The sequence below is a fragment of the Manis javanica genome, chromosome 9 (assembly GCF_040802235.1).
Source record: "Manis javanica isolate MJ-LG chromosome 9, MJ_LKY, whole genome shotgun sequence".
NCBI lineage: Eukaryota > Metazoa > Chordata > Mammalia > Pholidota > Manidae > Manis > Manis javanica.
In genome coordinates this window covers 61,494,951-61,631,555 of record NC_133164.1, presented here as the reverse complement: position 1 = coordinate 61,631,555, position 136,605 = coordinate 61,494,951, and the positions used below count along the sequence as shown (strand labels likewise).

The 136,605-nt window shown below is 42.1% G+C and overlaps 1 long non-coding RNA gene and 1 pseudogene across 1 annotated transcript; one reads left to right on the top strand and one right to left on the bottom strand.

Moving 5' to 3' along the window:
- Nucleotides 1-43,397: 43,397 nt before the first annotated feature.
- Nucleotides 43,398-93,958, bottom strand: LOC140843527 (uncharacterized). Its single transcript, XR_012121368.1, has 3 exons — nt 93,842-93,958; nt 67,607-67,738; nt 43,398-47,501 (listed from the first exon to the last, which is right to left on the bottom strand). It is a non-coding gene; the product is annotated as an uncharacterized lncRNA (long non-coding RNA).
- Nucleotides 93,959-110,461: 16,503 nt separating this feature from the next.
- LOC118974061 (U2 spliceosomal RNA) lies at nt 110,462-110,574 on the top strand (annotated as a pseudogene).
- The last annotated feature ends 26,031 nt before the right edge of the window (nt 110,575-136,605 follow it).

Below are 136,605 nucleotides of genomic sequence, written 5' to 3'. Positions count from 1 at the left end.
CACCCTACGTTGGAAGCATGCAGTCTTAGGCGAAGCAAAGCTATAAAAGGAATATCTCAGTTGCCAAGCCAATATGCCTGTGTACATAATGAAAGTGAGGCATCGCTCTTTTTTCATGGAGAGGGATGCAAACCTTCTTCCTCTTTCTTTTCTAAATTCTCCATGTGTCTGAGCTGTAGCTATAAGATGAACCAGCTGCCGCTGGAGCAGATGCTTTCCAGTTCCCAGTTCCAGGTGTGTGGCCTGAAAAGAGATTGATGACTTCGTGTAGGCACAGCCAGTTTCCTCCACCAGGTACAAGGGAATGACAGCAGAACATAGAAACAGCCAGCCCTCCCTTCCCAAGCATCTTCCCAGCCTGGCTGAGTCTGCAGGGAGATGCACAGGCCAGAATGCACAGAAGGACAGGACGATAAGGACTCACGCGGCACCTGCCGAGTCCTGGGTGCTGGACTAGGCATCTGACTGGCAGATTTAATTATGCAGTTTCTCTGTGAGGTGGGCAGGGTGAGTCCCATTTTTTAGAAGAGGAAATGGAGGTCACAGCATAAACCAGAACCCAGGATGGTGTGACTGCAAACCCAGTGGCTTTTCCACTGATTCATATTGCTTTCTGGCATCTAGCGCAGCACCTTGCCTTAGCAGATAGAACCTTCATTCATCCGTCCAGTTAATATTTACTGAGGACATCCTACCTGTCTGCACATATAGCAGTGAACAAGTTAGATAAAGATTCTTGCCTTCAAAGATTTTAGTGATAAATAGATGAAATATATCCCATTCTAGTGATAAAGGTGTATTGAATGAGGTTTGGCTAGATGCAGGCAGGGCCTTTAGCAGTAATACTGGAGTCTCCTCACCATGCCGCAACCACACTGTGTCCTTCTGGGCTCACTGTTTTCACTCCAAGTGGGAACAAAGCTGAGGCTGTTCACCACGTCTCCAGAGGGAGAAGCAGGCAGTCTGTGGCCCCCACCCCCAGTTGTACTGAGGCCAGTTAGTAAGAGGTGGTGGGGGTAGGTATGAGTTTGTTCCCTCTGTTACATTCTGGCAGGACCACAGTGGGAAGCTCGGGTCCCCAGGGCAGAGTGAGCTCAGGAAGGTGCAGCTGCCATCAGAGCAGGAAGGCAGAGCTTGCCCAGCCTGGGAAACCAAGGACGGGATGCACCCCCCAATTCCCGAACCCTAAATATCAGAAAGAAGGGAGGTGGATTTCAGGCTGAAAATATGGGGAAAGAGGATGTGCCTGCAGTTCCACAGAGGTCGGGTTAGTGGTTAAATGTTTGTGTTCTGAGTCCACCATAGCCTAACATCAGCTGCAACCAGCATCACAGTCACCAGCATTACAGATGGGAAGGGCCGATGAGGTCACAGGCTGCACAGAGTCCATCGCCACACAGCACTTTTGAAACCTTTCTCCACCTAGTTTAGATGCCCCAGAGTACTGTGCTTCAACCTGTCCCTCAGGAACCAATTCCAAAATCCACCCACAGTGCATTTACACTAAAGCTGTGGCCTGGCCCAGGGTGTATTTTTAATTATCCAAAGATTGACTAGAAGCCAGGTGACATGAAAAACTGCTGAGGGCCTCTCCTATTTCTCCCTGCAGTGCTGACCTACCATGAGAGGTGGCTCTCTAGCTAGGAGGCCCCAACCCCATGGCAGGGGTTCAGAGCACACAGGTAGGTGCCAGCTGGCAGACCCACCTCAGCAGGGGGAGTTATGGTTTCCATTGGCCAGTCATCCTGAGCACATGCAACAAGAGAGACAATCCTTCTAAATGAAGCTGCTGTCCAAGGAGTTGCAGAAGGCTTGTGTCTAAATCCAGTCTGCCCACTTAACATCCTTCCTGAGATTAATCATTTATGCACACAAATATTTAGCCACAAGATGTTCATCACTGTGCTGTTTATGATTGTGAAAAATTCAAAAACAATCTCCACACCCAATGACAGAAGGCAAGTTAAATAAATCATGAATCAGCCATATAATGCAGGGAATACCATGAAGCCATTAAAAATAATGCCTCCAAAGGGTACTAATGATATAATGTATTCATCATACGGCTTGGTGGAGAAGATAGGTTACAAAGCATATGTATAGAGCATTATTATTCTCCCTCTATTTTTCTAAAATATGTACATGTGGAACAGAAAACTGATATAATTATCTCTTAAAAAAGAACTGATAGCTAATATTTTGCTGCCTGCTACTTTTCAACCTTTTCTACAATGAATTTGTGTTACTTTGGCAATTAGATATAGAAATGTTAGTTAAAAACATTAAGTTGTCCTTCCTTTTGAAATGCTGCATTTCCCACATTATCATTAGCAGAATCCCTATAACCAGAGGAAGAAATGGGAAGGTAATTAGCCCCGTTTTCCTCTTTGGCTGCTGGGCAGCCTCGTGTCAGTGTGTCTCTAGGAGAAGTACTAAGCTGATGACAGCTGCCACTGCGATTCGATCCCGAGGCGGCTCCAGCATTCATTTACTAAATGGACTCCTGGAAGCGTGCAGGGGTGAATGCCCTTCCTGCTGCAGAGGGCATTTGACTAAGGAGTGCGTGCTCCTGAGGAAGCAAGAATGCTCGCCCAGGTTACCCTGATGCCATGTCATGCATTCAGAGCCAGAACCGACATTACTGAAGATCTGCTGGTGTATTTGCAGCATATTTTCCCCATAAAGGGGAGACTGAGACCTACAGGGCCAAGTGTCTTATCTTGCCTGTGATGCTGGCCAAGCCAGGATGGAACCTTGAGATTGACTCTAACTCCCTGTGTCCCCATTATCCTGCACCTGCCTTATTTGCTGGCCCAGCGCCTGCTCATCCTTGGTGGTCTGGCCCACGCAGCTCCTTCTTAGTGGATCCTCCCCACCCTGAAGTAGGGTTGGTCTTGCCTCCTTCTTACCATTACCCCTTACACGTACTCTGATGGGTGCATGTTCTCTACTATACTGCCGTTATTCAACCTTGAGTCTGGCTCTCTTACTGGGCTTAAGGGCAGGACTGATCTCTTATCTTTGCATTCCTAGAGACTGGTACATCACGACCACTTAATAATAAAGCCAGAGGTTTAAAGGCATTACAAAGCCATAATCTGCCACTGTTTCCAAGAGTGAGGAGGTGGGAGATGAGGACCCAGGCCATGAGAGAGTGTGCCGGGTATCCTGGAGTAGTCTGAGCTGAGGGTGGGGGGCTGTACAAGACCTGGAGGAGAAACCCCTTTCCTGCTACCACAGGAGGAGGGTGTAAAACGTTGAATGTTTCCGTGAGAGGACTACTATCTGGGAAATGAGGTGATATGATGGGGTAAAAGGGTAGCCACATGATGCTTTGGAGTGAGATGCATCGGATTTGAACCCCAAGTCTACACCTGAGGATGACCCTGGGCACACTCTGGGGGTCTCGGTTTTCTCACCTGATCACCGATGGCTCCTTGGCAGGGTTGCTGATGTCTTTAGAGCTCATGATCCCCAAAGGCCTGGTACTCACTAGATAACAGCCTTTGTAATTGTACATCTCAACTCCAGACAGTCAATCAGGGGCACACAGAACTCATGGAGTTGCTCCTCCAGACAGGAGCTAGATGAGAAGCACCAGAGTGCCTCAACTGGCCCCAGGAATGACCTGTGGGCCCCTCGAGTTCAGGTGAGTGAGCAAAGCACATGCTTTCCCTGCTCTCCTCGAAATCGAGAACAGGGTGGGCATCTCTCCAGTGATGCCAGACTGCTTAGAGCACTCAGAGGATGGCGGCCGGGAGCAAGTGCTCGCTCTGAAGACGTGAAGCTGCAGGGCGACCTGGGAGCCCAGCACAGCACCTGGGCAGGGAAGTGGCACTGCCCTGCAGCATGTGGCAGGGTCCTGAGGGCCATGCCACAGGAAGGGGGTGTTGGGCAAGCCACAGGTGGGGAGGTGGGGAGAGACTACTTACATGGTGAATGACCCTCGGCCAGCGCCTGCACCCCTGCCCTCCCAGGCAAGGCAGCCCACATCCCTGCCACTCAGGCACGGGAGCCTCCACCCCTGCCCTCCCAGGCTTGGGACCTCTGCACCAGCGTGGGCTCAGCACTTTATTGGAATCCACCCATCCCGTGTCAGGCAGCTGCATCTCACCGCCAGTGGAGAGCAGGCGGAGGCAGATGCAGAAAGAGCAGGATGAGGGTCTTCTTCAGACAGGAGGGCAGACACACCCCCTTCCTTTCCCTGGGGCTTCCCTCCTTCAGTCTCAGCTTGAGCAGCACCTCCTTGGGGGAGCCATCTCTGATCCCCTATGACTGGGTAGCTGCCCTTAAGTCCCCTTGATTACCCCTGTGTCTGACACAGGCACTGTAACCGTCTGTTCATTGACTGGTTTTTCCCACCGAGCTGGTAAACACATGCAAGCAGGCACCACATCTATGCCCCTAATATCCACAGTGCCTGGCACATGACTGGCACCCAGTAGATATCATCTGAATGGGAGAATGAGTGGTGAATGACTTTGTAAATTGAAAACCACCATTAGCATCAGCACATGCGCTTGGAACCTTAGAGCCCAGGGAGCGAGCAGGGGTTGTTCTTCTCTCCATTCAGATGCATATACACATGTACCCACGTGTACCTCTGTGGCCATAGGCCCAAGAATTTAAAAATACTTCGTTTAAATTAACCTCAGCACCTCTGTATTGGGCATCAATGAAGTGCTATGCACTTGTTTAGGTACCTGGATACTTCAGTGAACAAAACAATGTGCACTCTGAAAAAAAAAGTTATTCTAATAATTTCTTTGAAAACCTGCCATAAAACAGAGCAGGTTACTCTCTTACTTGAAGTTTGTATTTAGAGTTAGAAGCCTTAAGATTCTATTTCAATTCAGACGTTTCCCACAGTAGAGTTCATGATGGAATCTTGACAAAACCAGTTGGGAGATGATTTGTCCTTCACTCTAGCAAAGACAGTGACTTTCTGTAGATCAGTCAAGGTCCTCAGGAGGTGCCTCTTTGCAAAACCACTGGACATACCCCCTTGACTTTCGGTGCGCTCTGATGTGAGCATAAACAGATGGATTTCCTTTCTTACTGGATGTTTCCCTTGAATTAAATGAGGGTTGAGTTCATCTGTCTTTTTTCCCCCTAACAATGGAAATACAGCTTCTCTGAACATTGTTTTGAGTTTAACATTCACCTTTTAAAGAAACCAGATTGAAACTCATATTTTCCTCTCCCCTGGCTAAGATAGGGACACTCCCCATCTGTTGGCTGCCTTTCAACACAGCCGGTCCATCTACTGAGATCACTAAATTGCTTTCAGTGAGTCAGTTAGCTTTGTGTACAGATGAAAATTCAATTCCAGTCCCACTGAATGGAGATACAATCCAATCACTCATGGCTTGCATGTATGGAACTAGTCAAAAGGAAGGCAGGATTAAAGATTATGGATATTCTGTGACCATTTTTATCACTATCAGGGAAGTAATTCCAAAGTACCTGTTCTGCTCTTGCCAGGTGAGTGGTGCCAAGTTTTAGAGTCAAGTCATCAGGAATTTGGTGTAAGTCAGTGTCCAAACCTGGCCCAAGCCCAAATACTGTAGAAGAATCAAAGAAGATGACACAGCACCTGCTCTCAAAAAAGTCATCACAGTTTTATTGAGGAGGCCAAAATTAAGTAGTTGTACCTTAGGAGATACTCAAAGATATATGGAGCTCACCATAAGTATTCGGAGAGATGGAGGAAGAAGAGATCTCTGGCTGAGACAACTCACAGAAGACTTCACAGAGCAGGTGGGATTTGAAGATGACCTTGAACTTAAAAAGGTTTGGACGGAGCAAGGTGTGAAGGATGGACAAGCAAGAGCCTGCCCAGGAGGCTCAACTGAGGGGGCGAGTGAGAGCTTCATCCGGGCTGCCATGGATGGCCCCTGTGCCAAAAAGAATTGGAAATAAGTTTAGTAAGGCGAGTTAGTGTCAAACTGTGGATGTTACTAAATGTGGGTCTGAGGAGTTTAGATTTCATCTGATGTGCTATAAAAAGCCATTGTGTAGTCATGAATGGAGGAGCACTATGATGAAAGTGGCTATAGAAATATTCACCAGGCAGCAGCTTCACAATGGACTAGAAAAGAAAATGGAGACTTAAAAAAAAAATCAGTCTGAAGAAAAGTTCAGTTAGAATCTCAGCATTGTGAAATGAAAGAGGAGTTGACACATTTAAGAAACTGTAAAGCAACAAGGATTAAAAATTAGGATTGATGAAGGGTATGAGAGGGAAAATAAAATGCAATTCTACAACGGTAAACAACAAACTCCAAAAATATGGTACTTGCAACATTCATAACATAGCCCCAGTAAACTTCACAAAAAAGCCCCTACAAATCAATAATAAAATGTAAAACAATTCAGAAAAAATGAGCAAAGAATATGAACATGGAAATTCCCAAAGAAATCTGAAAGTTTGTTAAGCATTCAAAGCTATAATTAGCCACATAAAGAATGCAAACAAAAACAATAACAAGATAGTATTGTTGTCATTAATGTGGTAAAAGTAATTTTTCTATTATAATACTTAGAGTTTGCAAGGAATACACTGCTCACAGGAAGTAAATTTGTGTATGCCTTCTGGAGAGCAATTTGGCAATATGAAAAATCTAACACATACACTTACTCATCTTGAGCCCAGGTTTTCTACTTCTCATGAGTCATGTCATCAAAGTCTTACTCATGGATGACATAATCTGAAAATAAGCTAAATATCCAATAATATGATGCTGCATATAAAAAGTATGAAATATTATATAGACTTTAAAATCATTGAAGAAAAATTTTTAATGCATAGGAAAATGTGCATAACATGTTATGCTAAAAAGGCAGACTATAAACAGCTTGTACAATATGTTCCAATTGTTAAGAATCTGTATACATAAATCAAATTCAATATGTAGACTTTGGATTCTAATTCAAACAAGCTAACTGTAAAAAAGATATTTTTGAGACAGAGAAAACCAAACATGGCCAAAATATTAGATGAAGTTGAGTACTTACTGTTAGTTTTGTTAAGTTTGACAATGAAATTTCAGTAATTTTTTAAACTTTTCAGTATTAAAGATACATACTGAAGTGTTATAGAGTGAAATTACATGAAATCTGGAATTTGCTTTATGACACTCAAAAATAAAGTAAGGGGATTAGATAAAACAAGAATGACAAAATGTTGATAATTATTAATTATATCATTCTCTCTGTTTTGAAAAATCCCATTAAAGAAATGTCAATTAAAAAAGGAAGGCAGAACTCTGCCACACTTTAAAAGAAGCTGGAAATGGTATACACCAAAAGAGTTACTATAATTATCACTGGTTAGACAGATAACTGATTTTTATTTTCTTGGTTTTTAATAAATGTACTTTTCAAATTCCTACAATTAACATATAGTACTTTTGTAATCAAAAAAGTGCCCTAAATGCTCTTTTTAAAGCTTATTTGGTTTTGACTTAAAAGAAGTGAAGGAAATGATGACACCAATAGCTGAAATGGAGAAGGTGAGGATTTTGGAGGAAAACATATTCAAAGCAAGGCTTATAGATGAGGTGGTGATGTAGACTTTAAGATAAAGTCCTGAAATTAATTGAAAAAAAGGGAGTTAAGAAGATGCAGGGGTAGGGAAGGCAGGAGTCCTAAGTTTAAACCTTAGAAGTACATTGATATTATACACACCAGCTTTGCGAATTTACCTTGAGAATTTTGGTTTTGAAAATCAAAGGTGAACTGTTTTCTTTCATTCATTGATTCTACGTGGTCCAGCTACTGTTCTAGCTGCTCAGAGCACAAAGGTGAAATAGACAGGCTTGAACAAGTCTCATGGACTTAAAAACTGACACCAGGGAGGTATTAAACTAAAAACTACATAAATAGCCAATTGTAATAATTATCATGAAGGAGAAGTACAAAGAACAATGGGAGGCTCTAACAGAAGGACTTGACCTAGTTCTCAGTCACCTGGGAAACTTTCCTGAGGAAGTTTTGTTCCTGAAGGATAAATAGGTTCAGCAAAGAGTGAGGAAGGAGCATTTCGACCAAGGGATACGCTCACCTTGCTGCTGAAAAACATGTGATTATTTGAGAAACAAAGAGAAAGCCAGTGTGTCAGGAGCAGACAGTGAGGAGTAAAGGGCCCTAAGACAGAACTGGAGAGGGGGGCAACGTCGGCAGAGGTTTCCATGCCAAGATCAGGATCATTAATATCACCTCATTTTATTCTGAGCACAAGTTCAGGTAGAGGACTCACGCTATGAGTATTCAAAGGCCTACTGAACAGTCAAGGTGGAAGAAGTTGATGCTTTGGACTGAGGAAATGGCAATGAAGATAGAAGGAAATGGGTAAAAAGACTTAAATTTCCTGAAGGAGAAGATAAGTAGAACAGCAGTTGGAGAAGTAGGAGGAAGAGCAGGAAACCAGCATCAGGGAAGGTGTGCTTTTCTGGATGAAGGAATGGTCAAATAGGTTGAATACTGCTGAAATGTGTACACAGGGTTTAGCAAAAGCCAAATCGCTGGAGCCTTGCTGCAGGCAGTTTGGATGGAATGGTGATGTGGAGGTGAGATCAGAGGGGCCAAGCACTGACTGGGGTCAGGGTGGGAGAAGGGATGGAGACAGCTCACATACATAGATGTTAAGATGTTTTCTGGAAAAAAAGAGATATGAATAGGGGGGGTTTTTAAAGATGAGGGAAATTTGAACTTGTGTAAAGGAGGAATCCTGGATGGCAAGGAGGTTTAATAACAAGCGAGGTGGTAGTATACGAGTTGTGAGAAGTAAGAGAAGATGGGATTCAGGGCACAGTGAGGGATTCTTCTAGGTGGGGAGCACCTTTTCTTTGATATAAGAAGAGGCAAGGTGACAGGATGGCAAGAGAGCCAGGGGGTTTATAAATCTACTGGCAAGAGCTTGCGGGAATTCCTTTGTGACTCTTTTGGTTTCTCTGAGAGTAAAGGGATGATTGTGTGTATTTGGTGTTTGTGGTGTTCATGGGATGTATGTATGTGTGTGAGAGGGCGAGAGGAAGGATGGCTGGAAGGGAAGTTTCTAGAAATTATCGTTGAGGAATAATTATTGCACAGAGCAGGGAGCAAACTGACTAGAGAAGTGAAGAAGCGGTAAGAGACACAGAGCCAAGGTCAAGTTCAACTCAATTCAAATGCGGCCAAATGACAAGAGGAGGGCACCTACTTCCAAAGTCACAAGAATGCGACCGCCAGAGCTGCTGGTGCATCACTAATGTTGGTACTGGGAGCTTGCCCAGGTGAAAAATGACAGTAATAGTAATGAGGGCCAGTGTTCTTAGAAGGTGTATCACATATGCCAGACACTATAAATATTTCCATGCATTAATTCATCTAATCCTAACAACAACCCTGTCGGGTAGATACTACTAGTTCCCTTTAATAGCTGAGGAAAGTGAAAGGGTTATGCACTTTGACCAAGATCACACAGCTTACAAGTAGAAGAAACAGAATTCAAACCCACTTCACTCTGCAGCATTGTATGAGGTTCCATGGCTTCAAGAGGCCCATAGGAAGGACGCCTAGATGATTGTCTTTGCTTCTTTCCTTCCCTCTGAATGCCTGCAATAACCTTCCATCACTAGGATTATCCAGCTCATGTCTCTATTCCTTGCAAGCCAATGAAGCACTGTTGTTTTCACTTAGTTTATCCTGGTCCTGTCACATACTAATATTGTTACTTTCTCCAAGTGAAAAAAACAAGGCAGTAGATGGTTGATGTTTTATCAATAGAAGTTAACCAAATGCAGTCAGTTTTGTGTTTTGAACTAACAAGTAATGAATTAACACATGAACAATCTAAGTGTCTAGACAACTGAGCAAAGAGCGGGCCATATTCTGATTCTAGCCATTTACTTGAGGCAACTTTTTAACAGTGAAACCAGTTGACCAAGAAGTTCCCTGAATATGGGCAATTTGGTCATCCAAAAAGACTTGAGTTGACATCAGTTTCTTACAGTCACAAAGATTATGTATCTGGACCACATGACCAGTGAATTGATAAAATTCATGCTGTATGAATTATGTCATGATGAAGGAGCATGTAAATTGAATGAGCCATTGTGCAGAATCAGCACTCTCCTGACCATAACAAAGGGATGGATGGACTAGGTCCATTCATTGTGGACAGCAGTACTCTCTCGGAAGCAAAACAGACAAGGACTCTCCAGCTCCTGAACGCCACCTTCCCCCTCCCCCCACCCCACACCACAGGCACTTCAGTCTCTTGCCCCTGCATCCTCCTGTTATTCACTTTACCTAATGCTTCCTGTAGTCTTTTCCTTTAAGCTTCCAGAATTTGGAATTGGAGAACCATACTAAGACCGGAGAGAGCACATGATTCTGGACTTTGGATCTTACCACCCAGAAGATTACTTTCCAAGCAAATTTGTCTAATCCATTGCATATGCACCCTAATGCCTGTGCACATTCATTAATTTGCTTGTTTAACAAATACTGATTGAAAGCCTACTATGCCAGATGCTTCATGGAGCTTACAGTCTGGAAGAATAAAGATATACACTTAATATGCATACTGTTAATTAATTTCAAATAAAATCAGGTTTCCCCCCAAACTCCCTAACCCTTTCCTGCTTTATTTTTCTCCATAGCACGCAACAGTCTCTGTTGCACTCCATTTTCTTATACTTTGCTTAGCATGGGACCTTCTCTGGGTTTTCAAATTTAGCCACTCCTCTTTGGCTTCATTGTTCCTCTCTCAACATTTTTAATTCATGGTGTCTATGTCCCTCCTACTCACTGAAATAAGCCAAAAGCAGATCCAATGTCAGGCAGACCCATCACTATGAAATTAGCTATGGATATATACTTTGATGACATTAAGGTTTTAGTACTTGCAAAAATGTGGGTGTTCTTGTAAAGCACTTATAGTTGGATCACAGCTCTAGCACTTACTACTGGTATGACTATCAACTCTTTAATCTCTGGTGTATCTCCAAGGGGAAGGGGGTTCCTAGCCTGGGGCAAATCCCCCTATGAAACTGGTGAAACTGAAATAAGTCAAGGGAAAGGATATGTTGGAAGGAACCATTTTTATTGCTCACAGCTTGTTGAATTCACTGGCCAGGCTTGGCACCATCTGTCTGCTCTGCCAGGGCTCACACTCTGCAGCCTTGCTACACTTCTCTACTTTCCACCTGCCCCCTCCAGGAGGAACTCCATTGACAGGTCCTTAGTGGCTGACAGACACCAGACCAATTACATACCAGGAATGGAGGGGAGGAGAAAATGGCCATTCTCCCTCCACCCCTTGCTCCAGATTGTTGGGAGGCTCTGCAGTGGTAAACACCTGATATAGTAAATGAACTAAGGCTAGGTGGGAGATTCTGGAAATTCCGTCATTTACCCCACATCTGGGTACATTTGATATCTGCTTCAAAAACAATTGTGTTTGATGTGTGATACTCAATCTATTAGATATTAATGTTAGACTGCTGGCATTATGCTGTTTAGCATGACCCTTATCAGATACGCAGCTGTGAGAATTAAAATGTGGGCTCCAGTTTTTGTTGGGCATTTTCCCTGCTGCTGCCAGGATGAGGCTGAATAAGCATCAATGTAACAGACTTTAGCTGAGTTTGCTGAGCTTTTAAAATTCAAAAATCAGAATCTGGGAATTTTTCCTATCTCAAGTTGCTCCCCACCTCCAGACTACCTTAAGGTACATCTTGGATTCTATTTCATAGGTTGGGTTCACCATCCTATGCTGTGTTTGCCCCTCTGAAAACTCACCAGACCCTGCTTACTGATGAAGGAAGGGAAATTAGACAGAACAAGGTCAAAGAGGACAATTGCAGAGAAAAAGGGGGAAGTGCTACAGGTCCTTGTAATAATGACCAGGAAAGGGAGAAAAAAGAGGAGTGATGTGTAGGGGATGTGGGGAAGGTTGAGGAATGGGGAAGGGGAGAAGGAGAGAAAGAAGGAGAACAAACAAGAGGGTAAGTGGACTCTGCACGCCATCCTGTTCTCAGCCCATTTCATGTAATTGTCACAGCAATCCTACAAAATAAGGCCTTCAATACCATAAGGATAGGTCTCTGTTCTGCTACTCCTGTCCTTTCCCACAAGCAATTCTGGGCACAGAACACGTTCTCCCACCCCACAAAAATAAAATCTAAATCCTACAGCATGCCATTCAAGGTTCTGTATGAACAGGTTCCCCACAGGTGAGGAAACCATGAAACACCAGCCAAACCCAGACCCTTCTGAGAGTAAAAGCAGGCGCCACTTGTCATTATGTTGGAGAATAGACAAGACCACAGATTGCCATGGGCATGTACAACCAGCACCCCCATATCCATCCTACACTGCCCGCCTGAGTGACTGCATTCCCCAAATTCACCAGCTTTGTCATGCATGTGGAAGATGAAGCAAACCCCACCCACCCCATTCCAACCTGGAAAACCCATTCTTCAACACCGAGTTCAGAAACAGCTGCCACTGTGAGGTCCAAATCAAGTCCTCAAAGCCAGTTTGCATAGTGGTAAGAGTCCAGACACTCTACCCCTGTTGGCCTCCTAGAGCTGTTCAAATCCCAACTCCACCACCTACATGCTGTGTGTGCTTGGACAAGTCACTCAAGTTCTCTGTCTCAGTTCCCTTTCTGTACGATTGAGATAACAGTTCTTTGTTCATGGGGTGGCTGTGAGGACATAGTAAGCTCACAGGTGACAGGGTCTGACTGCATGGGGATTTCAGGGCAAATGTGTGCTGTACAAGGATCTTGCCAAACCTGTGGCCACAGATGTGCATGTGCTTATACATGTGTGCACACCTGAACCCCACCTGTAAGGCATGTATTTTCTCCCTTGAGGAAAAAGCCAAACCAAAACAAGAATTGTCAAGAGCAATGTTAAATGCTTGAGAATTCATAGATCATTTTGTGCATAACAACCCTTAGTTTTTATCATGGTGATTTTGATATCATCTTAACCAATACAACATGTTAAAAATTCTAAGATCCCTTCTAGGACTCAAATAATTCTCTGAGCTATCCCACATAGGCTTCTTGCTGGCAGGAGTGTGGAATGGACTCAAAATGCCTTTTATTAATAAGCAGACTAAGCTTCTATCCACATGATGCCAGAGTTTGGTAACACTTTACCTAACACCCACCTTATTTAGGCTAATACTCCTCAGATAAGTAACAGACCTTTACTATCTTCAGTTATTTTTACCTTAGTGTGAATGCATTTCAAATCCTTTATGAGTGAAGGCATGAGAAAAGGCACTGGATCAGTCCTTAAGGGTGGAAGGCAGGGACGACAAAGTGTAAGAAAGTGCATGGAAAGGCAGGACTGCCAGCTCTAGGACGACCTCTGTCCACACCACACGTCTGCTCAGAGCAAACACTCTTGCAGGGGGCTCATGCTAAGTGCTTAGGCTACGGCTGAGCCATAGCCAGGAGTGGCTGGGATAACCATGCCTGCCCCTAGTCCATGCCCCCAAACATGTGTGCACACGTGACTCACATCAGTGTCACCTGCCTTCCTAATTTTAGGCTGACAGTGACCTTTGTTGATGTTATTCTCTGGATGTCATTTTGAGGCTTTTCCCCTCACAGATTTTAATCAAATGTTCCGGAGGGGAGATATTTCTAGCATTTAGTTTGAACTTTTGCTTCATATTGTGACTAATTAAAATATGACTAACTACAGAATATACTTTCCTTTTTCTTCAAGCATGACCCCCAAAACAGAGAGAATGGAGCTTTAACGCCACATTATTATTTTCCATGCTGTTTTGACTGAAATAAGAGAAAAGTTTTTGTGAAGTTCTTTAAAAACTTTTTGACAATCCCATTTGGGTTTTTCCTCCTATACCTTGTAAAGATTGGGTGGAATTTTCGATAGTCTGTTTTCTCTCCAATCCTCAAGTCAACCCCCTATGTAATATAAAGCAGTGATCCCGCAGCATGAGTGAAGCCGAGCAATGCTGGATGGCTTTAAAGATAACACTAACATACAGAGAGAGGGTGCAAATCCATCCGAACCCAGCCTGCCAGGAGCTCTCCTCCTCTGGTCCCCTGTGGCCTCCTTTCCCTTTTACCACAAATCTTTGACACATTCCTCAGGCTCCCAGCCACCGCTCAGTGAAGAGGGTTTCCTTCCGCTGCACAAAGAAAACAGAGCACGTTATTGATGAAGGGCCCAGACTCGCCTCTCCATTTGAAATGTGCCGGTCATCACACCCTTCCTTCCCTCTGAAACTCATCATTTTCAGGAATACCTCCTCCTCCTATGCAGTTGATTCTTTTCCTTTTTCCCTTCTCTGGAACTTGTTGAAAATCATTTCTTCTCCTGTCCCACGCATTTTTATTCTCCCCCTCCCTACCAGCTCTCAAACTGAAAATACACACAGAGCCCTCCCTCATCAGAGCTCCTTGCAGCACCTCGCCCTCCCTACTGCTCCCTTTCTCTTCTGCCACCAGATTTCTGGGGGAGGGGAGAGAAGAGCCCATGGTGTTCACTACTAGCTTCCCAACTTCGTTCACATGTTGACCCACTGAATTGTGGATCCCACCATATTCCTTTCTACTGACAGTGTGAAAACATGGAGGCTCAGACAAAATCAGAGAAGGCCCTTGGATTCAGTCAAGGACTTTAGTAATAGAGACAATACAGTAAATGAAGACAAAAAGTGGAGCTTAAAACTCAACTTCCTCCTTCTGAGAAAAAATAAAGAAAGAAAGCCTTTTTGTCTGTTTCCTGAGCCAAAACTAAGTCTGGAAATGCCTAGACCCAAGGATGGCAATAAAGAGTACACCTCCATGGAGAAGGTAGGAGTGAGGATGTCTGCGTTGGTGCCTGTCCTTGACATTGACCCTCTGCTTGATGACAAGAGCAGTGCATGGAGACGTGGCCTTCCTGCAGGGAGCAGGCAACCAGCTGGGAGAGGATCCAGCAGATGAGAAACAACAGGACATCCTACCGCTCTCTTCTCTGGCCTTTGAGGTTCATGTGATTGTTTCTGTGTGCAAAAAAGAAATGGAAGTCTCTACGTCTCCATATGATCATGCCTGTTCTTCCCTGTCCTATTCCTCTTCCTGTGTGTTCTCCAGTCTGGCCCCTCTGTTTAGTCAAGAGAGCAAGAGCAGTTTCCTCTGCAAGTTATCTGCACCATTTATTACAGGCAATTGTCATCTCTCCTCTACTGGAACAAGTTCCAAAAGTGAATGACAAGCAGGAGTCAACCTTTTGCCCACATCTGAAAAAAACGTAGCATCTTGTAGTCAAAAAGGTAGAAGGGCAGACAACCAGCCTCTCTCTGTCTTTTCCCAACCAGTTCACACCTTTCTCCCTTGCCCCATGTGTGTTTTGTCTCAGGAGCAATCTCAGAGGAGTAAAGCTTCCAACTGAGGTCTTGGTTTCTGTGCTGAGAATGCCAACCAGTGTCTGGCAATGCCCCTTCTTCTGGGCACTGGTGAATGAGTTAAGACTATCAATTCATTTCATATGAACTGTGAAGCCGCCAACAGATGGCCAATCACTGAACTTCTGGTCACTACTGACCCGGCCTAGATTTGAACCTGTGACCCCTTGGTAAAGGGTTTTATGTTGCAATAATAATGTCTGAAGGATATAGAGGCTTTCAAAATCCTTCCCTTTAAAACAACACTGTTAGTCACTGAAGGGGCAGAAGCAATGAAAGAAGAAATGAACACCTGATATCCTTAAGGGAAAGAGGAGAGCCAGAGGACAGGCTTGGTCTTACATGCCTTCACGTGAATGAAGCTGTTGCTTCTTAAAGCTGTTGCTTTTTAAAGCAAGGTTTCATTTGGGAGGTGAATGCCTCTCGTACTCACTCTGCAGTGCTACTTGAAACACCTGCCTTGGCCTTCGCTTTGCTTCGGTGGTCGTCTTAATTTGCTGGTTTAGCAACTGGAAGTATTTACACCTTCGTAACAAACCACTTTCCTGAACTGAACCACGATAATGTAAGTGAATTCTCTTATCCCAAAAAACTCTCAAGAGTTTAAGCCCCTCCCTCATTAATCCACTCTCCCCAGTCTGAGATGGCAAATAAATATCATTGTGTCCAAGTTACAGGTAGGGAAAGTGGGAAGTTCAAAGCGTAATGCCAACTTTGTTTCTCACGTGTCAAGAAACGGAGTCCTGGCAGTTGACAAATGCTATGAACCTTGGAAAGCTACTCATTCTAAATTCCAGTTTCCTCATCTGCTAATAAGGATAAGAGGAAGTTTGTAAGAATAAATGAAATAACACATGTAAAGTTCATTGCACCTGCCCAGCCACACAGGCCTGCTGCATTGCACAGCTCCACCAACACTCCGCAGCCAGTCATACAAAACACAGTGTGAATGGCGCCCCCTAGAGTTGTACAATCAACAGCCATGCCATATGGAGAATGCAGAACATTCTAGAGGTGATTCCTTGGATAGAGAGGAGCCACACACAGGGTTATGAGCTGGGCAATAACATCTGAAAGCAGTATTCCAGAAAGATTGATTTGGTCATAGGGAACAGAATAGGTTAGAAGGGGAGAGATGAGTTGAGAGGCTACACAAAGTCGACAAGCTGATGGGGGCCTCGATAACACTTTCTCTGTGAGAATTAACCATCATATTGGAAGTTTATCTTCTGGCAACAGCAGAAAAGGTGGTTCAGAAGAAACCTCTCTCTGACCACAAGAAGTATGTGAAAAGAAACATCAGTTTGAGAACATTGGAAAATTACCATGGCAGTGAGAAATCATTCTGTCAACATCCCAGAAAGAAAGAAATCTATTTAAGGCTGCCTTTCCTCTAGAAGGATGATTTCAAAGTGTGGACACTGAGTAAACAGTAGCATCTGGGCATTTGTTAGAAATACAAATTCTCAGGCCCCACCCCAGATCTACTGAATCAGAAACTCTGGAGTAAGACTGGAACCTGCTTTAGCAAACCCCCCAGCTGATTCTGATGCACCCTGAAAGAACCACGGTGCTATCGGCACCTACAATGCTGGAAGTACAGTGGAGAGACTGAGAAGCTGGGCAGGAATCTGGGCAGTCTCAAGGGTCTGCGGAGCCAAAACTTGGAGTTCAAGACCTGCCTGGTAAACACCTCAGAAGGTTAGCTGAGACCCCAAAGCGCCACACCCAAGGAGTAAAAAAGTAAAAATGAAATAAAAGTTTTCTTTTCAATAAACTTTTGATTAAGTTTATTATCATCTCAATTCCTGATTGGAAAGATGGTGAGTTTGGTTTTGGACCTGTTGAGCCTGAGTTCAAGCCTTTTAGATACAGGAAAGGAGGTCTAATAGGCCGTTGAATGTGTGGGTCTTGAGTGAAGGTAGGCAGCTTGGGCTATAGATATATAAACTAGCAGATAAATTATATATGCATGGGGCTGCACGCTTGGGTGAGTTTATTTGGAGAAAGTTTATACGAAATACAGCAAAAGATCAAGACCTGCAGAACACTAACATTAAATGATCAGACGGAAAGATATGAGCCTGAAAAGGAGACTAACAATGAGAAATTACAGAGGTAGGAGGAAAACTGGGAGAACACTGTGGAAGCCAAGAGGAAAGGCTGAGAGGGGTGCTCAACTCTGAGAAGCATCGCCGAGACAGGGAAGAAGAGAGCCACCAAGTGTTCATTGACTGACTTCAGTCACAGAGGCCTTGGTGAGAACATCACCCCTGTAAAGGCGAGGCAGGAACCCTGTTGGGGTGTGTTGAACACTGAGTGAGAGATAGTTAAAACAGGAAAGAGGAAACCTAGGAAAATTTCTTCTAGAAATTTTACTGTGAAGGGAAGGAAAAGAGAGGTAGAACTGAAGCTGGAGAGTATTTTTATCTGATTTAAGATAACTTAAAAAGTCTTGTGGAAGAATTTGCTTAAGAAAAGGAGTCTGAAGGTATGAAAGAAAAGGAATAATTATTAGTGTGAGGTTCCTAAGAAGATGGGAGGGGGTGGAAAGCAAAAAGCAGAACTGACATTAGGCAGGAGAGTGAATAGCTCTTCCATCATAAAAGGGGGCAAGAAAAGCATGATGGAGGTTTGTAGATCAGAAGGCTGGTGCATCTTTGCTAGATGTACTCTTTGAAGCGAATGAGATCATATGCTGAACGTGACAGGGAGGCTGTGAGGAGGGGAGAGCGACAGACAAGAAGGTCTGTACAGTCATAGAAAACAAGAGATCGGGTTGACTGATGCTCATGTATGGACACTTGTATTATTGAACAGAATCAATGACCCATTTGAGGTGGTGATCATGGACTTACAATGAAACAGTAATCATTTCTTGAAAAATTTAGTACAGTTTTTCTTAAATTTTATGTCTAAATACTGTAGGGCCTGTGGGTTTATATTACAATTTTTTAAACTCTTGGTGGTTTGTCAAGTCTTGTCTTCTTGTAGGCCCATTTATTTTTTATTAAGTACCCAGTTATTTCTTTTAAAGCAATAACCACTCATTATCACACAGGTTCTGTGAGTCAAACTCAAGGGTAACTTAGATAGTTCTAGTTAGGGATCTCCCATGAGCTTACTCTCTAGGTATCAGCTAGAGCTGTATCATCTTGAGGCCTGACTGGAACTGCAGGATCCCCGTCCAAGTTACAGCACTCATATGCTATTGGTGGAAATCCAAGGCCTCAGTTTCTCAGCACATGGACTCCCCAGAGGGCTGTTTGGGAGCCCTCTGACATGGCAGCTGGTTTCCCCACAGTGAGTGATGTGAGGAACAAAATGGAAAATAGATGTCCACTTATTTTTGACTGAGTGTTTGACAGGGAAAATTTGAGACACTGGGTAATGTTTTCCTCCTCCAGAGGAGATTCGCCAGAAGGGAGCTAGGTCAAGGGCACTAGTAATCTGCAGGCCAGCAGAAGGTGGCCTCTGTCCCTCTCTTTAGTAGCACTCAGGGTGGTCTAATTTGACATTTGGTTTTTATTATATGACTAATGTCTGTTTCTGCTGACCACTCTATACTCAGCATATTTATATCATATATAATACTTAATTTATTCACTGAATAAGTGAATAAATAAATGACCAATAGATAAAAATATTATTATTATTTTTATTATTCCAAAAATGAGAAGATAAGTTTTTCTGACACTCAAGTAAGAAACATCCCAGGAGAATTCCATATGTGTGGCTTTAAGTCAGCATTTAAGCTCACTAATTAAAAATGAACTTCTGCTGGAGCAATAAGTAGGGAAAATGGTAAAGTCCTGGAGACATATGTAATAAGCTCATCTAGCATTTGCTCAATCCTTAATTGCTGTGAAAATGTCCCCGGATAATAAGGACCATAGAACAGCCTGGAGTAGGGAGGAGAGATTGCTGAGGAGGGCAAGGCTGGCCAGAGGAGTGTACACAGTCGGCGAGAGCCCTCAGCACCGGCTGAGTAGGAGAGCCTGAGAGCAGAGCAGAGGGGCAAAAGTAGACCTGGGCGAGGAGTTGTGTCACGTGGGGGAATGACTTCTCCCTGGGGAGAAAAGGGATGAAGAGAGACAACTGGGGCCTGAGGGTGGAGGATCAGAATGCCTGGCAGAACATTCTAGAGGTGACTCATTGGATAGAGAGGAGCCACACACAGGGTTATGAGCTGGGCAATAACATCTGAAAGCAGTATTCCAGAAAGATTGATTTGGTCATAGGGAACAGAATAGGTTAGAAGGGGAGAGATGAGTTGAGAGGCTACACAATGTCGACAAGCTGATAGGGGCCTCGATGACAGCATTATCGTTGGCAATAACAATGGAACAGAAAGGGTGGGTATAAGAGACATTTTAACCTCATTTTAGGATATCTCTTAACAGAAAACAATAGAGACAATAATGAGAAGCATAGACCCTCATAAGTGTCAGCAGCCAAATATTTAATCACTACATTCCCCATTTCAAATGTTCATCTGAAAAAAAAGTTAATTTTAAATAATGAAGGGAGCCATCAGGAGCTGCCACCAACAGTAACTATTAAAATCTCGAAGCATTGCCATTCTAGTTAGTTACTCCTGGCCCACTTTCATAGAAATGGGCTCCAGGCATTACAGGGAATGAAAAGTTAATATAGGAAAGTCCAAGACCCCTCCACTTCTGCCAGTCAAAGGGCATCTGTGCTCCCCACCCATGAGGAGGCATGTTGCCTGGTAGGTGGGAGCCAGGAGCAGGCAAGGCCTTACCCGGTGGCTTGCATGGAGTCAGTGAAGAATCAAAGCTCACACAGGAACTGTTCTATGTTTTTGTTGCCACCACAAAGAAGCCTGAGAAAGATTCCCTTTCAACAGAAATTTCTCAGGGTGGTGAATGCCCAAGGACACACAACAGGGTCACCACTCCCAGAAAGTCCACCGCCTGCGAGGCACCATGAGTAGGGTGTTCTGTTATCTGCAGCCAAAGCATTCCTAGCCCAAGAGCTTTGCTCTCCTTCTCCCACTGAATTCATGCCAGAGCTCTAGTGGAACTAGAGCAGAGGGCACACCTCAGAGACATATTGAATCAATGTGTAAATAGGTTAGTTACAGGTACCTTCATTATTCCTACTACAGGGTAGTGAGTAAAACCCTGGGCTTGGGAGCCAGACCACTGCCTTCAGGTTGTCATTTTGCCACTTAACTGCTCAGCAACCTCAGGCTTCTTTATGCCAGAGTCCTCTCATCTGTAAAGTAATAATAGTTCACACTCTGTAAATATGTTTTAAGGACCCAATGAGATCATGACTATAAAGTGCTTAGCTCAGTGCCTGGTACAGGGTTAGAACCCAATAAATGTTAAGCACTGTACTTTTTACAGATGAGGAAACAGTAATTCAAAAAAAAAAAACCTAGAGAATTGGCCCAAGGTCACACAGATAAATGCTGTCCATGCTTATTTTCAGGGACACTGCTTTTCTGAGCAGTATGTCAACAAGTCAGCAAATATTTATTAAGTGACCATGAGATGCACAGTTCTGAACTAAACATTCAGAATTTATGCCCAAGAATGGGTGGAATTTACTATCTGACAAGAATGTTTAGTTTTTCATGGTCAGCCCAGCTGCGCACAAGGCTGATCTTACAGATAAAAGAGATAGAATTCTATGTGGTAGTGCCTGAAGGGTCCGGGGAAGGCCCTTCGACCAGCATACGTCAGCTGGCAGGGGGATAAACTCAGCACAGCAGATTTGTGTTGGCCTGAGTTTTGTCCTTCTGAAAAACGGATCCACCAAGTCAAACTATCCTTCCCCTTCTTCCTTTGCAATTCCTTTGCAGGTAAAATAGTCACCCTTAGACCTTTAACTGATGCCTACGGTGCCTCCAGCCAGAGTCTCAGCGAGCGTCACGATGCCTCTTACCACCTAGTAATCTTCAAAACTGCAGATATCCCTGAGGAAGGAAATGGCCAGTGTCAATCTAGTGGGTTTCCTTGAAGCGAGGAGTGAGGGCAGTGGGGCAGCTGAGGTAGTTTGGCCCCTGGGCAAAGGCAGCCGTAACACAGAACGAAAGGGAGCAGGAGGCCCCAGGAGCGGCAAGGCGTCCTGCGGGGTCTGGCCCGCCCTCACCTTTCTTACTGTGTGACTCTAGCCTCTCCCTCCTTCTACAAGCCTCTACTTTGCTCTGCTATTGTCACCATGCTCTGTCCCTTGAGCACACGCACTAAACAGCCGACTGGCAGAGCAGAACACAGTCTTCCCAGGAGCCCTCTTCCTCACAGACCTGAACACAGGCACGAGGCCCCCACCGTCTGCATGGCCCTTCCACAAATCACTGAGTGGAAACAGACAGGGGCACCAAAATGTTCCCTGTGTGGGGACATCATAAAGCCTTGGAACTTTACAAGCTTCTTAGACTCCACAGGTCCTAATCCCTTCCTGTTTTTGTTTTCTGGAAGGTGAGCTCATCAAGGAAACCCCGGCTTCTGACCCCACTTTGAGCAAGGCCTTGTGGCACGGTGGCCCCCTCCTGAACAAGCAGTCTGAGACTGGAGTCAGGGCAAAGGAAACCCCACCCTGCAGACTCAGGAAACCTGCCTTCCGAGCATCTGCAGGATGACGCCCCCCGAGCACAGGCCGCTGTCCTTCCTGGAGCCCACGTCCACTCAGTCTTTCCTCGGTGGGCACACAAGTAGGAAGAGCCACGTCCTGGCAGTCTGGCTCCAGGGCCCCCTCACAGCCCCAGTAAATTAATTCGCATCGTTTTCCTTGACTCGCAATGACTTTAAAAATATTTCCCTTTCCCAAAAATTAGATTTCCAAGCACAATTCATTAACATATTTTTAAAATTCTCTACCGATAGACTTTCTATAAATATGGGCTAGCTTGAGGTTTATGCAGGACAAGGGACCAGTGTGATTGGCGATCTTTTCCACTATGCAAAGACCATCTCACGGGTGCCTCCAGTGGCATAAAATGCCTGCCAGTCACCATCTAAGTAGATTTTACCAAAGGGTAAACCACCAAACAGCCTGACTAGAGACAAAGAGGCACAGTGGAGACACAGGAGAAGCACCTGTTCCCACCTCTGGGGAACTAATCACCTGGTTGGCTGCAGAGAAGTGACACATGCCAGCCCTTCCTGTCAATGGCTATGCCATGGTCGGAAACACGAGCTTCCACTGAGCCTGTCTGCAGGTCACCAAAGCTGACACCTGACAAGCGACCGGGATCGAGTCCTTCAGACAGACAAGAGCAGAAAGGAGAGTTTACGTATGAGAACAAGCCCTGGCCCAGTTAGTGCTTTGAGAATGAGGACCTGGAAAACCCTGCCTGCCTAGGAAAGACACGAGGAGAAACAAAGTGCTGGTCCACAGGCTCTTCTTGGGGGTCTAAAGGTCTCCCACCATTCTGATTCTGCAATACCTCTGCCAGCACTGGCTCTGTAGGAAAAACTTGCATTTGAGAAAAATGGGCACAATAAAATCAGAATGTGTGCCTTTAAGGAGGAGTCCCCCAGATAAATATTGCTAAAGTTCCAAATACATAGCTCATAAAACACAGAGGATATTTGTACCATGGCTAAGGTTCAACCCTGTTCATCACCAAATGCTCATCACTAACAAATCAACATGTGACATTAGCCAAAAGAGCTATTGGATGTTAAGAGAAACTCAAAAATTCCAGGGAACAGTCACTTGATGAGCAGTTTAGAGTGTCATTCACAGGAAGTAGACAATAGCATTATTAAAGTTGCAACAATGTCGCAATTTGTAATTCATTCACGTTTCACATTAGACAGCCCCCTTCCTTCCAGCTAATGTTGACTATTACCAGTAAAACACACAATAACCAGCATTTATTGAGCATTTTCAGTGTGCCGGGCACTGTGCCCTGAGCTTTTAAAAGCATTGTGACTTAACTGTAATAGCAAATACTTAAATAGAACTTGCTATGTGCCAGACATTGTTCTAAGCATTTTATATGCATTAATTTACTCGCTCCTCACAAAAACCCATGAGGTAAGTACTATTATTATCACATTTTACAGATAAGAAACTGAGGCACAGCAAGATTAAACATTTCGCACAGGGTTACATATCTAGTTAAGAGCCAAAGCAGGAATTCAAGTGCATGCAGTCAGTAACAAAGTCCATGCTCTCAACTCTTACCTCATGAATCTGCATGAACTAAAATTGCAATTACTCTGTTTTTTATAAGTAAGGAAATTGAAGTTTAGAATGACTAAGCAATTTCTCTAATCGCACAATGAAGAAATGACAAAGTCTGGACTTGAACTCAGGCCTTTCCAGTACCAAAGCCTCATGTCCAGAGGCCATGTTATTTCTTATATCTGTTGTGGTTCATTGGCTGTGAGTATATAATCATTCTACCGACTCGAACATCAGGTCAATATATTTGAATGACTGTTGGGTGCGAGACACTGTGTTTGATACCAAGTATGAGGTGGTCCCTCCCTTCAAAGAGCTTATTCTGATGTAGAAATTCTGATGCAGAAGTTGCCATTCAAGTACCTGGAGAAACTAAGAGAATAACCAATCCCCGTGCTCTTTGCCCCTCACAAAGGTTCCTTGTGGTGGCTGGTGACTGTGGCTGTGGGTGTAAGGAAAAACACTGACTACATCTCTTCCCCAGTCAAAAGTATCTCTGATAAGAAATGAGCATTTTTGTTGATGCTAATTACCAAGATCTCTAAGCCAGCTCATGCTGCTGGAACGCATCAACAGAGCTTTGTGGTGAGCTCACTTTCTTCCGCCCACTCTGAGCAAAGGTCCCTCCGCATCTCCCCACTCTGGTCTTTAGGGTTATGGCTGCTATGGGCCACTGAGTCGTGTTGAGTTAGCCATCACTTCTAGAAGTGCCCATGCTCAAGGACCTCACCAACAGTACTGAGGACATTACAAAACATCTAAGGAGATTAATAGGCTCTCACTGGTAGACTCAAGAATAACCTTCCTGAAGCTGCTACTTACTGGTCATATGACCTCTGATTACTCAATTTCTGATGTCTCAGTGTCCTCTTCTCCTTGTGTGGATAACAGTAAGAGCATCCATGTTAATAAATTAATCCATGTAAAGCTCTTAGAACAGTGCCTGGATGGTCAATGCTCAACAGACGTTGGCCGGTGCTGCTGTTTCTTCTCTTCCTTCTCAGCCTCCTTCTTCTATTTCTCCTTCTCCTCCTTCTTCTTATTCTTATTATATATTATTATAACAAAATTCAGTGTCTGCTAGGAATTTCCTTTGTCTTAAGAGTTGAAAATACAGTAATATTAAATCTGTCACATGAGAAAGGACATCCCAGTCCTCTTAAATTTATTATCATCAATTCTTAGCCCGAGTAGAATTTAATTTTTAAAAAATATTTTAATACTCCACATTGTATAAGTAATCATTGGTCTGAATGATATTTTTACTATGTTCCCTGACACCTTAGTAGTGTAAGTGAATCTGAAAGGAGTCCTGAACTGTATTTGGTTTGTGGAGATAGGATCTTTGGCAAAAGAATACAGAGAAATGCAAACTTGCCAAAGGGCAAAAGACTAAAATAAATGATCTGTCTTTCATTTAAAGCTCTGTATTCCCATGAATTTTCTGAAAACAGGAAAAAATGTACTGAGGAAGTGTGTTGTTATTGTTGGTATTGTTGAGGTTATTGATACATTCTGGAGGTAATCAGAAAGGTTAAAGTCATACAGTAGAATCTACCAATGACTGTTCAAGAACTGTGCAGAAGTGTTCAAATTAGTGGCTTTATAGTTTTGATCAGATGTTTGTCCTCGATCCTCTCACCAATTGGTCACCCTGTCTTTGCTGAAGAGCCTCTGGTTCTTCCTGAAGCACATTAACTTTAGCTATTCATCCCCCCCCCCCCCGCCCATGACTCTAGATTCTGTTCTAAACCACAAATGTATTGTTTCACCTCATGAAAAATGTTCTGTACTATCACAACCTGTGGTAAAAGAGGCTTTAATACCATCTCAATATGATAGCACCTGATAAAGATGCCATTAACATGTATCAATACTAGGAAAATATCAGATGAATGATGGTTGTGGCTCTTTTGTTTTCTCAATTAATTGACTGCCATGAAGGAATACAATGTTGGACTCTAATCAAAAGGACATATCTCTAAGAGGTTAGTTACAGCACAGCTTCTGGTAACAGGGAGCCTGGAGAGAAATAAGTGACAGACCTCTCAGAGGTCAGAATGAGCCTCACTGACTGCAATTAAACAAAGGTGCAAAAAAAAAAAAAAAGAAAAGAAAAGAAGAAGGAGGAAGAGCAGAAGAATGTATCACTTATCTACAGCTCAGTACCAAATATGCCAAGATTTAGTGACTTAAAACAACAGGTCTGAGGGTAGCGTGTGGTTAGTCACCACGCACTCACATGACCCTGAGAGTGAGCACGCTCTTAGACTTTGTACCCTGTGCCCCTGGCTCTCTAAAACAACAAGAAATACTTGTCCTCTCTCATACTTTCAGTGGGTCAGGACCTTAGGAGCAGCTCTGCTCAATGGTTTTAGCTCAGAGTCTCTTGGGAAGTTGCAGTCAGGGTGTCAGCAGGAATTCCTGTCATCTGAAGGTCTGACTGGGGCTGGAGGAGCTGCTTCCAACGTGAGTCCCTCACACGACTGGCACCGGGGTGATGGCTGGTGGCAGGAGGCCTCGATTCTCTCCATGTCCGCAAGTTAGCTCCTCTCCATAGGCTGCTTGAGTGCCCTCATGGCATGGCAGCTGACTTACCCGAAGTCTGAGTAAGCCAAGAGGAAAGAAGATAGAAGCCACAATGCTTTTCATCATCTACTCTTAGAAATTACACACTGTCATTTCCAATATGTGCTCTTGGTCACACACACCAACCGTGATAGAATGTGGGAAGGGAATACACAAAGGTATGAATAACAGACTTCCAGGAGCTACTTTGAAGCCTGGATACTACAAAAAAAGAGGAAGAGAAGAGAAAGGGGAAGAAAAGTGCTTAACGAGATTTGGTTTTCTGAAGATGGCTTTCACTGGAACTTTTGGTTAAAAGTCAAAATAGCAAATAATAGAGGAGAACTAGGACCAGCTGTGGACAATTTAACTCCTCGTTCGGTGGCTGTGTATGTGTGCTGAGCCCCAGTTTGTGGGAGGACTGGGCATGAGGACTGCACCCCACACACAGCTTTTCCATGAGACACGTCCACCTAGAAAGACCAGTCCATAAAATGCCAGCTTTTACTAGCGGTGTGCTCAGCAATTTGGGCAGCAGTACCGGGGCTATAATAACTTCTGTTAAAGATAGCTCATTCCATTAGCATGACTTTCTTTGCAAGCCCTAGGGCTTCATTTTACTTATTCCTGGGTGATCGTTGCTTAAGTCCATCCTCCGTGATTGGGTGACAGATAATTGCTCATTCATGATCTTCACCTAAGTTAATACAAAGTTACAAAAAAGCGCCATAAAGAATCCTATTCCCCAAAAGATTGATGTGATCATTTCTAAAAAGAAGCCCTTTTTGATTTTTCAGTTTGACCTAGACTTTCTTTCTGTCAGTGTGGAGGGCACATCGGGCAGCTTGTCCTCTCTTCTTTTTGTGATCAACCTCTGTCCTTCCAACATTGAACTTCCTAGAAACTATATCTTACCTTCTACTGAACCGAGACCCTTAAGTTCACACATGAATCTTTGTTTCCACCCAAGAGTGAGGTGATCTTTTTAAAAGCAGAGAATGCCATGCCCAGGGACTTCATCCCTAAAGACTGACCATCTCTGCAAACTCTCTTCTCCGCAGTCCCCAGGCACCCTGATGGGGATCTGCTGTCATGCCCAGCACTCTCCCCGGCTGGCACTCCCTGGAAGCCCTCCATGGGAATGGAAGGAATGTGCCTGTCTTTAATCCCGAGATTGTCCATCAGGATGAAGAGTCAGTGTGCAAATGCCCTTCACTGCTCTTTTGTCCCTGTGCCTTACCACGGCTCTCCAGCAGGGCCTTTGATTTCCACACCTCGCCGGGGGTGTCTGGGCTACTTTTTAGCTTGCATCTCTGCGAAGATATGTATCCAATTCCTCACACAATGAGAGAAACAACAACAACGTGAATTACAAATGTTATGATGCATTATGCTTTGATTAAATAAGAAATGTAATCGGCTGAGCCTGAAGGAACGGAACTAGAATCCCGTCAGGAGAAAAGATGAATGAACAGAACTACAGCGACATCTGCTGGTCCCTCCCAGAGAGTTATTGACTTGAGTGTCACCAGAACGGTGGTGGAAAGAATGATGATAATCTCATGCTTAAAATAAATCCTCAAAATGTGCTTGTATGTAAAAACGTATTAAGTTCAACTCTTAATTGGTGCTAGTGAATGAGAAAACATAAGTCTTTGGAATAGAAGTGAAAATTATTTACTCTGTAGTTGCTCATAACGGGAATAGAAAAGACCACTCATGTCATCATTTTCACACGCAATCACCCACGCCCACACCAGATAGACATGTCAGTCTGGAGGAGAGGGTTAGTGTGCAAAATGAAAGGGTTTTCTCAAAAGTGGCTCTGAGTCTTCAAATATTGGCTTCCTCTTCAGACTTCCAGGAGAAGCTGAGGTTCCAGGGGACACGAAAAGCCCTCCGCACCCGGGATGTCCAAAGTCTTGCACGGTTTCTCTGTAAAGAAACATCTAAGGCTGCGATGCTGAGATACATTAGAAAAACATTAAGATGTAATCAGGCACTCCCTGGGGGCGGGGCTTCAATGGGATCAGTAAACTTTGCCACTCTGTTGGCTTCCATTCTGGCAAATCTTCAGTGACCAATGTTCGCTGCCCTCTCTGCCAAAGACATAAAGTGAGATGCTGCTCTGAGTGTTGGCGTCCGAGCACCAAGTGCCAGGGCTGCCTCCCTGGAGACTACCAAGTCTCAGAGCCGCGTTCCCTGGAGCTTTCTCGGCTGGAGTCTTTTTTTTAAAAGGCAGGATTTTTTCTGGATCCGCAAAGCAGGGTCACAAAGAAAGCCGTTATCTGGACTCTGGATAATGTCCATCCTGCTTTCAATGAAAGACAAACCCACATGGATGTTTTCTTTCTAAGCACAGCCCCAAATGCCTTCAGAGTACAGTGTCCACAACAATAGATTATAAAGCTTCCCTAACAGCATCACTTACCAAGAAATTAGTGGAGATGGTGTTTTTCTGAAATTTTCAAAAGGATTTTAAAATGGGCTGCATGTACCTTAGCTTTGGGGGCCTGAATGACAAAAGATGAGGATTGCAGGAGGAACAAAGGAACTTTTCGCCTCTGTCTCAAGCTTGGGCCCTGGGGCTGCTCGGAGTGGAAAGGCAGAGCTGCCTGCTTGCTGTGCTGAAAGCCTCCTTATCCCACATCTGAATAAAGGACGAAGAGGCCCCCATCCAGGCAGCATGTGGGGACGCGCACATCTAACAATAACCATATATTGTGTGGAAGTACTAGTGTGGACAGTCGGCACTTCTCGGAAGCTAAGCTGCGTTACAGCTATCTGGGTTCCTTTTAATGACTCTGAGGGACAATGCATCACCTACAAGTCTAAAGCACATTCGATAAAACATCTTGGAGTCAGTGCCTGTGGAATTCATTTTCCAGAGACAGCCACACTTGGGGATTTGGTTTCTAAGTTTTTTTCTTTCTTTGTGTGTGTGTGTGTGTGTGTCTAAACTGCAAAGCTACTTTTTTCCCCTCTGTCATCTTTCAGCCCTGTTTGAGTCTGCACAATTCATCATTGTTTCAGAGGGTTTTCTACAAGGGAAGATTACTGAACTAATTGATTATTAATTGATTATCATAATAGTCACATTTTATTTGCAGTAATTTCTAAAAGCAAGGTATGACCCCGGTAGTCCTGAACAATCGGGGATTTGCAGACCCGTAGCCAGGCTGGCGCGTTCCCTGGGGACCCATCCATCTGGCTCTGACAGTACCACATTCATAATTCCCACAAATAATGCCAGGGAAGGTAGGACTGGGGGGAACTGAGAGTATTGGTTCCTGTAGTTCCTTCCATTTGCAAGATGTCGAACATTTCTTTTTTCTGAATAACCCTGGTATGATGTCTGTTTGTCAAAAGAGTCCTTTTCCAGAGTAGTTCTCGGCCTTCCTGTGGCCAACAGACCGCAGGCCCTTCAGGGTCAGTGGGCTCCAGCTGTGGCCTATCTACTGCATCATGGTTCAGCATGTGACTCAAACTCCAATGCTGTTAAAGAGCCACACTGTCATGTTCATTCATTCGGCCCTGCATTTGGTCATCAAAAGCCCTTATGGGATGCCCTCTGTGCTTTAGTCTTTTGCTCAGGCCCTAGGAACACACTAGTGCTCACAGGGGTCCCCAGGCTAATGGGGCAGAAAGACAGCCACCTCAACCAGAACAACAGGGTGTCATTTCTACTGTGACAGCACGGAAAGGGGAGGTCAGAGTCAGGGAAAGCTTCCCAGAGGAAGGGACATCATAGGGGAAAGAAACCACAGCTGAGCTCAAATACACAGCTGTTCCCAAGTGACTGGAGGGAAGGGCATGTGCACGTGGGGCCTGGCAGTGCTGAGAGCAGCAACAGGAAGCAGTGAGCCCCCTAATGGAACTCGTCAGCTACCCAAGGTATAGGTTTATGGCCTTCTTTGTTTAACATTTGTTGAACACCTACTGTGTGCAGGGGACCATCCTACACGCTGTCACCTGGTGGGATTGGCAGGAAAACCGTCTCTGCTCTCAATAACAGACGATAAGAGAGTGAGTGCCCACTACACCCAGAGCAGTGTGAGGGTCCTTCCTTTCTGCTGTTCTACTCCAACCTGCAAAATAGTTATTGTCATCACCATTTTACAAATGAGGAAACTGGGGCCCTGAGGTAAAAATGACTTGTCCAAGATCAAACATGTGGCATGCAACACAGCTGGGATTAGAACTACAAAAAAGCTGCAGTAAGCTTATGAGTCAAAGTTTCCAGTGATAGAACTCCAGCAAGGAAGGGAGCCTGGAGCCCAGACTTGCCAGAAATCCCTGGGTGTATGCACTCCAGGCAGGAGAGCTCCAAAGAGGCGGCTTCTTCATCCCTCCCGCTGCTCCTTCTCCCCATTACCAGGCCTCCCTGCCTTTTCAGCACCTTCTCCTCTCCTGATGGAGCCCCTGCCTTGGACCTTCAGCCACTGGGCAAGTGTCAGCCTCCCCTTGGGTCCTATCAGGCCCCGTGGCCTCTCGCATGGGTGGCCATTCCCACAGATTCCCACTTTAGACATTTCTCAGGCTGGAGAGGGGGGAGTAGAAAGATTCATATCCAGGAAGAGAAAGGGGAAAATAACACTGGGATGATTCTCAGCACTGGGCTGTGGTTTCCTTTATAGAACATTTGCTTCTTATCAATTGTCCCTTATTATTTTTCAAAATATTAAAATCCACAAGTAAACATCTTGCCCTGTTAAGGTTAGTTTCCTATCAGTAGCCCTCACCAGGCTTATAAATTCTATTTTTATCTCCCCCGCTTTGCTCCCCAGTGTTTGCTTCCCCTGACACTGGAAGGTCTGATAACCCATCACCCAATTCCAGGGTCATGACCTCCCTCCCAACATGGGGAGGGCGAGCCTCACTAATAGAGCAGGCAGAGAAGAGGATCGATGGAGACCCAAGGACTTCCTTCTTAAAAACAATGAAGAGGGGCAAAGTCTGCTTACAAATAGAATGTTTTATAAAGTAAAAACATTTGTTAAGAAACAGATTGCTTTAACCTAAGTTGAAAGGTAATGAACACCTGAAAGAAGTCCAAGGAACAGAAGGCCATGCAAACAGTCGTGGGAGGATGAAGCCAGAATGTCGGGGTGTGGTTGGTGTTACTAGACCACCATCCGTCTGCCTTACCTGGGCCTGGATTCCCCTGCTGAAAGATCCCTGTGCCAGACCTTCCCGCCCTGAATCCAGCTGGACAAGGCGGGACCTGATACCTGGTCTGCTGTTCGGCTGTTTCAGGCAGTGTGTGGTGTGTTATCTCGCTGCCTCTTTGGTCTTGAGTTCCCCAGAATTCACATAACATTGTATTTCTGAATCCGTAATACTTCACATCACAGAAGGAAATAGAAAAGGCAGACGCCGAAGGGAACATGAAGGGAGAAAAAGACAGGAGACTCTGTCAGGAGTTTTAAACTTTCTTATTGAGTTAGAAGAATTCCCTGGGAGAACATGCTTTAGATGTTTGGTCCTCCTGGGCTCACTGTCGCTGCAAAGAAGAAAGAGCGTGATGATTCAAAAGTATTGGGGCACGCAAGGGACTCAAAGAGACGCCTGGAAGAGGTGTCTGTCTCACAATTGCTCTTTTACATGGGCAGTAAGGCTGTGACCGATATTGTATTCATTTACAGGAGATATTTCCTTCAGAAAAGCACGAGAAATCTTGGTTTTTGACTGAATAAAGAGAAAACTTTCCAGCTTTTACCTAAAATCCTTTATCCCATGACTTACAGCATTAAGGAAAAGACTGTGGCACTTAGGAAAGAGATTTCACATTCATGCTGCACTCCTGGTTCGCCGTGTAAATGTTGGCAGGCTTCCTACTTCACTGATTTGACAATATTAGCCATTTACAGCCAGGGCACAAATGAGGAGGAAAGAAGTAAATACTGAGATGGTGAGCACATTTGTGGCACTGTTCTATTAAGTCATCCAAATGTTAGACAAGACATTTGAACATAAAAATCCTGACATTTAGAACAGGGCATCTTCTTTGACTTCTCTGAAGCAAAAGACCCCAGGGTGGCTGGAGGTGTTGACAGTGACCAGGAGGAAATAAGATGAATAAATAATCTCCCCTAGCTAATTAGTTGTCCAAGGATACTGTGATGGTATGATTTTCTATCTCCTCCCTTAACACAAATAGCTGCGAGTCCATGGAAAGGGGAGTGTGTGATGATCGCCAACTTTGTGTGTCCAGTCAGCCAGAAAGTTCACCCAGCTCAGCACTTAGGCAGGTGTCTGGCACCTATCAAGTACCTCTTATGGGTTGAATTGTGTCCCACAGAATTTATATGTTGAAATTCTAAACCTCAGCTCCTCTAAATGTGACTGGTTTTGGAGATAAGGCCTCTGAAAAGGTAAGTAGAAATGAGATATTTAAGGTGGACCCTAATCCAATCTGACCAGTGTTCTTATAAGAAGAGATCTGGACATAGACACATACAGAGGGACAACCAAGTGAAGGCAGTGGAAGAAGATGGTCATCTACAAGCAAAGGAGAGATGCCTCAGAAGAAATGCCCTGCCAACACCTTGATCTTGGACTTCTAGCCTCTAGAACTGTGAGGAAATAAATTTCTGTTGTTTAAGCCACTCAGTCTGTGTTACTTTGTTCTAACAGCCCTATCAACCTAATACAGTGCCTATAGTTGTGTGCTAAGTGAATCATCTATAAATGATGACTCTTAGGAAACCTGAAATCAATAGACATTATGGTGAATAGTTGACACTACGAAGTGTGGCCAACGATCTGGCATTAGCTCTTCTGCTCATGACTCAGATGACCTCAGGCAAGTCTGCAAACCTCTTTGAGTACCAGATTCCTCGTTGATGAAATGAGGATAATGTTACCTGGTTATATACTATATATTTTAGAAGAAGTCCTCTGATATGTACTGTGTATATAAAGATAAATAATATTGTCCTGTTCTGGAGATACTTGTAGTGATTCTAATTAAGGAGAGAGAGAGAGAGAGATGCTCATAAATGAATAACTATAACACAGTGAGATACATGTTTCCATAGAAATATGTGCTTGTGTTAAACTTGCATCAGATTAACTTTTAAGAGTGAGGTCAGGAAACACTTCACAAAGGTAACAATTAAATTGGGTCTTGAAGTACAAGTTCACATGGCAGAAAATAAGACAAGAGGGTTTTAGGATAAAGAAGAATGTCCAAAGGTACGGATGCCTAGAAGGGAAGACAGGCTCAAAAAACAGTATGTGGTTAGGTGTGACCTGACAACATCACAAGATGGGCAGAACATGAGACAGGTAAGTGAGGTCATAAATAGTCTTGAATGCCTGGGGAAGCTGTCTAGGTTTTATTCTATTAGACATTATGGATTACAGAAGGTTGTTAAGCAAGAAAGTGACGTGAATAAATCTGTCTTTTGGAAAACGTACCTTGAAGGCAGTGTGGTGAATGGATGTGATGTAAAATGTTTGGAAACAAATGCCATGTAGGTATGCTACTGCAATAGTTCATGTACTCGATAAACCCCAGGTGTTAGGAGGAATGGACTGGATAATCCATTCTTTAAATAATAATACTGCTATTTAAATATTAATACTTTCAATAACTGTGATTATTTTTGAGAGGGAGAAGATTTAAGGCCACAGCTTGTCAATACATGTTAATGCTAATTAAAATTTCAAGGCAATTGTGAGGAATCAGTTAATATTATAACAAGTATATGATACCAGGTAATTGTCTTAGTTGCAAATCCTTTCACTTACCATCAAAATAACTACCCACTTTAATATAACAGCCAACAAATTTGAAGAAAGAAGTAGAGTTTCACCAAAAAGACTTTTTTTTTCTTTCATTGAAGTATAGTTGGTAAAATATTATATTGGTTTCAGGTGTACAACTTAGTGATTCAACAACTATTTACATTACAAAATGCTCATTAGATAGGTATCATCACCATACAAATATAGCACAATATTATTCACTATATTCCCTATGCTGCACATTTTATCCTCACAACTTACGTATTATATAATTAGAAATTTGTACTTTATCCCCTTCACCTATTTCTCCTATCCCTTCACTCCCCTCCCTTATGACAACCACCAGGTTGCTCTCTGTGTTTGTGAGCCTACAAAATGACTTTTGGATTCATTTATATTCTAGTTCAATATTTGCTGTAACTCAGTTACTTTTGGTGGTGATAAGTCTGCCTGCACATTTAGCAGAATAAAACAAGGGTTTAAATTCCACAGTATTGATGTTGGAATTGCATAGATTATGAAATATAAACAACACGTTTTAGAAACCGGATGGTATACTTTCTCCACCAACATGCTCCCCTCTTTCTCTGTACCCCAGACCCCAGTCGCCTGCCAGAATTACCTGCTACCTCCTCTGCACTTGCACAGCCCTTTGTTTGGTATTGCATGAATCACACTGCAGGAGGGAATATGCATAAGTCTCTGTCTCCATGGCTAGATCACAAGCTCCTTGTTTTCTTCATCTTTGTCTCCCCAGAGCCAGCACAGGGCCTCGCCTGGCCACAGTAGATGCTCAATATTCAGTCACTGAATTGCTTTAAGGTTACTCCCAGGATGTGTGTGTGTGTGTGTGTGTGTGTGTGTGTGTGTGTGTGTGTGTGTGTGTGTGTATTTCTGCTATAAACTCAGAGTGAAAAGTGATCAGGTGACATGGATTTCACTTGAAGGCCTGTTTCATAAAATAGTTCCTTTTTTTAATGTAAAAATTCCAGTGAGTGAACTGACATCTGCCAGTTTAAACACACAGGCAAAGTCTCCATCTTGGCAGTCAGCTTTGGTGAGCCCAGCCTTCTCTGAATGCAAGTGTCTGATTCCTTAAGTGCTTGTCCAGCTCCATTGCCCTAGTGCGGGTCACGTTTATTTGTTTGACTTATGCAAGATTAGTGTGTACACCTCTTCCATACAGGGTCTCATTATACAAAGGCAGAAAGTGGTTTAATGCTCATTTTGTACTTTTGACATCTAAATAATCCAGTTATCATCTTGACACAGAAATGTCTTTGTTCTAGCAGCCTGATACACTCAAGTTAGAATACATGTATCAGTGATTTCAAAATCACACATGACGATGGGTTCTACAAACATCAAATCTTCACTGTGTTTCAAATAATACAGTCAAGACAGCTCATTATACAGGGATAGAAATAAATTCATTTTTTTTCCTCTTTGCCTTTCTTCAGTTGACTGAGGAAAAAGTACCAATAAAAAGGCCCGTGCTCTGGTGGCCAGTGTTTTCATGGGTGCATACTCTATACAGCTTGCTATCTTGTCTTGTTTTTTTCCTTGGACATTAATAAGGACATAGGATACTTTTAAGAGAGTTCTTGTCTTTCACTTCCTTAAATCACACTTGATATTGAGGTATCTAAGAAAAGCATTCTATTCCAATATTAGCTGATTTTTTGAGACATTATTTGCAAGGTGCCATACTAGATAATTTAAACACAACTTCTCCCTATAATCCTCACCAGAAGTCAAAGCAAAGGGTCATATTCCACCATTGGTGGAGTGGAGATAAAAGCCTGCATCTCTGACTTGAGTCTGGCTTTAGACACGCTAGCGTACCAGATCAGCCTTTTGAGGGAGCACACATCCTCTGTTTCTCCTAACTTCAGTATGAAGTGAGATTTTCAACTGAAAGTCTGCATTCATTTCCCACATGAACCGGCAACTCCATATATGTCCATGAATGAGTAATGCAGTGCTAATCACTAACCATAGGTCCACAGGGGGAAGATTCAGAAATAGCAGAGATAGGAATATTCTTGCACCTGTATAACAGAAATATCAGCAATAGTAATAAAGATAACATTTAGTTCACTTGTGGAGAAAATATTACAAACTAATCTCGATGCAGGAGAAAAAATTAAGGCAACTGGTGGATTTGAGGTAGCAGTTTCAGTAGTATTCACTTGATAACATGCTACGGCCCAACAAAAATCCATGAGACTTTCTAAGCAATACCCAAGGGATAATAACAAAACGTGGGATAAATCATTCCAAAGCTATTATGGAGAAACTCACTCTGCCATATGGAAAAAGTGGTTAGGGAACAATTAACTTCAACAATGTATTTTGTCCCTGGAAACAAAACTGGGTTAAGCCACTATGACCAGGCTGACTGCAACCTCTATAAATTAGTCAGTAATAATGGACATAGTTTGAAACCATTAAAACTTTGAAAAACAGAATAAAGGCAAGGCACGAAATCATTTATAAAAGAACCAACAACAAATTCTAAGGTAGATACACCAAGCACCTATTTTCTACTTAATTCATCATATTTATAGCATAAGGAAAGCAAATGTTTGATGAGGTTGAATGTTCTGGAGCAGTGAACCAAGATAGGGTAATTGGGGCTAAAATTATTGCAAGTGTTTAATAAGAGAAGCCTTGTTTATGCAGTGCAGATGATGTAAAACAAGTGAACGTGGAGACAGAATGCTTTTATTGCTGTGTGCTACCAACAGACACGAGTAAGCTGCTAAGATTACAAATCATCCCCTAGCCTTCAAATGCAAGTAAATAGAGGAATTAACACAGAGATCAGTTAAGACCATAAACTAGGTAAGTAAACACAAAATTTAAAACATAACATATAGTGAGATGGAACCATAGTTACAAACCAACATTTCTGGATAAAGTCCCAACTGTTTGCTACATGCTCAACCCATAAAGCAAACGGGATCATGGGTGGGAGCAGATAAAAAGGCAAATGGCTGGAAGAGTGAGGCATATGCACATTTTGAAGAGCAGCCCAGTAACTCCGCAGCTGGGGATTTAATAAAACCAAGGTTATGTTATACTTTAGGGACAATTCAGAAAGTGGTGCCACTGGATGTCTCTCCCAACAATAAATAACCTTAAGGGTTTGTCATAAATTTGAAGATTCCATCAATATAATGATTACACAATCTTCCTAAGAATTTTTCAAAATTATTTTTCAAAAGATATTTGCTTATTTGCATTGTATGTTTTATATAACTTTATTTTTACAATAATTGCAACTTTTATTCTTAATATCTTATTGCAATGAGGAAATTAGGGCTCTGGAACAGTGATGTAACATGTCCAAGATAACACAGGGTGTCAGGGGTAGAACACAGAGTTTCTGACTTGTACAGCTTTTCTTTCTCATATAATCAGCCCTCCGAGTTTAAAAGCAATCCGAAATGTAAAATACCAGTTGATTATAAGAAAAACATGTATCCAAGTTGGGAGATACATTTAAATCCCATTTAACTAACTGAAAAATTCATGAGCAATACATGGATAATTTGTTTCTTATTAAAATGTTAAACTTGTAGAGAATATTTAGCTGTTCAAATGTCAAGTAACAGGATAGCTATAGTAAGTTAATTAGGTACCAATTCATTGCTAAAGATACTTAATTGACATTTAATAAGCATATTAAATACCAATTAACCAACTATATTTAGTGCTAAGTATATTTAGTCTAAGCTGTTTTGTTAATTGCTTGCTCAGTGCCTAGTATCTATGGTCAATAGATTATAACCCAATAAAATATATACATTAGTGTGTTCCATATATGTCTCTCCAGTGGGGAGTGTTGCTGGGTGCCCATGTGAGGGTTTAACCATCATCACCCAACTTGGTGAGAGAACACTGTCCAGCAAACAGCCCAACTCTTGCCAGACCCTATACAGAGAACAAAGTCAGCCAGTATTATGACAGGGATGCGGTCCTCTTCTGTCACTGCCGAACTCAGAGACAGGGAGGAATTACCAGGTTCTGGTGACAAGGGGCAGAGCTCACAGCCCCAGTGAGACCTCTGAAGAGGGACTTTCTCGTTTCAGAAGCCATACGGCCATGATGTTTGGCAAGCATTCTCTGGGACTACTTGCTCAATACTGTTGTCAGTCACATGCTGTGGGGCCCACATTATGTATTCCGGTCACAATGCGTTCCTGCAGACATGATGCTTGGAGCACAATGGAGAAGAGGCACGTGAAAAGGGATCAGGGAGCAGAGCACATTAACCTTGGCTGCTCTTCCCCAGCCCCGGGAAGGCGCTTCACATGCCTGCAGGTCCTGGAGTTGGGGGTCCTTCCCAAGGTCTGGACATGCAAAAGTGCTGAGCGGTGGGGTGATCTTGTTACTCAGAGGTTCAAAGGGCAAGGCTGAGCACTTAGACTATTCCTGCAGGAAAGAGGCACCCAAACAAGCACAGTCTCCACACCGCCAGGCCACGGAATAGTCATTATTCTTGTTGAAGATGATCCAATCTTGAAGTTGGCAGGGGTGGATGGGTGGGGCTTTTCATTCTTTCATTATTATTTATATTATATATTAACATTATATATCAGTATTAAGATAAACAAGTTGTTGAACCCACTGTGACCACTAAGCCTGGGCAGAGCCAAAGTCCAGGGACACGGTCATTTAGCTGTGAGGTCTACATGATCACATTTGCCTTGCAATCCAGAGAAGACAGCCGCTTGGACAGGGACACAAGCTATTAGTTTTGGGAGTTCCCTATCTAAGGGCAGAACTTTTCCAAGGTCAGTCTGAAATCCAAAGTCCAGGAAAAGCTGAGTCAGGAATTGACAACATTATAGCTGTAGGAGACAGGATTCAGTGGACAAAAATACGCAAAATTATTCCAGAAATACCTTTATTAGTATCCTGGATGGATTAAAACCCTGGGTCTTTCGACTGAGACTGTCTTAAAGTGCTGCCATCCCTTCTGTGTAGGCAAAACCAAAAGAAACTCTCTCGAATGGCTAAAATTCCAACATAAAAATAAATTGTGGTGGGACTATATTTCTAGGTGACAGAATATAGTAAGACATACAAAATAGCAAGACTAATAATTTCAAGTATGATTATTCATAGACGAGCTGTGATTATAAAGTGAAATGTGTGGCTATAAGCAAAGATCAAGAATGCATTAATTAGATGGCACATTGAGGGGGTGCCTGGTCACAGTGACCCCAGCTGACCTTGTCTGTCATTTTTCCCCACTTGAATGTTTTTGAGTATTTCTCATGAGAGGTCCATCAGTGATTACCAGCAGGATGGCTTCTGTGTGTGGTAAGAAAGGTCTCCCTCTTTCAATAACTGCTTCGGGCTCTGATGAGAATCTTCCCATCATCTTGAGACTTGGCAGTGCATTAATATGTAACACTGTTTAAACTGTCCCAGGGCGAGTCAAGTAATGCAATTTACCTCATTTGGCTTTTGCATCCAGTTTTCCACTGGAAAGACTCATACACTTTGCATGTTTTCCGTTAATGAAGGATTGCAGTGTTCCTGTGAGCTGTGTTTGAGGGTACCATGAAAGGGGGAGAATGTTAGTAACCAGAGGGAGGTAATTGTTGCCCTCAGTAAGTTTGATCAATGAAGGGAAAGAATAAAGAGATTGTATGTGAAATGTAAATCCTTCAGTATGAGGTACTCTCGGGTAAGCAAAACACTCAAGCTAAGGTTAGTAATGAATTAGTTAACACAACAGAAAAAGAGAGTCTGACTCTACAGATGGAGCCAGCATTTCAATTTTCAACTCAGTTGGCAGCAGAAGTGAGGCTGACAAGGGAGCTTGGCATAACTCATAAATTCCAGGATATTGTACTAGAGCCTTCTAGGGGGTTGGGCAAGCCACAGCTGACATACAGATTTGAGGTTCAGAATCTAGTTATGATGTTTAAAGGAAAAAGAAAGGAAAGGGCTAAGTTGAAGGGTAAAAAAAAAAAATGCAAGAAATTCAAAATAATGAACTAAGTGGAAGATCTGATTGAAGAGAAATGAACAAAGTGGGATTCCGTATTACCCCTACAAGTAGGTGATTAAGAAGTAATCTGAATGAAGTACTAAACTTGATATGTCTTATAAATTTTTGGTTGACGATCAATTTGAGTTTATTAGGTAGATCAGAACAAAAGGACATTAATGCAAATCATGATGAAATGTATGTAAAAAAAATTTAAAGAGATGTTTCATGGAGGAAGTGATGACATTTAGAATGAATTTGATAACTACATGAATTTCAGTAAATTAAAAAGAGTACAATTGGTTATACATGTGAAAGAAACTCCCTGAATCTCGATAGGTCTCCGTCTTGCTCAGGAAAGAAAATGGTGAGTTTTACTTTAAATTGCAGAATCCCAAGCTAAATTTGTCACCTCCAGGCTGCTACTCGCAGAGACACCCCTTGGTCGATACACGTGTGGGCACGGGCGAGGAAAGGAGAAACACTTTCTGTTTCCTGGCCCCCACTGTGAAAGCCTTACCATGTAGTGTGTCTCTGGTCCAGCAATATCACCTGGGAGCTTGTTGGAAATGCAGGATCTTGGACCCCTCTCTGGGCCTATGGAATCAGAACCTCTATTTAATGAGATCTCCAGATGATTCATGTGTACATTCATGTTTGAAAAGCATAGGTCTGAAGCTACCAACCATAGCTCTACCTCTGGTTAAGATGGGATTTAAATAGCCTTGGATTTGAATCCTAGCTTTCCCACTTACTTCGTAATCTTGATTAAATTATTTCATCTCCAAATGTCAACCTCCTTATACATAAAAGGGAAATGATGAGAAGAATAGCTACCTACTTCAGAGGGCTTTATTAGTATGAAATGAAATTAGTGTTGCCATTCAGAGCCCAGATTCTGAAACCAGACGTCTGGCTCAAATCCTTGCTCTGTCATCCACTAGCTACCTAACTTTGAGACAACTCACTTAACCTCACTGGGCCCCTGTTTTCTCACCTGTAAAGAGAAGGTAATAACAGTACCCACATTAGAAGGTTGTTGTGGGGTCCAGTGATGTAACAGATGTAAACCTTTTAAAATTTTCCTGACACCAGATGTACGGTATAAGCATTGGCTAGTATGACTGTTACAAACGTAGCACCAGCAGACAATAGGTTTTCCCTGAACGTCAGCTGTTCTCAGCAATGCTGCTAGCACACAGAGCGACTGGCTGTTACAGAAGCAGTTGGATTTAGGAAGATGGAGGGCAGAAAAAGCAAGATATAACTAATTGTTCACTTGAGGTACTATTTACCTTTAACTTGTACTGGAGTAATATGCTTTTTTGGCAGAATGCACCTTTAAATAATGATAGTAGACTTTCTTATACAAGCAAGTTGGAAAATACAGCAAGTTAGTTCACATAATTCGGTTTTAAAAAAACAAATATCCTTGCCCAAAGAAAACAAAGGGTTTTTCCCTCCACTAGATTCTAACCCCCTGGTCTGGATTAACTTCTTTTTTCTCTATGTAAATGGCATTTTCTTAATTCAATCTACATTTCCTTTAGGTAGCATCTCTCTGTGTAGACTGTAAGGAAACAACCAAAATCACGGGTGAGGGCAGGAGCGGTACTAACTCGGTTTTCTTTCTCTCCCCTTTCCCCTCCCGTGACCTCCCTCCAGGAATCTCAGCTCACACCCGCTCCCTCCAGCTAGTTTCTCGGAACCTCTTCTTGAAAGTCTGGCTGCCCCCTCCTTCCCTGCAACCTCCGCTCCGGCTCCGGGTCTCTCCGTGACCTCAGCTCAACCTCTTTTGCTTCTCACAGCATCATGTCTGAGCCCCCAGGTCACCAGGATAGCTTCCAATTCCACTGCCTTTCACCAGCCTGTGCAATTCTGAAATAATTTGCCTCAAAACCAGTTATTGGAGAGAGAAGCCTGGTCAGACAAATGAAAGATAGTATTGTGTTTCCTTCTTGCAAGCCAGTGCCCGCGGCAACATCTGTTTGTAGCAACAAGATCGGGAAGTTGCTTTGTGCTTCTTTGCTGGCCGTTCTGGTTCTTTCCCGGGTGTATTGTCTGCCCCCAAGAGGTCACCTGGCAGAGTTTTCTCAGCAGTCTGGTCTTCAGTGCTAAGAAACTCATAACTAATTACCATGACATCAATTCTTACCTCGAACAGCTGTGCGGAGGAAAGGAAACCGTGGCCCCTGCTTCAGGATCTATAATTCCTCCTCCATAAAAAAGTCAATATTGGAGCAAAAATGACATTTTAAAAAATCATAAAATAAGTAGTCTGGTATTTACCTAAGATGGTCTTTTCCTCCCTTCGTTTTATATACCATGTAGTGTATCACCTGTTTTCTTTGGGACCCTGTGGCAGAGATGGCTCTCCCGCGCCCAGGACTTCTGGGTCAACGAGAGAACAGGACCACTGAAGAGAGATGACAGGGCAGTGGGGGAGCCTCTGCAGACACCCTCCTTACAGCTTTTGTCCGGTGAAAGGCGACTGAGCTAGGCAGTCTGGCTTTTTTCTTGATTCTAAAATCACGCTGTAAATCATTAAGCATTACAGATTAAAGAAAGATTACAACCACAAAACACAAGTTGATTACAAAGGCTGACTGGCACAAATACATTTGCACCCCCCCACCCCCATTCAGGGTGGTGCACATGCCCATCCCAGTCAGAAGATGGCCACCAGCTGCCTTAAGGGAGAGCAGGAGCAGCTGCCCCTCCTGCATGCAAACTCTGTTTCATAGCCTCAGGCCGCATCCAGGCATCTAGGCCACTTTACCAGGAGCTGGACTGACTTCACCCACCATTCAGAGTGGAGAAAATATGCTGAAAGTCATGATCTCAAGCTCACAGCTCATAAACAAAGGAGGCCAGCTCCCTCCTGGTCCTAATGGTTGGACCTACTGAGGCCTGGCAAGGAGGCCCAGCAGCCTTGTATGGGAAAATGCTCAACAGTGAGCTGGAAGACGGAATGGTCAGAATATGGAGACATAGATCAGTGACTCTAAATAATTTGCTAGAAGAACACTAGGAAGGGGAGAAACCTGGATAGATACAATTGTTGGCCTATTCCACAGAATTCAGTATAATTTCCTTTTGTTCAATAAGGATGTATTGAGCCTTGTGCTAAGCAAGTAGCAGACCAAATTTAACTGTGCTGAAAACAAGATAGGGCAGGTAAAGGAAACAGTGTACTCATTTATGTACTCTTAAAGCTTCCTAGTCACTTCATATGAATAAATTTAGGAGGATGTACACACCTGTGTGTGTGTGTACATCTGTAGAGTATGTGTGTGCATGTGTGCGTGTGTGTAGACCACTGCTAAATAGAGAAGTGTAAGAGCAAAACTCCAGGCCCCATCTCCATGATGGGCTATTTCGTGGCATGACATGAAAGTAATGAAACAGTAATTCTCAATGTGTTCACTCAGAGGGACCAAATGAAAACAGGGAAACTGGGACACAGAAAGGCATTCATACTTTTATTCTATCAGATTAACGTGGAACAGTTTGTTAGAGGATAGATGATATGTGCCCAACTTTCTAGCTCTTCAACGTTGACTGAAATATTGGCCTTATGGTATGGCTGTGAGATGTACATGAGGCAGAGTTTATAAAATACTTAGCAGGATGCCTCTCTCTATTAGTAAAGTTAAAATTCCCCATCCAGCCCACCCAGAAGACACTCCACATGTAGAGTCTGAGGCAGATAAAAGCTATTAGAATAAGCACCACTTTTCTTTCTGCACTCATTTGAAGGAAAACTCCAGCCATCAGTGAAAATTCAAAAAAAGATTAATGAAGGAAAAGCAAAATTGAAAACATTCTGTTTATGAATCTTTTGTTTATTATTTGCATTTATTAGGTCTAGTTCACCAGAGTCCATTGTTCTCCAAAACCTAGTGATAGTTAACATTGACTATGTGCTTATCAAATGTCGAGTAGTGGGCTGAACCCTATACATGCACTAGTTAACTAATCCTCAACTTTCTGAGGAAGGTTCTATCCCCTCACTTTGCAGATACTGAAACGAGTTAAGTTACACCATAAGGTTGCACACCTGAGTCAAGGGCAGAGCCCAGATTCTAATGCCAATTTTACTCTGTGAGTCCTTAAATGCTAAGCCCACTGCCTTTGGGAACATAGTTTGAGAACCATTGCCCAAAAGTACACTAATTCTGAGCAAGGAAGGAAAATTGTTTCACCTAACATTCACCCTGAAAGTTATTACTTTTTTTTTTTGTCAAAATACAGGGTGATTCATCATTAGCTAATATTCGTTGAGCCAGGCATTTTTTCTCTTGCATATCATATCCTGCTGTGGCCTCATGACAACACTTTGAAGGCATTAATGCCCATCTTTTGCCAATGAGGAAATTGCCCAAAGCATTTCTCTAATGTTCCATAGCCAGGGCATGGTAGAGCCAGAACTTGCTCCTTGGCCAGTCTGGAGCTAATGCCACACACAAGTCTACCAAGAGCTGGACGAGAGGAAAAATATTAACCCTGTGGATGGTCATCAGCTGCAATTGGCAAAATCTGATACACATGGAGAAGACTACACCTTCTCACCCTCTGGTAATGAATGGATACTTGTGGTAAGTAACAGGCATAGGACCAAGCAGAGTAAAAGAAGTTCAGACGGTAACACCCCTGTGCTGAAGACATCGGGACTCAGGGCAATCGTGGCGAGTGGCATGCAGGCTGCTCTGCAGTCAGCACCCGAAGCTGACGTGGCTCACCAGAGTGTGAGTGAGTGAGCAGCGTCTACAGAAGCAGGAGGATGAGTGACCAAGGGCCAGAACTGGAAGAGAGACGCCTTCAGCCTTTAGCCGTGTGGTCTCAGACCAGTCACTTCTTCATCAGCAGGAAGTTCATTAAAAATGCAGAAACGCAGGCCCCACCCCAGCCCTCCTAAATCAGAAACCCCCGGGGTGGGGCCCATCAGTCTGTGCATGGCAAGACCTCTGGGTGAGGGCTTCCATTGAGGACCACTGCCTTAGCCACTGTAGCTGTGTGGAGACAAAGGTAGTTAACTCTGAATTGCATTGTAGCTGCAGCTGCATGTTAAATATGTGGATGGGTGCAAACACACATGTTATCTACACAGCAGGACAATCAAATAGGGTGTGTTCCATGATATGAGTGCCATCTTTCTCCAGGACTGCAACATCGCCTCAATTTGGTTTTGTGCTTAATCAAAGGTTGCTGCTCTTCTCAAGGTCACCTGCTCTACACATCCAGGTTCCGGTGGCCATTCCATCTACTGACCCCTTTGAGCTTGATGGTGGCAACAGGCAGTCTGTGGTTGGCCCCAGGTCACTGCAGTCTCCCTCTAGGACCTCCTACACTGTGGTCCCCAGGCCTGCTGTGTCTTAGAATCCCAGGAGTTCCTTAAATACCAGTTTATGGGCTTCACCAAAGGCCAATTAAATTAGAAGTCCTGGAGTGACTGAGTGGGCACTGAACTCGACACTGGGGGTGCAAATCGGAGGGTTTCTGTCCTCATGAAACTTAAAGTGTCAAGGAAGATAATGATTTAAAAAAACACAAATTGTTATAAAGTGCTATGAAAGAAAAAACCAGGGACCCTGATATTTTTAAATAGCTCTCCAGGTGATTCCAATGTCAGCCAAGGTTGACAATCATGGCCCTTACTGACTGTTGTACAAATAAACCTTCCTCGAATTATCCTGTTGTGGCTGTTGCATCTCTCCTGACCCATACAACCTTTTCCCTCCCCATCTACACTCATCCGAAGAAGAGACTAGGAGAGAAGTGCTTAACTAACCCTTCATTTAATTCTAAATCTATGTCCCCAAAAAGTGGTGGAAGATAGACTGTCAAATATTTCACAAGGAAAATCATGCACCTGTGCACTTACACAGCAAAACTGGATCTCACTTCCATGCTTACACTGGACTTGACAACCATCTTGTTGGGAAAGAGACCCAGCATGTGTGTTCATGGGACTACCAGCTACAGCTCACTAACGGGTTCATTTTTATTCCTTCTTTCTGATCGGTCTATATATTTGTGGCCACAAAGTTTCTTCTAAGCACTGCTTTGCTATATCCGTTAGATTCTAATCTATAACGCTTTAATTATCAATGCTTTCCAACTTGAGTTTTCCTTCCTTCATGGACCCAAGAGCTGTTACAGAGCAAGTCTTAAAATTTCTAATGGAATTTTTTAAATTTTGGTTTTAAGTCTTAGCTTTATTTTGCCATTCTTCTTCACCTTTGCCCAACAGAGAAACCCTTAATGTGTCCTCTTTTAAGTGTTTCCATCTTTCTCCCCCTTAATTTCTGCTACATCTGAACAGTGATGCTGTGTGACTCAGTATACAGCTAAGGTGACTGTGACATCTTCATTATACACTAGTGTACACTGAGTATTACAAAACCCCTTCTCTGGCTCAGTGCCCTTCGGCCTGCATTTTACCTCAGCTCACGTTAACAGTTCAGTGCCTGCTTTCCTACCGTTTTCATTTGCCCAGTGTATTTTTGCCCATTTGTTCACTTTCAGTTCACTTTAGGACTGTCTCTTGTCCAGAGATAGGTTTTTCTTTATGAGTGAAGCTGGAAATACTTTCTTTTAGGAGGAGAGTTAAGCTCATTTGTACTGATGGATGCAGCCATCTCAGTTTGTCATATTACTTTAGGTTCTGTTTTCAGTTTTTCAAAGTTTCATTTTCTGGGTTTTTGTCTTTGGAGATTCCAATTTTGTGAATTTTGGCTTGCCCTTTGTCTTCCTTACATCTTTTTTTCTTTTTATTCCTTTAAACTTCCATTTTGTTTCCATTTATTTTGTTAACATCTCTGCCTTCTATTTTTCTGTGTTCCTTACTATGTGTTCAGTGGTGTCCATTCTTAAGCTTCTTCCAGTTTTGCCTTCATTTTTGCGATGTTCCTTTTTTCTTCTACATCTTTCCTGCTGGCTCCTCCTTGCCATACTTTCCCTCATATCCCACGTTTTTCTTTTGGGGGTCTTCATTCCTAATTATTTCATTTTATGTATTTTATTTCATTTTTTAAAGAAATTCACAGCAAAATGTTAGGATAGGTCTTCTTTCTATTTCTACTCATTTCCCATTTTCTTTCAGTATCTTCATATTGGTGTCCTGCTAACTTATTTTATTGCTCATTATTGAAAGAGTTAGATCGCCCTGGAACAACTCTATCCAGACATAAAATGTGGGACAGAAGTCAGGGTAAGCGTCCAGTTGTTAGGGTTTAAAACCCAAAGATTTTTCTTCGCTTCTGCCACAGTGATGGAGGCTCCCTGCTGATAAAGCACGTCTGTGTGAGTCTTGTAAGGTCCTGTCTCTTCTGCCTCTCTGAACCAAACCAGGTTCAGAGAGAAGAAACAGATTTATCTTCTGGGGAAGAGCCTATTGCTGTAGAGAAATATTTTCTTCTGGCACCTTCCTGAGAGCTGATATCACTGGGCCTTCTCTCCAGACTCTGAGTTCCTTCTCTTCACTTTTTCCACATGGCTTCTGCTACATGTCAGCTCCTTTCAGCAGCTCTTTCATATATTTTGGAGTTCAGGGATGGCATCTATCTTCCAGTTTCATCTAAAAAAGTCAAAAGGGGGTGGTCTTAGAATTAATTTTCTTCTCTGTGCTGCTTTGGGAGGTGATTTCCAAACAGTTCTTCTAACAGGTGAACTGTCCACACCCTCCCATGGTTTTGCTTCTCTGGCCCCTACTCAATTTTCAGGTTTCTGCTTAAAATCACTTTCTCAGGGAGTTCCTAGTTCTGCATTCTAAATAAGGACGGGAAAATGTTTATTTATCCAGCCGTAATTATACCAGGAGTGCCTAGGGCTGCCACATGAGTGGGTCAATCCAATTAAACAGACAATTCAAGTCAATAAGAAATCATTGATCTATTGACAAAACTGACCAGTTAATAGTATCAGGTAGATAAGGACAAGCTAGATACTCACAGCCTTCTCTCCTCTCCTCTCTTCCCAGGCAATCTCCTCCACTCCCTTGCTATCCCCAAATGTTTGTTTCCTCCCAGATCTATAGAGCAGTTGGTCAACATGCCATCTCCCTTTGGTAGTCAAGACATCTCAAACCCAACCTGTCCCAAATTCAGCTCTTGATCACCAGCCCCTTAGCCTGTTCCTCTCCAAATCTTAACCAATATCACTAAAGGACCTCTCTCTGTAACCAAGCTTACTTTGATACCACCATTTTGTGTTCTATACATTCAATCTAACACTGAGGACTCACATGCTTATATCCAAAATATCTCTTTGTAAGTCCGGGGAGAGGAAATCCCAGTGCAAAATACCTCTAAAAACTGAAATCAGTCAAAGGGAGAAATAAAGTTTAAAACCCGTTTACTGCTTACAAACTGCAGTCCAGCACTGTCTCTCCTCTGCTCTGGAAAAAGCAAGCAAGCAAGCCAGCCCCTCCCCTTAACCTCTCAGGTTCAGACACTCCCTCCCTCGTCCAGGTAATTACCCATCGACATGGAGATGAACTTCTCTCCACCCCTGAGGATATGCAAATTCACTAAAGCCAGGCGATACATTCTGGAAATGTTACCATTTTACCCACACTCTTGAAACATTCCATGTTTCCCCGTCTCTACCACCTCCAGTGCAACCTAGGACTCCATCAGTAACGTTTGAACTGGTCTTCTTGATTCCACACTCTCCTGCTTCCAGCCCACTCTCCAGAAAGATGGTTTTCAAATTGTAAATATGATCATTAACTGATCCTCTGCTTAAATACATTTATTCCTCCCTCTGATCCTCCCTTCCTCCCTCCCCCCTCCCTTCCTTCCTTCCTTCCTTTCTTTCTTTTTCTCTTTCTTAACAGTAGAATATAAATTCCAAACATGGTTTACAAAGTCCCTTTGACCACCCTGTAGCCTCCCTCCCGTCTACCGTTCTTACTCCCTGATTCATTCTGCCCCAGCAGCCCCGGCCTTCGTTAGAGGTTCAACCGCAGACATAAGTTCATTCCTCTTCAGATCTTTTGCATGCAGTTTCTTCTACCTGGTGAACTGTCCACACCCTCCCATGGTTTTGCTTCTCTGGCCCCTAATCAATTTTCAGGTTTCCGCTTAAAATCACTTTCTCAGGGAGTTCCGAGTTCTGCATTCTAAATAAGGTCAATCATATGAGTTATTTTCTCTCACAGTAACCTGTTTTTTCCTTGCTTAGTAATAATCATTATTCTAAGGACATATCCTTATGTGATTAGTTGATTGATGCCTGTCTTCCTCAAAACTGGAGATTTCATGTCCATCTGGACTGTCGAGGCTGTAGCTCAGTGCCTATACTAGGTTTTCAGCATGTATTTTTGGAATGAAAGAGACAACTTAACCCTGTTCCTGATGTTAGTGAAAGGTGGCTATTTTAAAGGAATTTTTGCAAGCATTGTTGAGTTTAAAGAAATTGTTTTAAAAGCAAAGTATTTCAGAAATTATAGGCTCAAAGTGTATATCTAGCTTTGAGGGCTCCCAGAAACATGAGGGCTTGGAGAGGTTAGGACCACAGGCCCAGGGGTCACTGACACACACCTGAGGCAGGGAGGGGCCTGCCAAGAAATCCTAGGGCAGCATTTCCATTAATGGTAGACCTGCTGCTTTGGGAAGAAAAGATAAGACTCTGCCACTGAGGAGGGCGCCCCGGAGCAGGATGGCATTGACACCAGAAGCACTCTCTTCAGCAGCCCAGCTTCAGAGGCTAAGACTGTGTAATGGTCTGTGGGCAAGGGAGGCACAGGCCACAGGGTCCTCGGTGACATAATAAGGACCCTGGAGACCCTCTGGGACAGCTGCCCCCTGTCCAAGACCCAAGGAAAGCCAGGAGAATCTCAGGGGCTCCTCCAGCCCCACAGAAGACTGGCGATCTTTGATGCTGTTCCTCAGATGCTCCCACAGGAAAGGGAATCAAAGGTGACCCCAAGATGGTATTTCTCAGGGATTAACACATTAAGTGGAGCTTCTGAAGCTCATTTGGGAATTTGAGATGTAGTATTGTTTCTGCCTGTTAGATACTGGGCTATTTTGATATGTTAACTTTCGAGGGTAGGCAGGACATCAAAATAAAGATGTTCTGGAAGCAACAGAAGAAATGGAACTAGAAAAAGAATGACAAGTCAGAGCAGGAAAGGTAAGTAAGGGAATTGCTCTGAAGCAGTGTAGAAGTTAAAATCATGAGGATGAATGATCCTTCCTGGTGAGAGCTCCTCAATGAAGACATCTGAGAAACACTGTCTGGGTTGACTGTGTTTCCTTAAAATAAGGAAAAAGAGAGAGAGAGAGAGAGAGAGAGAGAGAGAGAGAGAGAGAGAGAGAGAGAGAGAGAGAGAGAACAGCTGCTTCTGTAAAGAACTAAAATGTGTTCTAACCAGTAAAAACATGAACAGAATATCCTCCATAGAATCATTTCCAAACGAAGGGGCAGGATTGAATTTCCCTCACTGATTCTGTTTTGATCTGTGTAAGGGCTGAGCCCCAAACAAGCATAAAGTTGGCTTGTCTCTTTACTAAATGGAGAAATAAGAAAACATACTGTTTATAAAAATGCTGCTCAGTATGCTGCTTTTTTCACTTTGCAGTAAGTCGCATTGTAGAATTTTAAAGTCATGTGGGTTACTCCCCCTTTTTTGATGTTAAGAAATCCAACTCTATTCCTGGGATTGCATTCGACTAAACTCCATTGTTTCATAGTTATAAAACTGCGTGCTAGTATTTTGAATCAGAAACCAGGGAAATTTAGTGGTGATAGAAGCTGAGTGTTCATACAAAGCTAAGTTTAGTACATTAAGAGTGATGTTCAGATTCATTCATTTGTTCCAAAGATACTCATTGAGCACCTACTATGTGCTGAGATATTACCTGTAAGAACTGGGGCTGTGACAATGAGCACATGAGATTCAGTTCCTGCTCCCCTAGAGCTTAGGTTCGTGCAGATGGAAGATTAAGCAAGGAGACAAAGAAAGCAGATTATTTGAGTAATAGTCAACACTATAAATAAAATAAAACAGGGAGGTCTGATAAAGATTACTACTGGGCAGGTGACTGTAAGATGGGGCAGTGATGGGAGCCACCAGGAAGGAGGAGTCTGAGCTAAAAATGGACTTACACAAATGAGCCAACCCTTCGAGGAGCCAGCGAAAACAACTTTAAGCAGAGAGGACAGCAAATGCAAACACCTGAGGCAAAAATGAGCTTCTGCACCTGAGGAACGGAAAGGAGGCTCATGGGGAAAAGAGTTCCAGGTCAGAGTCCAGAATGATCTTCAGGCCAGGGCAAGGAGTCTGGATTCCAGAAGGGTTAAGGGTCACCCTTGTAGACAACAAGCCCCCTCAAGTGAGTCGCTGTACATCCTGGGTGGATGAGACATGCTCCTGCACATGGGTTAGCCACCTGCCCCTCAGCATTCGCTCCAGACCTCATGGGGCAGACATGAGGATCAGTGAAACTGCCCAGGGCCCACCTTCCCCGGGGAAGGAGGTGGAGGGTGTGGCCTCCTCCACTCCTCCCGAACCCAAACCCTGCCTGAGCCATTTGCACACAGCCCCCATCAGGTCCCTCTGGCCTTATCTCCCCCGTCCAGCTCCAGCCCCTCCTCACGTCACCCTCCTCCTCCGTGTTGTCCTGCACACGCTCTGAACCAGAGGACTGAATGCCCTGGGCGCCCTGCCCTAATTCCCACCACAGCCCTGCTCCAGGGAGAGCTCCCAGAGAACTGTTCTGGCCGACCCTGGCTATTTTCCAAAGCACTCATGCACTCACCCAACAAACACTCACGAGTTGCCACTATACCCTGGGCGGGCAGGCTGTCTTCCGCTGCACCCACTCCGTGCATGAAAAAAAAAAAAGAACTGTAGTCGTTACATATTTATGTCAGTTCTGCAGTTTATCACCATCGTCCAGACCGCCCACCTCCCACTCTCACTGAACACAGCACGCAGGCCCCAGCTCCTTGCAGTTCTCTCAGGTTCCCTCACAGAATGACAGTAGCGCTCATTTATTTAGGATAGAGTCTAGCCGTGTGGTTAAGGGCATGGGCTTTAGGAGCCAATGTGGTGTCCTGTTCCACTTCTACTACTTATTGCTATGTGACTTTAGTCTAAAACCTCCACCTCACTATAGTCCAGTTTCTTCCTCTACAAAATATGGAGCCATGATTTCAACCTTCAACAACTGACTGAAGGAAGAAACTATATCTGATGAGCTAAAGTACCTATTGCATCGCCCTGCCCTTGAGCACATGATAAAAGGTCCTTTCCGTTTATATGTTGTTATGATCCCCAAGGTTTGTAAATAGGGTTTTTCTTTATTCCACTGTTAATCCTTCATCCTTCATTATAGTGTCTAGAAAAGTGTTCTGCTCAGAGGAATCTATTCTGAATGCTTCATATTCACTAACCAGAGGGAGGAGGTGAAGGTGAAACAGGAGACAATAAATACCCCCAGGGCACATACTCTGTGCTGGGCACTCTTCCATAAAGGGCGTAGCTGTCAAGTAAGTATGATGATTAAGCCCATTTGCAGAAGAGGAAACTAAAATACAAGGAGTTCATGGAATCTGAGCAAGGTCACAGTCAGTGAGTGGTAGAGCTGAGATCTGAATGCTGGCAGTTCAGCTCCCAGATCATGTTCTTAACCACTCTGCTAGCTAGGAGCCAAAGCTGGAAGGGTGAGATGCAAACCCTGAACAATTCAGCAGCACGACTTCCTCAGGGATCGTCAGGAAGATTTAAAATCATCTGAAAATTTTGCTGGACACAGAAATTTCAGGAAGGAGACATAAAACTTTCTGAACTAGAGTCAGAATGGATGGAAAGGAAAAGGTAGAGAAGGAAAGCCAGAGGCCGGGGTGATCCAAGGCATAGAGATTGAAAGGAAGGGGCAGAACTTTTACAAATACATCAGAGTAAAAAAAAGAAATATCAAGGTATAAGTGGTCCCATTACTAAGTAAGGAAAGGAAATCAATGAAGATCTTTCAGTGCCTCAACTCCTCAACTTGCTTTTTGAAATTGGATTTTAAGGAGAAAAATAAAAAGGTGGAAACCAGAAGGAGCTGAGTAAGACCTCAATATGAGCTATCAAAGGAAACAGGTGCACACAGGGTGGGAGCACTGTTGACCTGAATCAACGAGCATGCAAGAGAAGCAACAGGTTAAATATCAATACAGGATCTCAAGTGCAGAGGTAGACAGTGCGGGTTTGGGTCTGGGTCTTCTGTATCAACTAGTGCTGGCTCGCCTCATCAGCTTTCCAGTCCAGTCTCTATGGATTATCCTCTTCCCGTTTATTCACTCACTTACTACTTAGTTACTAAGAATGATTAAACCCCCTCCTTTGCCCTTGAGGAGCTTATGATCTTGTGGAAAAAGCTGACATGCAGAGAAATCATAAATATGCCATGTAAGAGGCCCTATAGTGAGAAACATACAGGGGACATGGGAATCAAGAAGAGGAGAACAATGGACTCTGCCTGGAGCAGTCAGGAAAGGCTTTAACCCTGAAGAGGGGTTCTTTGAGATGAGACATAGAGAACTAGGCCAGGGCAGGGTGGTGGCTGGGTGTGTAGCATGTGCAGGGGTGTGGCTCATGTAGGGAGCTCCAAGCAGCAAGGTATGCGTGGACACAGTAGGCAGAGAGAAAAGGGGTAGAAGATGTGGCTGGAAAGGTGAGGGAGTTCACAACATAAAAGGCCTTAGATGCCATGCTAAGGATTTTGAACCCGTTTCTTGGCTATGGAATGCAATGGAAGGATTTTTAATGGGAACAGGTCTTGTTTTAGAAAAATAACTTCAATAGCTGTAGAAGAGTTGGGTAAAATTAAAGGCAGGGAAACCATTAAAGACACTATTACAAGAGTTCAGGGAAGATTTGAAGAGGTCCTGGCATGGCCTTAGGGACAGAGAGAAAAGAAATTATTTGAAACATATTTAGAAGATCGTGTCAAAGGCAGCAGAGAGGCACATTAAGACAAAGGCTGAAAATACCCATTGAGTTTAGCAATTAGTAGGTCGTTGGTGACCTTATCTGGAGAGGTTACTGGGAATTGGTGTTAGGGGGTGGGGCAGGCAGACACCGGATAGAATGTGTAGAGGATGAAACAGGAAATTAAAATCTGCAGGAATCACGAGGAAGAGAGAGCTAGGCCACAGGGAGGTTTACAGGAGACACTTCACCGTGGACCGTACATGCAATTACAGGCGGAGGGGTGCAAACCTGGAGCGGAAAAGGATGGGAGAAAGTGCGTGAGACGGGAAGTGTGGGTGCAGGTTAGTCTGCAGAATTGCGGGACTTTGCGACAGCAGTTTCTGCTTTTTCTGTGGAGCAAGAGGCGCCAGAGAGATTGTGGGAAGGTTTGGCGACACAGCTTAGGCGACTGAGAAACTACTGACTACAGGTGAATCGAAGGATTGCTGAATCCCAGCAAGGACCCAGCTGACACTTGCGTAAAGCGACGTTTGCCATTGTATCACTCCCTTCATCTGTTTTGTTTTCTCAAGGATAGTCAGCACCCCTGCAGTTTTTGTGTGGGGCTACCCCAGTCCTCTCCAGCTTTCCGAGAAACGCAGGCTATCCCGTCTATTCCATGGATGTGGGAACGTGAGTCATCTCAGGGGAAGCCGCGTTTTTGCCGCAGGGCCACACCTTTATGGTCACCGTTGACTGGTCTCGGGACCATTGGTCCTGGTCCAGCCTTAGGAATTTAAAGCTGGATCTATAATTTTCCACCCGGGTCTGCCTTCTCTCAAACTGTAAATTCAGAAGTCACTGGCACTAGCCACTTCTTCCCACAAGAACTGAAAAACAGAAAGAAAAAAAAAAGCCTGCAGCGAAAGACTGAAGCAGAAACACAAAGGGAAATGGAGACGAAAGCAGGAGGGGAGGCGTGTCTTCACCTTCCTTTAGTTCTCTAGCCTGTTTCCGGACATCCTGGAAGCTTTTTATAGGAAAAAGCTTCCCAAAAGCCCTCAAGCTGGCTGAGGAGGCTCTGTTACTCGCAGTGCAGAGGTTCCCAATGAGCAACGGCAGAGACAGAGTGGCCGATGGACCCAAACGCTGGGGCAGCTGCAGGGCACAGACAGCCGTGCCAGGGAAGGAGAGGAAGGAAGCAGCAGAAGGCAGGGCTGGAGAGCTGGAGGGGACCTGCAAGAGTCCAGCTTCCTTGCGAGCAGTGTTCTCAGCATCAGACTCACGTGGGGAGGGTTTAACACCAGCACCTGCCCAGCCCCTCTGAGGAGCTGCGCTTAACAGTTTGGGACAAGAGACAATTCTCATGTGCAGCTAGTACAGCCTGGGTGGGGCCGTCCACTTGGAAGGAAGGGAGGCAAGGAATTGAAGGCCTTCTGGGAGAGCAGATGTTGAGGGCTGAGAGGGGGTGGGCTGGAAGGAGAGAGGACGGTGCGGCAGGCAGAGAGGGAGGGCTGGCACTTCAGAAATGGATCTGTCCTGAGTAAGTTAGTGATGAGGGGCAGAATTAAGACCAGAGGACAGAGGAGAGGACTATGAAGCAAGTGCACTAGATGGATCCACTACACAGATGTAAGAGCACAAGAGGACAGTGGGTGCAACAGAGGAGAATCTGCAAAGCGGGCACCTGGCCCTTGGCAGAGAGCAGTGAGCAAACAGCTGGAACTGGACAACAGGCCACAGATCCATTTAAGTCCTGATGGAGAGAAGCATTTTCCATTAGCCTTCAAGGTTCTTCTGGCTGAGAATCAGACCGATGTGAGACAATTGAGCAGGACACAAAAACCGAAGTCCACTTCTGTGCACAAAGAGGCCCAGTAATGAAATGACATGACCAAGGCAGGCAGTTCTTATACATTTTAGGCAGAGAAACAGTAAATCTGTGAGCAATTGACAGAACAAAGACACCTGACCTGTGGGAGCTTCCATGGGTTACTAATTCTGAACAGCATTGGGGCTGGGGTAGTAAACTGGTTAAAAATGGACAGGATTTGTTTATGCAAACTCCTTGGCTCTGAATTCCCTATCTTCAGTGATAAAGACATCTTGCCACCTCCAGGTACAGGACAGCCTTTCACATGGGAGATTTATTTCCTGGTTTCGGGGTCAGGCTGCTTCTCCAGTGCTTTAATTCAGAGTAATATGCCAAAGTGGCACATTGGGGCAGCCTGCCCTGGGCCCCTACACACCTAATGCGTATTTATACCCTTTGCTATTGTTTTGTGACAGGTCCTTTGGGCAGCCCTGGAGGGTCTGAGAACACAGTCGATGGGTCTGATTGAACCTCACCTTAACCACCCAAGGCTGGGTGGCTTTGGTCAAGTTCCTTGTAGCTCTCTGAGCCTTCCTTTCCATATGGTAAGACTCAAGTGCTTTAAAATGTAGGAAATACAAATAAGATAATACATTAAAATAAGTGCTTAATAGTATCAATTAGCATTCACTGAAAGGGGTTTCAAAGGGTAGAGTAGAAACACTCACTGCATGAGTTGGACAAGGAAGTAGAGAGCTAAATGGGAATGAATGTCTAAGAGGGAGGACATGGCCCGTCTTGGGAAGAGAAGACGATATGGAGGGATTGTCTCACCTCAGTCTTCACAAGGGCATTGCTGCCCTTGCAAACCACCGCATGCTCAGGGCTGGAAAACAACGCAGATTTATCAATGTGCAACAAAAGCCTCACTGGGCTAAAAACCAAGTAAGTTGTCAGCAGGACAGCACTCCTTTCTAGAAAACTCTACTGGAGAATCCTTTTCCTCCTTTTTTCTACATTCCTTGGCTTGTGGTCCCCTTCCTCCATCCTCAAAGCCAGCAGCCTCTCAGGTCTCAGACCCCTCCTTCCATCATCATGGCTAGAACAGCAGTTGGGAATAATATTCCGCTTTTAAAGACCCTCGTGATCACATTGGCCCACCCAGACAACCCAAGATAATCTTCCCATCTTCCCTATCTTCCCGTCTCAAAATCTATAACTTGATTACATCTGCAGAGTCTGTTGCCAGACAAAGTGACTGTTCACAGGTTGGGAATGAGGATGCCACACACTTATCAGGGGCCAATAGTCCATCTGCCACATTTTGGGAAAAGGGCTCTGCTTGCTGCCTGATTGTCTGCAGACACAGATTCCTGCCACACCATCCATGGTGTGAAGCAAGTTGGAGATTCGTACAGGATTCCAAATAAAACAGAGATGCCAAGTTGTTTGGATGAGTGTGGACTGTTCTGTCCTGGGCAGAGGGCAGCTAGGTCAGGAAATAAAGATGAATAGAGAGTCAGCCAGGCATCCACCTCAGGGTGCATCTAGGATCAGCTAGCAGCAGTGGGCATGATGTGCAGGGACTGAGAACTGACCGTAGACCTTGTCAGAGTCAATATGATGCAGACGGTGAGCATGGATTTGCCTTTTCCACTGTTGAGTCCTCCTCCCCAACAAGTAGCTTCTGCTACCGGAGGACACAAGTTTTCCTCAGAATGAGCTTCTGTTGGAAAGCTGGCTTTTCCTCTCCACCTTCCCACTCTGCTCTCACCCTAGTCCTGTCAAAATTTGTCTTTAGGAGATTCTGTTTGGAAATGATCTGATATTTAAATACATACCTAGGTAAACGATTGCAAGCTTAATGTGTTCCTTTTCTCATGAGTGTTTGCATTTTAATAGGGAATCATATCTTGTCCCAGAAGAAAGAATTGCTAAGGGGGACTTTCAATAGTCATGCACATGCTAGAGAGGATACAGAGGGCTCCCAGGCGCATCATAAATCAAACCACACAGGTGACCACCTACTCCAATTATGACCAACATTAGGATCAGCTCCCAATAAATAAAAGACTCATTTTTCTGCCTGCCTCTAACAATGCCTTTGAAGCTGTGGATTCCAGCTGCTGCTCCCCCAGCAGGTACTGCCTTGCTGTTGGGCTTCACACTGGAACATCCCCACTTCCGCCCCTCATGTCCCTGATTAGGAAACCGCTCCGGCCAACTTCCTGTCAAGTATCACCAGAGACACCTGCAGCAAGTGAGGAAGCCTGTCACGGGCATGGCTTTAAGCTGGACCTGACAGCCCACTGAATGCTCAGAGAGGAAGGTGGAACAGGTGGGTAGTAGCAGTTGAGGAATTAGAAAAGCTTAATAGCTACTCTCCATATTTAACTTTTTATGATTCTGCAATCCTTGAAACATCAATAACCTCTTTGATGACATCTGAGATCCCCCCAGCTCTAGAAATCTTGATGCTTAAAAGGAATGTTTCAGGGAATTGGCAAGTAAATTTTTGTTCTTCTCTATGATTTTGCACTCCTGTCTCTGTCAGACATGGTGAAAGGTTTTCCATTGCATAGACATGTTTCCTCTCATTGATCAAAACCTTTAACTAGACAGCAGGCATTGTCATTCCCCAGAACTATGTTGGACTTGCTGATAGCCAAGAAGTACTCTGATGCTCAGCATACCCAGTCAAACCCATCCCTAATTTCCTCCATTATTGCTCTGATGAGCAAAAGTTTCAAGAGCTGCAGTGCAAAAACAAGCATCTCCATCCTTATCCTGTGGAGTCAGGCTGGTCAGTGGAATTTTCACTAAAATGTGCCATCAAGAAGTCTTGGTGCTCTGAACTATCTTTATGATGGTTCTTTGGGGACATTCTGGGAACAAAAGAAGTAACAGTACATGGTAGAGGGCAGAATGGCTAGCCCTGTCTGTGTTGTTCCCAATACTCAGGTATAGCCCTGGTTGAAATAGATGGCTGCCTGTAGAAAAGAACTCCCCTATTTCACCGAGTCCCTGTTCCCAATTTATAGTTCACTGGCCCATTCGCAAAGCATGGCACAGTCAGATGATGACCAAGGTTCCGATTTCTGCAAGAAATGAAAACAAAATGTTCTAACCAAAGGGGAAACCAAAAGAAGAAATAGCAAACTAAAATAAAGAACCAGAAAGACATCTACAAAAATAAACAAAACCATAATCCAGAAATTCTACTCCTAGGATACACCCAAGAGAATTAAAAACATATGTCCACACAAAAATGCATAGAGGGATATTCATAGCTGCATTATACATAACAGCTAAAAAGAAAAAGCCCGGATCTCCATCCACTGACGAACGTATTACCAAAATGTGTATATCCACACAATGGAACATTATTCAGCCACAAAAAGGAATGGAGTACTGATACACAGAATAACATGGATGAACTGAGAAAACACATTTAGTGAGGAGCCAACACAAAAGACCACATATTATATGATTGCAGTAGTTTGAAATGACTAAAGCAGGTAAATCCATAGAGAGAGAGAATAGAGTTATCTCAAATAACTCTGTAGCTAACAAAGGTATAATTGGATGCCTATATGGACATCACGTTCAGGAGATGAAGAAAACGAGGCTTAAAGAAGCTGAACAACTTCCCTGCAGATATACCGTGAGGAAGAGGCAGAGCGGAACTCAAGCCGTCTGCTCTCCTGTCACTCAGCGCTCTGTAATACTGCCTCAGGAAGAAGAGAAAGGAGAGAAACAGATGTGTGGAAGACTATAAAGAAAGAAGACTAAAATCAAGTGGGGATGGGGAGAGAGGAAAAAAATAACCACTGTTCCAAGGAGTGATTATAAAAACGTCAGTCACAAGAGCTGATATGCAGAAGCAGAAAGTTACTCTTTAGGCGAGTGTTCCTCTAGAAAGAGTGCAGGGAATATAAGAGGACCAAGGACCCGGGAGGGCAGCCTCATGTATCAGAAATGTAGCAATTGCTCAGGTCCATGCACAGGGGTGAGGGGAGCCTGGCCACAGATCTCCACACACTGATTCTGCAAAACTGGCTTCAAGGATGAACTCAAGTGAGTGAAATATGAGCCCTTACAGCACCCTGGTAGCTACTCTGGCTGTGGAGGGAGCACAGAGATAAATACAGTACCTCACTGCCCTCCATGAGCTCGCAGTTCTGGGCTGAATCATGCCAACACTGAGTGCAGAGATGAAGATGCCACCTAAGAAGGGGCGGGTCCCCTTGCCACACAATCCCCTCTTCCCTGACTGTATTTTACCATTTGGAACACTAGTGCTACAAGGTTCCCCATGTAAAAGCAATCTGTGGACAAGTCTGACTGAGAAATGTGGTATCAGCTTGAGAAAATGAGAAGAAAGCTATCCTCTCCTTGGCTAGGGGACCTTGAATGCATATTTTAATCCTGGCTCCTCCACTGATTAGCCAGGATCAACTTTTGATGCTTGTTTCTGGTGAGCTCTGTCAGTAAGTTGTTTGTCTGGTACTTGGTCAACCTAACAAACCACTTTCCCTCACCACCCTCTCCCTGTCTGTCACCCCAGACACACACACATGCTCATGCACACACAGACAAACACACCCCTCCCCTTTTTAGGCTTAACCAGTGGGCTCTGAGTGAACTGTTATCTCTTTGACAACAGCTAATTGACACTTACGGTGAGGTCTGCTGGGCCTTCAGTTCTACAGCAATCTTTTCATTTTCCTTGGGCCACCCTCTTCTCCTATCCTCATACCACACATTTTTCAGCCTGCTGCTCACCTCTCAATCTCAAAAGTACTTGCAGAGTAGTCTAGTGAGTGGCTCAGAGCACCAGAAGCTTTTGAGTCAGGCTGCTTAGATACATCCTCTAATATTGGCTTCTCATCTATAAGACATGGATGGTCATTTATTCAGTCAGCAATTACCATTTGGGTATCTGTGTGCCAGGTACTCATTTCAGTCCCAGGGATACAACTGCCAATGAGATACACATCCACATCCCAGCATTCATGGGATTTGTGTCCCTTTGGGGGAATAAATATGATAATACCTCTCTCTCCAAGGTGTGGTGAGGTTAATGAGATAATCCCTTAGCTCATTTAATCCAGATTTAAGACCATACTTTTCCCATAACAAATACTCAGTAAATGTTAGCTTTTATTATGAGTTTTACCACTATTTCATAAAGTACAGATTGTCTCATAACCTTTCAGACATTCTTCATCCACTCCTGCCCTCCCCACTGTAGCAAGTAACAAATTGTGGTTCTCAAAGCTCCCTGGGAAAACTAAACCTTCTTAGATCATCTTAGCACTCAGCTCCAACTTCTTAGACTAGAGAAGAGTTACTCCCTTGCCATAACAGTGGGAGGGAGGGAAGGACAGATACGTTGGGCTCTGCTTGACCTCAGAATATCATAAACCAGTATCAGGGTCATCAAAATCTTCATAAAGTTTGAGTCTTTTTCTGATTTGCTGGAGATGGAGCCATGAGTCTGCCTTTCAGCAAACCATCCATGTGGTTTGTGGAAAGTGTCTCAGTGCACATTTCAGCAGTGTAAAAGTGAGGCAAAGAGGTCCTGCTGGAGTAAAGATGTCCTTAGACACCATTGCTCCAAGGTGAGGGTATAGGGGGTGAAGGGTGGTCAGAATAAGGATCCCACTGCCTCTGGAGCCTTCCTTGGATGGGCTGAGCTCTCTGTTCCAGGTCAGCTCCTCTTTCAACCCAACTGAGTGCTGGGTAGGTCAATGGCAGAATCTTAGAATCTGTTTTCCAAGGAATTGGATCTACAACACACCTGCTATATGCCAAACACAAAGCTGGCATTTTTTAAGCACAGCCTCATCTAATCCTCCCCAAATTCAAAAGGTGGACCTGCTCTTCAGTGTCGGCAAAGCTCCTAAGACCTTAGAGGGGGTGACAAATTTACCAAAGACTACATGGACAGTTAAGTGCAGTGACACAATTCAGATCTAGGCCTGACCCCAGAGCTCTTCCCATCACATCATGATTTATCTTTATTTTAGTTGAGATAAAACTGACATGTTACATTAGTTTCAGGTGTACAACAAAATAGTTTGATATTTGCATATATTTTGAAATGACCACCACAATGTCTAGTTAACATCCATTGCCACGCATATTTACAAATTATTTTTCTTGTGATGAGAACTTCGAACATCTACACAGTCTAGCAGCTTTCACATCTATAATACAGTACTAACTCTAGTCCCTGTGCTGTAGGTAGGTTGCATCCTCCCCATGACTACTTTATTTTATAACTGGAAGTTTGTACCTTCTGATTATGATTTATCGTTCTTTGTCCTTTCAGTCCCTATTATGATATCAAATAAATGTTTGCCAAGGAAATAATGAAAGTGGAGATTTTGAGGTGCTGGAATGGAGCTATAATTTAGATTTGTGGGAAATTTGACCATAGCTAGTGCAATGCTGGGTACCTAGTTCAGCCAATGTTACCAAATACCTTGGTGACATCCATAGCTCAAAGAAGCTTGGCATTTGAGACCCGGAATGGTATTTCAGTCTTTATTGAAATACTAACTGTCCCATAACCTAGTTTCTTTTATATTTGCCTAATTTTATTTTAAGTTGAGGGTCTGTGCAAATACATTTGAGGGCCCTTATTTGGAGACAAAGTTGCTGCTCAGTGCTCATCCTCCTCCACGTGTCAGGATCAGACAGCACTTGTTTGGATGTGCACAGCTCGCCAAGATGTCCACTGTCTCCATGCAGACCTTGCTGCATGGCTGTAAGACCTCGGTTTGGTTACTAGAAATGAATGCCCAGGGAATGCACACAGAGTTCAACATCATAGGAGGTATTACTCGGAAGCACATGCATGGTTGTATCCACCTTGATTACCACTCTTGTAGATGAGTTAGATCATCCTGCTAATTCTCATAGAGGAAGAATTCATACAAAAACCTGGATTCTGGATTCTACCTCAGGCTTTATTAGATCACGATGCAACTTGCCCAGTGTGTGCATGTGGGGTGTCTTAAATTCTGAAGTGTGTTTGGGAGAACATCTTCAGTGGAGCTCTGTCTGTGTCAATCTAAGCACCTCTGCTCCAGGACACTGTTAGATCTGGAGCAGTTTTACCTGTTAATATTTGGACAATGTTAAGTGGGCCTCCAGCATAAGTATGTGCAGCCACTTTGTCAGCTAATGAGGCAGCCCAGAACCTGAGGAACACCTGCAAATGCCAAGCAGGGACTCCTGTAGTACTGACCCCAGGGGGGGCAAGGCCAGGTGATCTGCTGATATGTTTGTTCAAAACTATTCCCCATAACTATGGGGCCTGTGCATCCTGAATGGGAAACAGGGTTTCTATGGAATCTCCAAGTTGTTTTTTCATCTATCTACAAAAGGAACCCACACTCCTGTCTTAATGAAAATGCTACTCAATTACTATGATTTTATTAACAAGACAAGTGTAGCTATTTAGTGTGTAATAATGCAAGAGTTACAATTCCAAGGGGATTGTCAGATGCTAACTCTAAATTCAGAAGGCAAAACAAAAGTTTTATTAGCCTCTTCCCAGCAAAGAATACTTCTACTTTGTGCTGCGAGAGTATTTGGATTCGGTGCCTGTGTGATTAGTCTTAACGGGTGCTATGGTCATCAGCAAATTATCAGCACATGAGGAATTTACAAGTTGAAAATACTTTAAACTAAACCTTAACCTCAGTTTTTGTCCACATGAAGCAAGTGGACCCATGTACATCACACTATGTATCCAAGATGTCCCTTCCCTCTCCATTTGGGTTAAAGCATATTAAGAAGTAGGATGGAACCACTGTTGTCTCAGAATCTAGGCTAAAGTCCCCAAGACCCATTGCAGATCCCCCATCCACGGGTTAGGCCTGAGAAAAGGAGAGATTAGAATGGTTCAGTCTCACTTGATGTGAGGTTGACATTTTCAACTTAATTGAACTGGATAACAGAATAACCAAAAGGGAATCTTAACTATCCAAATGCAACTTTTTCTGTATTTGAAGGTGACTTTGAGGACACAGAATCACTGAGAGAATCTACGAAGAACCAGTGAAAGGATATTTTCCCAAATATACTAGGAAGTGAGGGTGGAGAATAAATAAAGTCATTTCCTGTGTGTACCCTGTTGGGTTTAGTGTATATAATATACAAGTTATAGAAATAAAGACAACCTAATTCAACATTATGGAAATTTCCTTAAAAAGTAATGTGTGCAGAGCACAGTGCTGGAAATACTCTAAGGAAATGAAAGATGAGAGGTCCCAACACAGCTCTTATGAAAGTTATAATTAAAAGTAGAAAAATTTGTAAACAACTAAAAGTAAAAATCATAGACACTAAATAGAAAGCCAAGAGTGGAAAGGCAGCCCGCTGTTGTGTCCTTGGGGCCCTGGGCCTGTCACTCCCCAACCCAGGACAGGCAGGGCCCCACTCAGGCTGGGTCCTTGACTGCTGGGCAGCCAGGCAGGTGGGCCTGGGGACCGTGGTGGCCTGAGGCACCCTGACCCCGGCCTTGCCCTTGGCTCCTGCTGTCTGGAACCAGATGCTTGGGGTTCCCAGTTGGTGAGCGGACAGATTAACTTGGTCACCTCTTTTCTGTGTGTTGGTTTGTTTGGACTCTAAATGAAATGATTTTAAGAGAAGCCAAAAAAATTTTTTTGACAGAGTTATGTGTTACATATTTCTGGCTGAAAGAGACAATCTAAGAAATGTAGGTGATGGGAAACACTGGAATTTTTGTAGGACTAAATTGTTTATGGATAGAACAGAAATAATGAACATCTTAATCTGTCTGGTTCCTGCAAATCTAGGATGTAACACAAGATAGAAGTAAGTGCCATAATAAAATTACAATTAATATGGGTTCCTGAAATAGGATTTAAGAAACTTTCAAGGAGGGAAAGGCATCTTGATCTTGAGGAATTTTAGCAAATAGAAAAAAAGTAGGCAAGACAATGAGAGAAAAATTTTTCATGGGCTCTTCTGTCTTCACAGTAACCTGGCTGAACAAGATCCATATTCGTTTTCAGCAAATAGTCCAAGGGCGCTGACTGCAAGTGAATACGGAGTAAACCTCTCTAATACATAGAAAATATAAGTTAATACCTAAGTTATTGCTGGTATATTTCAATTTCTCCATTAGAAGTTATTTGCGTCTGGGTATTCAGCTTGTTTGCTCTCTGCCACAGAACATTCTGGAATAGCTGTAGCCAAGGATCAGAGCACCTGGATCTAAGGTTTCCATAGATCTTGGAAACATTAAATCTGCTTCATGTCATATTTCAGGCCACCCCAAAATTGTTTTGCAGGCATTCCCCTCTTCTCTTTTCTAATGCCCTGACTTAAACTCTTGTTATTTTTTCCTGAATTCTTCTATCTTTTTGGAAACCTTCCTTCTGAAATCTATGAAACTTATCTGTATGTATGATGAGTGCCACAAAGGACTGGATAGAGAAATCTAGTAAGATTGTCAACTACTGGAGACAGAGGCCTTTCCTATTTGACTCCATTGCAGAGTTCCTAGTGCATTGCTGGAATATGCATTTCACAAAGGTTTTTAAATTAATTAAGATTAAACTCCACTGTTTAATGGGAATGATTAATTGTGGTAAATAATAAAAAACTATACAGGATGTATTTCAGCAAAAGAGCTTTGTATATGCTGAATAATTATTAGAATGATAATAAGTAACTTAAGAATGTTTGGGGGTCTGCAGAGTTCTTTTGGCTACCCTACAAGGTCAGAGCACCTCATAAAAATGACCGATGCATTCTGCCTTCCGCTAAGCTGACAGCCCTCATCTCACACTGCAGTTTATGGTTCCTAACCCCACATTCTGCAGCCGACCTGGAAGGGCAGTGTTTCTGTGAGCCACTGCCAATGAGATAACTGAAAACTTCCCTCACAGGCAGGTGGCAGGCAGGCAGAAGGGGTCGGCTTGAGCCAGCTGGCCCTCCTCTGTACCTTCCCAAAACTTCCCCAGATTCGGTCATGATGTCTGTGACAGACAACAGTACTAATCTCTTCAGGAACAGCCCAGAACACAGAGCTCATCTGAGCTTCTAGGCTGGATTTTACAGAAAATGGGAGATGGCACCCAACCCCCTCTGGTGTGCCAAGAGTGTGGCTGCTCTGTGATAGCCAGGCAGCTGGCACACACTGGCACTCTCTGGGGCCATCACAGAAGCTGTGAAGCATGCTCTGTCTCCCCCAGAGTGTCTGAGGGAGTGGAATCTGCCTACAATATGTGCTCTGATGCTGCGGGGAAGGATCTTCCACTCTGTATGGGACACCACTGGGCACAAAAGGCAGCATCCCTGAGAGGTGTGGTACACAACCACCCACAGGTCTGAAATCCAGAGACCTGCCTGAAATCAAGAGGGCCGACCACATGGACAGCCAGCGAGAGCTGTATCATGGCTGGATTTCTCCCTGCTGCTAAGGAAGGCCCCAGTGTACCCCAGGAGTCACATACCCCATTTGTAAAATGGAAGACACCTTGCTCGTTGACAGGCCTGCGATGGTGTGGCACTTTAAATCACCTTGGCATTAATTGCCTGGACAGGTTGTTCACTCAAATTGCCCCAGCTCACTAATAACCCAAGAGGGCTGGTGTTCTGAATGGCCACGGCCCTAATGGCTCAGGCTGGCTGCTGTTTCACATTGTCCTGGCACTAATGGCCTGGAAAGGGGGCTTGCTCTGCAGATTAACGAGTGTCCTCCAAATGGCCAAGGATTATGGAAAAATAAAGAAAAGCATTTGCAAGGGAAATTAGGAAGTTTTACTTCTCCTCTTTCTCAGCACCAGGCGCCTCATGGATAGGTCAGGAGTGTTACGCCTTCTCTGAAAGAATGCTAGACTTCCCCCTCCCGCTTTACTTTCCATACTAACCACAGACCACCATTACTTTCTTTAACTTAAAAAATTATCTGCCATTTACTGAAGAAGAAACAGCACCTCCTTTGCCCCAGCCACAGTTTCCCCAACTTAATTTCTATTCATTCCTGTCCCCTACCCCTACCTTATCCCCAAATCATTTGCCCACCAAGCACTGGTTGATGTAGTGATTATTTTCTATGTGCAAGGCCCCTGTTGAGTCCGTGGGGATAGAGACATGGAGCCGTAGACCCCCACCTCTGGGGGCTACCCTTTAAGTCAAGGAAACACTGAGCCATTTACACAGACTTGCACTGCAGTGTGATTAGCGCTGTGGTGGTGGAGCCTCGTGGTGCTAAGGTAGCAGGGAGGCTGCAGTCTGCAGGCGAGATGGGCGGGAGAAGCCTCACATGGAGGTGAGTGAAGAAGACAACAGGAGGAGCTCCTCAAGACAAGAAGCTGGGGAAGAGATGGCCTTGCAGAAAGAGAAACTGGTCATGCACAAAGGCAGAATTCTGGAGAAAGCATGGTGCAAACCATAGCTCAAGGGCAAGGTGGTAGGAGGTGAGGCTGGAGAGGTAGGCTGGAGCTAACCTGCTGGAGCTTGAAAAGAAGGGAGGAATTTGAGAACGATGTCAGAGATGCAGTCTTCTTAGGGCTGAAGATTGGCTGCAGCTGAGGTTTGAGGCAAAGAGGGAGTGGAGGAGGGCTTTGGGCTTCCAGTATTGATAACTGGGCCCATGGCACCATCCTTCACACTGAAGGGCTGCAGGAAGGAGCCAGGTTGGGGTGCAGAAGAAGGGACATTAGAATGTGTTCTTTTTGAAAGATACTGGTTCTCTGTTCCTCTCTGCCAGTTGCATCTCACCCATCTATTGCTTATCCATATGTGCAGCAAACCCGATGTTGGAGACAAGGGAGACATGTATGTTTCGTGCACGCTCTCCCCAGATTGCTGCAAGAGGACCACCCTGGCCGCATGGCATGGGGGCTTGGGAATTACAATAAAGTGGTGCGGAGGGCTGGTTCCCACAGTAAACAGGAATAAGACCGCAGACCTGACAGTGATCACACTGATCCTCTTCTGTGCTCCGTTCTAGCTCATTTTCATGACAATCCAAACTTGCAGTGGCTCTCAGGGAATTGGTTAGTGATAGGACTTTTTGCTTCTTTTTTGCTTTCTCTTTTCCCTATAATCAGGGGAGTGAAAGAAAGAGGAGCAGTTTTAAAAAGCACAGGGTGTCATTACAAGATGAACTGTTATTAGAAATTTAAATGCTACCAGGGTATTTTGACAAGTGAAACAGAAGTTTAGAAAATTTCTTATGCATTTGCAAGACTGTCTGAATAAATGGAGAGAGTGTTTGGATGAAGACAAATAGATTTTATAGAGTTGACTGAATTCAATTGAACAGAGGTTCATTGAGAACCTGCCTTTTGCAAAGCCCTGAGCTAGGCACTGTGGGTGTGCAAAAATGAATAAAGTGTGGCCCCTGCTGTCAAGGAATTGAATGTCTCAGGCGGGTTACAACCACTACACACTGTATTTAAAGCTGCTTTATGTGAGAGAGAACTCTTCACAATGGCCAGCCTCTCCAAAGTGTGACACGATCATTTCTCTTTGTAGAAAACACAGCTCCTCTTGGAAGGAAAGTTGTTCTCTCATCCAACCATCAATAGATACAGTGTTTGCTAAGTGCAGGGCACCTTGCTGGGCACAACATGGGGTTTAAGATGGTCAGACATGGGTCCTGACCTCCAAGGTTTTGCCTGTGAACATCTAAGTCCCCTTAATGTCAGAGGAAAGGCATAGCAACTTCAGTATTCTTTTTTGTTGTTGTTAAAATAAACTCTCCTAGGATGTCTTTTAACCCAAATAGTGATTCTTAACAAAAAATCATATAGTTTAGACCTAGAAGAGAGCTGAGAAGTCTCCTAATTTCATGCCCATTTACCAAGAGCAGATCCAAAGAAATAGGGTGGTTCTCCAAACCACAGGAGGTTGGTGGCAAATCCAGACCTGGGACCTGAGTCATCCTCTTTCCTCATCTAGTACTTGTTCTGTGTAGCCAATCTTTGGTATCAACAGATGCAACGACACAAAAGCAAATTTTAAAGACAGAGACAGACCCAGGAACATTATAAGGCAGAATGTGAGGAAATCTAGGTATCTCTAACTAGGCCTTTTTTTAGGAAAACAGATACTTCAACAGTCTTATTATGGGCATGTCTTTGTCAACTTCATTAACAGCATTCATAGATATGTAAACACAAAATGTTCCAGCCAACGTAGGTAGTATGAGACCCTGTAAAGTTGCTTTAGTGCCAAAACCATGGAGAAGGCAACTAGTAGACACAGATTTTTCTTCCAGCAGAGTGTGAAGGCCTCTCTATGGCTCCCACAGAAAACCCCTAAAGCACTAACCCTGTTTCTAGGCCTTTATTTTACTTTCACTTCCCCAATCCGGACTGTCCTTCCAGACCAACTAACTGTCGTCTTCTTCAAGAGGCCTTCCCTGACCCCTTTGTGGACCACACCAGTCAGCGTAAGAGATGTTAAGACCAGACTGACGAGGAGCAGGCCATGATAATGAAACAAATTTCCTATTTTCCGAAATTCTCTCAGATTCCTTTGAGCCCTCATAACATCCCTGAGGTCATTAGAATAGTTCATTATCCCTTTGTACTGATGAAAACATGGAGGCTCAATGTAGAGACAGAGTCGAGCCTCAAAAACCAGGCTGTCTGCCTCCAACTGCGCTGTTCTTCCCTTGTATTATACGGCTCTCTCCTTATGAACTCTGTTAGTCTTGGGATGTTTTCTGCATTTTTATTTCAATCTTTTTAGTCTTGCAAAATGCAACATAAAAGTTACCATCTTAACCATTTTTAAGTGTACAGTTTAGTGGTATTCAATACATTCATAATGTCATGTAACCATCACCACCATCCATCTCTGTAACTTTTCGTGTTGTGAAACTGATGCTCTATACCACTAAACAAGAACTCCCCATTTCCTCCTCCCCCAGCCCATGGTAACCATCATCCCACTTTCTGTCTCTATGATTTTGACTACTTTACATACCCCATAGAAGTGGAATTGTACAGTATTTGTTGTTTTGTGATGGCCTTATCTCACTTAGCATAATGTCCCCAAGGCTCCTCCATGTTGTATCATGTTGCAGTATCTTCTTCCTTTATAAGACTGAATAATATTCCATCGTATGTGTATATACACCACCTATTGCCTATCCATTCATCAGTAGACACTTGGGTTCTGTCCATGTTTAAGTTATGATGAACCATGCTGCTATGAACATGGACCTACAAATATTTCTTAAAGAGCCTGCTTTCAATTCTTTTGTGCATATACTGAGAAGTAGAATTACTGAATCACATGGTATTTCTATTTTTAAGTTTTTGAGGAACTACCATCTGTATTCCATAGCAGCTGGACCTTTTTGCATTCCCACCAAGTCACTCCACATCCAGTTACTCCACATCCTTGCTAACACTTGTTAGTTCCAGTTTTTTCAAGTAGCCATCCTGATAGGTGTTGAGGTAGTACCTCATACTTCTGAATTGCATTCCCCTAATGATTAGTGAGACTGAGCATCTTTTCATGTATTTACTATACATACGTGTATCTTCTTTGGAGAAATGTTTATTCAAGTTCATTGCCCATTTTTCAACTGAGTTGTTTATTTTTGTATTATGGAGCTTTCTATGTATTCTGGATATTGACCCCTTATCAGCTATATGATTTGCAAGAATTTTCTCCCATTATGTGGAATGCTGTTTTACTCAGTTGATAGTATCTTTCAATGCACAAAACTATTTTTTGTTCTCATGAAGCCCAATTCATCTATTTTTTTCCCTTTTTTGCCTGTGTCTTTGATGTCATATTCAACAAATCATTGCCCAACCCAATATTGTGAAGATTTTGCCTTCTGTTTTCTTCCAAGATTTTTTTGCTTTAAATCTTACATTTAGGTCTTTGATCCATTTTGAGTTAATTTTCATATATAGTGCTAGATAAGGGTACAACTTCATTCTTTTCACTATGGATACTCAGTTTTCTCAGCATTATTTGTAGAAAAAAACTCCTTTACCCATTGAATAGTCTTGGCACTCTTGTCAAATTCATTTGACCATAAATACAAGGATTTATTTCTAGGCTCCCTATTCTATTTCATTGGTCTATGTATCTGCCTGTATGACAGAACTATACTGTTTTGATTACTAAAGCTTTGCAGTGAGTTTTAAAATTGGAAGTATGAGTTTTCCAGCTTTGTTTTTCTTTTCCTAAATTGTTTTGGCTATGGGGCCCCTTGATATTCCATATGAATTTTAGGATTTTTTTTCTAAAAAAAAAAGTCATTGAGATTTTGAAAGGGATTGCATTTAATATGTAGATAGCTGTGGGTAGTACTGACATTAAAAACAATATCAAGTCTTTCAATCAATGGGATGTGTTTCCATTTGTTTATGTTCTTTATTTCCTTTCAGAGATGTTTTGTAGTGTTCATTGTACAAATCTTTCAGTACTTGACCAAATTAATTCCTAAGTATCGTGTTCCTTTTGATGCTATTTTAAATGGAATTATTTTCATAATTTCCTTTACAAATTGTTCATTGTCAGTGTATAGCTATGCAGCTGATTTTTGTGTAGTTTTTGTGCCCTGCTACTTTGCTGTAGTTATTAGTTCTAATGGTTTTTTTGTGTGCAGTCCTTACAGTTTTCTACATATGAGATCATATCATCTGCAAACACATAATTTTACTTCTTCATTTCTAATTTGGATGAGTTTTATTTCTCTTTGTTGCCTAGATTCTACAGCTAGAACTTCTAGTACTAGTTGAATAGAAGTGGCAAAAGCAAACATCCTTGCCTTGTTCCTGATCTTAGAGGAAAAGCTTTCAGTCTTATACCATTGAGCATGATGTTTAGTGCAGATTTTTCATATATGGATTTTATTATGTTGAGGTAGTTTCCATCTATTCCTAGTTTGTTGAGTGTTTTTATCATGAAAATGTGTTGAATTTTGAATTTCATCAAATGCTTCCTCTTCAGCAGTTGAGATGATTGTGGGTTTTTTTTCCTTTGTTCTAGTAATGTCATATATTACATTAATATATATTATTTTTGTGTGTTGAACTTTCCTTACATACCAGAAATAAATCTCACTTGGTCATGCTGTATAATCCTTTTAATACGCTACTGAATTCAGTTTATTAGTATTTTGTTGAAAATTTTTGCAACAATGTTCGTAAGGGATACTGGTCTGTAGTTTTCAGGAGTATCTTTGGCTTTGTACTGGAGTAATGCTATCTTCATAGAATGAGGAAGTATTCCCTCTTTAAATTTTTGGAAAAATTTGAGAATGACTGATATTAGTTCTTGAAATGTTTGGTAGAATTCACCAGTGAAACCATCAAGTCCAAGGATTTTATCTGTTGTGAGTTTTTTATTACTAACTCAATCTCCTTACTGGTTATGGATCTATTCAGATTTTCTATTTCTTCATGATCTAGTTTTGGTAGGTTTTTTTGTTTCTAGGAATTTGTGCATTTCATCTAGGTTATCCAGTTTGTTAACATTCAGTTGTTCATTGTACTCCCTTAAAATCCATTTTTATTTCTGTAGAATCCATAATAATGTCCTACCTTCATTTCTGAATTCTGTAATTTGAGTTTTCTCTCTTTTCTTCTTAGTCCATCTACCTAAGGATTTGTCAATTTTATTGATCTTTTCAAAGAAACATTTGTTTTCATTAATGTTTCTCCATTGTTTTTTTATTCTGTTTCATTTACCTCATTTCCTTTCTTCTGCAAGATTTGAGTTTAGTTTGTTCTTCTTTTTCTAGTTTCTTAAATTTAAAAGTTAGGTTGTTGATTTGAGATCCTTCTTGTTTTTTAATGTAAGCATTTATAGCTATAGAATTCCCCCCCAGCACTGCTTTTGCTTTATCCCCTAAGTTGTGATATGTTGTGTTTTTATTTTAATTTTTCTTGAAGTTTTTTCTAATTTCACTTGTGATTTCTTCTTTGATCCATTGTTTTTAAGAGTTTATTGTCTAATTTCCATAATTTTGTGTGTTTTCCAGTTTTACCTCTGTTACTGATTTCTAATTTATCCCATTGTGTTTGGAGAAGACCACCTTTTCAAGATACTGAGACTTACTTTGTGACCTAACATATGGTTTATTCTGGAAAATGTCTCATGTATGTTTGAGAAGAATGTGCTGCTGTTAAGTAAATTGTTCTGTGTATGTCTGTTAGACATAGTTAATTGTGTTAAGTCCTTTGTTTCCTTACTTATATTCTGCCTAGTCGGTCTCTGCATTATTAAGAATGGGGTTCTGAAATCTCCAACCATCATTGTAGAACTATTTCTCCCTTCAATTCTGTATGTTTTTGCTCCATACATTTTGATGGTCTGTCATTAGGTATGTAAATATTTATAGTTGTCTTATCTCCTTGCTGTATTGAATCTTTTATTAATATGTAATTTCTTTCTTTGTCTCTTATAACCTTTCTTGATTTAAAGTCTATTTTACTTGAATGTACTTTGTTTTATAATTTTTCTCATGCATCTTCTCCAAAACTTAGTATAATCCATGAAATACAATCCTTCATATTGCCAGCATTTGTTCATTGAATGACTAAGTGAATAAACTACAAGTACAAATAGGTTTCAAAAAGCAACAACATACGCAATAGTAGGAAAACATAGGAGTCAGCAAATAGATCAGAAATCTTGAAATTTAGGACTCACAGTCCTAGTTGAATATATCTTTATGTCTTTTGTGTGAATAAGCTATTTAATTGCATTTAAAAATAATCATTTAGGATACACAAGAAGCATACTCAGTTGAATTTTCCATATGTGAACCTTTGAAACATCTCCCTCTAAGTAGAAAAGAATGCTTTTGAAACAACTATTTCAGAAATTACGTAGGCCAGATGGAAACCATCGAGATGTCAGGCCTTGCTAGTCTATTGCCTTCCCCAACTGGTTTTGGTTTGTCAGTGAAGTAGTTATAAACTCTAAAAAGAAAAAAAAACTTCATAACACTTCTTAGTAATGGGCTCAACTAGCCCCGAAAGTGACTTCTGGAACATCAAATTAGCTTTTGCGGTAAATATTGCCATGAAACCAGTAATTAGTCTCTAATGCTCCCACATTTTTCATCAGCTGTAAAGCCATAAACAGATGAAGATTTTTGGCTCCTTGACCAACTCTTTTTGACAGAGATACCTGGGAAAAGAAAACAAAGATTTTTTGTGGTGCCCCAGGCCATAGAAATCTGACAAGGAGTTCATGTACTTCCCCTCTGGGATGCACACAATTTATCCACCAATATTTTTAACTGCCTCCATAACTGTAACTGCAAGCACTGCAGGTTAATCTAATGAGTGAAGTTTTTTTTTTTTTTACTTAATCCTAAAGAAAGAGAAAAAGGACTGCCCAGTCTGTAAAATGATTCCTTGACCTGTGAAACAGAAGAGAGCTATAGCAATAAACATAAGCCCCATGAAAGCAAGGGAGGCATGTCCTATTCCTTACTTAGATTTTATCTGCTAGATTAGGATGCAGAAAACATTTTATGAGGATTTATTTATTCATGCTTATCAACAAATAGAGTACATTTTATATGCTAAACCCTGGCCTAGTTGCTAGTATACAAAGCTGAATTAGACACTGTCCTGGCCCTTGCAAAACTCATAACTTAGTTGTGGGTTAAGAGGTAGGAAAGAAGGGTAAGTAAAGCAATCAGTGAAATATGTCCTGTGTTATAACAGAAACCTCTCCAAGCATCATGGAGGCAGAAGGAAAGAGCTGCATATTCTGCTATGAATGTTAGGAACACTTTAAAGAGAAAGTGAATTTAACATTGTAAACATCTTAATGGATGAGAAGGAATATTTAGGCAAATAAAATTAAGGTAAACAAAAGGAGAGTAAAAGGACACATTACTGAAGAGAACAGCAAGCACTTCTGGTGGCCAGAGGAGGGCATGTACATAAAAGTTGCAGAAAGTATACTGAAACATGAGTTTTGTAGCATCCATTCAGCAAAAAAGCTGACCGGCAAGTATTGCAGCATAAATATTAATAATAACTCCATAAACGATCTGAAAAGTAGTCATTGAGAGTAGAATCAATTCATGCTTGCTTTTAAAAGCAGAATATTCCAAATTCTTAATAACATCCCACTCAGAAATCTCTTCTGTAGCTTTAACTTCTCACTAGCGTACCAGTCTTGACAACACAGAGGAGACCATGACTAAAAGCACTGAATAGGAATCAAGGGACCCTACATTTCTCCTGCTAACTCATTCTGCCTTTGGACATGTCATTGAACCTCTCTGAATCTCAGTTCCTTCATTTGTATTATGAATTAGACCAAGAGTTCTTAATCTGGGTCCACTGATGAGCTTCAGAGGGTTTGTGGATACCCCTAAATGATGTACAAAATACTATGTGTATGCCTGTGTGTGTATTTTCCTCAAAGAAGGTCTGCAGCTTTAATTAGTTTTCCAAAGGCTCAATGACCTCACATAATCACTGAGTTAAATTATCTTTAATGTCAACTCAAAAATTGTCTAGTTCTCGGAATCTACGTTTAATATAAACTCTTAGTTGTAGGCTGCCATATCATAAACTTTAAAAAAAAACTAGAAGACTAGTCATTTAAAAAATAACGCCATTGCATATGCTTGTCTATCAACCGTTTGTGTGGCAACAGGTGTCTAAACCCCCAGGACACTTTTGAGAGAGAAAGGAGATACTATCTGGTGGGGTCTGGGGGGCAGTGTGCTTAAACAGGGCTCTCCTGGGTAAACCCAACTGTGTGGTCTTCCTATTCAAGGAGCAAACATCACTGGAATCCAACCAAATATCAATTCTACTCAAAATCTGACTCACTTGTAGAGCTTTAGATGAGCTGCCTTCATATTGTCAAGGCTTACTTTGGCCGTAGTCAAATCCCAATAGCTCCTGGAGACAAACAGATTGTGAGAACTTACTCTATTTCAGAACAACCAAAACTTGAGCGCCCTGCACAGACAGACATGGTTGTTATTGAAGATAGCAGGTAGGAGCTGAGGGACATCCCTGGAGAATGCTAGTGGGCCACCAGGAAGGCCCCACAGAGTAATAGTAGACTTTCATGATCACCTCCAGGGTTCAGTATTTGTAAGCTCTGAAAATCAGATAATGGATCCAGATGTAATTAGCCTCTAGCGCAAAGAATATAAAATTAGCGATTCACAGAAGAAGCTCAAAGGACCAATAAATAATATAGGAAAAATTACCCTCACTTCTAATCAAGAAAGTGCAAATTAAAGCAACAAGGTGATAACATTTTTTGCTAATAAGATTGCAAAACTTAAAAATATTGGCAATAGCTGATACTGCAAAGAGGAGTACGGTGTCTTAAATCTATAGACCTCTGTATTTTTCAACTGATTGTATTTGTGCATTTTGTAATTTGGAAAAACTAAGTTAAGAAATAAACAAAGCCAGGCAAAAATTAAGAATGGAAGAGAGAACAAGAGAAAAGAGAGGATGAGGAAGGAAAAAATAGAAAGAAGGGGGCCCGGGCCACAGGGTGGAGTCTTTGGAAAATGTGAGCAGAGAGAAATTGCCTGTGACAGAATCATAGTATCTTTATGAACTTGAACATATACAATCCAATTTTGCATATTTTCTTGTCCCTGATATAAAACTTCTCTTTCAGTGAAGTCTGCCACTTACAGAGCCCTTGTGCAGTTGTTCTTAGAGGGGCGGAGCAGAGGGCAGGGAGAGGCCCCAGCTGGGAGGTACCAACAGGCTCAGGAGTTAAGGAGTGGTAAACGCCCGACAGGCCGGAGTGCTCGTGAGACCCCAGGCTCCTGGGGAGTTACAAATCTTGAGGAAAGCTTTGCAGTTGCCACAGAACATGGAAGAGGGAATATGTGGCAGTTTTAGCTAAATCTGAAAAACCCAAATGAACCCAGCTGATATCTTAGTGACAAGTAGTCCTATAGGAACTTCAGTAGCCCCTGTCCCCCCTTGGCCTGGGAGATACTGATGCTTTCAGATGATTTTGTTCATTTCTGCTTTGTACTGAAGTTCTATTTTAGTTCTCAGAGTATGATCTTTCCAAGTCCATGGGCTACATCTCCCCATTGTCCTCGGTTACCAGCCACAGGCAGGGAGCACAAACATTTGCCATAATTAATAGCTTTTATTCTCTGCTTCTGATATGACCAAAATATTTGGCAAATTAAGATTACTTAAGGGGCAAATCTCACAGGAACCGTCAGTTACTATTTGGATCTTTAAATTTTGAAAATGGAAACAATACCTGGTGTTAATATAGCATTTCACAGAAAAGAAGTTTGCCATCACTTCAGCATAGCAATCAGTGAATTTCTAAGTTGGTGTGTAGCATAGATTATTTTCCAAGTGTTGCATGGGACACTAGGGATATAAAAAGAATGCAGCACTGGGCCCACTTTCGAGAAATTAACAATCCATGGTTGGTGAGATGTCCAACTCAGGGTGATACAGCACCACAGATGCTCCAACAGCCTAGGACTACAGCCTAGCGGGGGACCAACCTTAGTCAGCTGGCTGGCTGACGCTCTCTGTGTTGACTACTCTTGTTAGCCCCCATCTGCCTTGCTCCTTTCTCCACCCTTTTCTGTACCCTGTTGGCTGACCCTTACAAACTGTATCACCTGGCCTCACATGACCTCTGTCTTCTGGCCAAGTTCCTAGGGGAGGCATGCTCAGAAGACTGGAGAGCAGGAGAGAGAGGAGTCTAGGTACTTCTTCCCTGTTCCCTCTTTCCTTTGACACAACAATCCTGGCAGGGGCTGTGTCTCCCTTACCTGAGGCTCCTTCCAAGGCTCAAGCTCTCCACGGGGCTCCTGTTCCTTCACACTTAGGGGTGGTAAAGGCTTCTAGCCATCTCTAGTCTCTACCCCTAGTTGGTTCTCTCAACCTGATCATATCTATCAGTAATGCTTACCCTAAACCAGTTCAACCATCTGAGTAGAAATCCTGACACACCTTGATTGATCTACATTGAAACAAGATCTAATTCTCACCCATACCGTATGTCCACTGTGGGTTAGTGGGTGGCTCTGCTTGGGGGCTAATGCTGGTGGACACTCCGACCCCTCAGCAGGGGCTCCACTACTGAGAGACAGAGCTGGAAGGTCTTCAATGCTTTGGCCAGAAAGTGACACATTCTGTCTTCTCATAGTCTGTTGGCCACTAAATGTCATGTTTCTGACCCCACTTGATTGCAGGTGGCTGGGAAATGTGGAGAGGTACATGGGTGTTTGGTGAGCAACAAATGCCATTTTCCAAGGCCACAGGAAGGTGTGGCCCTTCCTTCTCTGGGGAAGTAACAGAAGTGGTTAAAGCAAATTTTCAAGGATTTGAAGAAAAATGGCTCAGAACTTTACAATATTGCAATGGAGTTCATGAGCACATTTACACATGTTCATATGATATCTAACTCCAGTTGTGATGTGTTAATAACTGGTAATGATAACTTCTACAAAATCATCTTCCAGAGCTGTGGGTTCTGTGGGTTTTGAATTTTTGAAAATAATATTAGAAGCTTCCTTAATACTGCTGGAGGCTTTCCATCTCAAAAATAAACATCCCTTACTTCGTAATTTTGCCTGGGAATAGCCCTGATTATATTCCTCCTGTTACTATTCTCACCAACCACTACAGCTCTTTGGGGATGATAATTCTGGGTAAAGACAGGTAGAAGAGGCCTGCAACGACTATCCCCAGAGACTCATATCTTCTCTCTACCCCCAAGGAACCTCCCAGGAAAGGCATCAAGTTCACTCTGTTTTCCCCAAAACAGGGGATTTTAGTTCAGCTTAGAAATTATAATTATGGAATCTCAGCTGTTCATGCAGTTATTCAGTAAATATTTATTGAGCCCTTACTAGGTGTCAAATGCCAGGCAAAGCTGTAGATACTGAAAATACAGCAGTAAACATGTAGGCACAGTCCTTTCCAACTTGTCCTCCTGGGGAAGACAGGCATTAAATAATAAATTATTTACACAGTAACTTTTTTGGGCTACAGACCTGGTAACAGCTACAAGAAGACATGCAGGATAAGATAAGAAAGTAAAGAGGGCCTTCGGAACAGCAGGAGGTCAGGGAGATGTGGGGGAATGGGGCAGTTGGTGACTTCTAGACTGCAATGATCCTTGTTTTGCAGAGAGGCTAGGAAGGGGAGGAGGAGATCAGAGTTGGGAGTGGTCTGACCTCTCGGGTATCCTGCAGGAAAACATGCACCTTCAGGGTGTACAGCCTAAGCCTAAACAGTTAGTTTCTAGAGTTCCCCAACCTGAAAAATAATTCCAGCAATTTCATAGCCAAAGTCTAGACCTCCTGATCAAGGTGGGAAGGTCTTCTGTTTGAACTAAGTAGTCCCATCTCCACTTGCATAAGCTCCGCAGGTTGGACGAGAGGACAGGGCAGCCTACCAGAAATCTACTTGCCTGAAATACCAGCTCCCTAACTTTCTGAAAAGACTTCTTGATGGAAGAGGCAGTCAGACGGACAAGTTTTTTTTTCTTGCCTTGATAATAAATCTTCTATCACTGAAAGAGAGAAGTGAATCCTCAGTGGGAAGGAGAATTGGATATAAAAACTGAAATTTTTGTTCCTTTTTTCTACCCAAACCTTTAATCAGGGCTTCTGTGTGGGAAAGCATCACACACACAAAGAGAGAGGCATTTTGCATTCCTAAAGTGGGAGAGGGCACAGCACAGTGCGCATCATGAGGGCCCACTGGGGAGGGCCCAACAACTATGGCAGAGGACCCGGGGCCCCTGGGGCCATCCGCCTGCTCCTGAAGTCAGCGACAAGGCAGGTCCCCACTCCTTGGCAGGCAGCAGAAGTCTAAGCAGCTGATACTGAAGAAGGGAGCCAGAGCAGATGAGAAAAAAATTGATGGACACCACCTGGTAGCTGACAGTAGTTATTCACGAGCACATGAGCAAAATCCTCTGAGAACCCCCAGGAATAATGTGAAGGGACTTTGCGAGGCACTGGACAGCCTGCAATAAGAAGTGAGGGCAATGCCAGCAACATGCAAGTAATTAGAAGGTAAGAAAGTGGATGGCAATTTCTTTTGGTAACTTTGCAAAGCACCTTTGAGTCAGAACTGCGGAGTGATAGGGTTTCAGCTATTCACATGCCCACCGAAAAGCAAAACTGGCACACAAAATTTTTCATATCAGCTTTTAGAGGGTTCAGGGGTATCTGTCCACTATAGAAGGCAGAGAAAGCCAAATGACAGAGAGAACCTGGTCAAGAGTCAAAAAAAAGGGACAGGGAGGCTATAGAAGCAACCACTACACAGGTCAGACTTCAGCATTTACGGCAAGGAGAGAAGCCAACAAATAAAGACAGTGGACTGTAGGTGACCCATTTTTAACCAGCTCCTGGGTTTAGCAGGAAGACTGAAAATGGAAAGAAAGGCTGAGAGACAAAGGAACTGTGAGGAGTTGGATGCTTTTCAAGCAAACAGACCTGTGGGCACGAGGACAAGCCAGACCAAGGTGTGAAGGGATCAGAACTCAGCAAGATGCCAAGCTGGCTGTACACAGATCCCTGCAGAGACCTCAGAGGCAAGTGGGACCAGATTGCTACAGAGGAGCTAAAGGAATAGCATGATTACATGGGGAAGAAGAAAGAGAGAAATTATAGAGAAAACTTTCCCAGAAAAAAAGCCTTCCCTGGAAAAACTCAGCTGAGCCCCTTGGTACATGAACTGAGCCCAAGGCAGCATGAGACAGGGATCTAGGCTGCCTTGCACCCATCCCTATTCCCTGGAGGTGGCCAGGCTTGCTGTTGTGGAGAACAGGAAGCTGGTCCCCTCCCCTGGCTATCGGCACAGATGAGCAGCAGCTCCTTCCTGAGACCCAAGCCACTCACTGCCCTTCTGACTACCAGGGTTCTTAACTGCAAGCCACAGAAATAAACTCTGGCCCACTTAAGCACAAAGTTTTGCTTTTAAGATATTGATTAGTTTGCAGATATGCTAGAACACCTAGAAACGCCACCTGGACGATGATGCCCCCAAATCCCTACACAGAACTCTCCCAGGAGGGGCTGCCTGCTGCCACCACCAGGCCCACACATTTCAGCCAGTCAAGACTCCGAAGCTGCCAGCCACAAGTGCCACCGCCTCGGTGGCCATAGGAATCACAACACCCTGGAACCTGAGAAAGCGTCTCCAAGGACAGCCTTGAGCCTAGAACAGGCAGTGTGCATGTCCTAGCTGCAGCGGAAGCTGGTGTTTGGCATTTTCAGCTGCAAATGTAGGAGGTAGCTCTGCCTCCTGCGAAGACCTGTAAGGTGGTGGTTCCCCAGAGGACGCACCCTCAGACACTGAGGGAACCAGGGAGGGGCACCCACCACAGCTAACGCTCAGCCTGATGAGCAGCTTCATGTGTGACAGGAATCATTCACCGTGCCCAGCTCGGCACACTCACTCCCCACCTCTCGCCCCTGGTACTCAGCGCCTCTTTCCCCGCACACAGTTTGGGGGGAGGCTTCAGGAGCAGCTGAGCAGCGTATCCTGCTGCCGCTGGGAGGATGCAGGGGAGGCTGAGGGAGGGCGGGGGAGGGCAGGAGGAAGGAGCCGTCTCTGCACTGTGCCCAGGGGGGCCCGTGGCTTCTGCCCTCCCTCGCTTGAAAGGGAGGAAACGGGCTCTGAGAACATTCCCCGAAGTACAACTGTCCATCTGTTACACTTGGATGTAATGGAGGTGTTCTTTTTTTTTCTTTAATCATTTTGCTACATTTTACTGGTAGCTTCCATGCTGTTTAAGCAGGTAATCATCTATTCCTTAAAAACCCTGGCACGATTTATCAGAGAGTCTGCTTGGCTTTCTAATGAGTGATCATAATAGCTGTGCTTACTGGTGGCTCCTTTTTTCATTTTCAGATTTATCAGGGTCTGATTTAATTGCCGTAAACAAGGAAAAACAAGATCAAATTAACAGATGAAGTCATAGGATTTGGAGCTGATACATATTAATGAGCTCTTACTTTTGTGATCTGGCTAATAATGACCCCACACCTTGATAAAATTAGCCGAAAGGAAAACAAACATATCGGGGCACTGCAGTGCTTGGATGCTTATAGTCTGGGAGACCAGGAGACCTGGACAGAAGCTTCCTCGGTGAGCGGAGGCACCGGGGTGGGCAGGACGAACGGCCTCCCCTGCGCCCTGCCGGTCCTGCGGCGGCCCTGCGCCGCCCACCCCCCAAGCCGCCCAGACACCCAGAGCAGCCCCGTGGCAGTGCCCCAGTCTGAGAAATCAGACACAATATACGCCACTCCTCGGCGGAATTCTTTTCTGTCCTTTTAACAGGCTTGAAGGATTTTACATCGTAGGAAAACCACCTTTGAATTAGTGGTTTTGTTCTCGGAATTGTGCTTTGTATTTGTTCTCATCAAATTCCCTCTCACCCAGATAAGCATTAAATGTGGCTCACATCGGAGGCAAACACTCGCAACTCCCCCGCCTGCGCTTCTGGGGAGGAGAACTGGCCTTTGTTATGGAAATCGTTCTCCTGAGTGAGCGACTCCGGGAGGCTGGCACCAGCCAAAACACACCCTTTTGGCTCCCGGGTTCCGCAAGGCGGCTAGATCGCGCGACTTTAGCAAGGAGTCTTTTTTGGGAGGAAGGTTATATTACTACAGAAACACATTGTGGGATTTTTAACCAAGCACCTGGGTGGCACTGCAGTTAAGGAGGGATGCCAGCTTGGAGTCTGAGAAATGGGGTCCACCTCCTTGTCCTACCGTCTCCAGCTGGGCGACCTCAGGCAAGTCATTAACCTGCTGAGCCTCATTTTCTCCATCTGTACAATGGAGGTAATAAAAATACTTACCCTCAAAGGTTGTTGATAATCGAATGAGGTAACCTATATAAAACAATTCCTAATACATAATATATAATTAAATATTTCTTATTTTACTCCACATATTTTTTTCCCAATTTTATTATTAAATCTCTAATAACCATTCTTAAAATAAGCTTCTACATTCAGTTGATAGCAGTGGTTCACAGGTGAGGCCCTCAGACTAACAGCAGCATCTTCTTAGAGAACTTGCCAGAAGAGCAGATTCTTGGGTCCTATCCAGACCCAGTCATTCAGAAACTCTAGGGGTGGGGCCCAGAAATCTGCATTTTTCATGTGCCTTGGAAGTCATTCAGATGCTCCTCAAGTTTGAGAGCCACTTCATGAAAAGAATAAGGTATAGGAAATTTCTCTTAGAGCAAATGTTACCCTATACATTTTACCTGTCCAAATCTCTGCTTTTTAAATTTGTTTTCTATTTCTATTTCTATTTATTGCATTGGCATTTACAAGTGACTTCAGTTGGTATGTAGTGAAAGTGACTTAACACTTAGCCAGCATGACAATGAAATGAGCTACGTTCTGCTTCCCCTACTCAGCTTTTCCAAAAACAAATTTCAGAGAGAGAGTTAGGACTTTGTGTGCTCCCTCCAGACACCAAAGGAAAGAATCACTGAATTACAGCTCCAGCAGAAGAAGGGTGTCTTTGGATAAATTAAAAAGACAATAAGCCATCGTCTCATGACTCTGTTGGGATCTCGGATAGACAAAAGAGGAAAAGCTATGGAAAAATTAAACTTTTTTCCCAAATGTTCCAACAATACTAATAGAAAACATGGGGCAATAGCAATTTTTTTAAGATGATAAAACCACATTTTGAGGCCATAGGCCTTTTGTGGGGTTTATCTGCACAAAAGATAGGTATTTATAAATGGATCAAATTTGCTAGTCAGGATTCAAAATGCAAAAGGACTTTTTAAATATATGTACCTGTAATATTTTGGGTTCAACAAAGGAAGAACTAGTTTGGCCTAGGCCAAGATTTTTTTCTGAATATGCTAATTTTAGAAGTCTTTCATTTTGGAGATTGTGTTCTTGTTACTGTTAACTTAATAAATGAATATTTACCTTAATAATTAGGCAAAACGAATGCTTTCTTCTATTCCCAGAAGTGCCACGGAGCCCAAGGCAACCGGGGCCACTCTGGGCTATCTGCAGATTTTATATCTTGAATTATTTGTGCCCAACACTTACAGCAAAAGTTCCTTTCAGGAAGTTTTGGTAATGATTACATTCCTGCACCAGAGTTCTGACATCTGTCAGTTCTATTGCACTCTATAAGCCATGACTTTTTTATGGAGGCAAATTGTGGCTATTGGAATGGGTCACATTACCAGATAGTTACATCTCTTAGATTTAGAATCCTTTAAAGGTTAGAAATTCTCTGGATTGCAGAACAGTGTGCAAAAAACCAGGTAAGGATTACATGACAGTCATTCTTCCCTCCAGCCATATGTTAGCTGAATGCATGTTTTTTCTGGGTCATTTTAGTTGTGACAGGATGATTGTTTCAGCTTAATCTCTCACCTCTTATTTTGGTATGTCTTTTAATTTTTTAAAAATATTATAACTATTTTAGCATATCTAGGGGCCAAAAATGACATCCTGAATATATAAATTTATGCATTATGAAGCTTTTATTAATTGGGAAATCTGCTTATTTTTGGCTTCAGTCATTTAAAACAACAAAAACAGAGGCAGTGATGGCATAGCCATTGGCTATGTGACTGGGGAGCTAGATTCTCTCCAGTCCCTAAGACCCTGGTAGATACAAAGGATCGAGAAAACACATGGAACAGGTCACTTAGACCCATTTGTGCCTTATCTAGGGACCCAGTTAGTGAATAGCAGTTGAAAGTAAAGAAATATTGTGAAGAGCAATTAGTCATTAGCAATAAACACAAGAATACCAGGCAGGGTTGTATTTTGACTTTCTATGGGACTGACTTAAGAGGAGGAAAAAAATAGAAAGAAATGTTAAGTCTCTGCCAACCTTCCCCTTCTCTCCCCCTTTACTTCTATCCCCTTTTAGCTTTTTTCTTCCCTTTAGTAGACTTGAGAGACAGGGAGATGTGGCAGTTAAAGACGGAAAGTTGTGGAATCATACAGACAGGGATCCAAATCTTGGTTTTTTTCTCTCAGTAGCTGGGCTGCACTGGGTAAGTGGCTTAACTTCTCTGGGCTTCCGTTGTGTCATCTGTCAAGCACCTACTCCATACAAGAATTAAGTGAGTGACTGCTGGCACTGAGCAAGCACTCAGTCTAGTATTATTCTTTTTCTGCAGGCTCCTGCTGTCAGTTGAGTAATAAATGAAGTGACAAAGTGCGCCATGAAAGCGAGGAAATAGCGGAGGTGGAGAGCAGCTACCTAGGAGCGACGCTGAACAGAGATTTGCTGATTGCTTTTTACTGTAAATTTGTTGTATGGTTCTCTACGTTTTTTTCCTACATCATCATGCTTGTGGAAAGCAGCATAATAGTCCCCAAACTGTCCATGCCCTAATCCCCAGCCTCTGTGAATATGATCCCTTACATGGCAAAAAAATTTAAAAAAAAGACTTTGTAGAAGTGATGAAATTAAGGCTTTTGAGAAGAAGAGATTATCCCGGATTATCTGGGTAGACCCAGTGAAGTCACAAGGCTCCTTGTAAGAAGGAAACTGGAAGGTCAGCGTCAGAGGAGACGTGACGAGAGCAGATGTGACGAGAGAAGCAGAGAGTTCTGAAGATGCTCTGATGCAGGCTTTGAAAACAGAGGAACAGGCCACCAGTCAAAGCATGAGGGCAGCCTCCACCGGCCGGGAGAAGCAAGGCACTGGACTGTGCTCTGGAGCCTCCGGAGGGGAGGCAGCCCGGCCAGCACTTCAGTTTCAGCCAGATGAAGCCCATGCCTAAGGTCTGAATTCCAACTGTAAGGTAATAATTTGTGTTGTTCTGAGTACCAAGTGATAATTTGTTACAGCAGCCATTAGAAACTAATACAACGGCGTACCGTTGGGTAATCTCACATGGCTGTAAAGAACTACAAAGAAAAAGAGAACTCCTCCCAGCATAACCAATAGACTGATTTGTTCATTATAGCAGCTCCCTGAAGTGCTCCATTTTGGCCTTCAGAAGACATTGCAAAAGGAAATTTTTATTTAAAAGTGAGCATGATTCACTTGGGAGAAATAATCATGTATCAGAGGAGAGTCATTCCCTGGAATTCACTTAAATATGGGGGAGTGGGGTTGAGTTGGCACTAAATTTTGATTTTTATATCAGTTTCAATGAATAATAGCGGCGTTCAAAGAGAGAGTTACTAGAACACAGTCAACCCCTGTCACTCAGCCATCACAAGGTATGTTGGAATTAGTTGAAAAATTCCAGCAGTACAAACTGAGGAAAATCATCTCGATTTCAGACTACATCTCAGTCCCCAAGGGTGATGTCACAACGTCAGCACCCAGTCACCTTATGTTATAGTCTTGCTTTTAGGACCCTTTCCCCTCATCGTGAACACATGTTCACTCTTCTGCCTGGGCCAGTATCCCCTGATGCCACACATTTTCATCATTTACTCACACTTTCCATTTTACATTTTGTTTTTGCAGGAAAACATGCTTTGCCAGAGACACAATCTAGGACCTTCAGACCAGGTCTAAGAGCTTACCCAATTGATGGATAGAAAGTGGAGCTCTGAATAATAGATTTATCCCTAAATAACCAAACAGATTCAGTTCTTACAAAAGTGGAGAAAAATTAATCAGCAAATCATATGATTAGGGGTCAATCAGCTCCATTAGGAACAAAAACAAACTACCCATCTGTAGCCCATAAAAATAAAAATAAATGTTACAGGTTATAAATTATTCCACCTACCAGAGTGCCCAGTGCCTGGTGGGCCCTCAATCAAAATGTGTTGGTCTTTTTGTAAAATCCTTTTCAAAGGGCAGTGACTCACAACATGGGCAAATGGGCATATGTCCACTAGAAAACCTCAGAGGGGGGTGTTGTTACACTTATCTACTCGACAAATATGTAGTAAGCACCTATTACAAGTTGTGTGGGGGCCCTTTGGGAAACATGTCCATCTGGAAGCTCTCTCTGTCTCTTCACTGTCTTCCCCAATCTTTATCCTCATTCTTCAAATTCCAAGTGATCAGCAACCTTCTCCTGCCTACAGGGGGCCTTTTCCCCCATCTAGCCCTTCTGCTGGTCTTTGCTGCTTACCTTCCCTCCCAGACCCCGACACACACACAGGATTCCAAGGAAAGACGCAGTCAGCGGTCACGAGCAGAGCCACCCAGGCCTGGAAGAGGTTCTGGGCAAGTGGAAGGCAGCTTGTTCAGAAATGTCTTCCAGACTGTAGTTATTAGGGCTTTCACATCAAAAAATAAAGGGGGAAAGGAAAATAAAAAAAACAGGTTGGGGTAGGAGGGGACTGGCTGGGATTTGTTCAAGACCAGATTTAAAACACTCTATGCTTTTTGAAACAACTTACTTTATGATCATTGCCTTGGCGTCTGGCCGTCTCTCATTTAACCTCATCTGCCTGTCTTTAAATTCATGGAACAGATTTTCACTGCCTTGGACTCCAAGCAGTTGGCTGGTGGAGTGTTCTTGGATGTCACCAAAAAAAGGCATTTGATACCATTAATCATATTGCCATATGTAATAAATTGGCTGCCTACGGTACCTTGCCTAAAATTGTCACATGGTTCCAATCAGAGCTCTGCCAACTGAAAGTGGTTGCTGGAAACTCTGACTCTCCCTTTAAAGCATGCCTTCTCCGTGTTCCACGGCCCCTCCTCTGTGCGCCGCACACTGACGTCCTGGCTCATCGTGTGCACACAGGCTGGCGCCTCAGAGGATGCACATGTCTGGGGGTGCAGCTCCCCACGGGCGATAACCTGCGTGGCATCAGCCACACCATTGCAAGATGACTCAAAGGCTAATCTGATCCATCACTTGATCTGTGGCTTTGCATCTGCCCACCTTCTTCCCGTGCCCGGCCCTGGCTCACCCATCTACTGAGTCTAGGGGAGCAGTGTTCTGTGCTGAGAACGCTGCTGCTCGTAGCCATGCTGGCCCACAGGAGGAGGGCCTGACTGGCTGCAGTGGGGAGTCTCCAAATCCGTCTGAGAACGACTGATTCCAGCAGGTGGGGAAGAGGAAGCAGACGAAGACAAGGCATGTAGAAAGCATCATGCCACCCCCATTCTTGGCCTCCGTGTGTTACTTTTGTGGGTTAAGTTTGAGTTTCTTTCTTTTTTCTGTAGCATAATCAGGCCAACCTAAGGAACTGCAATTTCCACCCAGATCAGATTGTTGTTCTGTTTGGTTATAAAACTTAGAAAAAGTCTTTCTAAAATATTTTGGAATTTGTCTGATTTTTTTTTGAAATGGGACTACTCTGAGTGTTTAAATAAAATTTTCATAAGTTCGTACAATGCCTCTGTATAGGTATCTGCCTGTTTGTGAGATATGTGCACACATGTCCCCTCTTTGTGCAAGTCCAGATTCCAGCTGGGATCAGGTACTGAAGTCATGAAATATGGTTTTTGTCTCACTTCCAGCAGCTTGAAAACAGGAAGGTCAGGAAATCTTAATCACCCCACCCCTCACTCCCTGCAAAATCCTGGAAAAAAGTTCTGTTTTCATGAAATTTGCAGCCTGATGTTTGACGACCCAGGGGTTCAGGCATTGAGGGTAAGTTTCCTATAAACATCCCTATCACCATCTGAAACCCATAAATAAGGCCAACGGGAGGGGGGAAAAACAGAGGTCTCTCCTTTTCCCACCCCACATCTACATATTTATCTTCAGTAAAACATTGCTCAGTGGAGATCATTTGGGGAAAGCCTGAGCAAAAAATTCATAGATGGCCTTAAAAATAAGAGGTCTGAGTGAAACGCAGAGCTAATGGTACACTCAGACCCGCAGAAACCCAACCAAAGGTCCAAAGTCCCCGTGAGAAAGGGAAGCTGGCAGCTCCCCTGCTTTGGCAAAGTGCTGGTGAGATCATGCCATGGGGTTCTTTTGATCTCCATCTCTTCCCATGGCGGTGGTACAATGCACACGTAAGAGGGCTGACCTTTGGTTCAGAGAAAAACAGAAAGCAAAAGTGAACTGAACAGCAAGTTCTAAAAGGAGTTAGTAGTTACTTCTCTCCTGAGCTGGCAATGCTCTGGGGACCCATAAAAATGTGCCAGGACCACACCCAGCCATGCCCACGCTTTTCCCCCATTGTCTCTAATGAAAAGTTCAAGTCGAAACACTCATCACTCTTATATTCAGGGGCTTTGTTACAGAAATCTGGTTTGAGGATGCAAAACACCACATTTCCTTATTAATTGGTTTGTGTTTTGGACTGAGAAAGAGATTCTTCTCGCAGAGCCCTAGAAGCACCCAGACTGCATTAATCAGATTTGGTACTGAATGGTGCCACACTTTGGAAAAACTCAAAGCTCTTGTAAATGCTCTTCTCTTCTCATTTAACCAGTATTTATTGAGCATGTGGTGAAACCAGGGGAGGCAGATAGAGAAGAAATGTTTTCTTCCTTTAAAGGTCATATAGCTTAGTGCAAACATACACACACACACACAGAATTACCTATTATAATCTTACATGTATGTGTGGTTTTTACTTTTCATAAAACTCCCTTGAAATTTTATTTTTGTTTGTAAACCTACTAAACTGCAGGAGCAATGGGCTTTTTCTGACCCACTTTATGAGCATCCCTCTTGTTGAGGTCATTTGTTTCCATGGCCAGTGAGCTATGGGCATTGCTGATGGGAATGTTCAGGTTGAATACCTGGTGGAAGAAACAGGAGTGTGCACTGCTAAAAAGGTAACAACAACATATAAACAAAAAATGGTGAGATAAGAAAGGAGCCAAAGAAATCTTCTAAATGAGGAGGGCCCTCATGGACACTGGTGTCATATGTGGCTTGCTCTTACCATTTGTTCCTCCATTTTTTTGGTGAAGGGGTAGCCAGAAGCCAAAGAGAAAGGCACAATTTTTTTGCCAACCCAGGCATAAGTTAAACAGGCACATTACCATATTATATTAAGTAGACTATAGCCCAAGCAGGGCTTACCAACCATTTATTACTCAGCTGAAGCAAAACCACCAGGAGCTAAGAAAGGCTTTGGTGAGGATTTAGTGCCAAAGGGTCATAACATGATACCAAAGATGCCTTTCTCCAAGACAGAGTTCAGGAGGAGCTACAAGAAGCATCCTAATAAAGCAAGGGTCAGCAAAATATTTTCTGTAAAGGGCATGGGAGCAAATATTTTAGGCTTTGCACCACCTGTATTCTCTATCACATAGTGTTGTGTGAATTTTACAGTCCTTAAAAATCTACAAACCACTCTTAGCTTTAAAGCCCTACAAAAAAAACAGGTCACAGGCTGGATTTGGCCAATAAGCCAGATTGGTCCTGCAGGTCCTAGTCTGCCAACCCTGTAAACTCCCACTTCACAAGCATTGGTTCCCCACCTATTATGTGTTAGGCTGTACACTATATCTAGATAAATGATTTGGGCTCTTGTCAAGAAGTATCTACGAAATGACAGTCTCTTCAACAGATGGTGTTGGCAAAACTGGACAGCTACATGTAAGAGAATGAAACTGGATCACTGTCTAACCCCATATACAAAAGTAAACTCCAAATGGATCAAAGACCTGAATGTAAGTCATGAAACCATAAAACTCTTAGAAAAAAACATAGGCAAAAATTTCATGGATATAAACATGGGTGACGTCTTCATGAACATATCTCCCTGGGCAAAAATGAACAAGTGGTACTATATCAAGCTAAAAAGCTTCTGTACAGCAAAGACCACCATAAATAGAACAAAAAGGTATCCTACAGTATGGGAGAATATATTCATAAATGACAGATCCGATAAAGGATTGACATCCAAAATATATAAAGAGTTCATGTGCCTCAACAAACAAAAAGCAAATAATCCAATTGAAAAATGGGCAGAGGAGCTGAATAGACAGTTCTCTAAAGAAGAAATCCAGATGGCCAACAGGCACATGAAAAGATGCTCTACATCGCTAATCATCAGAGAAATGCAAATTAAAACCACAATGAGATATCACCTCACACCAGTAAGGATCGCCATCATCGAAAAGACAAACAACAACAAATGTTGGCGAGGTTGTGGAGGAAGGGGAACCCTCCTATACTGCTGGTGGGAATGTAAATTAGTTCAACCATTGTGGAAAGCAGTATGGAGGTTCCTCAGAATGCCCAAAATAGAAATATCATTTGACCCAGGAATTCCACTTCTAGGAATTTACCCTAAGAATGCAGCACTCCAGTTTGAAAAAGACAGATGCACCCTTATGTTTATCGCTGCACTATTTACAATAGCCAAGATATGGAAGCAACCTAAATGTCCATCAGTAGATGAATGGATAAAGAAGATGTGGTACATATACACAATGGAATATTACTCAGCCATAAGAAAAAAACAGATCCTACCATTCGCAACAACATGGATGGAGCTAGAGGGTATTATGCTTAGTGAAATAAGCCAGGCAGAGAAAGACAAATATGAAATGATTTCACTCATAAGTGGGGTATAAGAACAAAGGAAAACTGAAGGAACAAAATAGCAGCAGAATCACAGAACCCAGGAATGGACTAACAGTTACCAAAGGGAAAGGAACCGGGGAGGATGGGAGGGAAGGGAGGGTTAAAGGCAGGGAAAAAGAAAGAGGGCATTACGATTAGCATGTATAGTGCGTGGGGGGCACGGGGAGGGCTGTGCAATACAGAGAAGACAAGTAGTGATTCTACAGCATCTTACTACGCAGATGGACAGTGACTGTGAAGGGGTATGTGGGGGGGACTTGATGAAGGGGGGAGCCTAGTAAACATAATGTTCTTCATGTAATTGTAGATTAATGATACCAAAATAAAAAAAATCTCTAAAAAAAAAAGAAGTTTCTAATTTAATATGCTCTAGTAACAGCAAGGAGTGGATTAAGCTGTAACTAAAATTGTACAAGGTATCAAATGGCACCTCCATATAATTAGTTGCTCATCTTAATCATGGCTTAGTCATCTTGGTATTGCCATCACCTACCACACAGAGAGAGCTCAAAAACTATGTGTGAAACCTACACCAGCTTTTTACCTGAGATTTTGTTCTCTTTGAAAGCTTGTTATATAAAGTCTATAACTATAAACCTTGGCAATATTGTTTCACAAAGTTTTATTTTGTTTTTTACTGAAGAGTTTTCCTAAAGCATTTTCTTTTCCAAATTGTGTTTTCCTTTACTTATCCCATCTTGTGTCACTGGAATGACACATATATTTACTTGTACAATATATACGAGATATAGGTAGTATTCATAGCTTATATTGCAAATTTAATATTTTTTTACCAGCTCTAAACTTTTGACCTATCATTTAGAAGCCTACAAGAAACAAAATCCATTATGCAATTTTTTTATCCAACTTCAAGAGTCAAGAATATACACTGTTTCCTGAAAAAATAGAATCATGTAGATGTGTACTTGTTATGCCAAGATGAGACAGATGCGGTTCTGTTCACTTGGAGACAGGTGCTTCATTTATTTCTTCTTGGACACTGTTCTCTTCTTTATATAGGTCAGTGTTTCTGACCTATATCATTTTCCTTCTGCTGAAAAACGTATTTTAACATTTCTTACAGGGCAGACCTGCTAGTGATAAATTCCCTCCATTTTTATTGTCTGAGATCTTTATTTCTTCTTCACTTTTGAAGGATAACTTTGCTAGATACAGAATTATAAGTTGGTAGTCTTTTCCATTTAACACCTTAAATATTTTATTCCACACTCTTCTTGCAAGCATGGCTTCTGATGAGCATCCATTGTATTTCTTATCCTTCTTCCTCTACATGGAAGGAATTTTTCTCCTCTTGCTTCTTTCAAGGTTTTCTTTGTCTTTAGTTTTCTGATCTTTGAATGATATGCCTAAGTGTGGATTCTTTTTTCCTATTCTGATTGTTCTCCAAACTACAGACGTGAGTCTGTAGTTTCACGTCCGTCATTGATATGGGAATGTTCTCAGCCATTATCACTTCAAATGTTTTCTACTCTGTTATCTCATTTTCCTCTTTGGCATGTTGTACCTTTTGATATTGTCCCACAGTTTTTAAGTGGTTTGTTGTTGTTTCTCTTTTCATTTCTTTTTCTGGTTGCATTCCATTGTCTCCAGCTCACTGATTCTTTCCTAGGCTGTTAACTAATGAACCCATTGAAGGTATTCTTTATTTCTCCTACAGTAATTTTTATTTCTAGCATTTCCTTTTGATTCTTTTTTGCATTTGCATCTCTTTGCTTATATTATCCATCTTTTCTTGTACATTGGTTACTTTTTCCATTAGAGCCCTTAACATATTAATCATAATTACTTAAATTCCCTGTCTGATAATTTCAACATCTGTATCATACATAAATATGGTTCTGATGATTGCTTTGTCTCTTCAGACTGTGTTTTCACTTGCTTTTGGCATGCCTTGTAATTTTTTGTGGTAAGCAGAATGTGTTGTATTAGGTAATGGGAGCTGAGGTCAATAAACCTTCCGCATGAGTCTCTGTGATAATCTAACCTGGAGTTAGAATGTGCTTAATATTTTCAGTACATGTAAATTACAGAGATTCAAATTCCTCTAGTGTCATGTTTTGGTCTTCCCTCTTGACTTTGGGCTTCCCTAGGTACTCCTTCTCACAGAGTCTGTATCTTCCAGCTCTTTCAGCTGTCATCCACTGTTATAGTAGAGCCCTGCCAGGGTGGCAGTAAGGAGTGGGAAAAGGGAGCCTTCTATAATCCTACAGCCAAATCGTATGTTTGTGTCTTAAGACTGTGACCTTCACAGTAATTCTCCTGTGGGATAGCTTTTTCTTATATGATCTCTACTCTTTTCCCTGGATGCAGCATCCCCAATCTATTTTCTTGAAATTCTCACCTCTGTTGACTATGTTCCTCATCCCCTTAGGTGGGACAGGTAGTCTACAGGGTGCTAAAGCAGGAGAAATGCCCTTCCTCCAATCGGATGAGGTGATGGTGAAGTCTTTCACCCTGAAGAGCAGGCCTTTGTTGTGAAGAAGTCTCTAAGTGTAGTCAGAATGATTATTCCTTCTCTCCCCATGCCAGACCATGAGGGAATATTTCTCAGATATAAACTGTGAAAACCTGGGAACAGGGGATCCCTAGAGGTAAAGCCACAAAAGTGTGCAGGACCCCCAAAAGTGTAGTCTCCAAGAATTTCTCACTCTCCTGCTAATGTTCACTGAGCTTCCAGAAATTCATTGAAACTACTATTTGAGTGTTCTTACCAGTTTGTGATTCCAGCAACTTTTGCTCCAGGTAAACAGGTCTCAGCTCCACGTCTCTGAATTTGCCTGTCTCTCCAGATTTCAGGGTGGAGGTTTGTTCTGCAACCTCAGTCCCCTGATGAGTACAAGAAAAGTCATTGGTTTTCACTGTTGCCCCGATTTATTCTTGTTGTAAGGATGGGAGTGACAACTTCCACGCTTGTTGCATGCCAGATTTTAGACCAGAAATAACCAAATGTTTTAATGAATAGATGCATGATCAAGTCAACAAAAGTAAAAGATACATTCTCACATCAGTTACAAAGTTTAACTTTTCTATGACAACTATAAACCAGGACTGAAGTACCAGTACCAACATATTACAGAAAAATATCTAAGAAGCAAGCAACTTCTGGGGCAAAATGGCACATAATAATAACAAACTTCTTAAACATTTTGTATATATACTTTCACACATGAGAGAATTTAGTGATACAACTGCATTTAAGTGTGATTTCAACTCCTATATCTACTTAGTTATAAGTTTTACCCAGAAACACATCATCCTTGTCACCAAGCAGTTATTAAGCACCTATTATGTGATAGAATTCTTGGTTTTTCACAAAAGATGTGATTGGTAAACTGAGGGACTAGAACACCAGTTAGAGATAAAGGAGGTATGAATAAAGAGATTAAATAAGAAAAGTTTGTATAAAAAATAATGAATTTCCGTGTATTTCTAGAGGATGTAAGTTGATGTAACAGCATATAGAATATTTTAAATACGTAATGTGGACAATTTATTGGAGTATGACTTTATAATTAAATATTAACTAAAAATAATTAACAACTCAAAGCAGTGTATATTAAGTGCCAAATGAGTGTTAGAGGCAATAATTGCTTCAGAAGATTAGAGAAGCTATGTATATACAGTAGTTAACAAGCTATGTATATACAGTAGTTAACTGGGTAATTGTCACCACCTCCATTCTCAGGCACCCAAACATATTCTTGTAACATTAACTGGCACTATTTCACCTCCATTTCAGCTGAGCTCCACCCTGCCAAATATGTGTCATATTATAAAATGAGATTTGAAATCACCAAGCAAGACTTGCAAAAAAAGTTATAAAACCACTTTGCAACCTTTACTGATTGCCCATTTTCCACTGAGAAAAGAAGTTTAAGAGGCTGTGAAAAAACTTTGGTGACTAAAAGAACCCCAAGCTCCCTGTCTTTCCACCAGAAGGAAGGGATGGAAGGCACTTACCTCAATCCCAGGCAAACAGGTTTTAATAGGACACCTGGAAGCTTAATATGTCCATGAACATAGACTGAGACCCATTGGGATGATGTCTGGCTGATGCCCAGAAAATCTAAAGGCCAGTGACTGGCAGGCCAGTGTTCTGCCAGCATGACATTACCACAGACTGCCCAGGTGGGCTGCCTGGAAGGTCATAGTGACGTCAATGAGGGTGTGAACCATAAGAATCCTGGGGCTTAAGAAAAGATCCATAAGCAGCTGAGAAGAGATGTGTTTCCCACATCAGAGGACCTGCAGGTAACTCTTAGGACCACCCTATGAATGTACTTTGAGAATGAATGGACACTGCCTCATGAAGACACATCCCGCCTCAGAGCCTTTGCACGGGCTGTTCCCTCCACCTGGGAGGCCTCTCCACAATGCATCTGTTGGCTAGTGTCCTCATCTCTTTAAGCCCTTTAATCAAATGGCATCCCCTCAGTGAGACCTTATGTGGCTACACTTCTGAAAGTGCTAACACTTCATCTCCCTTTAGCACTTCACTAAATGTTGCAATTACATATCTTGTTTTATTGTTTTTCTCCTCCACTAGAGTGTAAGCTCCACGAATGCAAGTATTTTGTCTACTTTGTTTACAATTGCAATTCCATGTCCTAGAATAATGCCTAACACACATTAAGCATTCAATAATTTACTTAATTAGTTAATGGATAGAGGAGTAAATAACAAGATCTATGAGAGACAAAAGTAAATGCTTTCTGCTTATTCTCCATGAGCATCCCTAAACATGCTAAATACACTAATTTCAGATACCCCATGCTTAGAATGGTATTTACACATGAATCAAAAAGTGTAGAAGACTGGAGTGGTTGGGAAGACTTTGTGTAGGAGCTGGAATTTAAGCTGGATCTAAAAAGATTGATAGGACCTAGAGACAACAAAAAGGTCTTTGAATAAAAGTGAAGGGCCAAGAACATCCCTGAGGTACTCACTGAACTAGGAATAGATTCATTTGCCAAAAGTAAAGGATTTTGTAGAGGAAATAAGCCTTGGAAGGGATGCAAAGAGAGTACAGTGACTAATGACAGTAGTCCTGATGCTATCCTAAAGCCTATGGGTGGAACCAGCCTTTGCACATAGCTGTGAGTAGGCTTCATGTTAACAGAACAAGTCAGAGAAAATGGGTCAAGGCTGAGGGTTGGCCTTTAAGGACCAGAGATGTTGAAACCTCCTGCAGGAACCCAGTCAACATGGGGTTTTCTGGTGAACAATGAAGGCACCCATGAGGTCCATCATGAAATCAGATAAAGAGTTAGAATAAATATACACTACAACCCCTGCAACTCCAATATTTTATGATACTAAAGTCTTATCTTGGGCAGAAGCCTTCAGGGCTTGGAGAAGGGTACTGCCCACTGAGGACCTGCTGTATTCCAGCAGCCTTTGAGCCTCCCAGTCTCTGAGCGGCCAAGACCAGGGATGCCAATCATTGTTCCTAAGAGGAAAAAGGTAAGAGACCTTTCCTTCTCCTGCCTTAGGCAGGCTTGCCTCCATGTTTTACCTGTTTGCATCTGCTCCCATGACTTTTGCTTGGGTGTGAACTTGACTTTAACCAGTGAGTTCTTTCACTACTTCCCTCAAGACAGGTTTCCCAGCTTCTACCTTCTCTGTAGTCTCTGACCAACATCATTGCATTCTGCCCAGATCATAGCAGACCACTAAACTTGACATTGCATTTTCTTCTCAGTCCTACCTTGACTAGTACATGAATGACTTGTAGTCTTCATCTTTAATTAATTGTGCTTCTAGTTAGGCTTACCATCCTTTCAGACAAGCCCACACCTGGGTGAGGCTTTCTACTTGTTAAGTAAGACTCATTATCCTCTTTTCCGATCATTTTGGCCAAAATGTACATTTATCAGACCCCCCTTTAACCTCTTTTCTATGATTCTCCTATATGGCATTATCACAATGTATAGATGTCTATTATAATACATATTTATTTATTTGTACGTTTATTTAACAGGTGTGTTAAATAGTCCCTGACTAGTCTGCAACATAAGGTCAGAAAAAGGTCTGTTTTGTTCAGCACTGTAGCCCCAGCAGGGCCTGAACTCTCAAATATTCAGTAAGAATTTGATTTTGAATCCAGCCCCTGTCAGGATGCATGCCCCTTTTCCCTTCCTTCCCTGCACAGGTTATTTAGCTCATGACCCTCTTCCCACCTGGCACCCCATTCCAGTGGGGCTGAGAACCACTGATTTAGAAAAGACCATCTCAAAATGTAATGTACATGAGATTCTCCTGAGAATCTTACAAAAAATGTAGACCTGGGTGGTGCCCGAGACTACATTTCTAGCAAGCATCCAAGTGCTGGTGGTATTCCTATGCACAGGACACACTTCAAGTAACAAGATTCTTTAAATAACATGTGGCTACTTAAGTTTAAATATGAAATTGTGTTACTTGATGAAGTAAAACTAAATGAAAGTAAAAATCCAGGTCCTCAGTCACACTAGCCACATTTCAAGTGGTCAGCATCATATGTGGCTGAAGGCCACTGTCTTGAACAGGGCAGAACAGAAACATTTCTATCACAGAAGGTTCTAGTGGGCAGCGCACCACTCTAGACCATTTTCTTGTATTTCTGTGTGCAAGAAATTACATTCGCCAAGCCTGTTGCTAATGTGTTTCTGCAGCACCCAAGGACTTTAATAATACATGTATTTTGTATGCATTTTTGCTTTGGACTTTCAAAAGCAAACTTTTTCCCAGAAGATAGTGAGGGGCCCAAAAGAAACCTTCAGTTTCAGGCCCAGCTTTAGGCCTAAGTAGCTAATTTGTAGTATAACTGTTTTTGTTGGTGTGGCTGTTTTCATTACAGCAAACTTTATTGAAGGTTTATTGAGTTCGTTTTCCCTCCATGGTTATTTTTATACTCCTTTTTAGGAAGGCCCTACCAGTGTCCTTTGCCAGCCTGTGTTACTGGCATTGCCTGAAAAACCACTTTGTCACAGTGTTTGTTTGCTTTCCCTGCACTCAGGTCTACTCCCTGTAAGTCACTCACCTTCATCAGTATGAGTACTCACAGCCCAGCGCTGCTCAGTTGCTGTGGGAGTTAAGAAAGAAATAGCAAATGGAGCTTCCCCCTCACTGAGTTTATAATTGAATAGAGAACCTGGGATGAGACGAGTGAAACTCAAAATCTCATTAAGTGGCTAGCAGTGGCTAGCGAGTGGTAACACATTAAAACATTAAAACAGATGAGTTGCTCATATTAGCCAGCTATCCCTGAGCAAGGGCAGGGCCCAGTAAAACGGCACACGGGAGAATTAGACACTGATGGGCGGCGGGGAGGCCGCGGGAAGGTCAGGGAAAGGCTAAGATTTGACAGGACTGCAAAGGGAGTAAGGTGCAGCCTGCGGAGGAAATGACTCAGGGAAGGGAGGTGCATCAGGAGGCGAGAATGTAGTGAGGAGGGAAGCAGGAGGGAGAAAGGAGGCAAAATGGGAGGTCAGTCGAAGTGACTGGCAGACCATTGCTTCTCAAGCCTATAGAAAGCCAGAAAGGACCCCACTAACCCCGTGTTCACTGCGCTTCCATCCGGGCAACTCTGCTGTCTGGTGGAGAGGACGAGGGTGGAGGTGGGTCCGCGCAGGGACTGGGCTTGGCCCATAGCCTCTGGAGCCACTGTAAACGCCGACTTGCCGGAAAAAGGACAGTGAAGGGAACTTAAGTCTCCGCAGCACAGGGCAAACAGGGCTGGTCGGGGAGGCCCGAGGGCCAGTGCTCTTCCCAGCTCGGCCTGGTGGACTCTGCCGCCTCTTGGCTTAGAGCCGCTGGACTTCAGCCTGCTGATGCATCGGGTTGCACAGGCCTCACACAGGTGCTCTCTTTGCTGGAATAGTCTCAGCCATTGCCTCAGAGCTTCTCTTTGACTCTTAAACCCTTATGTGCATCTCAGAAATGTAAACGTGTGAGAGAGGAGAAGACGGAGGGGGAGAGGAGGGGAGGGAGAGTGTGCTGGCGCTGTGGCCCACCTGGGGCAGAAGAGGAGGAGACTGAACGTCTGCACTGGACCCAGCCACGGAGAGGCCTTTCCTGTAACTCCCGCTTGCTAATGAGACAGGGTCATGAGGGTCACCCACCCTGGTATGTACAGGAAGCTTATAAAGAAAGTTGACAGATCAGTACTTGGGCACTCACATGAGCTATTGTTCTAGAAAATTGTACACATACTTGAGTGACATTGCCTTTGTTCAACCATTTTGGGTCCTTAAAATTCCTCCTTTGGTGCCTGATTAGTTTCCAAGCATAATTTCTTTAAGCCTTTGTGAAATTGATGGACTACCTTTCATTTTCTGAGCAATCGGCACTTTGCGGCATGCCTCTGGAGTGAATGCCTTGTGGAAAAGAGGTGAGGTGTGTTGATTTGAAAAGCAGGTGGGGACCAATTCACGTGGCTCCAGTTCATGTGTCCAGGGTCACTACCTTCAGGAAAGACTAGCCCTCCTGACATATGCCCTTGGCCCAAAGGTCAACACAGAAAACTCCATTCTGAAAACAGAGCCCTCCGGCTGATAGAAATAACCCAACCATGATTTGGAGAGAAACCCATTTCTCTTTTCAAATTCTCCGGCTCGACATGTTGCTGTAGAGCACTTCACGTCTGATTACATTAGTCATATCACATTATACCGTTATCAGATGTGACATGATGCAAAGGGATTGTGAACTATGTATGAAGACATACCAGCAGCCAATAACTTCAACCCAGTCCTGATATGGGAGCTGAGCCACTCACCTTCCTGGTAGCCCTTTGCTAATTCTGATAAAGCATATGATTCTTTTGTTAGAAAAGGGAGCCCATAAGCCCTTATCTGAGTCATCAGCTGGATACAAATGATTTTATATCCCTTGCTTAAATAAGGGCTGCTTTTGCTATCCGAGGACCAAACCTAGATATTTTTCTCTGCACAATGCTCCTCACAATGCCACCTTCCGTGTGTCTAGCCCATTATAATTTGCAAAGGACTTCCAAAGACATCATCCCATTGACAGTCCACATTTTTAGAAGCCAAGGCCTAGCAGAGACATGTTTTGTATTTGGTTCGGTGACTCAGAATGTCTGTTGTGTCTTTCTCTGACCAGTTTCTTTGGGGTGGAAGGTGGGGTGGGACATAGCCCACTCTCTGAGACTCCTTCTCTGTGGTGCAGAAAAATCAGCTGGCTGCTGTGCTGTGTGGAGCATGCCCAGTGTGTGCCCTGTGTCTTCACGATGGGCTGCCTGCATTGAGTTTCACTTGACTCAATTTTATTTTAATTTAAATGCTGATTTAAAGGGAACTACTGGAGACACACATTATAATATGTTACACCAATTTCAAGATGAAAATTAGAATGTTTTCCTGGTTTTCCCACAGGGAAGAACAAAGAAAATAATACATAAGTCTGAGCAGCCACAGTATGGTGAGACCCAATCTAATTCAGAAGCCAAACTTGATTCTTACCACAGGTGTCTTTCTCTTATCATTTTCAAAGAAGTCAAAAAAATACCTCCCTATTTCAGAAAGGATAGTTGTAGCTGCAAGTATCAGAACCTGACATAAATTGCCTTTTAAAAAAAATGGGAAAGGGAATGTATACCGGGAAAGAAGGTCTAGAAAGAGAACAGCTCCAGCTTCTGGTGGTGAACCCTGCCAAGAAGAGCCCGGCTCCTGGCCCCAACTTCCACCTCAGGCTGGGGAAAGAGTGTTACCAGAATTCCAGGCTTTACACCCCAAAACAACACCTTCCAGGGGACCCATACAGACTCTGTCTTTCTTCCTTAGGAGAGAAAAAATCCTTCCAAGAACTACTGTCCCTACCCCACAAGACTTTCCTTCCGATGCACAGGCCGGGATCGTGCCACATGCCCATTGTAAGTCATCTTGTGGCAGGAAGAGTGCCATCACTACAACTGGACAAGGGAAGCAGCCACAGCCACTGCAATGCTCCATTGGCTGCAGAAGCAAACTTGGAGAAAAACCACTTAGGCAAGAGAAAAGCAAGTAGCAGCAGGATGAGGCCCAGCTGGGGAAAGGCTCTTGGTGAGATTCAGCCTGGGTTTATATTCTTACTTGAGGTGAGAAAGGTCAGGATCTAGGGGCCCACCACGTCATCATCACAAGCCACCAGCTCTGACCGGGCTCTCCCCACCACCCTGCCCAGGCCTGCCTCCAGCTCTGGAGGTGAGCTAGGGTTCAACATCCAAAAACAGCAGACTCACTCCGCCTGAGGGCAGATTGTCACCAGTTCCTATTTGCACCATATGGATGTATTCTCCCTTCTACACATCAGACATATTTTATGTATATATAATATGGTTCTAAAAACTTTCTGCTATATTTAAGGTAGAAGTCCCTCTTGGCTCCTTCACTAACAACCCAGTATGATATCTTGAGGTTTGCTGGCTAACTGCCCTGAAATTGTTACTCACTGACACTTTGGTATGAATTAATTTCATCAAATAAAATGTTTCCTAAGGGTTCTGAGAGAGAACCAGGAGACAAAGGAAAGAGAAAATACAACTAGGGCAGGCTGACATTAAAAGCCTGCAGAGAAGACTGGGACCTTGAAGATACATCTTGCCAATGACACTAACTTATCAAAGATGCATGATATTTTGGTGTTGAGTCCAGCTTAAGACAGGGCAAAGCAGCCTGGGCCAACTGGGGTGAAGTGAGATCTTGAGACCTGTGAGTTTCTGGGAAAATGGACTTTGCCAGCAAATATTGGGAAGAAGTTCTGGCTGGCAGGTAAAATGAACTCATTCATTCACCAAGTATTTATTGAATGCCTACTGTGGTCCAGGTATACCACCTTATGTTGTATATGCAGTTTGGAGAGTGCATAACAATAAAGATCTTTTTGTCTAGGCTATTCATTGGTGTGAAGCCGGAGAGGGAGAAGATGGACAAAGGAGCAGAGGGTGTTATGACATCTGTTCAAAGGATGACATGAAAAATCTAAAAATAGGGAATATCCACTCCAACAGGAGTTAAATTGTAGGAAGGCTATAAACCTACTGACTTTGAGTAAGGGACTGGCAATGGAAGACTTCAGTTCTAAAAGGACAAGGCAGACTGAGAGCCACAAGGAGAAAATAAGGACCCAGCTATCAGGATTAGGATACAAAGAGGAGGCTGCATCTCCTGGACATGGGGGAAGCACCTTTCTGCAAACTGGAGTACCAGGTCACAGCTGAGAGGTAGCAAGATTGACCTAGTACCAAGCCCCAAGGTCAGACCACAAAGCCCTTCTGAATTTAAGATCAGAGTTGGCCCCAGACCTGGAGCAGACTGAACCTATACGCAAGAGTCACAGACTCCCAGTCACAGGCCACCATCCTCCCTCTCAGCTACCCCTCTTCCTTGACATGCCAATCCTCATCTCTTCAATGTGGTTGCTGTTGTGGCCATTAGATCAAGCTGAGTGTAGCAATCTGCTTCCTTCGGGCTACTTGTAAGGAATACCAAGTTGTGCTTGAACAAGACATTGAGCTTCTCAGCATTATAGGAACTGCTAACCAAGAGATAGAATTACTGTAATGTAGAATTTAAGATGCACACGTAATGCACAAATTGACTTCAAACCACTCAAATCTAAGCAGAACTAAGATAGTCGTATAATTTAGCTGGACTTAACTCTAAAAAGCATGAAACAATAATCAGCCCAAGTATAAGATATTGATAACAAAATCTTCTTTTGTCACTCTATTTTCCCTCTTGTAAGCATGTCAATAGTTGCAAACTTCAGGCAGCTGGTAGTTTTCCAGCCTCATAACATTCTAGAGTGTTACATAAATGCTTAATACTCATCAATTTTAATTAACAGCCTTGGCTGATTTGATTATTAGATTCTTGGAATTTCCCATTCAAATACCAGCTCTTCATTTTTAAGATAGAAGGATATGGTTTCTCTCTTCTAACCAGAGCAAATTGCTCCACAGTATACAAATAAATTCTCTGCTTCCCAGAACCGATGGCAAATTCACAAAGCTCCATAAAACTCATGCATGACTCACTTCTGCAGCTGCATAATTAAAAGAAAACTAATATACTGACTAGTTCTCCTCAGAATAGCATTCATAAGTCACTGCTGCTTGAGAAGAGCTTGTTACTAAAAGGATTATGGCCAATATCATTTTTATGATTAAAGAGAAAGAGTGGCTCTGGCTTGCCTTTTCCAGTCCTCTTGCAGATATCCAGGATGGTCCATTACCCGATTTTTTTATATAAGTCTTGAACCATCATGACAGCCATGAGGAAATAGTTTTCCAATGCACAGAATCGCCACCAGAGCTATTGCTTTATCCTCATTACACAGGCCCTCTGCCTTCCAAACCCAGTCCATAGATGGCGTATTTTTAGCAGTGACTAAAGGAATCCATGCTCTAATTTATGCACACATATAAAATCAATAATTACTTAGTTGACCTTTTCATTCGTCTAAATTTGGCCTGGCGTAATGGAAGCTGCCCACATAGTTCCCACTGAGAATGATAAATAGGAGGCAGGAGTGCATCTCTATCTTCTTTCTAAGGGTCACATGATATCAGAGGCAGCTCAAACCTCAGCTAGTCCTTGAAGTGAGCCGCACAGACTTATTTGAGGCAAATTCCATGCTGATGGGCATCATGCTGCTTTCCAAAGAGAACCCTAACTTTGACTATGATCCTCCCTGGCTTGGTGCAGGACTTATGCCTGAAGTATGTTCATCTGCCTAATTAAGGAGAACAGTTCTTGCAATGAGTGCCAGTGGAAATCAAGAACACAGATCATCCCAAAATTGGCACAGGACAAAGGATGTTCAGATAAAAAGTCAGCTATCATCCCCGCCCCTACCCACCATGCAAAGTGTGGAATAAAATGTCCATAGGGCCAGATAGACTTCTAGAAACATTTCTCTATACCTAACTCCTTCCAATTGCCTTGCAATTTTAGAGGTGTTCTTATTATTGCCCAACAGCCCTACAAGGCTGATTACCTACCAAATGAGCAATAATTGCACCCCTGCTTTGTTTTTTAAAGACTGGAGTTCTGGCTTATAGAGTGGCCCCTTTTATTTTTCCTGTTCTTGCTCAGAACAAGAAAGGAACTTTCTTCATATTAGGATGATTTTAGGCAGAGATAGCTAAGCTACTTTTTTCTCTTTGCTTTAGGATTAAACTCAACAGCAAGCCTAGATTCTAGATTTAATTTCCCTATTATGGGAAACTCCATGCCTAAGGTTAGTTACACCCTGAAGTTTGAATTCTATGCCATTGTTCTCATGAGTGACATACTCAGACATCTTTGTCAAATGGCTTGCCAGACAAAGCAAGGAGGCCTCCCCACCATAAACCACCCCCAAGAAGACCTAGAATTTGCACTGGAACTATTAAACTGCTCTCTATGTCTATACCTTCTAGATCCACTGAAGTATTTCAATTAACATAGGAGCTGGTGAATAGGTGAAGTGCCTCATAATTATAATAACAATAATACTACTACTACTTTACCTTTTCTTGAACATTTATTGTGCACTTGTTACTTGCTAAGCACTCTTTAAAGTTCTTTATATCTGTTAACTCCTTAAATCTTTATCACAAGCCTGGGGTGGGAACTATTAGCATTCTATTTTGCCAATCAAACAACTGAGGTACAGAGAGGATAAATAACCTTGCCCAAGGTCACAAAGACACTAAGTGACAGAACTGAACTTCAAACGTAAGCAGCCTGATTCCAAGTTCATCCTCACAGCTCTCCCTCTCTGAGAATTCTGCACACATTATCTGATTTAAGCCTCAGAATAGACTCTGCTCCCCGACCTCTGTATCAAATCCACTGCACTAGCCTGCCTCTTTAGATTTTTCGACCTAGTAATACGTGACTTCCTTAGAAGGTCTGAACAAAGGCTCAGCCAAGAGGACCTACTAAGCACCAACCATCCTCTGGCAATGTTCCCTGTGCTCCTCAACCACTTTGGAGGAAAGTTCAGCATCCTTAGCATGGGTGTCTGGCGTGTAAAAAGTGCAGGGTACATCCAGCAAACGCCGACACAAGGGAGTGGTGAAGAGAAAGAAGATCACACGGCCTAGAAGCCAGTTGGGGAGGGAAAAGAAGGCAGAGAAGAGACTTTGGAACACAAAAGCCCCAGACTCTCAGGGGCTTGGTGGCCAGATGCTCACATCTTTGCATAAAACATGGGCACAGGCCTGTCAGGGGACATACTAAGTATGGCTCCCTGGAACAGCCAGCAAATTGGAGAATGTGCGTTGGTGAGGGGAGGAGTTCAGGAAAAAGGGTAAAAGGAGGTTTTCTCTTGCATGTGCCTAAAAAATGCATACTACACAGAGCTAAGGAAAAAATCACAATGATTCAAGTGCTAAGACTCTGCCTATGTTGCTTTAAATTCTCCTGGCAACATCTAACATACTCACTAACACAGAGGGGAATCTAGCCACCTGTCAACCCTAAGACACACTGCCGACTATTCAGGGAGATATTCTAGACAGGAAGGAGCCTGACACAATAATTATAGCATATCATGATGGCCTTAAACAGTACCACACTCAGTGCATTATCTGAGGTCTTTTGTCAGCCCCTTTGAAAGCCCTCAGCTAACTGGGCTTTATTGGCCAAAGAAACTGATGTTTGGCTTTGGATGATCTGTGGAATGTGAATGCTCATTATTGTAAAAGTATTAGAGTCCACAATTGAAAACATCTAAGGAAGGCATGCCAGATGACAGAAATGACAGAGAAATCTAGGGACACAAAGATTCTTTAATTACACACTCAGGATTGTTAATGGATTCATTCCACTTGAGGACTGTGCAAGTGTTTAAAATTTTTAAATTAAAAATAAAACCCAGATGAACATAGATGCAAAAATACCCAACAAAATATTAGTAAACCAAATTCAAAAATACATCAAAAAGGTCATCCATCATGATCAAGGGGGATTCATCCCAGGGATGCAAGGATGGTACAACATTCAAAAGTCCATCAACATCATCCACCACATCAACAAAAAGAAGGACAAAACAACACAATCATCTCCATAGATGCTGAAAAAGCATTTGACAAAATTCAACATCCATTCATGATAAAAACTCTCAACAAAATGAGTATTGAGGACAAGTTCCTCAACATAATAAAGGCCATATATGACAAACTTACAGCCAACATCATACTGAACAGCAAGAAGCTGAAAGCTTTTCCTCTAAGATTGGGAATAAGACAAGGATGCCCACTTTCCCCACTTCTATTCAACATAGTACTGGAGGTCCTAGCCACGGCAATCAGAGAACACAAAGAAATAAAAGGCATCCAGATTGGCAAGGAAGAAGTCAAACTGTCCCTGTTTGCAGATGACATGATATTGTATATAAAAAACCCTAAAGAATTCACTCCAAAACTACTAGAACTAATATCGGAATTCAGCAAAGTTGTGGGATACAAAATTAATACACAGAAATCTGTTGCATTCCTATACTCTAATGATGAACTAACAGAAAGAAAAATCAGGAAAACAATTCCATTCATAATTACATCAAAAAGAGTAAAATACCTAGGAATAAACCTAACCAAGGAGGTGAAAGACCTATACCCTGAAAACTACAAGACACTCTTAAAAGAAATTAAAGAGGACACTAATAAATGGAAATTCATCCCATGCTCTTGGCTAGGAAGAATTAATATTGTCAAAATGGCCTTACTGCCTAAAGCAATCTACAGAGTCAATGCAATGCCTATCAAAATACCTATAGCATTCTTCAGTCAACTAGAGCAAATAGTTCTAAAATTCATATGGAACCACAAAAGACACTGAATAGCCAAAGCAATCCTGAGAAGGAAGAATAAAACTGTGGGAATTATGCTCCCTGACTTCAAGCTCTACTAGAAAGCCACAGTAATCAAGACAATTTGGTACTGGCACAAGAACGGACCCATAGACCAGCGGAACAGACTAGACAGTCCAGATGTAAACCCAAGCATATATGGTCAATTAATATATGATAAAGGAGCCATGGATATACAATGGGGAAATGACAGCCTCTTCAATAGTTGGTGTTGGCAAAACGGGACAGCTACATGCAAGAGAATGTAACTGTATTATTGTCTAACCCCGTACACAAAAGTAAACTCAAAATGGATCAAAGAACTGAATGTAAGTCATAAAACCATAAAACTCTTAGAAAAAAATATAGGCAAAAGTCTCTTGGACATAAACATGAGCAACTTCTTCATGAACATATCTGCCCAGGCAAGGGAAACAAAAGCAAAAATGAACAAGTGGGACTATATCAAATTAAAAAGCTTCTATACAGCAAAGGATACCATCAGTAGAACAAAAAGATGTCTTACAGTATGGGAGAATATATTTACAAATGACAGATCCGATAAAGGGTTGACAGCCAAAATATATAAAGAGTTCACAAACATAAAGCAAATAATCCAATTAAAAAATGAACACAGGATCTGAACAGACACTTCTCCAAAGAAGAAATTCAGATGGCCAACAGACACATGAAAAGATGCTCCATATCACTAAACATCAGGGAAATGCAAATTAAAACCACAATGAGATATCACCTCACACCAATTAGGATGGCCAACATCCAAAGGATAAACAACAACAAGTGTTGGCGAGGTTGTGGAGAAAGGGGAACCCTCCTACACTGCTGGTGGGAATGTAAACTAGTTCAACCACTGTGGAAAGCAGTATGGAAGTTCCTTAAAAAACTCAAAATAGAAATATCATTTGACCCAGGAATTCCACTCCCAGAAATTTACCCTAAGAATGCAGCAGTCCAGTTTGAAAAAGACATATGCACCCCTATGTTTATCGCGGCACTATTTACAATAACCAAGAAATAGAAGCAACCTAATTGCCCATCAGTAGATGAATGGATAAAGAAGATGTGGTACATATACACAATGGAATATTATTCAGCCATAAAAAGAAAACAAATCCTACCATTTGCGACAACATGGGTGGAGCTAGAGGGTATTATGCTCAGTGAAATAAGCCAGGTGGAGAAAGACAAGTATCAAATGATTTCACTCATCTGTGGAGTATAACAACAAAGAAAAAACTGAAGGAACAAAACAGTAGCAGACTCTCATGGAACCCAAGAATGGACTAACAGTTACCAAAGGGAAAGGGACTGGGGTGGATGGGTGGGAAGGGAGGGAGATGGGGGAAACCAGGGCATTACGATTAGCACACGTAATGTAGGGGGGTGGGGACATGGAGAAGGCAGAATATACAGAGAAGACAAGTAATGATTCTATAGCATCTTACTATGCTGATGGACAGTGACTGTAATGGGGTCTGTGGGGGGGGACTTTATAATAGGAGAAATCTAGTAACCATAATGTTGTTCAAGTAACTGTACATTAATGTACAAAAAAAGAACTAAAAAAAATAAAAATAAAAAATAAAACCCTAAATACTTACATTCAGTAAAAGGAAAAAGCTTAAGAACTTGAAGTCTATTTATAATATAATTAAAATAGAACCAATGAGTAATAAAAGTCTGCAGGTTTATGAAATGAACATTCCCAATAAGATGGCTAAGACTGGAGAAGGTGAGATATCAGTCCTATTCCTCGGGAAAACAAGGCCAAAACGGGATATCCTGTTCTGGATTTCTTCATTCTTATACAGAGAGAGGACAAGACATTACAACCAGCATAACTGGGGAGTTCAAGAAGTTGATTTATGGGGGTGCATTAAAATAATTACATGTGAATAGTCAGGTTAAATGATGAGTGGCAGGGATATAATAAGTCTACTAAATTTTGAAGCTGTGAACACTAAGAATATAAGGAATAGTTTACTCTAATTCAACAGGATAAATTATTAGAAGAAAATCTAAGGATTGAAACAAGTCTGGAAATTGAGAAATCCTTGATGATGGGGAAATCAAGCTAATTCATGATTAATTTCCCATTTAAATAGCAAAAAAAAAGCAAAACAGTCAGTTGAGACTTGAATGAGACTCTTCAGAATGCTCTCAGGTCAGAACCATCAGGGCCTGCTATTACTAGAAAAGGTCATATACGCTAGTGTGTTCAAATCTTGAATGCACACTGGAATAGAGATGGACACTTTCTAAGATCACCCTGGAGATTCCAAATCAGTAGGTTTTGGTAGAGTGTTGGAATCTATATATTTAAAAAGTCCCTTGCGATTCCAGCAAGGCTCAGGTAACAAGTACTGCACTTACCCAACTGCTATAATCAAATTTAAAACTGCACAAAATTTTCAAGCATTTTACAACATAGAGAGAATGGGAAAAACAAAAAGGTTAGCTCCACATCATCTCGGCTTTCTGCCCTGGGCACTTCTTAAACTAACACAAGAAAATGGAGACAATCACAGGTGTTATTGGGAGGACTGTCCTGAGAATTAAGTGAAATAATCTATGCAAAGCAGTTAACACAGTTTACTAACATATACTAAGATTTCATATTGTAGTTATTAGAATTTATCTCCAAAGTAATGATTTTCCCAAAAAGAATTCTGCCATCTTTCAAACCTCAGAAAAATTATTACTAAAGATCCAAAAATAATAGTTGAATTTTTGTAACTATAAAATTATAATTCACTTTGTTTTAATTCCTACATTACCATTTATTTGGGCTATCTTTCACTTCTCAGTCTAATTAGAGCCCAAGACTGCAGAGGCAGCTGGTATTTGTGGGGTGAGTGCCAGAGAGGAGATAACTGCACAGAGAAAGACCCCCAGAAATTTGCATATGAGTTCCCTTACATCTGCACATATAAATCTGCACTTTGACAAGGTTAGACTCTGGAAGACCTAGCAGAAAATGGCTACTGGGGAGTTGTGGACAGAATGGACATTTAGAAGGTGCACATGATTGGAAGATGTTGAAGTTCTGATCATCCAGGGTGGAAAAATTCTCTGAAAACCTCAAGCATTCAGTTAAAACCAAAAGAGCCATACCATAGCAGCAGGATTACTCTAGACCTCTCTAATAGAGCCTGAAGCCAAGCCTCAACAGGATCCAGCTGCCTAGTACTACAACTCAGCTTTCTCTACAGAAGGCAAAAATTTTAAGATCTATATTTTCAACAACATAATATCCACAATGTCTAATGCATAATTATATTATTAGACATCAAAAATGCAGGGAAATGTGACCCATAACCAAGAGAAGAATGACAATACCAACAGACCCAGAGATAATACAGATATTTACAGAAAGAGGATTACTTTAACACAGCTATTATAAATATGCATATTTTAATGAAAAATATGAACATAGGAGAAAACAGGGAGTCACAGGTGAGAAATGAAAACTATTTTATAAGAATCAAGTAATTGCTTCTCAGCCTTTTGCCTAAGATCAAGTGTAGTATCTGTTCTTACCAGTTTAAAAGAATCAAATGGAGATTCTAGAATTAGTACAATATTTGAAACTTTAAAACTCAGTGAATGAGCTTGATAATGTATTAGAAACTGCAGAAGAGATGATCAGCATACTTAAGAGATGACAGGCAAATATGAACTATTGAAACTGAAACCCTAAAAGAAAAAGACTGGAAAAAAACTAAAAACTAATAGAATCTCAGTGATACAGTGTGCAATATCAAATGGGCTAGTGTATGTGTAATTAGACTACTAAAATAAAACGAAAGAGGGGCTGGGGTAGACTGGGGAGACACTGGGCCAGAAAAAATATATATAATATATATTTTAAAATAATATTGAAGTAATGACCAAATATGTACCAAATTTGATGTCAACTGACATATGCAAGAAGCTTTAATAGACCCCAAACAGAATAACTATAAAGAAAATCTTATGTAGATTTTCATGGCATGGTAATATTGCCAAATACCAAGTAATAAGAAAATATTAAAAGCAGACAGAGAAAAAAGACACATTAAATTCAGGGAAGCAATGGTAAGAGTGAAAGGTGATTTCTCTTTAGAAATGCTGCAAGGCAGAAGACAATGCTAGCATGCTAAAATAAAAATAGCTATCAACCTAGAATTCTATATCCAGCTAAAAGTACCCTTCAAAAATAAAATTATGTTTGTAGATAACATAGGCTGACAGCAGAATTCATCAAGAGGAGACCTGCACTACAAAAAAGGTTAAAGTTTCTTTCTTCTAAAAGGAAATAATACCAGAACTTAGTCCTACATGATAAAATGGAAAGTGCTAGAAATAATAAATATGTGAGTAAACAAAGGACTTTCCCAATTTATATTTCTTTGGGAAACAGTTGATTTTTTAAAAGCAGAAATATTACCAATGAATTATATAAGTATTACCAATGTATATATAAAGTATAAGTATAATTGGGGCAAATGGAAGTATACTGTTGTAAGGTTCTTATACACAAAGTGGTAAAACAGGAATTCCATGTATTTCTGAAAAATCAGGGATACGTATTGCAATCCAGAACAACCACTTTAAAAAAATTAAACAAAGAGATAGAGCTAACAAACCTATAGTGGAGGTAAAAATATAATATGAGAAAATAATCCAAAAGAATGCAGAAAAGGAGATTAAAAATAGCAATGAACAAATGGCACAAATAGAAAACAAATAGCAGGATGATAAATTTAAATCTAACCACATTAATAATCACATTATATCTAAACAGGCTAAACTCTGCCATTGAAAGGCAGAGATTATCAGACCAGATGAAAAGACCCAAACACATACTATTTAAAAGAGATTTATCTTTTAAATACAAAGACATATATTGGTTACAAGTAAAAGGATAGATGCATATATTATGTAAACATTAACCGTAAGAATGCTGGAGTGGCTATATAGTTATCAAGGTATACTTCCAGACAAAATAGAGATAAAGAGGAACATTTCATAATGGTAATAGGGTCAATTCATGATGAAAAAAGTTTAAATGTGTATGCATGCAGTAACAACTCCAAAATACTTGAAGCAAAACTGTCAGAAATAAGAAAGAAATATACTTATTAGCACTCAGCAATTGACTCAGAAAAAGTAGAGAAGAAATCAGCAAGGATAGAGATTTGAGTAACACCAATAAGACTTCCCCAGGTGAATCTAATGGTGCCTATTCTTGGACTCATATTTGAAAACCACTGATTTGCTCCATCTTTAATTTTTAGCAGAACCATAGCTAAGCCAACTTGTTAGTTGCCTGATACCCTCTGATTCATGTCTCCTTTTTAATCCCCATAGTTCTTCATTTGGGATCTTAACACCAATGAGGATTTTTAATGCCCTCTAAAGTCTTCAGAGAAATGGCACTTGGAGAGTGCCCCAATATTCTTCCTACATCCTCTTCCTGCAGTTTATTCCATAAAGATTCTTACCTTTGAAGACTAAAGAGGGACCAAAATAACATTAGGATCATGGGCGCTTCCAAGTCCCAGGAAGAACAGTAGACTCTCTCAAGAACTTTCTCACCATGTTTGATTGGGAAGCACCAAAGCAGACACTGCAAGTGTCCAGCGGGGGGCTGGGATGGCAGTTAACTTTTTTTACAGGAACATCCAGTCCTTGCAAGTAATTCTATTGGCACTCCCCTCATGTGGCTTGGAGGAAGAGGATGTAAACACTCCATACTCCTTCTACCCATGGGAAAAGAAGAGAAAACCTCTTTATCACAAATACTGTCCTGCAGCTGACAATCTCCCTATCCTACATGCACATCTGCCCAGTCAATTTCTCATAAAGATTTGTGGGGCAAAGTGATTGTGAAGGTGGCAGAGAAGGTATTGTTTAAGTGGCTTGCTATCTGTGCACACCTGTCATTGGATACTGTTATGGTCTGACTTGAGTGTCCCCCAAAAGTCACATGTTAAAGTCCTAACCCCCAGTACCTTGGAATGTGAATGTATTTGGTGTATACCTTTGAAGAATTAAGGTTAAAAGGTCATCAGGGTGTGCTCTAATCCAATCTTAATGGTGTCTTCATAAGAAAACAAGGACACAGACATGTATGGAGAGAAGGCCATGTGAGGACACAGGAAAAAGACAGTGATCTACAAGCCAAGGCTAGAGGTCTCAGAAGAAACCAGCCCTGCTGATACCTTCATCTCAGACTTCCAGCCTCCAGAACTGTGAGAAAATACATGTCTGCTATTTAAGGTACCCAGTCTGTGGTATCATGTTGTGGCGGCCCTAGCACACTCATGCAGACCCCTTTAGAGGATGGGAATAATTAATGCCAATTTGTCCTCAGGTTTGGGTTCTAGTTCACAAGCCACAAGAAAAGTCTTACTCAATAATAGGCAAAGAAATAAAAGCATATGCCAATATTAGAGAAATATAGGAAGGAAGACGCAGCCAGTAGCAGAAAAGGAATGGGCCAAAAAGGAATGATAAAGTAGTAAAAAGACAGCACAGAGTTTTAGAAGATTATACCAGAAGGTAGTGGAAACATGGTTATAAACAAACTACACACACATTATGAAGCCAACACATGATGTGAGACCATGCAAGGACCCTGGCTATGTGGGAATAGGACAGCACAGGTAATTCTGGGGCCGATGAATAGAGCCAGGTTTAGAAAGTCACACTGTCAGTCCACACAAAGGGTCAGAGTGACAGAAAGCAGGGCAAAGTGAGAATAGCAGACATGCAAATGTCGCTTAATGAGACAGGAATTCTGAGAATATCAAATCAACCACATTTTCTTGGTCATGATCTGGTCCCAAGCAAGACTGGATCTGTGTGTAGAGAGAAGAGGCTATCTACCCTGTAGAAGGATTTGTGGGACCCTCTTATGAGTCCAAAGTCAGTCTGATCAAAACTTGACTCCAAAGGGTTATATGTGAATAAGAAAAATTTAACAGAGTTAAGGAAATTATGTATCCTTGCAGTGATTACATTAAAGTGTTAGGTGAGCATGACCTCAAATCCAATTCTGGATCTACTACTGGTTTGCTGTGTGCCCTGAGGCAAGTTACTGGGTCTCTAAACACCTCAGTGTTCTTATCTGTAAAATGGAGATAATTCACATGTACAACCATGACCCCAACACAGTAACACATATACCTTCTTAACAAGGACTGATCACCATAGATACTCAGCAAATATTAGCTCCCTGTTCTCCTTCTATTATCAATGTGGCAGAGAGGTCAGGGCTTTCAAGGGCTAGAGCAATGGATTTTGTCCAAGCAGAGTTTGAAGGTAAGGCAAAAGGAGAGAAAGAAACCCGGAGAAATGGAGAACTGGTAGAAGCGGGTGGAGGTCAGGGAGAGGGACACCAAAACAGAGTTACCAGTGTTGTCTGTTTCATGGTCTTCTTTAGACAAAGGCCTGTTTGAGGAAGGGCATTTCTTTCCCAATCTCTGGGAGAGCCCTGCCATCAGGCTGGGACCCTAAGTAATGATTCAGAAATGAACCCAAAGATCAGATAGGCCAGAGAGGCATCCCTTCCCACTCAGGAGGCCATGGGCTGATCACTCCCAAATCTGCACCTTGCTCTGAAGAGTATGGCTTCCCAGATAAAGCAAAGCAATTCTCCAGTCAGGGGCAGAGAAGAGCTGTCCTTCTCAGCCATAAGTGCCTCCAAGTCCATTTGTCCTGACCTTGATCAAAGTTTCCCTGCTGTGGATTAGGATATTGTGGTACGGTGTCTGATAGAAAGAATTTACAGAGAAAAATTCTAGGATAGTCACCCGAGGACACTGATTATAAAGCACTCATGTGACACAGCCAGCAATCCACACACCCAGATGTCAAAAGCTGGTTAATTAAGATTAAGACATATTTGCTTTAGCAATTCCAGTCAATCCAATTCCAGGATAGTTCTTTTCCTATTGTTCATTTCTACAGAAATGTCTTTGTCTCTGTAGAGCAGCTTTAAGTAACAGAAATAACCAGAATTTCACAACAGTGTTTCTCAAGCAATAGTGAAGAATAGCTTATTCATTAGAAAAGAGAAAGGGAAATTTTTAGGAAGGAATTAAATGGCCTAGTCTTCAAGTTATCATTTTTAAACAGAAAGCATAGGCCACAATTTCAACTGTACAGAAGGTAAAGCTAATTGTTTCAATTGACCACAGACACAGGGGAGGAGAATGGGAACTCTGGGTTGAGTCTCAATCACCTTTCACCAGCTCAGTTGGGTAATACGCTCCATCTTGACTCAGAAGGAAAAGATGCCCACCGAGTCAGTCATAAATGCTGCTGCTGGCAATCCCATTTCCCTCTTTGCTTGGCTATAGTCCTAAGACCCAGAGAACCATGTTTGTACAGTTTGCAAAATAAGATGATTTTTCAGCAGCCATAAGCTTCAAGCTGAAGAAGCTCTTCAAAAAGCGGTGGTACAGGGAGGCAGTAGCTCTTTGATCTTTTCCCATAAAACTCTAATGCATTGGAGGGAAAATAAAGACATCCCAGGTATAAACACGGCTATTGCAAGTTCAGCACACAACCTCTGTGATCTGCCTGCAAGAAAGTTAAAGCCATTGAGTATGGATAATGACAAAATTCTAAACAGAACTCGTGAGAGGAACCAAAACGATCTGAAAAGAGAGTTTTTTAATGGGATTTATTAGCAAGACCATCCTTGGGAATTATGGTGACATACATATAAGAGTTTTGCAAAGGCAAATTACACTATGTTGGGCATTATTCTACCTCAATTTAAAGGTAAAGGCAAAAAACCAAAGGTCATCAGCCCAAGAGTATATTAATTTATATCTAATGTAGGGCTTTTTCCACACATGAAGAAGTCCAAAGGGAAAGAAATTATACTTCCCACAAGAAACTTTCAGCAATAATCTTACATAATTTACAACATAAAAGGACATTTCCATATCCAGGAATTGTGGCTCATCAGCATTATAAAAATGGATCCGCGGAACTCATCTGATGGAGAAGTCATGCTAAAATCTTCAGGCAGCTGGCTGTTTCGCACAGTGCGTTCCTTTCATTGAAAGTCATTCTCACAACAGGTAATATTTATAGATCCTCAAGTGAAAAGATAAATACGTGACCTTCGGAGAAAGGGGGGCAAACTAAATGGCCAAGCCCAATTCTTCAGGACCCGAGGAAGCATTGCTCAGTTACCCAGTGAGGCCCATGCCAGCAGGACTGGCTATCAAGCCTCACACAGGCTCAGAGAATTCATTCTCTCGTGCCTTCCAAAGGGAGAAGGAGCCTGCTTTCCTATTTCATGATAATTGGATGAAGACATGTGGGTGGGAGCACAATTCATTTCAGAATTTGATGAATTATTTACCAATTAAGGAGACAAGGGGAAGGGGAGAGCCACATAACTTTGATAAGAGTGTTCCTTTTATTACATTATTTATACACATGAAATTGTTGCTTTTATTAACTAAGAGGTTAATCACTTGAATGGGATGCTTTGCATCCTTTACAATCCCGTACACAGGCAAATTGGCTAATTTTATGTTAGGAAAATAACCTGGCAGTTTTTCTAGTACTTATCCGTGTGGTGCAGTTTAATAACATTTTATAGTATGATAAATAAGTAAACTAGCTGGGCTGCTGGTGTTGCAAAGCCGCTCTGTTTTAGTGGTGAGGGGGCAAAGGAAGAGTTCATCAGATTCTGACAGAAAACGGACTCTAAGAAAATTACCTTTTGCTGCAACATGAAAGTCTACATTATAACTGCAGGGTGAGAAGATCTCGTCTGAGACTTAGTCTCTGCCTCTCACCATCCATGTACTTTGGGCATGTCACATGCTTTCTGAGTCTTGTCTTCATCTGTGAAGTAAGGATAGCCCATTCATTCATCCAAATACATTATGAAAGCGTTCTCTAAGCTCTCACAGGGCATAGAGACTGGGCATTGGGACTGTAATGAGGAGCAAGATTGGCAGCACACTTGTCCCCTTGAAGCTTCATTCTAGCAGAAGAACAACAATACACACATAAAAAAATTAAAGACTTGCAGATGGTAATAAGTACTATTAAAGAAATAAATAGGAATAATTCAAAAATAAAAGATACCTATTCTTGATAGGAGAGTCTGGGAAGAACTCTCTAAAGAATGATAGTCAAGCTAAGACCTAAGAGATAAGGAGGAATAAACAACTCATAGAGATGCCAGAACAGTTTTCCAGGCAAAGGGAACAGCAACAGCAAAGATGCTGATGCCTGAACACTTTGTTTTGTTCTAGTAACTGAGAGGTGGTGATTGTGTATGTGGACCGTATACAAGTAAGAAATTAGGCCGGGGAGATAGGAGAAGCCAGAACACACAGGGCTTTATAGACCATGGTAAGGAATTTGAACTTCTATTCTAAGTTTAGTAGGAAGTCACTAAAAGGGGCTAACCGGGATCTTGCATACATTTTTGAAAGATCCTCCTGGCTGCTCTGTGTAGAATCAATGGAAGGACACAAGAGAAATGGAGAGGCTGCTTATGGAACCGTTGCAATAATCTAGGTGCTAGTTGTTTGTGGCACTAACAGAGACAAGCTATGTTCCAGAGAATCAGGTCTTGGTGATGGGAAAATTATGTTTCATCATGTTTCCCATAAAATAAAGGGAGAAGCTTATGATGACAGTGACTTCAGTAACTGAGAACATGCTAGTGCTAAACGCTGACATAAGCCTGGAGACGTGCAGATTAGGGAAACATTTATAAACTCAATTTGCACCTGATTTTGAGGAACCTTTTGCTACATCCAAGTGGGCATGTCAAGTAGGGCAATTACATATGTAGGTGTGAGCTCAGAGAAGCAGCAGGGGCTAGGAATATGAATTTGGAAATCTTCGGATTAGCAGTGATAGTTGAAAGACAATAATAACGTCTTCCTTAGGCACTTCACAGGTTGGGGATTATACTGCAAGCTGCCTGTCTCAGTCAGGAGAAGCTAAGTTATGCTACACTAACTAGAAAATATCACCTACTAAACAAAAGTTGATTTCTTGCTCATGCCACATGTCTATAGGCAGTTGGCTGGGGCTCTACTCTGTTTTTTTTGTTGTTGTTGCCATCACTAGAACCCAGGCTGGCAGAGCTGCCAAATGCAGAGAATTGTTGGTCATAGCAGCAGAGGGAATATTGAAACCTCGAGGGCCTCACACTGAAATTAATGTTCCAGTGAAGAAGTGACACATTACTTGTGCTTTAACTCATTGGCTAAAACTAGTGGAATGAGGCCATCACCACAAAAGAGCCAAGAAATACAATCATATCATGATCCTGGAGTAGGGAGAGGGCATGACATTCAGTCAACAGCACCAATAACCACCTCACTGTGGAAACGCTACCGGCTTCGGGACTGAAGGTGCCAATAGAAGCTGATGGTTCTCAGCTCTGACAACCTCTGTGCCTCGCTTTGTAATCTCTGAAGCACTTTGCCGGTGTTCCCTGAAATGTTAAATAAGGAAAATAACAGATGGAAAGTAATAGGGCAAGTTTTAGGGGAAAAAAAGTATTTTTAAAGCAAAGCTCAAGGCCCTAGACTGAAATGCAATGAGGGTGCTGTGACACACAAGGGACCATTAAGTACTTGGAAGCCATTGGTCATCAGGGCCCTGGCTTGACATCCTCCCTTAGGAGGCAGCGGTTGCTGCTGTACTGACTGAGACGGGGTACACTAACGAGACCTGAAACCCTCAGATTTAATGAAAGCAAGGAGCCATCCATGAGCAGAAAGCAACTGATTACAGTAGACAAATCCAAAGTTTGATTGATTCCATGGAGGACTGAACCTAAGAAGAAATTCACTATAGTTTATATGAGTCAACTCAGTCAGAATCAGAGAAATGGGGTACATTCCCATTGGCTAGTAGATAGAGTGGCTCAGATAAGCAGTCACTTGACCAGAGATCATTACTAGGCCAGATTCTCCCAAACCCCTCCCTGGTACGAGCTAAGTGTTTCAGGAGGCCTGCTCTCTCGGGTCGTTCTGATATTCCTGACACCTCTGCTCTAAAGCCCTTTACCTTGCCAGCAGAGGCTCTGAGAAGCCTGGAGCTTACACGGAGTCTGTTTTTTTCTGAGCCAGATGCCATGTGAAGCTACAGCTCAAAGCACTTTTCTCTCTCTGAGAACTTCCCAAGTTTCACATTGCAGACCACACTGCTTTTAATTACATGTATTTAGTTAGTTTTCTTAGTGATCTTTTGTAAATAACCTAAGGTTTAACTTAAGTATGCAGGTAGAATATAAAGGAAGGGAAGTTGTAGGTCCTAGAAAGCAGGGGCCTGGGAGGGCAGGTGGAGACGCTGTTCCAGGGGGAAAAGTGCACTTGAGAATTAAGGACTGCTGACTGCTCAGCAAATAGCCCCTGACTTGGGTGGGTACTGGTGTGTAACAAAAGGACAAAGGGTGTACCTGGAGGAGGGAATGAGGGGCAGCAGAAGCTCTGACTCACTGGGATGGAAGTGGTGTAAGAAAGAGAAGGTTGGGAAGGTAGGATGGGGCTGTGGGGCTTTGCTTCCATAAAGACTAGAGACTCACTTACTTCTTTAGGTGAAGGGAAATCATTCAAGGTATTTCTAGCTGGAGGTTGACTTGTTAAAAGTGGGATTTTTTTTTAAGAATGCAAGAGAATTGGGTTGGGTGGTAGAAGAGAATGAGATCTTCTTTGGACCGAAAGGAAGAACAGCTATAGGAGGGACATCAGTGATGAGGCTACTGCAATGATCCACACAATTTCTTTCAAACTGTTTTCTAGCTACAGTCCCCAAACCACAAGAGACCCATGACCTTCACCCACATAGCTTATGCTTCATATTTTCCAGAATTAAGTGCCTTTTTCTGAGCACTAAGAAATTAAAATGGTGATAATGAGTAACTTCCTCCTCACTTTTCACCTTTGTTAGAGACACCTTTTTCTGTAACTAGAAGACAAGGACATCAATCATAGGCTTCTGTTATTGTTATCTGATTTGACTCAACCCTGCCCATGAGGAGCAGCTATTCCTCAGATTTATCCATTGAGCTCCCATAATGTACCAGGCACTGTACGCACCAAGGAAATCCTCAAATCAGTGCCTAAAGTTGCTCAGACAACAAATGAGCTGTGCCATCAAAGATAATGAGCAGGATTAAGTGAAGCGGGCTGCCTCATCTGTTTAAGTTATGAAGTAATGTGGCTGCACTAGAAGAAAAGCACATGCACATTGAGTTCAGGAGAAAGAAAGAGGAAAAAATACAAAACACTCCTGGACTAAAGGAGAAATTGCTCTTTAGGAAAAAGGATGCTGCTAAATTTGGAAGGATAACTAAGGAGAGCTGTGTTCTAATGCGGACACAGAAAGGTCTTGGGGCGAGGGAGAAGAGATGAAAAGTGAGGTGTATTGTCAAGGAAATGCTTTCTGGGACTCGAGGAGCTATGGCAAATAGAATGCCAGGGCTGGTTCTTAAGCTTTTGCCTTCTGTGCTCCGTGTGCTCCACCTGTCATATCTCACTTAATCCTCCACGTGCCACTGTGACATAGGTCCCCCTCTGGTAGATGAAGAAAGTGAGGCTGGTCTAAGGACACACAGCTAAAAAAGACTTGGTCAGGAATTTCAACCTAGTTGAGCCCCAGAGCCAGACACTTACACTGTCTCCACAGTATTCAGTCTAAATTCTCTGGATTTGATGTAATGATCCATCTCTCCTAACTAGCTCTAAATTCACATTCCCTTGTACTTCCTAAACAGCTCCAACCTGGATATTCCATAAGCACTTCACTTTGAAATGGTAAAAGGAATCTCATTCTCTTCTCTACCCAGCCCACTCCTCTTCCTGTGCTCCTCAGCTCAGTGAGGGCAGCATCTTTCCCCCATCAGTCAATTATCCCTGACTGGGGTGCTGGGCTCCTTGCACACAACCAGTTGCTAAATCTTTTGTGGCCTCTTCTTGAGATATTTCATACTTGAAGTCTCTTCCTCCCTGGTCTGTCTATCCCCATTCTCTCCATCCTGCCATCCACTGTCCACCGGCCTCATCCCACCAGTGGAGACAGTTTTCTTCAACACCAAAACTGGGATTCCTCAGTGATAAGTCAGCTAGCCCACAGACTCCAGAGTCAGATAGCCGGGATCAAATCCAGCTATGTGACTTGGGCAGTAACTGAAATTTCTCTTAGTTTAAGTTCCTAAATCTATTAAATTAGGATAATAATAGTACCTATTTCATAAGGTCATTGGGAAAATCAAATGAGACACCTCCGCTTCAGTCAGAGTAAGGTCCCAGTGAAATGTTATCAAGATCATTTAAGTTAATGGTCAAAAGCCCCTGCTGACTCCACATTGCCCAGAAAATGAGGTCTAGGGACTTCTCGGTGTGGTATTCAAATCCCACCAGAACATTGCTGTGATCTACCTCTCTGGACTTTCCTTTCACTCAAGCTCTCCAACTTGCTCTAAGCAAGAAGTCCACCCACAACTCACCAGCACCCCATCCTGCCTGTTTCCCCTTCCTCACCTTTGTTCAAGGTGTTCCTTGTGCCTGGAACACCTTCACCCACAGCCACCTTTCAAGCCCCATCCCCCAGGGTTAAATATCATCTTCTCCATGAAACATTCTTCCTTTGAGTGAAGGGAAAGAAAGACATCCGCTTCTTGCAGATAACCCAGAGATCTCTCACACGGCTCTACCCAACCTGTGCCCCTACCTCTCGATTGCAGGCAGCCTTACTGCTCGCCCTATCTCCCCCTGACGATTTCACATGTTTTGTGCCGTCTTTAGTCGAAGCAACCATTCAGCTCCTCTCTGTCGTCTGCTCTCTTGTCTGGGCACCTTTGACCATGCATAGGTGCACACCCACCTCTGCAGTTTCTCCAATGAACAGGAGCGCTGAGAGTGATTCTCAATCTTCTTTCAAGCCTACCCCCTTATATACATGATCAACATGCCCCCTGCCCCCTGGGGAGACTGTAAGGACTGAATGAGGTCATAAAGGACCACAGTGAGAACTATGCCTGTAACACTATTATCCCCGTATTGTTACAGTTCCAGTACACTTGTATCCAAAGTTTTAGAAGTCTTAATTGTAATATTTAATGAAGATTATTTAGTCTCTATTTTAGAGATGAAACAAAGGAAGGGCACAGATATTCTAAAGTTTACTCAAAAGCCAGTGGGGACATCTAGAAAGATACTGAGATCTCCTATGTATAGATGACGACCCAGCACTCCAGGAAGCCAGTGGTGTTTAATCTAGGTCTCTGGGGCCACCGCGGTGGGCCGGAGGCAGTGAGGGAATGGAACAGAACAGCTCACTTTTATCTGCCTCACATGTTAAATCCCTACAGCATTTTGTTTGAAAAGGAAAGGGAGTGAGGGTTTCTATGGCTTAAAAAAATACCAGAAAGCACTGTGTCCGATTCTGTTACCACAAACCTCCTACCCCACAGTGTTTATCCTGGCTTCTGCTTCCTCCCTTTTCCCCGCGGAGCAGAGGAGCCCAGGAGGGTTTCCGGTGGTTGAAGATACTACAAGAAGGGAGGTGAGGTTGTCTCCATCCCCAGTAAGAGGAGGGAAGTCAAGGGGCCCAGCCACAGCATTTCATAATGTCTGCTCTCTGCTGGTTACTAAAACTTGTGTGAGGGGGGCAGAGAATTAAGACCTTCCAAGGCCCCAATCAGAGTCATCTCCACTGAGAAATGCAGGGTGAAGTGGACACAGCACTCTCTTACCCTTATGCTTCTAATCACCGGGAAGCTCAGGAAATTGGAATTGCCCCAGAAACAACATGACATATCAGATCCCAGAGCCGGAGCGATCCATCACCATCTTCATCGCTGTGGCCATTACCATTCACTCCTACTCCACAGACAGCCCATAAATCAGCCTGTGGAGCTCTCTGGGATCGCTGAGTGAAAGGCACTGAATAAATGTCAGCTGGGATCATTAGAGATACCTTTCACTTTAGACAGACAAATGTTAGTGAGTCTATGTCCAAGGAAGCACCAATAGGGGGATGCTGGGTATTTCCAGGGGCCCCAAGATGCTAATAATGGTTCACATCATCAGAAAATTAAGATGGAAGAGGAGAGGGCTTCCTCATCTCACATATTAAAACTACTCCACAAGCACAGAAACTCATATACTACACTTGGCCTGTGCAGGGATATGTGTCTGGTCCCATGTGCTTTCTCTGAGATCTGAAAACAGGCAGAGAACCAGATAACTTGTGATACTCTAAATTCATCGGGGCAAACCTTTGGAACCCCCAGTGAAGACAGAAGTAGCAAGCCAAGGATGCTTATAGGAAGGTTGTGTTCCGGTCTGCCACCCTGAGCCCCCTTGCGTCTTTCCCCTGGACCTTCCTTTCGTATGTAATGACTCTCTATGGTGTTCCTGCTTTTTACAGAACTGGCAGAATCTCCTACAACAGCTCTAGAAACTAGGTTTGTGCCTTGAGATTGTGAGTGCTCCTGTGGAGGATTTCCCAAGACTTCCCAGCCTTGGGACACTGTGTGCTCGAGGCCTGAACTGGTCCTCCTCTCTTGCTCAGAAAGTGGAATGTTCCCTGTGCTTCAGTGTGTTACTTTGGTCCAGGCTCTCAGTTTCCCGCTGAACTGGGTACCAGGCCCAGGCTCCCAGGCACACCAGGGAGGGAGTAGGGCTTTTAAGTAAGTCTTCTATTGTTCATTGTTTGCTGAGTGCTGAAAGCATTCTCAGTACAATATTGGATAGATCCTCAAGGTCCCCTGAGGCAGAAAGTCCAAAATAAAGAGACACAAATAAGTGACTCATACAGAAAACTGCTCTGCTGGGAAGAGGAGCCAGGTGGCTCGTGGTCTGCACCCCGGCCAGGTGGGTGGGAGCATGTCTGTGTCAGGGCTCCCAAGGCTCAGCTTCCAGGGGGGCCTTCTGGGGATGCGACGCTCTAGTCAGCTCTGTCTTTGGGGAAAAACTTCTTCCTGCCAAATAGGAGGCAAGGCCACAGGAGGATTCTGGAATTTCCCGTTTAACAACTACATGGATTATTTGTCACTGAAACAGAAACACCTTTTTTCAGTTCAATATTTATTTAATGTTTAGAAATGGGGTAGAATTAATAAGTCCAGAAGGGAGAAGTCCAGAGTTCAAGAAACATGGAAACATATTGGGCCAAAGTTTGCTTTTCCAGGTTTCTCTTCAGCAGGAATTGGGCTTTCAGCCTTCAGACCCATTCTGCCTTTTAAACTGCATTCTGAGATCTCCCATACAGCTGCCACACAGAGCTGACCAGACCCCAAGGTTCAGTGATACATGTTTGCCCATTGGAAAGTGGGCTGGGACAAACCTAGTGAATGACTAAAGAGTGTGGGTGATTCCTATTACTAGTTACTCTTGACATGAATATACTACAGGCCAGCCTCTTTATGGAAGAGAGGATTGGGTCCTTCTTTGCCTAATTTTCTTCACCCCCACCCACATTATCTATGTACTATTGATAACCCAGAACAGGCTGGAGTGTGGAGAGGAAGGAGAGGATAAGAACGCCACTTGCTTGTTTGTACCAGTGCTCCCTAATATAGTGTCCTCGTCGTTTCAGATTGCTATAACATTACCATAGATTGGGTAGCTTAAACAAATCAAACAACAGAAATTTCTCACAGTTCTGGAGGCTGGAAAGTCTATAATCAAAGTACCGGAAAATCCACCATCTGCTGTGAACTTTCTAGCTGGTCTGCAAATGGCCATGGTCTCCATTCTCATGGCCTCTTCACATGGCAAAGAGCATAGAACAGGGGTATGCTCCTGTCTCTTCTCGTAAGGGCACTGATCCCATCCAGGAAGGCTCCACCCTCATATCCAATCACTTCCCAAAGTCCCCACCTCTAAATATCATTACTTTGAGGGTTAGGATTTCAGCATATGAATCTGGGGGGATCAAAGACATTCAGTCCATAGCAGATGGCTTTTTGCTTTTTGAGCCAAGCAAATGTTTCAGCTGATTCTTGGTCTTTCATGGGCATTTTCAGACTTCACCTGAGGCTTCTTTGTTGGGATTCATCTGGTTGCAACTTCTACAATTCTTTTGTCTTCTATTGTTTACTTCTCTCCACACTACCAACCCCTGGTTTCTTGCAGTCTACTGTACACCACCCTTTGATATGGGAACCCCACTGTACCTTCCAAGTGTTCCTTGGTCTTGAAAGACCAAGATGCTGGAGGGAAGGAAAACACAAAGAGATGAGCACTAGTTGCTATTTGCACCCTTCGGGGCATTTGCCAAATTTCTTTATGGAACATTGATGCTGAGGAAACAGCAAGAGCGAAGAGTTTATAATAGTCTCAGTGACGGGAGAGTTGAAAATTGGTGTACAGGGCTACCAAGGCAGCTAGACATGAGAAGTCAGGATCTGAGAGAAAAGCTAACTGCAGAAATGTACAGTGGATATTATATCTGCAATTTTCCCTTGAGGTATTTTCCAACTCCTAAGCTGCACGTGTGTCAGGCAAACTGCCAAGAAACCAAACACAAAGCAGCTGCTAAGAAGCTAAAAATCTAAGCACGCATTTCAGTAGTGTCTTGATTCTAGGAAGACAAAAATTTAAGTTCATAGCCTGTCAGGAAAGAGAATCTCTAATAAAGATACCAGGAATCTCTTCAAGACCCTTGAAGAGGTAAGCTCTAGGAATAAAGATAGACCTGAAGGGGAAAGGATCTCCCCAGCCCTCACATGGAGTTTGAAAGCCAAGCCCAGTGGATCAAGATGATCTGTTGTGGTCTACTTACCTGTCAGAAGAAAATTAAATCCTCTCTAAAGGAAGATGTCATCCATAGCATCCATAATTTTTATACATAATGCTTGACATTAGATTAAATTTACCAAATAAGCCAGAACACAGGATCAAATGACCAAAACCAACAGTTAAAAAACCAATGACCAAAAAAAATCACAGATTTTAGAAAGAGATTCAAAAGTGAAAATTGGAATTACTAGACATGGAACTTAAAAATTGTAAATTACAGAATCAAAATAGGAAAAAAGATGGAAAATATCATTACAATACTGAAATCCATTTAAAAATCAACTAGAAAACATAAAAATAATGCAACACTTAAATTTAAAATTCAACATATTAGACATTGCAGAAGAGGGAATAGTTAAACTGGAAGACAAGTCAGTAGAAAGTATTAGAATTACTGTTTTCAGAGAGAAACAAAAAAATTAAAACCAGAAAAAGAATTTAAAAGATAGATGGGGCATGAGAAAAGGACTTTCATAAGTGTAATTAGACTCTGAAAAGGAAAACAGAGAGATAATGGAACAGAGAGATACTCTGACAATTTTCAAAGCCAAAAAAAAAGATATTAACACATTGGAGAAATGCTACAAATTCCAAGTAAGACAAGTACAGATAAAACTATAGCCATGAAACTGCTTAAAAGATAAGATTTTTTTTAAAGAGTATCTTATACACAAAGAAAATAGACATGACTTTTAGGGGAGCAACAACAGAATTAGGGTTAATTGTCCACACAAACTCTGAAGCGAAAAGGCAATAAAATGGTGTCTTTAAAGTTCTGGTAAAGAACACTGTTGCTGACTTAGAATTGTATACACATGGCAAATAGCTTTCAAAAATAAAGGCTCAATAGAAGCATTATCAACAAACACTTAGAGATGCTGTAACAAGCAGGGAAAAACTTTTAAAAAATCAAAATAAATTTATTAAAGGAAGGCAGAAAGAAAATGATCCCAGATGGAAATGTGTTAATGCAGGAAAGAACAAAGAGAACCAGAAAAGATATATAAGCAATTCCTAATGAATATTATCTCTTTGTAACAATAGTAATAATAGTAATAATGTTTTTTGTAATTAAAAATATACATAGAATCAAAATACATAATAATAGCACAAAAAGTTGGGTAGTGGATAAATGTAGTTGAACTATTATAAGAACTTGTCTGTAAAGTTAAACATATTGATCTAAATTAGACACTCATTATTCAAGAATGAATATTGGAATTGAGCTTAAAAAAAGAAAAGAATGTATAACTTCATGCTAATGGTGGAAATGAAATAATATAAAAATATTGATGTGATTGGTGCAAAAGAAGGTCATAAATAGAGGAAAAAAGAATAGATGGAAACACAGAAAACAAATCATACAGAAATACATTTAAATCCAGATATATCTGTAATTATATTAAGTGGAAAGAGAACACACTCCCATTAAAAACAGTATGATCAGAATGGGTAAAGCAAATAAAATCTCATTATATATGCTTACAAGAGACAGAGACATACCTTGAGTTGAAAGTAAAGGGTTGGAAAATACATATCATGTACTCCATAGCAAAAGATATCTTTTGTTACTATAATAATATTAGAGAAAATAAACTTTAAGGCAATAAATATAAGTAGAGATGAAGAGGGATATGATCAGTGTCAATCTACAGAATAATAAATTCTAAAACTGTATGAAGCAATTACAAAGCTTCAAAATATTTAAGGCAAAAACTACCTGAATTAAGCATAGAAATGGAGTAAGTCACACACTTGTAAGTTTATAACTTTTCTAGTAACTAATATAACAAGAAGACCAAGAAAATCAGTAAATATAAGTCACTGGAACAACATAATTAGAAAACTTAACCTGGTGGACATAATAAACCACTGCAACAATTTCACATTATGCATCTTTTTTAAATGGACTTGGGATATCTACCCAAATAGGCTATATGAGTGGCTATAAAGCAAGTTTCCGACAAATTTTGAAGAAATTTAAATCATGCAGAATACATTCTCTGACCTCAGTGAAATTAAACTTAAAATCTACAAAGGCCTGAAAATTAAGCAGAAACACTTCATGGATAAGTGAAAAATACGTACATCACAATAGAAATTAGAAAATACTTTTAATTCAATGATAAAAATATAGCATATCAAAACTTGCATGATCAACGTGAAGGAGTACTCATAGGGAATATGAGTGTAGCCTTAAATGCGTAAACTAGAAAGGAAAAAAGGCTTAAAATCCACAATGTAAGCATCCACATCAAGATAAAAGAACTGCAAATTAAGCCAAAAGAAAACAGAAGTTGGGGGTGGGGGAGGAGGAGAGAGGAAACAGAAAACATTGAAATAGAAAACAAACATATAATACAGAAAATCATTAAGACAACAAAATGTATCTGAAAATAGTAATAAAAGCTTGCAATAATTATTAAGAAAGAAGAATTATCACTACTAAAAACAGTAAAGAGGATATCACTACAGATCCTACAGACAAGTAAAATAATAATAAAAGTAATAAAAGGTTATTGTAAATAAATTATGACCCTAAATTCAAACATTTAGATGAAATGGACAAATGCCATGAAAACATAACTAATCAAAGTTGACATTAAGAGTTAGAAAATCTGAATAGTACTAGACTTGCCTACAAAATTTAATCTAATTGTACCAGTTATGTCTCAGCTCCAAATCCACCTTTCACTTCTCTGTTTTGTGAAAATGGAACATTTCTTTTGCAGGCCGGTACAATGTTAAGCATTGTCAGTAGAGGGTGCTTAGAAGGACATACAGATGAGGAAGTACCCTTTCTCCCTGGTGCTCTTCTCAGTTTACCCCTATGGTTCACATGGCTAGCCAACCCCTAGAGGCATTCACCTGCCAGCTTACCAACCCTGGCCCATAGTTTTCCTGCCCATCAGCCGTCAGTCTGCCAGCATCCCAGTAAGGGATTCCTGCTTCAAGTTTCTTATATGCCATCCTTGGCCAGCTAGCATTACAGATGGAAGCTTCCAGTCTGCCATTCCTGACCCATATTCTATGTCTTCCAGCCTCAACAAACTAGCTGTGGACCAGCTCTCCCACAGGGAAACCCAGAAAATTTCTCCAATATCCCATAGGCTGCAGCCATGCCTCCTTCCACAGAACTTGAACCCAGACTATGAAATGGGCACCCCACTTCCAACACGTGACTTGGATATTCTCTTTAGCCTTTGGGTATTCCTTAGAGTTTTCTTTCATTCTTTCTTAATAACCAAAATGCTGTAAATAATTAACAATTCTTAAATTAAACTCTCCCTGTTCAAAGTACTGTGTGGTGTCTGTCTCCTGTCTAGACCTTAACCGATGCACTAATTTAAAAGAAAAAGTCTTTCCACAGAAAAACTCAGAACCAGATGGTTTCACTAGTGATTTCTCCCCAAAATTGAAAGAAAACACCAATCTTAAGCAAACTCTTAAAGAAAATAAATATAAAGAGAAAATCCTTCCCAAATCATTACATGAAGCCATTGTAATATTAGTACCACAATTTGACAAGGACTATACAAGAAAGAAAAATTAAGGATCAATATCTCTCATGAACATAGACACAAAACACCTAAATACAAACTTAGAAAATATGACTAACCAATATTCTTAAAGGATAATGCATCATTACCAAGTTAGGTTTATTCCTAAAATCCAAGATTGGCTTAACATTTTCAATAGAATTGAACCACATTATAAAAATAAAGATTAAAAAGCTTATGCTCTATCACCTCACACCAGTAAGGATCACCACCATCCAAAAGACAAACAACAACAAATGTTGGCAAGGTTGTGGAGAAAGGGGAACCCTCCTACACTGCTGGTGGGAATGTAAATTAGTTCAACCATTGTTGGAAAGCAGTATGGAGATTCCTCAAAAAGCTCAAAATAGAAATACCATTTGACCCAGGAATTCCACTCCTAGGAATTTACCCTAAGAATGCAGCAGCCCAGTTTGAAAAAGACATATGCACCCCTATGTTTATCATAGCACTATTTACTATAGCCAAGAACTGGAAGCAACCTAAGTGTCCATCAGTAGATGAATGGATAAAGAAGATGTGGTACATATACACAATGGAATATTATTCAGCCATAAGAAGAAAACAAAGCCTACCATTTGCAACAACATGGATGGAGCTAGAGGGTATTATGCTCAGTGAAACAAGCCAAGTGGAGAAAGACAAGTATCAAATGATTTCACTCATCTGTGGAGTATAAGAACAAAGAAAAGGCTGAAGGAGCAAAACAGCAGCAGACTCACAGAACCCAAGAATAGATTAACAGTTACCAAAGGGAAAGGGATTGGGGAGGATGAATGGGAAGGAAGGAATAAGGTGGGAGGGGAAGAAAGGGGGCATTATGATTAGCATGTATAATGTGTGTGGGGGCCACGGGGAAGGCTCTAAAGCACGGAGAGGACAGGTAGTGATTCTACAGTATCTTACTATGCTGATGGACAGTGACTGGCATGGGGTATGTGGGGGGAACTTGATAATGGGGGGAGTCTAGTAAACATAATGTTCCTCATGTAATTGTAGATTAAGGATACCAAAATAAACAATTAAAAAAAGAAAAGCTTATGCTCACTTCAATAAATTCAGAAGTTTATTACCAGTTCATTATTTTTAAAAATACTATTAGAAGTATTAAATTAAATGAATTTAGCAAGGTTGTTGTAAATAAATACACAAAAATTAAGTACATTTCTATTTACTAGTAAAAAATTGCAGTATTAAAATAGTTTTAATTAACAAAATATCAAATATTAAGACAAATCTAATAACAGATGTATAATACACATACTACAAAATATTACTAATAGAAATTCAAGAAAAAATAAGTGGAGGACTGTACATTTTTATGAACTGGAAGACAATACTGTAAAGTTGACTTTTCCCTCCAAATTTATATTGGGTATTTGATTTCTGGTCTCAATGCAATTAAAATAAAAATTCCCAAAATTTTTATGGAAATTAAATTTAAATAGAATGCAAAAGACCAAGAGTACCAAAGACAATCATGAAGAACAAAGCTGAAGGACTTAACTTACCAGATATCAAGTTTTACTATAAAGTTACAGTAATTAAATCAGAGTAGTATTGGCACAAAGACTGACAAAGAGATCACAGCGACAGAATAAAAAAGTCCAGAAACAGCCACACTTACACAGTCATGTGACTAGTGACAATGGCCTTCTGCAATTCAGTGGGGAAAGGACTGTCTATTCAATAAATGGTCTGGGGTAATTGAATATCCACATGGTAATAAAATGAACCTTGATCCATGCCTCAAATCAAACACAAAAATTAATTCCAGATGGATGATAGACCTAAAATGCAAAAGGAAAAACAATAAAGCTTCTAGAAGATAACACAAGAGAATAACCTCCCCACCTGGAGACAAGCAAAGATTTCTTAAACTGGACACACAGAAAAACACTAACCATGCAGGAAATAATTGCTGCATTGGACTTTATAAACATAAAAACGCATGCATATTGAAAGACATGATGAATAGAGTACAGAGGAGTATTTATTTATTTATAACCCATATTTCTAACAAGGGACTCATATAAATGAAAAAGAAAAAGACAAACCTCTCAATTTTTTTTTAATGGGCAAAAGACTTGAACAGGTACTTCCCAAAAGGAAATATCCAAATTGGCAGTGAACATATAAAAATTACTCAACTTCACTAAGCTATCGGGAACTGCAAATTAAAATCACAATGAGATCCCATAACACAGCCACCAGAATGATGAAAAATGAGACAGAAACAAAGAAACTGAAAACATCATGTAATGGCAAGAATGTGGAGTGAGCGAAACTCCCATTCACTACTGGCAGTAGTGCAAATTGGTATATCTGCTTTGAAAACTGGTAATGTCTACTAAGGAAAAAGAACAAGTATAAGCATATTCTATGATTTGGCAATTCCAATCTTAAGTAACCCAACAGAAGTGTGTGCATATTTTCACCAAGATGTACAAACATATGTTCTAGCATCAGTATTTCTAATAACCAAAAACTGGAAACTACCCAAAGTCCTAATTAAAACAAGAAAATAGAGATATAAATCAGGGCATGTTATTAAAATTTAATTCTATTGAGCAAAGCAAAAAACAAACTATTGCTACATGCAATAACTAGAATGAATCTCACAGACATGGTATCTTACAGAAATACAAGACACACGTGATTCTTTAATATTCTCGAACTTGGCCAGAGCTTACAGGTGAGATATTCAGGAAGAAAACTTGGCATCCTACTTTGAGATTTGCATCACCTACAGATTGCTGGTTTAGTGATGATCTGGAAATACATTTTAAACTGTGATATATTTACCAACATTAGCAAAATTTCAATTTAAAAAAATTATTCAGTAATGTTGCCTGACCTCTAACCAATTCCCAAAAAAATACTATGGGCATTCTCTCTGCAGATTTTTTATTTAATTTTATTCCATTTTATGTTTTTTTTTGTTTATTTTCTTTCTATTCATTAAATAGATGCCATGTAATCCTCTTTTTTTTAAATGTACATTGCAATTGCAATGTACAAAGCTGATATATGAAAGCCAGTTGGCCCCCAAACAATTCATCATGTAGTAGGAGAATTCAACAAGGTCTAGGGTTTGATTATCAGAAATGTCCTTAATGCTTGCATAATGTATATATGACTCAGAGGGACACTCACATTAATCAATCTCTCAGAGCCCAGATAGAGGAGTGGAAAGATAGATAGTAGATCAGATAAGATATTCACACACAGTAGAAAAGCACATTAACCCAGTTCATAGGGAGATTTATTTATCACATACGGGATACATAGCATAATATCAATTTATGAATCAGATGTTTTATTATAAACTTCCTGATACCTTCTGTAATTGGAATCAAAATAGATGGGAAACCAAGGTGTCAGAATGAAAATGGATGCAAATGGAACAGAATGAGAGGAATTAGGTGATTTTAAGAAGCCTATCTTAGACTATATGGGTCATAGCACCATGTCCCCAAATAGTAATACTGGCCAAGGAAATCCCATTCTGGGAGGGCTGCTTCACTATAACATCCTTTCCTCTATGTCAGGCCATGGACAACACTTGCCTCTGTGACTCTGTTTTTAACTTTGCCCATGACTGCCCCAGTACCCCTTTAGTGGGCAGAATAATGGCTTCCTACAGATGTCCACACCCTACTCCCCCAAATCAGTGAATAAATTGTTATATGGCACGGGGAATTAAAATTGCAGATGGAATTAAGTTGCTAATCAGTTGGCCTTTAAAGAGGGAAAGAAATTATCCTAGATTATTAGAGTGGCCCAATGTAATCACCACAGACTTTAAATGGGGAACAGGAAGGCTGAAGAGTCAGAATCAGACAGATGGAGTCTTGAGAAAGACTTAACTGGCTTTTGCTGGCTTTGAAGACGGAAGAGGACCAGTATCCAAGGAACGTGGGTGGCCTCTAAAATCTGGAAAAGGTAAGAAAACACATTCTTGATTTTAGCCCATGAGACCCATTTCAGGTTTAAGACCACCATAAATGTAAAATAGTACACTTGTGTTGGTTTAAGCTACTACGTTTGTGGCAACTTGTTACAGCAGCCACAGGAAACTAATACAAGCCCATGCACCCTCTCTAACCCTTGCAACTTCTCTTTAAATATGTTGTATGAAAATCTTATTATAGTCCATCCTTGTTAGCCTACAAGTCTTTCTCTCTCTACTAAGTGACTTTGTATAACTCATACCAGATCCATTAAGTATTGAATCATTTTGGTTTCACTCACAAAGGATGTTCATATTCCCTTATTACTAAGTTTGGGGGCAAGTACCTTACTGCAGATCCCTGTACCAATAAGAGATGTATTCTCTGGAGTTTATAAAAAGTGATTAGCACTCAGAAGAATTTTTAGGAAAAGAATTCTTATCTTGAAGAATAAAGGACTCTGATCATCAAATTATGTTAGTTGGTATTGTGTTATAGACAGAAACTCATGGATCAAGAAGACAAGATTCTAACTATTTATTCAGAAAAATACTGAAGTTACTCAAGTAGCAAATCTGATTTTTCAGGATAACGATCCCAGTAAACACTGGTTGGGGGAAAGGAAAGTAAAACAGAGAAGAAAATGAAAGCAATATGGGTCACCAGTATGGACAGATGGGGCTCAATCCCACTGGGCATCTCTAGGACCAGTATAGAACACCATCTCAGAGTTATCCCACCTGAGGGGTGTGGGAGCTGGAGTATTTATACTGAGTCATAGATTGACAGCTGCTCCTGGGAGGTGTTATTCCCTAGCATTTCTACCTTACAGAGCAAGTGGGCAAAGTAGGTGTTAAAAGGCAGAGAAAGCCCTCAGGCAAAGAGGTGCAGGTCCTGGCAGTTGGAAGCTAAAGCTGATGACAACTGTCGCAATAAGGGATGTGGCTGTGAATGGGACACTTAGAGCATCTGCTACAGTCTCCAAACTTGGAGACACTTCCATACCAAGTGAAAATGAGTAATGACCATCAAATAGATAACATTTCTAGTAACGTTTTCTAGGATAAACTCATCAAAGCCTAGTCTTCAAGAGGTAACACATGAGAACCACTAAACATGGTATGCAGTTTCTAAATGTTAACATTGCTTGTTTCTATGTCCACTAAATAGTGTGTGCTTACTACTTGCCCATTCATAAATTCAGCTGACATTTGTCTGAGGATGTCTATGAGCTTGGAGCTGTTCTACATGTTGGAGGTACAAACCAAATAGTACATGGCCTATGTACTGGTACAAGACCAGTCAGCAATTGCAGATCAGATGGTAAGAGCTCTGACACATCTACACAGATGCCAGGGCAGCACAGACAGAGAGAAGGAAATCAGCCTGAAGGAACTAGAAAAGCCTTCCAGAAGAAGGAGCTTCTTGAGCTGAGATTTGAAAGACAAGTAGGAGTTAGCAAGATTCATATGGAGAATAAAGCATTGCAGGTAGACAGAGCAGCATGTGCAAAGAGCCGGGGGCATCAGATGATCCAACTAGTCATGCATGCTTTTAGCAAAAGTAATATTTATGCAAAAGAAAGATGGTGGCCAGACCTGAAAGAGGGAACATCTATTGTGAGCCTTGTCTGTTCTAAATGATAGAATGCAAAGACAGCTCAGTCCCCAGCTTTACCTATAATGCGCAGGTAAAGAAATAAAACAGAAAGAGGCACTATACTAGTGGAAGGTATGAAATGCTATTTGAGCAGAACTGCAATGATTCCTCTGGCTTGGACTGATTCTAGCTTTCCTAGGTATATGAGAGTAGTATGCACAATTCATTATCCCTGGGGAATGGGGTTTCAGGTTGAGAGCCCTGTGGGAAGAGTACATACACCTTGCCCTCTTCATTATCTAGTTCTCACTACAGCCAGCTAACCACACTTCAGTAAAGTATTTTTGTCCCTGTAGGGTCCATTTTCAAGAGAATGCAATGAGAATTGTAAGATTACTAAATCTACATCAAAAATATTTCATATTTACCTAAAAAGCATGTAATTATAAAGAAAATACATACTTTGGGAATGAGTAATTGGATCATAAAATCCATTAAATGTCATTTAATTCATTTTGCCCAAGTGTTTGTTTGAAATGATTTTTAGTGGTGTGACGTCAGTATCTACTGAACGCCAACATTATGCAGGGATGCAGAAATTAGCTTTCAAGATAATTAATGGCACATAAATATTTCTCCATGAAATATGTTTCAAATTTACTTGTTATACATTCATTAAACGTATAGGCTTTTTAATGTTACATCTTTAGCTACATCTCTTTTAAAACCACAAGATTTGTTTTCCCCCTTGGCGATGCCATGGGGCCCCACACCAGGACTGTTACGTAAGGTGGTGAGAGCAGGCAGCTCAGATTCCCACAACTACACACCCAGACCAGAGCACAGAGAGACCCAGGAGGTTCTAGACTGCTCTGAATTAGGGCCTCAATGTCAGTTCTCTGAGTATTCCTCAGGCAATTCTTCCCTGCTGCTCTCTCTGTGGGCTGTTTCATCTGGAGTTGGTGAAGAGCTCTTTCAGGACCAGTCTTCAGTTCTACAGGCAGCTGGGGGTCCGAGCACCACTGTGGGTGGCTTTTTCTTCTCACCCTGGGGAGGGCAGTGTTTATTGCCTTGTCACCACACCACACCCTGCATTCAGCCTTTCTCCCCTTTTGTTGTGGGGGAAATGCATTTTTCCACTTTTACTGATAAAGTAATAATAATCATTTTTAAAAGAGGATTCCAAGACATTGGACTTTTTAAAAATTAAGCAGCTATAGGAAGACAAAACTGTCCTTGACTGAACACTTAATTCTTTCACAAAGTATTACAATAAGTCAGGTATTGTTATAAGGTCTCATATAGGAAGCAGACAGTAGTACTTAAAACCATTGAAACTTGAGTAGACTGTGTGGACTAAAATCTTGGCTTCCGTGCTTATTAGCTGTGTAACACTGAGCAAGTAACAACATATCCATGCCGTTTCCTCATTTATAAAATGGAAAAAAATTATTCTATTTTTTAAGATTATTGTAAAGATTAAATAAAATAGTATATTAAAAGCACACAGATGAGTACTTGGCATATAGTAAGCACTCAGACAAGAGTTATTCTTATTTTATATATGAATTTTATGTATTATTTCCTTCCACTAAGGAAATTGAAATTCAGTCATTTTTAAAGTTCCAAAGATGTTAAAAATAGAATTGAGATTTGAACCCAGATACGGATTGTTCATTCATACATTAATTCAACAAGTTCTTTCCATGCCCATTACTAACTGTTACTGGAA